The sequence below is a fragment of the Antedon mediterranea genome, chromosome 3, assembly GCF_964355755.1.
Source record: "Antedon mediterranea chromosome 3, ecAntMedi1.1, whole genome shotgun sequence".
Lineage (NCBI taxonomy): Eukaryota > Metazoa > Echinodermata > Crinoidea > Comatulida > Antedonidae > Antedon > Antedon mediterranea.
In genome coordinates, this window is record NC_092672.1 from 8,943,185 (window position 1) to 9,064,501 (window position 121,317).

Genomic DNA, 121,317 nt, shown 5'->3' on the forward strand with positions numbered 1-121,317 from the left:
TTTTCAATGCAAAATCATGATCACTCAAGCCAAACAAGAAGTAAACATCTAGGTCAGCATAGTGAATATTTCAATGTAGGCTTAGGACATAATAATTCATTTCCCAAAATTTACATTGCATAGGATCAGCCTGGAAATCAGCAGCAAGGTCCCGTAGATACAATACACCGTTCTGTGGTTCTTTGTACGACACTTTAAAAATGCGGCAGATCATTGTTATCAGGATGTCTTGCGAAACGGCAGAAGGATCTTTCGACATCTTTTCTTTTTTCTCAAGTTCTTCCATCTCTGGATTCTCTATACCCGAATCTACATCCATTTGGGAGAAGTTTCTAAAGGTATCAACAAAAATTAATACTTTTTTTCAAACAATTTTGATTTGTCAATGATTTAAATTAAATTTAAAAATAAATTCAAATGGGGCCTTGTTGGCCTGTAGGGAGTGGAGTTAAAAGAGTTACAACCATGGAAATAGGTCAGGAATTCAACCCTGGCACAGGTCAGGATTTGACTTGGTTTTTGTAGAGTTTTTGGTTTTCAGGGATTCCGGTTAAGATTTGAATGTACTGCATATCAAATTGTCATTTTAAACAGACCATTCTAAAATGGACATATCACAAATTAAAAATCAAATTTTAGTAACTGATTGTATGCTATTAGCAAAGTATGTTGGGTAAATTTGCTGCATAATTAAAACATCTTGGCATGTTAACGTAAAAAGAATAAATATATACTACTAAACTATAAATATTGAATCAAATACAAACCCTTCATCTGGAGGCTGTGAATCTACTTCCATACTTTGTTGAAGACTACTTTCGCCCTGAGAGTCTAAACCACTATCCAGGCTTGGTTGCAGATTTTCTCCCTGAGAGCCTAAACCACTATCCAGGCTGGGTTGCAAATTTTCTCCCTGAGAGCTTAAACCACTATCCAGGCTTGGTTGCACATTTTCACCCTGAGAGCCTAAACCACTATCCAGACTTGGTTGCAGATTTTCGCCCTGAGAGCCTAAACCACTATCCAGACTTTGCATCACACTATCCGACTCATCTGTGTTTGAAAAATCGAAAGTATACAAGAAAAAAAATGTTTTTATTCAACAGACGTCTCAGGGTACAGCAAAATTTAAAAAACAGATACGTGTATGTAATTTTGAAAAAAAAAATTATATGCTGTATTTGAACCTAACATTTTCAGTAGTTTTTTTTATCAGCCCAGTTTTAATTTTATTTTTACTGCTCATCTCTAATTTAAACTCATATGGATTTTTTATTTTAATTATACTAGTTAAAAAGGGCCAGTTACAGAGTCGTTTTAAAAGCTATTGCCCAGGCCAGAGGTCCTGTACTAAATCGAAAATGCTGCTTTTTCTGGAACCTGAATGATGGCGTTTGCTTATATGGAAGGTTGAACTGTGAAGTGCTTTTCTGTTTAGAAATAAAAAACATCTTCATAAAGTTGGTATTGGAAGGACTTATGCCTTATAATTACCATACTGTATTATTAATTATTATTAATAAGGCTAACCCACCTTGAATATTAGAAGCCATGGATGAGCTTTCTCCCTTCCTACTTGACACTGGTGTGCCAGTATCAATAGCCTGTTTTGACTCTTTCGGTGGTGAAGCACTGTTAATACTCCCCTCTAGTCTTGCCAGTCGTCTACGTCTAACCTAACAAACAAGAAAAATAACAAATTGAAATAGATTTTACACACATTGAATGCATGAAACCTTAAATTTAAAATTCATGTTATAATAAAGTCAGAAAATGTTACACAATGTCAAATAAAATGTAAATAAAATAAGGATTTAATGAGAAGAATAATAATAATATCTAATCATCATGTGATGCAACTCCGAATATATATATATATATATTATATACTAGGCATAGGGCCTATAGGCCTAGCTAGGGGCCTATATGCAGAGAATAACTCGGCTCGGAGTGAATTAATTAATAAATGTACCTAGCAAAATGTGCGTTTTTATTATTGAAACTTTACTTTGTATAGGCCTAGCCTAGCTAGGCCTATACACTCTGGCAGAGAAAGTATAAAATCCCCTGACTATCACCATGGAGTAAACTCCATGCTATCACAGACCAATTCGTCGCTGTACAGCAGAGGTGGCCTTGTACACAACGTACACAAAAATGTAGCCTTCGACAGCTGATTTCGATTAGGATACGGGCCAAGCCTAAGCTTAGGCGGTGGCCAATTTTTGATGGCCGAGGCTAGCTAGGCCTAGGAATGAATGAGAACAAAGCCGTAGATTCATACATGAAAATATCACAATTATATCGTCTTACCTCGTCTGGTGTTAACTCACTCATTACGTGCCCTTCCTATTCTCAACTTTAATAACAATATTTATTTTCAATACTTTATAAATAAAAAGTGTATGACAGAATTACAACAACCGAATTTAGCTAAGTGAAAGCAGCCATAATTGATGATGTCATTGCGTATACAACACAACAAAAATCGACGAATCAGCTGGTTCGTTGTGCACAAGTAAACAAAGGGCACTTCCTAATAAGTCTTTGTGTGTAACAGACCTGTTTAAGACTGAAGAAGGTAACAATTTTAATTAAAGATGTATTGTCCCTTGAAACACAAAAAATGAAAAAAAAAATATTCTAAATTAAAATTGGCCATATCAAAGTAATATTAAAGTTATTCACTTTAAGTCGAAAATTCGAGCCAAAAACAACAATTTTACATAATTAACAGGTAAATTAATTAGATTACATTTCGTCTGGGAAATCGTCGCAAGCGAAAGTAAACAAAGATTTCAAACCATGAGTATGCATTATGCATGATGCTAATTAGGATTGTTTACAACTTGTCACGGTTGAGAAGGTGTTTCCACACAGATCGCGAGAAAGTTTTATGATTATGCATACAGAGTAGCCAAATAAGTGCGTTGCATTATGAGATATGTTTTGATTGAAAACTTTGACAGGAAGTCAAAGTTATTTTTTGAACAAAAAAACATCTGTATTTCGGTTAAATTATTTTTTTTTTCGACTAATTTTTTTGGTGAAAGTTAATAACTATTATGATACTTCAAAATGACCCACTTTTTTTCAGAATTAAAAAAAAAATTTTGTTTGGAATTAGTCAAAGGGACAATACATCTTTAACCTAAAAGAAAGAGGTACTGTACCCAGGGAGTTGTTATAATGTCAATTTTGTTAAACAAAAAAATAAAAACAATCGGGACATCATCCAAAAACAGCATGGGTAAAATAATTTTATATTTGAACGGGGAACTTTATGGGGGTTTAATAACAATAATAATAATGTATCCTTCGGATGGGGGAAATGAATTATTATACTAGAAAATGCAATAGATGAGAGGCAGGGGACCGACGAGTGAAGAGTTTCAAAACTAATATGAAAAATGATCACACAAATATTTTTTTTAATTTATTCAACAACACTGATTTATTACAGTATAAAAATACAAAAGCACCATCATAACTTGAATTGATAAATCTATAGGTATAAAAATATTAATTGAATAATTGACAATGTATAACATAAATAAAGTAATCAAATAACAATTAAACTAACTTTATATAATCTAACCCTACCCCCACATCCTCCATTATAGTATTAAATTAAATTCAAAATTGTTAAACAAGATTTAAAAAAATATTGCAATAATCACATTTAATACTACTGTAATAATATATGGTTACAATACAATAGGCCTAAATAGTATTATCTATATACACAGTATGTGTAGTGCCAATCAACGCATTAACTACTGTAATAATATATGGTTACCATACAATAGGCCTAAATAGTATTATCTATATACACAGTATGTGTAGTGCCAATCAACACATTACAAACACACTACAGTACAATGTTACCAATGCATAGCCTATCTCTAATACATTTTTAATTTCTTTTATTTTAAATGGCTTATTTATAGCCCTGTCAATATATACAATTACAGTATCAGATAATTGAATTAATACATCATTTATTACTTTTAGGACAATTTTCACAGTTACAATTATTATAAAAAACAAGAAGACTAATATGTTCCCATTATTATAGAAAACTCAATATGTTGATAGACACAGAGACAATATTGCTATTATTTAGTCACGAGAAGTAGTACAGTAATGCAGAAGAGAACAATCTCTATGCTATTGTCAAAAGCCCCAGTCGTACTGGTGGCTACGGCCATTAATTATTCCCTCATTTGCGACTGAGGGGTTGTTCAGAATGTCGGTAACAAAAAGATTTTCCAACTGGACAAGTAAGCTTACACGGTTGTCCAGTCTTGGTGACTCCAGTGCAAGGCTGCCGATTTGGACTCATCGTGTTCCTAATGGAAAAAGAAAATTCAGAAAAATGTTCAGATTAGTATTACCCAATAAAAGCATTGCAAAAAATAATTTTGTGGTAATCCATTCACCAAGTACAGGACCTACAAAATGACAACAAAATCATAGAGCAGGCAAGATTTTAACTTGAGGACTTTCAATTAGTCTATGCCTCTCACACAATTCTTGAATCATCCAGCCTTTATACTTTGTTACCCCCTTTTTAAATGTTCCTTTCTTATCACACCCACTTTGGCTTTCTGTAAGCACTCACTGCTATGATAAGTCACTGATTAAACCCAGAGCTTAAGGGGTTCTAGAGCATGAGTAACCCATGGCAATACAACTGCCCAGCGATGTTAGATGGCCCCTTGAAAGTACAAAACCAGGGGCCCTTCTCCCTAATTTACACCACTTTATCAAATCCTTAACACTTCAATCTAATACATTCATCTCTTTCTTGGTCATTAAAAAACCTTTACTTGTAATAGTAGTGTATAGTAATATATAATAACCTTCTTTTGGTAGCTTCAATTAGCTTCTGGTTATGAGTACCAGGTGTAACTGTATCCATTGCTGATCCTAGATGCCTTCTGGCAGGATTGATGACTCCAAAACTATTCGCAAGCTCCTCTCCAGTTGGCATTGGAGTTGTATCAGGAAGTCTTGAGATGTTATCCATATGCGTACTCTCCAGTATTGGCATGATGGGCGTGTTTGGTGACAGGGTGGTGTCTGCATTTGAGTGATCAGTGGAAGATGCCAGGATTCTTGTTGAGTTTGAAACATAGGTTGAATCACAGAGGCTGGAGTTGTCCGAGTTGGGATAAAAATCTGTCGTACTGTCAACGCTGCCGAACTTCAATCTGAAATAAAACAAATACAGTCAACAACTCTCTCATTGATATATGTAGTTCTTTACTGGACACCTTTGAGCTGGCCTATCGTGAGGCTTAATACATCAATATAACCTTTTCTACAATTTCAAATATTTTGGGCATCATTTTGCACCAATGGTGGCCGCCATATTGGATTTAAGGACGTACGTATACTAACTATGCTTGGTGATGGTTTATAAAATGATATGTGACCATACTTATTAGTTTCATTTCTGTTTTAAGCAATACGTAACATAAGACAAATAAAACTATATTGAAATAATATTAGTACACAATCCTTATTTGGTAGTACTGTAAATAATTTTATTTCTAAAGATGAACAAATAAAGTTTGAAATATTGAATCATGATGGACTGTATTACTTTTTTGAGTTGGCTCTATTATGGATACAGTATTGAAGTACCCTATATTACTTATGAGAAAATGTTCTGCTATGGCTATGATATTAATAGGGAGCTTTCAATTTGCGACTACCGAAGACGTCTTGACCTAGAAACCATCAAATATATATTTTGAGTTGTGGAGTAAGGCCACACATCCCAATATTTCCGCATGTGCACAATGAACTAACATGCAGTAGTCTGGTTGTCGGTCGTCGCAAATTGAAATCTTCCTATTGCAGTAGCAACCCTGGATAGATAACACTCAATAATGATACCTTTCTATTGATGCAGCTCCTAGATGCTCTGGTGACTGTTTAACTGGATAAAACATATGCAGTGCTTTTGGTTCTTGTTGTCTATTTTGATCATTAAACCAATACAACCAAATCACAAACCAATTCACTAGATAACATTTAAAATGAGAAAAAAAACATCATTGACATTTCTATCTAACATGTGTAAATAATATGTAATAACACATTACAGTAATTATACCAGACAATATTGTACAAATGTACAGTAATTATACCAGACAATACTGTACAAATGTACAGTAATTATACCAGACAATACTGTACAAATGTAACATACAGTAATACAAAACCTATACAGAATTTGATGTGTAACGAAAATATTTGGAAACAGACACTTTTTCACAAAAAGTAACAGCTTGTAATAAGGTTTGCATAGTGTGAAGACAATTTGTAAAAACACACAGATGACAGACCTGTTTTTTGTTCTAAGATGTCTCGAGATGTTACTGCGCGCAATTGTATTGCCCTGGTATTAAAGTGACCAATCATAGTAATCAAATAGCGTGCAACTTTTTCCCATGATTTCTCACGGTTTGCACATGCGTGTATGAAAACGCGTAATAAATCAGGAGATCAAACCATTTATATGTAGTGAATAAGGAAATAGTCGCTATAGCTTAAACAATTTTCAGTATTATTTAGATACGCTGTGTTTGTGATATCCAGAAAGCCAATGGATAAAAGAGATTTTCAGAGAGAGTTTGACTATAGAACAAAGACTACCATAACCGCACCATGCTCATATCTGTATCTCCAGCAAATTCTATTCTTACTAATATACTTCTGTTGATTGCGATGTAACACAAAAAAAATTAAAAACTTACAGATAATGGTTATGCAAAGAAGGACGGTGATAGAAATAAAGTCCAGACATGGCATATGTCCAATTTCTGCCATAGCGTTCAAAGGAACAATTGCCAGTAGAACGATGCGGGGGAACACTGGTGTGTACACAAAATTGACGGCAATGGCTGCTAATAAGAAGTAACAGGTGTGTTTAACACAGCTTGATACAACATCAAGGCTTGCACCTGACGAGAGAAGACGGAAAGAAACACTTATCAGTTGGGGGAAAAATGACAAAAGGCTTCCTACTTTCTAGGAGTTTTATCAGATAAACTATATTGTTTTGACAACACTTCTAACAAGACCCCAGTGCTAATTTTGCCATTTTAGGCATGTGGCACAGCGTGATGGACGTTGGACTACTGGTCGTGAGATTTTAAGGTCGAATCCAAAGCTTGTCACATTGCTTGTGTCCTGAGGCAAGACACTGCCTCCCTCACCCAGGTGTACAAATGGGTACCTGGTATAGGCTGGTTAAAACACAAATCCGCTGATTACTGGCTGTAACATTATGGGAGCATGTTCTCAGACATGTTTGATCCAAAACATGACCGGAGTAATAATGTGAAGCGCTTAGATGCTTTGTGCATTATGTGCTATATAAGATCAACGTATTATTATTATATATTTCTATACTCGGACAGTATGCCCATGACAACCACAATGACATACAGTGCTCAATTTTGACATGTCAGGGTTCATTTTTAAGGTTATTTTTAACTATCCCACCGGGCCTGTAAATCCATATTTTTTCTGTCCTGATCATTGGTAAATATTCAAATAAATGAGTTGAATGGAGAATATATGATGAGTTGAAAGACGGATTGGTATATTCACCAAGGCATCTATGCGGTATAACATAGATTAAAAAAGTTTATGTAGTGCGTTTCATACCAGTACTTTTCAGCAGGTCGAATAGCCATGTGAGTTGTTTATCAATACCGTTCTGCATATCGTTGACTCGATTGACAAGATGGATAACCGTATCATTCATCTTCTTCATATTGTCCATTGCATCCTGGTAGTACTGAGACGTCTCATCTTGATACATGGTAACATGCTGCATATTCTCATCTGACCGAAGAAGAAAAAAAATGTGGAAAAAAGTATTATTATATAATTTTTTTTGCAAAACAAGTTTAAAAAAAAATAATACATCTTTAGATGATATTGTCCCATTGTTTGGTGAATGACATTTTAATGTCACATAATAGTTATTTACTTAGACCAAAAACAAAATTATTTACCTGAAAAATCTAAAGCCAAAAATACTTAAATGGTCTGGTAGACAATTGTTTTTGGTTAAAATTAACTGTCTTTTTATGAAAGTGAAACAATACATCTTCGTGAGGTGGTTTCCCACTAGAACGTAACGCAAGGACGTAAAAACACGCAAACGTTTTAACCAATGACAAGCGAAGTTATAGACAGTTAGCCATCGCTTGTGATTGGTCAATTCACTTGCGTTGCGTTACGTCCTTGTGCTGCGTCGCTAGTGGGAACCACGCTTTAGGTTTAATTTACAGTTCAGCACCGAAAACACCAGACTTGGTCACTCTTCCTTGAACTTTCTACTTGCCTAATCTATTCCAAACAAGCTTGGCTTTATTCTGAATATTTAGAAGATCTTTGAGCAGTTGTTGGTGATTTTGTCGGTGATCATCCCCTTGTGAAAATAACTGTTTGGTAGCAATGTCTGAAGAATACAAAATGACGAAACATTATCTACACAAATACCATTTACAAAAAGTAGCTGTATACTAAATCTGATTCACTTGGTACAACACAAATGTAAGAAAATATTAACAAACTGATATGGATCAACATAGTTAATATGCTTTCACACACTAGTTTTTCGCAGTGCAATGTTAAAAAACTCATTAAGCTCTGTATATCCTATCAAACTTTATGTGACAAAAAATGGTGATGTGCCCATATATATATATATATATATGTAGACATGATGTCATATCACTACCATATTTGGGCACATCACACTTTTTCAAACTAGTTTGATAGTGTAGACAGAGCTTCAGAAAGAGAAAGGCCTGCAGAGATTATAAACTTTTCTGAGGAGTAGAAAGGCTATAAAAAAGGCAAGAATTTTAATTAATAGGGGTGGGGATATTTCTAAAAAATTCTTTCTTTTAAGTGGACCAATTTCAGACAAAAATGCAGCACGGCCAAATAATCCATTCCTTCAACGATTGTTATTGACAAGTCAATAGCACAAAGAATTGATGATGAGCACTTGGCCTGCCGCACTAGTTTAAGGCTTTGATATAGTGTTGGTCTAATTCAATTTAATGACAAAAATCATCAAATTTCAATATAATTGTGTTTTCTATGATAATACCTAATTGTTGGCGAATTGCCTGCGTCATCTCAGCAAGTTCCTTGTGGCCGGATGCAATCAATGCCTTCTCTTTGGTCAGTTCCTTCATGTTATGTTCAATGTTTTGGTGCAATTCGGTCTGCGAGGTCTTCAGTTCATCATGTTGGGACATCAATTCTCCTTGACTCTCAGAGATTGTTTCAAAGGTTTCCTTTGCCATACCATTCAGCGACTCTTGGCCTTCCTAAAAATAAAGGTAATGAACTATTTCACACAAGGGGGGCTGTAAGGAATGTAATAACATTAAACCATGATGATGATGATGATGTAGATATGAGCAAGCATCTGCAGCTTTCTCCAGGCCAGATGAACCGGAATATTATTTGGTTGATATTATAACACAAATCAGTTGAGAAATGCTTGTATCTATTTTTTTTTCCCCCATTGGCATTTTTTAGACACAAACAGGGATAAAGATGTATTTTGCTATGAAACATTTAGAGTAAATTTCATAATCCTATTCATTATTTGGGGTTTATTTCCATCGCATACCTTCTGAGCTGTTCAATTTGTGCTCATGTATGTGTGACAACTTATTTCCTGAGCCCCGATTGGTTAAATTTGTGCTCATGAATGTGTGAGTGATTAGTTGTGCAATTTTACACTTCAAAATAAGTAGAAACAATTCCAACTACTCATTTTGCTCAAAGATGGAGATATAAATGCATGAATTCGATTCACCTAGTGAATAAAGTCTTTAGACAGAAAATATGGCTAGTGGGTGAATTGATTAGTAAATTAATTATTGTTTTATGTCATTTAAAGCCTTAAAATATACACAGTACAATCTAAATTCAAGGCCCTGTACTGCTTGATTTCTTATAATCTAGTCTGGCTGATCATTCATTTAGATCTCTATTTTAATTTAATAACAAAACCAAATATAATGTTAATTGAGGTTTGAAAAGTAGAGTATGTTCATACCTGTAAAAACTTCATAATGTACAACTGGTTCTCGGCACTTGATGCTAATGTGTTTACGGTCTGTTCGGTTTTACTCTGAAACTGTTGCTGCCTTACGGAGTAGCAAACAGAGCGCGCTCGGTTGCTGACGATGTGGTAAGCATTCCAGGTATTTGGGTCCATTGGTCCTGTGCACTCTGAAACAGTCTAGCAAAAGAGAAAAAGCATGCTCATACTGCATTGTAATTTGTATGTAGGTTTTTGTTTCTGAATTTATTGAATTTTTTTTTTAGGTGAAAAACTGTTTTCAAATATAACTTGTTCTTTCTATTTAATAAGTGCATTATGTGGTAGTAAGCAATCACCTCCAGTAAACAACCAAGGGAAATATCTAGAATTAAGAATTGCACGACATATCGGACAAAATTGTTTGGCAATGGACTTGTCAATTGTATGATCCACTATACGACCCCCCGGAAAGTTGCATCATATACAAATAATTATTGACACAGGAGTGCGTAAAAAAACCTAGGTGATCCGTACAATGGTGTGCCACCCACTATATAATAAACAACATGCTCACAATGAGTGCGTCATAAGTCACCTAAAGGTAAGACTGGTGTGTCAAGGTATTCATAAGGTATGATGCACATCGGACAAATGATGCACCTCTCCATGAGGTCTTATAGTGGTCATACAATTTTCAAGTGCATAACTTCTTGGTTGTCCACATACAGGTGACCGTAATATCATTGTAAAACTGGGAAGACAACATCACAAAAAGTGAGATGGTAGAACAAGGACACAATATGGAAGAAAAAGAACACAAATAGGAACTGACTATTCAACTACCTCTAGTCTTAAATAGCTTCTTGTACAATATTGAAAATAAATGAAAATTACCATTTCCTCTGTACAAACATATGTGGGCCGTCCCTCTGCTTTTGATTGGCAGTTAAGTAGAGAAACACCCAACTTAGCAAGTTGTTCCTCTGTAATATGTTCACAAAGAGTATTCAAATCTGCAATTACCTGTAATAAATAAAAATATACTAATAGTAGAACACCTCATGGGACAACATTTAAAGGACCCCCTTAGGCATAAGGGGGCCCTTTTCCTGTGAACAAACAACAGGAAATATATTCTTTAACACTGGCGTGGTTCTCTATTGAAATGTAAATTTATTATTTAATGTGATTTTTATGTAAATTTTATGATGTAAATAAATGTATTATTGTCTTTAGCATGTTGATGGAAATAAAGTTGAAAGTTTAAATACTCGACCGCGGTACAGTTGTTAGTACAGTACATTGTTGACTTGCATGCATTCATATGTGCTCCTGCCTATATATAGTATTATTTAATGATGTAACTTCTAAGTAGGTGAGGCCTAGCTAGCCTAGGAGAATTACTCAGTCTAATTATTGGTTTGGCCTAAAAAACTAATATAATAGAGTATACTAGGCCTACCTACTAGATTAGAGAGTGGAATCCGAGTAGAAAGGGCAGGGCCTAACTAACTAGGCCTAGCCTAGTATAGGGCCCTATTTTAGGCCTAGGCCCTAGTCTATGAGGCCATTATTTATTCTTATTACTAATTAGGATAGTACGGCCTAGGCCTATATGGCCCCTAGCTAGGCCCTATTATAATATTTATTTATTTAATTAATTCCAAGCAAGTATCTTACTTAAAAACCAATAAAATAAAGATATAGAAAGTTATTTCCAAACCTTATGCTGACAACTATCTAGTTCAGATAATTGGATCAATGCTGTTCCGCTTGCTAAAAACTTCTCTTCGACCGTTTTAAGTTCAAACGGTACACGTTTATTCATCAAGTTCAGTGAAACCTCACCTCCCAGCTGGTGGTGGCCATGTTGTGGAGATTCATCAGGCCTAGGATTAGATTTACTCCAAATCCAACTAAGAATACCAGCATAACCCTGTGAAAGTATACATGTAAGTATAAATATACTTAAGCTCTTATTCTTCATAATTAAGCTTTTTATAATTATGTTTATGACACTTTATAAGCAGAATACGATAGCTAGCCTAGCCTAGCATGCAAAAACTAGCTGGCTGAGAAGATTTTAAATTTCGCAGACAATTTTACGGTTTACCATGCAGCCAGAGCGCCACCAAGATTTTAAGAGGACCAAAAGAATTATCTTGTAGGAGGATTATCTATAATAGGATCGTACTTTTTAAAAAAGACTGTATTATCACACAAAATGAAAACTAATAATCAGACTTTTTAACAGGTTATTTTGACGTTTGATTAAAGTTAAATTTTTCCGTAAATTTAAAAAAAAGTAGGGAGGGGGGGGGGGGAGGGTTTGGTTTACGTGTTAATGACATAATAAATGGTTTTATAAATAATTATAATAATTGTTTTCAATCCAATATTGTGTAATAATTGAAAACTGCTGTGTGACATTAAAATGGCACATTCAACAACAAACATATTACCTTTTTTCAGGCGGCCAACATCGTCTAGTCTCCTTGAAAAAATATGAAAGGAAGTGATCAAGATTCCGTCGGACGAGACCACTCATCATATTCAAACGACGAGTGACTCATGAGCCCGATCAGGATTTTTAAAACCAAGATTTTATTTTATAGACATTTATCAACGTGTTAAATACGTGTGTTACGTTTATAATATAAAATTAGGTATAAATTAAATTCCCAGTCAAAGTCAATCAATCGGATACTTAATTTTGAAATACGTAGACCTTTTTCATCGGCGAGCATTAATTATTTCTGATATTTTAGTATACAGTACTATTGTTAATGGTTCATTTATTAATTTTAAATTATCTCTAAAGCTATATTTTAAATGTCGGAGAGAAACTTTTTAACTTTTTAAAATGAAATGAATGTCTTGTTGTTATTTTAGTATATATTCTTGTTATTTGTAATTTTTGTGTTGGAGAGACACACCTTACCGGTGACAGCGTTTTGTTTAATGCTTTTGTCTCTCCTCGGCTTCGTGTCTTGTATTTCATATATATATATATTATATTTCTATGTTTTTTGTAATTATTATTTTATGTTTAAAATAAAAAATAAAAAAGTAGGCCTACATATAATTTTATATACAATTTAAGGAGTACTGTAATTGAATTGCACTAGCTATTTGGCTTCGTGCCCACAAATGGTCCTCGAATACATAGTAATTTCAACGTAAAAAACGGAAAAAAAAAACTGGCGATTTTACAATGTACGTACCACAGGACTATAATACATTGTCGTCGTTTACAGAAACGAATAAATAGACACGATGAGTTATGTAGTCAACCAATTGGCACCCTGGGAATTACTTCCGACACTTGTCACAAAATGAGTTCACATTTTTATACATTATGGACAGGTCCACTTATTTTCAAGGGATATTCTGTGGTTATTAATTCAAGATTATGTTTTTTAATAAAGTATGAAAAGAATCATATTTTGTAGGTTTTTAGTTTTAATTGATTAATTTAAAAACTGTTATACTGCTATAAAAATCTATGTTTGCATTTTCTTCAGTTAACATTTATTTTTTTTAATGAATACAGATTATTTTAGAAGTGAATTTATTTTAATTTTAAATTATTATTTATCAACAGGTATTTAATCTCTACAGTCATGGAAGAAAATATAAAAGAAAATTATCAGAATCAAATTCTTCAATGAACACATGATGTAATTTCGACAGTTTGAAAAAGAAAATTTATCGTGCAAATAATGTTTACGATTCAACATATTTTTATTTTTTACATATTTCTATGGTTACAAAAACATATTTTTAATAAATATTTTGATTGAAAATTGTGTATTTATATTATACAATTAACTGGTAAAAAAATGGGCATGATGTGATTTATAATTTAATAACTATGTTAGATTTTGTCTATGTTTGCGATTAACCAACACACTTTTTTAACAAAACATATTTTCCATAAAAATTATTAAAAATCGTGTATTTCCCTTAGGAACTGAATGTACGAACCAACTTTATACCTCCATGTCATATACCATCGAGTACAAATTCTAGAAGCAAGGCGCGACTTACCGAATTTTGCCAAGTTGTAAATTTATATATAGGGCTAGATGAGAAGGTTCAAAAGTCGTCGTCAAAACCTAATCACTTCAGGAAGCTGTGTAGGGCCTGCATTTACTGTGGATTGGAGAAGATAATTAAATGTTAAACGTTACGTAGACATAAAATCAATCCAATTTATGTTTTGTTTTACACACATGATTAAACACAGAACATGGAAGTTTATTGGAAGAGTTTCATATTCCATTATCATAAATTCAGAAAACAGACATAATGGATTAGTCTTCACGAGTATGTCGTCGTCAGCGTGAACTCGACTCGAGTTTCGTGAGCTGCATTTAATTTCCATATAATTCTGCTGCCAGAGTATTATCACCGTCATATTTATAATATTCATCAGCTTTAAACGGTCATCAGTTGGTGTAATATAATTTACGGTAAGTGGAATTTTATAATATACATGATTATTCTGCGAGAAGTACGCCTTTTTGACGGAAGAAATCATTTTGAATAAAATAAGAATTTTAAACAATGACTTCGATATTGAACTCCACGCTGATTAGGCTCGATATAGTTTTACACGGGGTATCTTTATTTAAAATTTGCCAACTAACGGAGGCTCGTATAACATTTTTTAGTATAACATGTTTTCATAAAAAATCAACAGGATATCACTTTTGATTAAAACAAAATGTCTGACCTCCGTATATGCAATTGGGGAAAACTATTAATTAATTGGAAATCCGCAGCCATTTTTAGTATGCGTTGACGAATCCGACGAAACTACATACGTAAAAATCTGATCATGGATTCCTCCATGGTATGATACTGTTTGTTTATTTCGATATTTGCTATATTCTGTTATATTCATAGTCTAGACTACTCTTTTAAGAAAATGGGATCGATCCAGAAAATGTCCCAAAGACTTGAACAGACAGTATAATCATGGAGTAAAGAATAACTCCATGGTATAATCATGGAGCTATAATTTTATAGCTCCATGGTATAATACAGTTCGGTTATGGAGCGAGTGTTCAGAACAGCGATAACACTGCCTTACGGCGGATGTAAAAGATAAAAAGCCAGTACATGTCATGTGTCAAAATAAAAAGATACGTATAGGGCCTAGACATGGAGTAAAGAACATTTTTATTATATATCAAATTAAATTATTCTTTACTCCATGGTGTATAGATATATACCCGTCGATTTCCATTAATTGTTGTATTATAGCCATATAACATTTTAAAATAAATCAGTGAAAATAATATATTTTTAATGTATTCAAAACACACTTGCATATTTTATTTAACTTTAGTGAACTGTATGTTCAACCTTCAGTGCACAGAATTGTATTTCAGTGTGATTGCATTTAATTAAGCTCATAACGCGATTAAAACACAGTAATGTACCTAACACAGGATGAATCAGACAACTAACGAAACTGGAAAAGCAGGGAGAAATACACACAGTACTACGTACTAAACGGTGCAACCGGGCTGAAATACGATCTACTACGTACTAAACGGTGCAACAGGGCTGAAATACGATCTACTACGTACTAAACGGTGCAACCGGGCTGAAATACGATCTACTACGTACTAAACGGTGCAACCGGGCTGAAATACGATCTACTACGTACTAAACGGTGCAACCGGGCTGAAATACGATCTACTACGTACTAAACGGTGCAACAGGGCTGAAATACGATCTACTACGTACTAAACGGTGCAACCGGGCTGAAATACGATCTACTACGTACTAAACGGTGCAACCGGGCTGAAATACACACAGTACTAAGTACTAAACGGTGCAACCGGGCTGAAATACGATCTACTACGTACTAAACGGTGCAACCGGGCTGAAATACGATCTACTACGTACTAAACGGTGCAACCGGGCTGAAATACGATCTACTACGTACTAAACGGTGCAACCGGGCTGAAATACACACAGTACTACGTACTAAACGGTGCAACCGGGCTGAAATACGATCTACTACGTACTAAACGGTGCAACCGGGCTGAAATACGATCTACTACGTACTAAACGGTGCAACCGGGCTGAAATACGATCTACTACGTACTAAACGGTGCAACAGGGCTGAAATACGATCTGATCTACTACGTACTAAACGGTGCAACCGGGCTGAAATACGATCTGAAACACAATACTGTACAATAAAAAGGTACTGACAATTTAAAATATTAAGTTTAAAAACTAAATAAATAATTAATATCACATAATTTGATTATTCTGACATCGACTCTTGTCTGGATGATATTACTTGTTTCCTTATTATTTTAATAACTCCAAACCGTAATTTCAATGTATTATTCAAATATACAAAAGTAACCATTCATTCTGCATAGTTACTGCAGGGGAAAACTAATGTATTTATTATAGAGATAAAAGAAACAATGTAGTCGTATAAATAAGAATGAACAATCAATCCGTAATTCAAAAACGGTTTTCAATCAATTAGTATAATTCATAAACCTACTCGACGGTGCATGAATCCCATCAAATCGATATAGCAGACACAAAATGATAATGAAATATTCGGGTTTAAAGCAAAATCATGTGTAATTCCCCTACTAAGCTCTAAATAGACATAATAATAATAATTTATTTGAAAACTACACTTTTGAAACAGTGGCACAATTATTGAATGAAGGTGCGTCCAGGGTAAGTAAAATAAAAGTTATAGAGAACAAAATCATTTCACAATAGGCATATTTATTTTTTAACAAAATTTATGATTTCAACAGTAGACTTTCAACTCAATTTCAATTCTTCCCGGGGGTCAAAGTAATTTCCGGGTTTAAGATAAGTTCACCTTGCAACAACCTGGTTTCAAATATTTTCTCTCTTTTATACACAAGGGAGCAGTTAAAATAATAGATTTGACCCTAAAGGTGACTGGAAACAGGCACTTTCCATCAATCAATACAGTGTCCCTTTGGAAGACGAAAATAAAATCAGATAGTAGCTGGAGGTTAAGTTGGCCGGCCATTAGTCATAGCCATTTCAGTTTTTTTGTTTATTTTAAAGCATACCACGCGTGTGTCGTGTGAAGGTACAGTAGTTAAATAATAGAAATTATACTGCAAATTAATAAAGATCAAATTAAATATACGCCATAAAGAATCAGAATATATTGTGGGGAATAGTATTATAAAATTACATAGATTTGATGATAAGACATTTATCGAGTGAAATCCCGATAGCTGAGTTGTATTGAGTAAGCTTGCAGGCTATCTTCCTGTGTCCCGTTAGGACCGAGATGTCTGCCCAAGTTGCAAGCCGTAATGTCTTCTTTCTTGGGCCCACTCTGTCACGGCAGTTAGTTTCAAAAGATGATTAAATTAAATAATGTATTAATTAATAATTATTAGGATGGTATTCATTTGAATAAACGCCTCTCCAATAAAACATCACTTTGAATAATAAACTATCTAATAAACGTCCATCCACATATTTATAATAACACAATTATACTATTTGTAGTAGAATTCACCGCACTGTTACCTACAATTTACCAAGCATTTGTTATTCTTTTTTACCACTTTTCATATCTATTAGAGGATTTCATTTTGATTATAAATGTTACCATATTATTAAAACTAAAAAATTTAACATATATCCCTCGAATAAGCACCTCCCTCAAATGACCTCCGCCTCCCCAAAGGGCCCTACCAAACAATAAAAACTATACTTTAAAATGTTATTAATCATCTAAAACACTGTGAAACAAAGTAGTTTAGTTTTACGAATGTCAAGCATTTTCAATAATGGTAACCGACAGAAAAACGTATAAGGAGAACATTATCATTCCAAGAACCATCGTCTACACTTCCTAGAGGGGGAGCGAGCGAAGCGAGCTCACCCTCTAGTATTTACAAGGAGTTTGTTTCAATGAGTTTCGAACCCTAGCATCCCAGCCGGACAACAAGTAGCGCCTTTGTTGTATCAGTTGCTTCCCGCTGCTTCATTTCAAAATATACGTATTCTAATTAGTATAGGATGTGTATCCCGTAGGAAAATACTTGATAGAATTCTATAGAAATTCTATAGAGTGTTTATAAGCGGAGGTCCAAGTGCCAAAATGATGCTTCGTTAACATGTCCCATTGCCATGTTTCTACACACTCAGCACACCAACTTTTTTTGTTAGCTAATACCCTTAGGCACAATCACGAGGTTTAATCATCTATAAAATAAATCTATTTTCATCATAATCGGTTATGTATTACGAGGTGTGTCGTTGCAAATTTACTGCGGCCATCTTGAAATCCAAGATGGCGGAAAAAATGGCCGCCATTTTATAGTGATGCACTTTATTGTTCATAACTTAATAAATATTTGATGTATTTTGTTGACATTAAATGTTGATTAATAGCTAATTACATTATCTATTCAATAAAATATTTTTATTTAAATTTTATTGAAATTAAAGTACTTTTTTAAGCAAAAATGCAGAATTTTAGCAAAAAAATCAGCAAAATCTGTGATATACGATATTTATTATGTTAATTAAGGCAAGAAGCCATAATTATTATTTTTTTCAGATATACAAAAAAACTGACCCAATATATACTTTTAAAAAATGTGTAAACTAAATGTGCTTGTGAAAAGGCAAACATAAGTTATTAATTACGTTTGTGTACTTGTAGCAGGGATTTAATAATGTTGAGTAAAATTGTGAAGTTGAGGGCGCTATTTAAGTAAGATACAGGTACTCTATTTTCGGTTGTAACTCATTAAATACATAACCGATTATGATGAAAATAGATTTATTTTATAGATAATTAAACATTCTTCCTTAATAATTATTTAAAAGTTATGTTAGATAATAAATACCTATAAAAAATGTGCAAAAATCCCCAAAAAAATTGACCCTTCTAAAGAACAATATCATACTCAAACTCAGAACATAGTGTAGTTGGGGAGCCAGAAAGGGGTTACCTGCACCCTCTAGCAAACTATGCCAACAATGTTTTTTTGCTTCCTTATATCAAAACAATTTTTTGCTGTTGGCCGAAAAAAAATTGGGATGCTTGGTCAGTACAGGGGCCAAAATATCAATAATATGATTAGTTAACTTGGTAACTACTGGGTGTATTGGAATATTTGTTGTGCAAAACTACTCAGAAGACCCATATTTTTATTCACTCTAATGGGAAACTTTTGCCAAAAGTGGACAGAAACCCCTTTTCTGACCACTGGTCAAGAACTTGGCCATATGAATATCTCAGCAACAACTGGTCAGAAAGTGATAATTGTGGTCTTAAATTACTCGCAATGTATATATTTATATTTGTTCTAATATAATAGAAATCATAAAACTGTCAATAAACCCCTAATTTTGACCTTTGATATATAGCCGGCACAAACATTTTGGGTTAGGACACCCTTTTCATATCTCAGAAATTGTTGGGTGGATATGGTCATAGTTGGTGTCACAATACTCAGAAGATACATATTTCTACTTACTTTAATGGACAACTTTTGCCAAAAATTACCGTGAAACTTTACTTTTGACCATTGGTCAAGAAAATGGCCATATCAATATCTCAGCAACCACTAGTCAGAAAGTTATAATTTTCGTCTCAAATTATTCGCAATATATATATTTATATTTGCTCTAATACAACAGAAATACACAAAATGTTAAGAAACACCTTATTTTGACATTTAACCTATAGCTGGTACAAACATTTTTGCGTGGAGCACACTTATATTTTTAATAACTAGCGAATATTGTCTTAATATCAACATATCAGTGATTGTTGAGTATGGTACCGTAAATCTTCTAATTGTAACCCTGGGTTATTATTCTTCTGTTTTTTAGGGTGGGTTACTATTAGAAGTGGGGTAACTATTAGAGTAGTGGGTTGCTATTACTAATCTTAAATTAGGCACCTGAAAATAGTAACCCACCCCCCAACTTTTCCGGTCAGCAACTAATAGCAAAATAATAAAACAGTACGAATTAACAAATTAGGTTGAACTCCAACTTATTTTATAAACTCAAAAACACTCAATCCTCGCCCCCACTCCCGAGATCAACATGCATTATCTCCTTATTTTCTAAATACGACTGCATCATAAGTTTTTGTGATTCTAATAGTAACCCCCATTATGGTTACTATTACTAGAGTAGTGGGTTACTAATCTTAAATTATTAGAGTGTGGGTTACTATTACAGGATTTACAGTATATATACTATGGACACTTTGTATCGGAAGTCATAAGTAGATACATACTTCATTCTAATGAATAACGTCACAGTTAAATCACCAAGATAATTATTAATATTTAGTATTATAATTACGATCTAAACTAATCACTGTTTAACAATGGTTAACTCCGGTAAATGCTATACAGTATACTGTTACATATTTTAAAACCATAGTTGAACAATAACAACAAATCAAAGTAACTGTAGTATGACTATATATTATGTTATAAAGAAAATTGTTTATTTACTCGTCCTCCTTTTTGTTGAAATCACTAACTTATAATAATTTACATTGTACAGTTAACCTTAAACGTCATACTACTCGGTATATGTGATTTGAATTAAAACTAAACATTAATAATTTAACAATTCTAAAGAACTTAGGTTTGTTTTGTTCAGATATTCCAAAAATTGATTTGTATTGATATAGGCCTAAGGAAGCAAAAAACATTAACAACATAGTTTACTAGAGGGTGCAGATGAACCCTTTCTGGCTCCCCAACTAGTGGGGCATTTCGTATTTAAAAGAACACTGAAAATGTTACCATTACCATACATATGGTTATGCTGACTGAACCAACCACTGTTCAAGTTGAATAAGCCATTATTTTCCAATGCTCCTCGATATGAGAAAGGGCACATCATTCAATGTTTTGAAATGTACGTAAAAGAAATTAAAGTAATAAAAGTAAATCGGTTAATTACGTTAAAACAGCTCATCAAAACGTTGTTGTCAATTCCCATATAACAACAATTTAATATTCATGAATCTACCAAAAATCAAGTAAAATGGCAATAATGAAAAGAGGATATTAAGGTGTGTCATGTTATGAGTAACAAAACTGTTAATGTTACTACTCATCTAATCGCGTCCAGATGACGATTTTAAATAAAAAAAAACTTTGAGAACCGCAAAGTTTGGTGGACCAAGGTCTGGATAAAAAATATATTCTTCAGTTGTGGTTCGCGATATGGCAAGTATGGTAGTCTCGTTATTATATTGTGCACCCTCCGAAAATGTCCATACTTTCAATTAGTAGGTTGATATACCCCAGTTTAAAGGCCCTTTAAAGAAAGACGATACTCAGCAATATACCGTAGGACAAATACCCTGAATGTAACAATCAAATAAACACAAGTACTCCATTAATACTCTAGTAGCTCAACTTTCGTATGCACTATGAGGTCCAGAGAATTTAACTTCAGAAATTGGTTTAGGATGGTCAAACAATTATTATTGGCTTGGTTACACATTTTGAAAATGTGGCGAAAGGTCAAAAGGTCAGGGTGAAAGGTTATCAAACTAAACACCAATAAGTCCTTAAATCTCGACAACCACTGGTCACAGCGAGGTAATTTTGGTCTCAAATTGATCAGAAGGTATACATTTATATTCAGTCTAATGGGACATTTTAGTCGAAAATGACCGGAAATGCCATTTCTGACCTTTGACTCACACCCCAGGGCATGTATGTATCTCCGTAACTACTGATTGTAGACACTTGAATTTGGTCTTAAATTGTTTGAAATAAACATTTTGTTATTTGTTGCACATTTTTAAAAATGTTACAAAAGGTCAAAGGGTCAGGGTCAAGGGTTATATGAACAAATATAAATAGATACTTGTATCTCGGCACCCACTCGTCGCAAAGTCAATTTTAGTCTCAAAATGTTCAGAAGGCATGCTTTCATATTCAATCTAATGGGACATTTTAGTCAAATCTAGTCAGAAATGCCATTTCTGACCTTTGACCCACATATCATGGCATCTTCATATCTCTGTAAGTACTGGTCGTAGAAACTTAAATTTGGTATCAAATTGTTCGAAATATACATATTTACATTCATTGTAATAGAACATGTGGTTAAAAGTTGAACAGAAATACTATTACTAATGTTTCAAACAAAAAACAAATCTCTACATAACTTATCCAGTAATGTTATGCAATAACTGATACTTTAAATTGTTTCAATTTCAAGTACTAGTTATTGCTGTCCCCAAGAACATTTTGATAGAAACGTCAAGCTCAACGGTTCTTTTCGGAATGCTAGAAGTAACTTGCCATGTGTATCCGATTAAACGCCCCGGGCATTTATTGTTCAAAAGGGTTTTTAGGGGGAGGGGAGGCATCTTTATTTGGAGTATATGGTAACATGTATAATCAAATAAATACCACCTAGATGTAAAAAAAAATACAGCACATTTAATATCAAAAAGTGAAAAAAATGCTTGGTAAATTATAGATTATGGTAGTTAATGTAATGTGTTGTGATACAATTATTGTGTAAATGCATGTGGCGGGCGTATTCCACATGATCTATTGGAGGGAATGGTGGCGTTTATTTGAAATTCAAAGCGGGTGTTAATTCGAATAAATACTCGAGCTCTACAGTTAAGAATGCTAGAAGTAACTTACCATAGTTACCCGAATAAACGGTCCGGGCATTTATTTATTCAGGGAAGGCGTTTATTTTGTTTGGGTGTAATAATGGTAACATGTATAATCAAATAAATACACCCCAGATCTAAAAAAAAATAAATTAATATAATAAGAATAATAACTGGATTAAACCTCATTCTATCCTGGTGCAAGTACAATCATGTAATAAAAGGTATCAGAGACAACTATAATAGACCAATTCATTGTCATTATTCCGTAACACTGTTGCATAATATTTTTAAATGTTACCGACAAAACTTATACCGGTACATTATATGTATAAGTTTTTTCGGTGTATATTATACACGTCTGTTCCCAGTGTAAATAATAAAACAATATATGTTTCTGGAGATTTATTATCAATACCACTAGAAACTTTGACATGTTTTAGGTACTGAATGCATAGACAATAAAATCATACTACAACACTGTTCGACAGTACACAAGGGTGTTTTCAGGAAAGCTGGACATATTGTACAATAGTAATGAAACTATGTATTGGCATTTAAAAATATGCATTTTATCATTTTTTGATATTAATTGTGCTGTATTTGTTTTACATCTAGGTAGTATTTATTTGATTATGCTACCATATTATACTCCAAATAAAGATGCCTCCACTCCCCCTAAAAACCCTTTTGAACAATAAATGCCTGGGGTGTTTAATCGGATACACATGGCAAGTTACTTCTAGCATTCTGAAAGAACTGTTGAGCTTGACGTTTATATCAAAATTGTTCTCGTGGACAGCAATAACTAGTACTTGAAATTGAAACAATTTAAAGTATCAGTTATTGCATAACATTACTGTCTAAGGATAAGTTGTGTAGAGATATGTTTTTTGTTTTAAACATTAGTAATAGTATTTTCTGTTCATCTTTTAACCACATTTTCTATTACAATACAATGAATGTAAATATGTATATTTCGAACAATTTGATACCAAATTTAAGTTTCTTCGACCAGTACTAATTACAGAGATATGAAGATGCCCTGGTATGTGGGTCAAAGGTCAGAAATGGCATTTCTGATAATTTTTTACTAAAATGCCCCATTAGACGGAATATAAATGCATGCCTTCTGAACATTTACTTGCTGCGACCAGTGTTTGCCGAGATACAAGTACCTTTATTTATTTGTTCATATAACCCTTGACCCTGAATCTTTGACCTTTGTAACATTTTTCAAAATGTGTAACAAATAACAAAATATATATTTCGAACAATTTAAAACCAAATTCAAGTGTCTACAACCAGTAGTTACGGAGATAAATACATACCCTGGGTTGTGGGTCAAAGGTCAGAAATGTCATTTCCGGTCATTTTTAACTAAAATGTCCCATTAGACTGAATATAAATGTATACCTTCTGATCAATTTGAGACCAAAATTACTTCGCTGTGACCAGTGGTTGTTGAGATTTAAGGACATATTGGTGTTTGGTCTTATGATCTTTCACCCTGACCTTTGACCTTTCGCCACATTTTCAAAATGTGTAACCAAGCCAAAAATGACTGTTTGACCACCCTCAACCAATTTCTGAAGTCAAATTCTCTGGACCTCAAAGTGCATACGAAAGTTGATCTAGCTACTAGAGTATAAATGAAATTGGGTATTTTTTGTCTATACACATTTCTCTCATTTGCGTTACTCTAATACGCCTAGTAGTACTCACTACAAATAGGACAATCTATTCAACTTCATTCAGTATACTTCGTTCAATTGCACATGAAAGTAGCCATCTTCGACAAGTGCTCAAAAGTGGGTTGCAAAATAAAACAAATTTAGAGTTTTATATATGTCACAGGTCAATAACTGTACTTCCTCACATTTTTTAAACAAATCTTCTATTAAGCAGAATAGTAACATATATATTGTGAACAATCTGACACCAAAATGAACTATCCTGGTCCAAGTCAACCCAATAATGAGATATGGTAATTTGCCTGAAAAACAGGTCAAAGGTCAAATATAATATTTCTGGTCATTATTTGAGAAAAAAATTCATTATAGTAAATAGAAATGTTTATGTTCTGAACATTTTGACACCTAATAATTCAACTCTCTATGACAAGTAGTTTTATGGATATCAAAAGATATTAACCTGAATGCAGTTTGAAATTGCACCATAAAGGTCAAAGGTTAAACATGGTACTTCCTGTAATTTTTTTCAGAAATACTTAGAGTAAATATAATTGTTTATGTTTTGAACAATTTGACACCAAAATAAACTGTCTGTAACAACCATTTACTGAGATATGGCAATGCCTTAAAATATGGGTCAAAGGTTAATGCTGGAACTTCCGGTCATTTTTCAAAATTTCAAAATTACTTTATTAGAGTAGTTAGAAATGTTTATGTTCTGAACATTTTGAGCTAAAAATCAATTCTCTATGCCCAGTAGTTTCAGAGATTGAGTGTTTAAGCGAAAATGTTCACCATTTTAAATTATGCAAATTAAGTGACCCAAGGGGTCATTTTGCTTGATGCCCATCAAAATGAATTCGTATATGATGGGCAACATCAATTTGTTCAATCAATTTTCTATCAAACTCATCACGATCCTCATTCGTTTCACGGTATACACTGATACTGTATATATAATGTTATACCGTTATATAAGGGGTCTCTTTCTCGAAAACAGAGACCCCCACCAAAACGTATCAATATTACGTTATATAGGGGGTCTCTGTTTTCGAGAAAAACTCGAAAACAGAGACCCCCACTAAAACGTCTCATTAAATTGGGGGTTTCTTTTTTCGAGATTTCCCGAGACCCCCTAATATAATCCCTGTTTATTAAGAGTGTTGCAAATACCCACCAACGAGCTTGGTCATAAATTATTAAAACCCAACTTTTATCGCAAAAAACCGTGAATTTATGTTTATTTATTTATCAATTTATTTTTTTTTTTAATTCATTTCTTTTTTAAGGCTCGCCCAACACAATATATTTGTCTTTATCCTCCAGTCTGCCTCAAAGTCTGACCTCATATCATTTTTTTTATTGCATTGTACGTTATTATCTTTTATGCTTGTAAATAAATGTTACGAAACTAGTGTCAGCTTTTGAAATAATCTCCCGCTTTTTAGCTTCTAAAAGGCACCGCATGCATTTATACATCTTACTTCTAGGACGTCGACTTTGTATTCCAAAATGACAGTCTTTTTACACGCGTTCAAGAATTCATCAATCTCTTCTTATCGTTGCGGCATGTTCTTTGATCGGCATATCAGTTACCGTTTATTACTGATACGTCATTCTGTGATTTTGAGACGTTTTAGTGGGGACCCCCTATATAACGTTATATTGACTTAATATTGAGACGTTTTAGTGGGGGTCTCTGTTTTCGAGAAAAAGTCGAAAACAGAGACCCCCTATATAACGTAATATTGAGACGTTTTAGTGGGGTCTCTGTTCTCGAGAACTCGAAAACAGAGACCCCCTATATTACGTAATATTGAGACGTTTTAGTGGGGGCCCGATCTCTGTTTTCAAGTTTTTCTCGAAAACAGAGACCCCTTATATAACGTAATATTGACTTAATATTGAGACATTTTAGTGGGGTCTCTGTTTTCGAGAAAAACTCGAAAACAGAGACCCCCTATATTACGTAATATTGAGACGTTTTAGTGGGGGTCTCTGTTTTCGAGAACTCAAAAACAGAGACCCCCTATATTACGTAATATTGAGACGTTTTAGTGGGGGTCTCTGTTTTTTAGTTTTTCTCGAAAACAGAGACCCTGGGTCTCGGGTCTCTGGTCTCTGTTTTCGAGGTCTCTGTTTTCGAGACACCCTATTAAAAAGTGGCCAGTTTTGTAAAATGCATGGCCACGGGGGAAAATGATTACACGGTTAAAGTTGTAATCTTTAAAAAAATCAAAAACACAACTTAAAACACAATTATATTCTATAGAAAATAAAACGAGTTAATGAATATGTATGATATGGGTTTGCAGACAACTTTTTTAGCCAATCAATGGGCTGCGCGCTTTTTGTAACACACACGCGCACCCTTCTCGTGCGCGCGAGTATTGACACGCCATTTTTATTGCAAAGAGTCGAGTGTGTAGCTATTAGGAGGCCTAGCCTACAGGTAGTTATACCGCCCGAGGTGGTCAGGCTCTAGGCCTAGCTAGCCTCCTAGCTAGGCCTAGCCTAGCTAGGTAGGGCTAGGCCTAGCTTAGCCTAGGCCTATTTATATAGGCTAGCTAGTCTAGGGATAGGCTACTAGTACTACTAGGCAGTACTAGGGTAGTCTACACAACAGTAATATTTTAACTCAATATGAATATGATTATGAACTGTTACTTTAGGCCTACATCAAACCAGCCTTTAGTTAGGCCTAGGCCTAGGGCCTACTACTGTACTATGTGTGTTTTTTTTTCTTTTCAGAACCTTTGTATAGAAAGTTTCCGAATAACATGCAACATTATGCAGTGCTGAAATACGTCGTTCGTTGGATAATACACTTGCAATACCAAACCTGCCCGTGGTTCGGTAGGAAAATAAATATTAGCGAAAATAATAATTAGAAAGGACATGGTTAACTGAAGATTCTATCGGAGCGATTTTTAGGCCTACAATGTGTTATATTATAAGTATACTTGTTAAATAAAAGTTGTATAAAAGAGTCTATTTTGTAAAATTACGTAATATTTCGAAATTCTATGTGATTGTATAGAGATATCTTATAAAAATATCGATAAGGGTTGTATAGATTTTTATAGAATTTCTAAAGAGTTTTTATAGACTTTTAGAAACTCATATAAGAAATTATATAAAAATTCTATAAACTCTTTAGAAATTCTAGAGATATTTCTAAAGATATATCTATAAAATTTATATAAACCTCTATACACAATCTATAACAACAGCTCTATTGAAAAGTCTATCGGAATTTTATAGAATATATAGAAGATATAGTAGGCCTAACTATTTAGAAAAAGCTTTAGAAACTCCTCTATAAGAAACTTCTAAAGAAACTCTAAAGAAATTCTAAAGATATATCTATAAAATTTATATAAACCTCTATACACAATCTATAACAGCTCTATTGAAAAGTCTATCGGAATCGTTTAGAATATGTAATAGAAGATAACTGTACTGTATAGATAAATCTTTAGAAATTCTATACGAAACTTTGTAAAGAAATTCTAAAGAAACTCTAAAGATATTCTAAAGAATTTCTAAAGCTATTTCTTAAGCTATTTCTAAAATTATTTCTAAAGTTGTTTCTATACAAAATCTAATAGTAAAATATATAGAATTTGTATATAATTTCTATAGAATTTTTTTATAGAAATTCTATAGATTTTTTTCTTACGGAAGTTACTGCAGGGGAAAACTTATTTATTATAGAGATAAAAGAAACAATGTAGTCGTATAAATAAGAATGAACAATCAATCCGTAATTAAAAAACGGTTTTCAATCAATTAGGCTAGTATTCATAAACCTACTCGACGGTGCATGAATCCCATCAAATCTGTATAGCCCAGCCGACACAAAATGATGATGGAATATTCGGATTTAAAGCAAAATCATGTGTAATTCCCCTACTAAGCTCTAAATAGACATAATAATAATAATTTATTTGAAAGCTACACATTTGAAACGGTGGCAAACTTGAATGCGTCCAGAATAAGTAAACTAAAAGTTATAACAATGATTTAACAATAGGCATATTTACAAGGAGTTTGTTTCAATGAGTTTCAAACCGTCCTAGTTTCAGCCGGACAAGTAGCGCCTAATTCGTTGTATCAGATTACCCGGAAATGAGGATGGGTTGCTTCCGCTGCTTCCTTTCAAAATATACGTATTCTAATTAGTATAGGATGTGTATTAATTAACGTTTATTTTCTTATTACAGATGGTACAACTTGAGTTGTTTGTTGCATCAAAATGCTTTCAAAATTAAAGATATTCATTGTGGCATGTATTATCTGTTCACTCGTTGTAATTGTAAGTATGATAGATAATAATATTGATTTATATTTGTTATCCCTAATAATACGATTATATTATTACGGACTTCCAAAGTCACGTGCGTTTACTTTACTTTACTCGTAAACATAAATGCACTTACATTGAATAGAATTGCAAGTAAGTTGAATGAAATTGCAATTAAGTTGAATGGAATTGCCCTTAAGTTGAATGGAATTACACTTAAGTTGACACTTGACCGACGTTTCAGAAGTGGCAAATCCAGAAAATTATCAATTATTTTATTTTATTCATTTTTGTGTATAGGCCTGAGCCTAGTCTAAGAAACTTCAGTTGACCTGATAAGAAATCATTATTATAACGAATTTATTTATAAATCTAACAATATTATGTGGCGTAAAACGAAACATAGGTCGGGGAAAGCACAGTTAAGAAATTTCAAACACTAATAATATGTAAATTAGAATAAAAAGTCATGTATTTTGTCAAAATTATGTTTATCAAGCTGTTTATGCTTTTTTTTTTTGGAAATAGCAATTGTTGAGGGCAGCACAACAGAAAGAAAATCAGTAGACCATTTACCACACAGTGGTCCGTTCCTACCTCCCCTACGTAACTGTTCTATCGAGGATGGTTTAATATGATATACTTTCTTCCTATCACTGGAGTGTAACCTGCAAAGTAGTAGCCTATGGTGTATTCATATTTGCCATTAACATTCGGTTAAAGACCAGAATTAAAGTAATCTTGACATGATAGAGTTTAAATTACTTTACATACATTAAGAACATCAATGCTAATAATAATTATCCAAGAAATAAAAAATGTTCAATAAGTCATTAAACTGAAGAATTAGATTTAGTTGACATTAACATTCACTACAGTGGTAATATTTCACCCTAGGCAAGTTACCTAATAACTGACCAATCAGATAAGGCCAATATTATGACAAGACAGAATAGGCACACCTGATTTGATGCTTAGTTTTCTTTATATATTCAGGCAAAAATAAAGCTGTCTCCTTATGACCAACCGCATGGAATCAGGCAAAACATTAAAACACAGGTAAGTCATTCATCTATAGATTGCTTTATGATAACAACGTACTGACTGTATACACGAATAACTCCTATTTATTTGAACTTACACCTTTTTATCGACAGCACTCAATGATAATTGATGCATTTGTGTAAACAATACCAAAATAATCAATACAGTAGGCCTAATGACACACTTATTTATAAAATATACACACGCATAGTGTAATTGTGGAAACATTCCAGTATAGGCCGTTGTCAATCAGATATTCTAGTAGATCTTCAGAACACATTTGAAACGAAATTCATTTTTTTTTTTTTTTTTGTCTTGTGTGGGAGAAATTTATTTATATAATATAACATAATAACAGGATTTTTATAGCGCACATACCACTCAAGAGTGCTGAAGGCGCATTTAAAAAAAAATAAATAAAAAACAAATCATACAAATGCCTGACAAATAAAATGCAATTTCTACATTGCAATCAAAAGGTTTAGTTGTGTTAAGAAGTAGTTTAGGCCAGCGATATAATTTCATTTTTAATAAACGGCAAAAATATTTACTTTGTGAAATATCATGTAAAATTTGTATTGGTATCCAAACAAGTTAACCATTACGTGGCGTGTTCATGATGTATCTAGCCATCGGTAATTGTAGTTTTTCCTATCATCTATATCAGATTTATTTATGGTCGTACACCATACACCAGATCCATAATTGACTGAAGGAAGCCAAAGTAAACTCTATTGAAGTTATCAACATTTTCTATAAAAGACCTATAGGCAATTCAACCAAACATATTACCTTTCTTACAACACTTTCAAATTGAATATAAGCTTTAGGGCCCAAATACACACAATAGTGTCTTGAGAAAATTAACAAAAAAACATCATATTTATTGTTTGCATTCTTGACAACTTATGTATTCATATCTAACTCCCTAGTTTGATGTATTATGTATTCATATTTAACTCCCTAGTTTGATGTATTATGTATTCATATCTAACTCCCTAGTTTGATGTATTATGTATTCATATCTAACTCCCTAGTTTGATGTATTATGTATTCATATCTAACTCCCTAGTTTGATGTATTATGTATTCATATCTAACTCCCTAGTTTGATGTATTTACTGAATTCTTTCAGCGCCCTGTCCTCTCTTGGTTGGCTATACTTAAATTCTCCCAAATCCTTAAAAGAGAGAAAATTAGCTAAGATACGTCAGTAATTAACTAATGTCGAATTTTGTCAGTTTATTTCAGATTCCTTTAACAGTTGCTCTATATCAGAAAATAATTCGATGATCGATATAAATAGATCATTTATATATTTGAAGAATCCAGACAGACCTGTTAAAGTTGGTGATTTCTTCAGTGTAATAATCCAGGCACGTGATCTGTATAGTCAATGTACAAGTGGATATGATTTTTTCTTTGCAACAATGAATTCTAAGGAAAACCACAACACAGGAAAGATAACCGATTTAAAAAACGGTACATATGAGGTGTTGTTCTTCGCCGGTTGGCCTGGTGTCATCAACATTTCTATTGTTCTTGTCCATCCATCAGAGGCGGTATATTTCATTGAACAGGAAATATGGCCTTTGGAAAAAAGGTTGGCGTGGAAAGGATATTTTGAACAAAATAAATCAGAAACACAATTTTGCAGTATTAGTAAAAAAGCATTACTTGGCGTTGATAAATGCCAATACAGCCATCCATTAGCTATGGGAGAAACTGTATTCTTTTGTGATAAACCTATGAAATCGTCATGCGATAGGTTGAGTTGGCTGCAGACGAACTCTCCTTATATTGGTAGCGTGTTTTCCAAGTTGTATTCATCTCATCAACAACTATTTTCTAAGTATGACCATATTTGTTTTAATTGAAAACATTTCAAAATATTATTCAATTTAACTCAATTATTGCTTGCAATTCCGTCTTCCAAACGGTGTATCTTTATTAGTACATGTAATTGTTTTTGTTCAGTATAGTATTTGTTGGTATATTTTGGAAAAACAAATATTGATAATTACGGTACATATACGGTATAGCAATTTATAATAACCATACAATTTGTGGTAAGGTTTTTTTAGTATTAAAATAAAATATTTATACAGGATAAAAACATATCAGGTGTAGATTTAGCACCTTTTACATATGATCCTGTTTACACAGTAAACAGTAAAATAACAATAAAAAGTCAAAAATATGTATGTATATTGACGATAAAAAGAGTGAAAATACAAAAAGGAATAACACAAATTTTTAATTGACCAAAGAACGGACAGTGACTTAAAAACAGAGGCAATAAAATACAGTAGTTTTAAAAGACAATTTCTAAAATAAATCCCCAAATACAATCATTATTAATAAAACTGTTCGCAAAATGTTAAAATGGTGAGGATTTGTTATCATAATGTTGGAAATAGAAATGAAACACCATTTTAACATTGCAATACATCTGGCTAACAATGTTAAATTAAACTCTTTCATATTTTTTTTAAGGTCTGTCACTTATGCCCGTCTGGTTCAAGGGACGACTTCAATCAAAATCAGTAAAGAAGGTAAGTTTGACAATCTATCGCACGCCCTCCTCTAAATGCGATCTTTATCACAACGTAAGTTAAGCAGAAACTATAAATTCAGTAAACGAAAATTTTCTTGTTGAATCAAAACCTTTTCAAAAATGAAATGGAACGAGGTTTTCTAAGAATACGAAGTTCGAAATATAAAAGACAAATGAATGAAAGAGTAATCGAATTCCAAATCAACTTTACACACATTGACGTATTACTATAGTTTGTATATAGGCATACAGTAGATGTTAATGAAAAGTAAAACAAACATATTGAATGAGTAAACGGTAATAATGAAAATATTTGTTTACGGTAGGAAATTTGCCGCTCGTGATTAGCAGATTACCAGAATGCAGGGCAGATCTACAAATGCCTCTTAGTGATGGGTTCTGGACAAACGATGTATGGACATCATTGCATTGCAAGACAAAACAATGGACAAAACAAGAAATTACCAAATGCATAAGAGGAAAACATATGATTTTAATGGGTGATTCTACAACAAGACAGTGGACTGAACAGTTGCTGAATATTATGGGAGTGACAAAAAGTAAATATACTACTAAACCGAACACTAAGCACATTCGACATCACAGCACTTCTATGATGCTTGACTTCTACTTCCATCCGTACACTCTTGGTTCTCCAACGTTTTATTACCGAGTCGGAAAATGGGAGTATGAAATATTAAATAATCTAAAAAAAAAAGACTGCAACTACGTAATTATAGTAAGTCCCTGGGCTCATTATATCCAATGGACAAAAGACAGTTACACAGAAAGGTTGCATCTTTTGCGAGAAGCACTAGTACGATTCATGAAACGTTGTCCGAACGCAAAGATTGTGGTGAAGACCTCGCACCCTCGAAATCATCCTTCGACTAATTCATTATTATACGCTAGCGATAAAATAGTATATAACATTTACAAGTTATTCGTTAGCATTTTCTCGGGGTTAGGTATTCATATTATAGATATCTGGGATATGAACTTGTCTTATCCGTCTATGAATACAATACACATGCCGTCACCAGTTATTCACCAAGAACTGTTTTTGATGTTTTCACATATATGTCCTCTATAGTAAATTAAAAACTGTATTTTGTTTATTCATACTTGAATAAGCGATTAATAAGTAAATAAACGTCCTGTTTGTTTAATAAATGACAAATAATTCCTCTATTATCCTAAAATATGATTTCTCTTGAATTTAAAAGTTAAATATTCGTATTGCTTTATAATTCTATTCACGATATCATCCGGCAATCCCACTTTCTCTATTCTATTTATGTATACTTCATAAATAAAATTCAACAGAAATACAAAGTTTACTCTGAACGCATTCCAAGAGGATAACAATATTAAACCAGCGTTTCTTTTTTGTATATAAATTGTATCCTTTTCAATATACTTGCCCAAAGTCTGTAGTTATTGATTTTTGTTTATGTTAGTCCACCAGTTGACGTTTCGATTTTTGTGTGAATGTGAGCTCAAGTATTATACGTATGAAACGCCATTGTTCCAAAATATTTATATTTTTACTAATTATTTTTACTAAAACCTTGAATTGCAACTTTTAATTTGTTGGGGAAAAAAAAAGTATTCGCATACTCATTTATCACCTGTCTAAAACCCACATGACTGCAATAGAGCAATATCTTTTAAAATAGTGTAGTGTGTAGTATACAAATATTAATAATGAATGTTTATGAGTGTAATGGTACAAATAATGGCACGAGGTGAATGATGAAAGGTTATATTTCAACGAGGCGATGAGCCGAATTGAAATATAACCTTTCCTCATTCACCAAGTGCCATTATACGAATACAAAACATAACATCTAAATAAATTCTTGTCATTTGAATCAAATAAAAGGTAGCCCTACTAGCCAAAGCCTACTACATTTCATTCACATTGATTAAAAACAGTAACATTTGGTTTTTAATAATTTTATATTAAATGTTATATTTATATGGATTTCGTAAACACACCTACCTTTGTGTTAATTATGTCAACAAACGACCAAACAATCCTAGGCCTAGCAAGGCTAAAACGCCTAGGCTAGGCCTAGCCTAATACTAGCATGGCCTAGGGTAGACCTAGTAGTAGCCTAGTACTAGCTTGGCTGAAAGGCAAAACTTCGACAGACAATTGGAACTTATCTAAGCTAATTATGGTTTTTCCAACAATTCCACGTCTTGTAGGGATGTCCCCATTAATTAATCAAAATCCTAAAAACGATCTAAAGCTAATTTAAATGCCTTTTTGAATGAAATTAGTACATAATGTCCAAATCGTACACAAATATCTGCTGCTGTTGCATATCTCGCGGTGGTGTTTACAAATGAAACTGAGACCAGACGACAGGTGGCGCTGTTGTATTTCACAGTACAGAGCCATATCAAAGGATAATTTGTGTACTAGATTTTTCATCCGCGAGACGTTTTTTTTTTCGTACACAAAAATGTTTCAAAAAGTACTATTAAACGATCGTTTAATAGTGCGTACTATTGCACGCCATGTGACCCACAATCGTCCAATCAAATGACAGGAATTTATTTAGGTGTTATATAATAGTGTATATCACATCATACTGTAAATGGTTGTGCTGCCCTCTATTGTTCATTAAAGCAATTTCTCTACAAAATGGATACCGTACTGTATTATGAGTCATGTATGATAGTCTACTGTTAACAAGTAATATTGCAATTGGCGACGAGGATGGGCATTTATTTAGGTGGTATAATAATTATACTAAAGTAATTTTTATCTTTACAGTCCGCCAGACTAGTGATGACCAATCTTTTATACTGTATTCATAATGTAAGATAATTATTTTGTATTTCATGTCTTTTGGAAATAAACAAGAAATAATTCTTACAAAGCGCCGCTCGCTTGTTGACGTAACAGTTTTAACGATATTTTCTCACTAATTTTAGTCCGGCTCACTATGTCGGTAGGTTGGTTGGTCGGTTGGTCAGTAAACACGACTGCAGCAGCCATGTATATGGCCTTGTTTTTTTTTTAATTTGCTTTTGAATGTGTCAATTTAAGTGAACAATTTTTTTTGGTTTTTAGTTTTTTTTTCAGAAGTAAAAACTTTTATTAAAACTGCAAAATTACATCCTTAAAGTCTGATTTTATTTATCTTGATTGTTCATGTTTTTGGGGCACAATACACCTTACATTATTGTTCTTTCTACAGAAATAATGATTTATTATCAATTATTTTTGTTAAACAATCAGTAGTAAACATTTTGTGTAACGTAAATATATAGTCTGGCCTAGACTACTGCACAGAACACAAATATAATAATAAACTATAACTGTAGTAGTGTACTGTGAGTAGATAACCATACAAAAATTAGAAAAAAAAGTATCTCCTACTTGAAATGTATTTAATTCAAATCACTCAAAGCAAATACCACCAATGTCGGTTAATATCCAATATTAGTTTATCGTTATTGCTAAGGTCAAGTCTGTGGGTCACTTCATCAAGCCTAGATGACATCAACAAGTGGCCAGTGAGAAAAAATTGTATCCTATTACAAACAAAAACTTTACTATTGGACTGTTGTGATCATTCGATGATGATTCAATTCAATATTTTCATAGACTCTCTTCTCCCAGACGTGCCTTTTGAGTTTACAACATTCCAAAACTTTCAGCCTATAGAACTGTTGTCTTCCGCTTGATATAGCTTCTGAATGAGTAGTCCTCTTAGAATGTAGTTGGCTAAAGCCGCGGCGCAAACAAATAATGAATATTCATTGTATGGAACATTTCGACAATATTGAAGGCATTGTAATGTAGAGCGCGGCCTCGCATGTGGCGCTCAATTCGCACAAAACATTTTTAAATGTTCTGTTAGACATGCAATCAATTTCAAACTTTCAAATATCGCCTATGTTAATTAGCTATTATGATACGAAACAGCGGTGGCGCCAGGATCTTCCTGGCGCCACCGTTGGGGCTACATTCCCCAACGAGGGGGCTATGCGAGCATCACTAGGCTGGGGGGACATGGGGCCGGTGGGGTCCAGGGGGCGAAGCCCCCGGAAGCAACGCGTTCTAGCGTCATTTGAGATCATTTTAATCAGATTTAGGGTAGCCATTTTTTCCATTTTTTATAATGCATAAATAAAATACTGCGTGCTAAAAAACGATGCGCGATGACTCTTTCAATCCATATTTTTCAATTTAAAAAATAAAAGTTCAAAGAAAATTTAGAAAAATAGAGTTGGAGGTCCCGGAAATTGGACTTATTATACTTCAATAGGGCTAGGCTCCCGGACGAGGGGGATAGAGCCCCCGTACCCCCCCCCCCCCCCCCCGCTGGCGCCACCACTGATACGAAATTAACCAATTAATTGACACGGAAACATTTGGGTGTGAAAAATGCAATGATTAAAATGTGTTACCAAGACAAATATACGTACGACCTAGACTACCTAGCCTACTATAGGCATACTCGTTTGCTTCAAGTAGGCACGACTCACAAGCCAAAATGGTGAGTTTTGACATTTAAAGGGCTATAATAGGCCCGGCCTATATATACCATGGGATCTGGTAATTTGTTAAACTTGTTTCCTGTCCATATGTTTGTGTTAAAATAAGAATAAGGAAAGACCGTGGTCATATAGAGGCTAGGCTATAGCTAGCTAGGCCAGGCTAGGCTAGTCAATTCTTCGAATAAACCCCCTTAAATTATAATAACGTTGGATCATAGAGATATTATAATATCTCTATGGTTGGATTGATTTCATAGTCTATAAACGCGTCGCCCAGCCAAAATGCAAATACACACAATGTTGTATTATAAAACATTTCTATGAGTAGAATTCATTGAACTATATTAGGCGTATCTACAAATTACCAAGCATTTTTATACAATTATTACTATTATTACCATATTTTATCACTTGTTGTCGTTGATATCAATTGTGTTATTATTATAGTTTTTCATATCTAGGCCTAGGAGATTTATTTGATTCAATATCATGATAAAACAAAAATCTTACGCCCAAAAAAATAAACGCCTCCCCCGAATAAATACCTCCCTCGAAAACGCCTCCAATTTTTCGAATAAATACGGTATAGGTCTAGTATATACCATGGTTATACTAAAACTCCAATACTAGTGTGTAGATTTCATTCCTATTCGATCAATCAATGCAAATGAATGCGATACACCATGCATGAGCGGCGCCATTTTTACTTTCAAGAGCGCCTCGTAAAAAAGTAGACAATAGATGAATGTAAAATTATGAAATGTAATATAATATTATGCAAATTATTCATAATTGTTATGCTTTGGAATAACAATTTGTGTTTCAATTTGGATTGTTTAGGTACCGGACTAGAGGCCTACATTTATTTTAATGTTTTATTTTATTGCAAATCAACTGATCAAAATATTAATTAATTGTTTATCATTGGACAGAGATAGAGAAATTAAGATCTTGTTTAGAAACATTTCTTCTTCACCAGAGTGAATACATAGGCCTATGTTTAGTGATAATAGTACAATATGCGTATGCGTATACATTTTTTTTTCAATTAATGATTTTAATTTAATAATCAATTATGTATGTGGTTTATTTCTAAAAATAATGGGGTAATAAAAGAGAAAAGTAGGCATGTGTAATCAATCAATATTTATTATAATCAATAATATAAAAAATAGTCGATCGTCAATGAATATACATATATACATTCACCATAATTATGTAATGTTGTGATAATATTAATATTATTGATAATATTATAAAGCCTATGAAAAAATACCCTTTAAATACTATCAGTTATAAAGTAATGTCACGCCGAAACTCACCTCGAATACATGTATCGACAATTAAAAATTAGATCCAAAAACAGTATGAAAACATCACAACAATTCTTATCTTAACGAAACTTTAGTTTGTTGTTTGTGGGTTATTTTTACAATGTATTGTTGTTAATAATATGCTAATTGTCATTGCGATCTCCATGTTTCGTTATCGTCTCTCCCTAATGATCTCGAGCGCGTCTCTAGTTTTTAGTCCCCGTGCAACGCGACTCTACAGCCCACTGTGTCGGTCGGTCGGTCGGTTGGTCAGTCAATCGGTAAACACTAACTTGAGCACGCGACTGCAGTCATGTATACATCACCATCTTTGGTGTTATCTGAAAAGTATCTACACGCCGCCGAATAGTGGCGCCCATCCTCATTAGCCATGGGCAGTAAAATAAACGCTCAGTAATAAAAACTGTATCATTATTATGCATCTCACCGTAAAGAATCGGGTAGGCCTAATATAACGGATTTATAACGATTTATATTTTAGTATTTAGTATAGGCCTAGGCCTATCTAGTCATATTTTTTTTCAATGGAACCCGCGTGTATGGCGGTTTAACTTATTGTAGTCCATATTATGAGGGTAGGTATTTATCCTTCTATTTTATGGCATGTTAAAAACGCAGGTATTAATTACTCAATGGATATATTACCGGTGTTTGACATCGTGAGAAACGGCTGTACTTTAAAAATCAATGATGAATATAGGCCTACACATCTGGGTAAACAAATCGGCTTCTGTTTTTCATAACACTGCTCTAAATTTAATTCCGAATCTGGACTAGTAATATAGGCCGACTATATATAGATCAGATGCATTAAACTGCTACAAATACAGTAGGTAAAATTTTAATACTTATTACATACGGTAGCTATTTAAATACGCTACGATTGGTTGGAAAGACATCACATGACTATACTGTTCCGGGGATAAAAAATGTTATAACGAAATGATCGGTCGGTTATGATATGATATGATGACCAATCGGTAGTGTTTAATAATTCAAAATATAATTTATTGTAACTCGATTTAATACAACATTTTGTCAAAAAGTCGTTACAACTCGACTATTATGGCACTTTGCACTTCTATCATCTAGATGGAACATTGCTGTTCAGAGTATTTTTGTTTATCATTTGAATGTGACTGGAAACATTCTCAGTGACTGTTCTATCTCAATAAGTTAACGATTACCTTAGAGACATATTGCTCAGAACATATATTTCGTTATAGTGACTACAAGTGACTTTATTGACCAATATACAGTGTAAAACAGGATTAAGTGTATTTTGGGGATTTTTTCCCTCGAGAAAAATATGATTCCCACGGGAAATCTCAAACTTATACTTTTAATACAAACCTAAGCAGTCAATATCTGTATTATATTGTAAAATATCATAGTCCAAGAGGGGTCGATAGATATATAACAAATGAAATGAAATAATGCAAAATATAAACTAAATTAGTAAAAGAAAAATATAATAATTATTTTGTGTCTATAGTGTTGCGACTTTAAAATGGATATTTTGTTATTAAGGAAATAGGGTAAAATCTCGCAAGTTTTTAACATAAATTATAAATAGGCCGAATAGCCGCAACAACAGCTGACAGTGAGTGTTTTGGTCACAAGTGTTCATTTGGCCTAATTTATTGATTTTTTCTTTGATGGGATAGGCGTAAGGTCATATTTTATCTGCAACACAAGTAATTGTGTTTAAACAATACGGCACGTCATGCACGTTAGCACGGTCTTACACTTATGTTATTGCTTGTCCAAGAAAGCTAAATTTACCAATGAATTGCTCCGATTGGAATGTTTAACTGCCTTTCAGGTGGACGGATAGGGACTTTCTTGATCTCTAAAGAAGCCTACTGAAGTTGCAATATCCGCTCATATAGTGATTTGACAGTCAAAATGTTTTCAAAACCACTTTCCATCGCCGCATGCATGTCATGTTTAGTTTTTATATTCGTAAGTATGTGCAAGGTTTGTATATAAGCGTTTATAACTCGAACATTCGTCGCCGCGTCCCTACCGGTTTAAATTTATTTATAAGATGACGTTTTAATTCCCATATCTTTAGATTGCATACGTGGAGTTAACAGGATCGACGCCGTTGACGTACCTCTACGAACTTAAAGCACAGGTGAGCCTAAATGCTGCTACAGGACGATAAATAAACATGCATTGTTTACCTCCGCCATATATGTAATCGATCGCGTGTGTCTGTTTGTTTATTACTCAAAAGATCCTTACCAAAATGACAATACAGATGTGGTCAATGACTAGGCGGCTATAAGGCCTACTCCATTACATTTTGGAGGCATTCCGGACCCAATCCCAACTTTTAATATTATTTTCAAACCTGCTAGTGTTAAAAGATAGGACAGAATTTTCTGCAAACTGAAATTGCATTTTCTCGAGAACTTACTTGTCCAAACATTTTTGTACAACAGGGAAGAGTTATTATAATTTATGATTGAAAATTTTAAAACATAATTTGATTTAATGTACAGTTTTTTTATACTACAGTAGTAGTTTTAAAAAGCTATTTCTTTTCAAATTCACTCGTTTGTTTTGTCGTTCCTGTTCTATTGTTATTCACTGAAACTCATTGTTAGTTGAAAGGCTGTTTGCATAACCTTTACACCATGGAGTATACTCCATGTTTACACCAAACTTGCATACACATGCTTGTATAGGGAGTTGTTAATTAGCAACTCCCTGCTTGTAGTGAATAATAATAATAATCACTAAACAATACAATCGATATTATTTCTCTTCCCAATCATGCTATTTGATTTCGAGACGTGTGCGCAAACCTAGCATAACATGGTTATCCTAAAGGTTCTAGAATGAAAACTTTGTTATGTCTTTTGTCTGATGTAATAACAATGCATATTTATTTATTTATCTGTCATCGATCGTTATCTTCATAGTGTAAATGGTACTATATAATCTATGGGTGAACATTACATATAAACTATTGGAAATTAAATAAAAACTTCTTATAAACCGAATCAATCGTTTTATAAAATATAATAAAAAGATAAGTATAATTAAACAATTTCGAGAAGATATTGATTGATAGACCAATGCGGCTACCTATTTTTCAGTCGACTCAAGATAACTTTACTATTAATTACAAACACATATCAAAAGAAATTATTCAAAACGCAAGTCAAACAGTACAGAATACTGATAATACGAGTATACAAGTACAAACGAACTCAGGAGGTATGATTGATGTAATGAGATCATCTATTGGTTTGAAGAATCCAGACAGACCTGTTAAAGTTGGTGATTTCTTTAGTGTAATAATCCAGGCACGTGATCAGTATGGTCAGAACTGCAAAGGAGGTGATTTTTTCTTTGCAACCATTGGATCTGAAAGCAACCACGCCTCAGGAAAAATAACCGACTTCAAAAACGGTACATATGAGGTGTTGTTCTTCGCCGGTTGGCCTGGTGTCATCGACATTTACATTACGCTTGTCCATCCATCAGAAGCAGTGGATTTTATTGAACAGGAAATATGGCCTTTGGAGAAAAGAGTTGTATGGAAAGGAAATTTTGGAGAAAATAAACCCGAAACAACAAAATGTAGTCTTGGTAATAGCAGAGATGAACACATAAATGAATGCAAGTATGTTCAGCCACTGGCCACGGGAGAGACTGCGTTGTATTGTGATAAACCAAAGCACACGTCATGTGATAGTTTGAATTGGATTAAGTCGGACGATAACTATGTGAATAGAATGTTTGCAAAGCTCTATAAACCACACCAATTGATATTATCTAAGTAAGTACCGTATATATTTATTACAGTAATAACAAAATATATAAATAAAACACAACAGGCACAGTATATGAATTCTAAACCGTCCGGTGATATACTGGAATTTAATTAATTAATTTGAAACAATAACGATGAGGAAATCTGTGAGAATAAGAAAAAGACCCAAACCGAGATTCGAACCCAGAACCTTCTGCTTGATATGCAGATATTCTAACCATTTTAGACCACTCTGGGGCTTGCATGGTATTGTTCAAACTCGATTAGATAGCGACAACAATTGAGGGACTATAGTGCTGTTCCGGCGTACCACGCCGAGAGTCTTAAAGAGTAATATAACGTTTAATTCATATTGATTTTACAATGTTTCATTTAGGTCTGTGACGTATATACGTTTGCCTGAAGGTACAACTTCACTAACAATAAGCAACACAAGTAAGAATAAAGCATTCTACGTTATTTCTTTGATGATATTGGGTCATTGTACTAACTGCAGCAGTGTTGGATCCAGAGGGGGCCCACCCTCCGCACGTCCCACTATAAATCTGGAGAAAAAAAATTATCCTACCGTAAGGAAAAACAAATTGGGGAAAAAAGCGTAAATAAAGAGTATAATATTATTATAGCAACCGATTTTTTTTCTAGGCCACCCACCCAACTGTATCAATACCTATTTATATATTTAATTTCTTCAACAAATTGATGTAAATAAATATTGAGCTATAATAAGCATTGAATTTTGCGCTGGTTTCGGGGCCTTTCCCTAGATGTACGTTCGCATTGAACTGAACGCAACGCAATCAAAACTAAATACTGAGTGAATGAAATCGGCAACAAAATGTTATATCGTCCTGTAATTAGTCACGTGTGTTTATTGGAGGGAAAAAGTATGATCGTTTTGCTCATTGGTAGCATGCTACATATGAGAGTGTCTTTTCCTGCAAATTAGAGGTGCCATTTATCATGAACTTATGTGCGAGACTACCATTTCCGGCCATCTGGGGCGTCATCATTAATTTAACAAAGTTCGCTTCGCCACGGGTCCTGTCGACGACTCAGGGCAAGCACCTTTTTCCGCCATATGCAAAAGCTGACGTCTTGCGCCAAGCGCCCTGTTGTGACGTTTTTACTCAAACACGCACCTCCCGTAATTATGAAGCTATAGTAGGCTAATCAGCGCTATTTTGTTTTACCAGGTACGAAATTTTCACCTGAGTTGAGAAAGAAAAATATTAAGCAAAGTGTCTTGCGATGAGCTTTGGCCTCGCTCCCGCACCCAATCGCGCGATCAGAAATCCAACACACACACCCATGTGTGCTACATAAAAAAAGAAGAAAATCTGATATTTAAATATTTAATTTGTTTTATTTAAGCTACGATGAGTAACATGCTACTACCAGAATGCAAGGCAGATTTACCAAAGCCTCGTAGTGAGGGGTTCTGGACAAACAATGTGTGGACATCCTTTCAATGCAAGACAAAACAATGGACAAAACAAGAAATTATCAAATGCATAAACGGAAAACACATCGTTTTAATGGGTGATTCTACAACAAGACAATGGACTGAACAGTTGCTGAAGTTTATGGGAGTTACAAGGAGTAAAAACACTACTAAACCGAGCACTAAGCATATCCAGCATCATAGTAATATTATGATGCTAGATTTCTATTTCCATCCGTATAGCATCGGTTCTATCACGCATATATATCGCGTCGGAAAATGGGAGTATGAAATATTAGATAATCTTAATGTAGATACTTGCAATAACTACGTCATAATGGTGAGTCCCTGGGCCCATTATGCGCAATGGACCAAAGAAAGTTTAATTGAAAGGTTGCATCTTTTGCGAGAGACACTTGTGCGATTCATAAAACGTTGCCCGGGTGCAAAGATACTGATGAAGACTCCACACCCTCGAAACCACAGTTCACAGATTTCGCTACTATATGGCAGCGATAAACTATTGTACAACATATACGAGCTATATTTTAGCATTTTCTCGGGGTTAGGTATTCATATTTTAGATATCTGGGATATGAACTTGTCGTATCCGAGTAGGAATACTATTCACATGCCGACACCGGTTATATTGCAAGAACTCTTTTTGATGTTTTCGCATATATGTACTGTGTAGGATAAATTATATTTTGATTGTTTGTAGGCCCTAATGTATAACAACACCCTGTATTAAACAATTGCAATTCATATACAGTAATAGTATGATTCATACGTACATAAATTCATTTCTGTGATATGTTCAAGATTTAAATTAGTGCAATATTTTAAAATTAATATAGGCATGTATTGAATGTTTATCTAATTAATAGTAACTATTAACATACAGTATTTATTTAATATTTAGGCCAATTCTATTTAAAATTTTATTAGTATTAGGCCTAAGATATTTATGTTCTACTTGCCTTGTGAACAATGGTTCAAACAGGGAGTTGTTATTAGGGTTAATAACAACTCCCTGGTTCAAATAAGTTTATTTATAATTCATAATTATATACTTTTCTGTTATGAATTTCAAACCTCTACCCCCATAAACCCCAACCCCCATAAACCCCTACCCCCATAAACATCTACCCCCATAAACCCTACCCCATAAACCCCTACCCCCATAAACCCTACCCCCATAAACCCCTACCCCCATAAACCCCTACCCCCATAAACCCCTACCCCCATAAACCTCACCTATATATATATAAACAAACCTATTTGTGACTGAGAGATCATGTAGATAGTAGAAAATGAGAAAAACGCAACGTTTACAATTGACAATATAATCTTTCACATGCATGTACGGATTGAAGAATACTATGATCCAATAGCCTATAAGTTATGTTGAATAAATTAACAATTGGACATCACTGTCTTTGGTAGGCCTATTGTTCGAAACAGAACTGGTGATAGTAAACCTTTGTCCCCTGGAACGTGGAGCCTTTTTTTGTCATCGCCTAACAACTTACTCTTGGACATGAAATAGCTTGTCACAATCACGTTACATGATTGTGTATCATGGTTTTGTCGTAAGGGTATTCTTAATGCGTACCATGTATTCTAGTTTTATAATTTACAATTTAGGGAGCACAATGTACACACAGTGTATTGATCAGGATTGATTGTATTATTAACGGCAGGTTAACTACACAGATTTGAACAATTGATACTACACTACGCATACCGAACTGGGAGTAATATTACTCCGTAGTAAAAAGTATGTGATAAAACAATTAGGACATAACTTGTCATCATTATAGCAAAACAATTAATACAACGATGATATAGAGCGCTTTTAAACACAATATATTCCTGTTATGTGATTAGACGGTTATGGGTAACATGGCGTAAAATAGAGTACAGATCATTGTATTCATAATATGAGGCACTCCAAAGTGGAGGTTAGGCTTTGTAGTTATTAATAATAACAAAGAAAACATTTTTATTTTACAAAACATCGGTTATGGCAGGGTAGGTATTTTGTTGTAGGCTTTGTAACAACTTACGAATAATAAATCCAGAGTTGAGTTTTAGTAAATCAGCTCTGTGTCATTTTGACGGTGGAACTAGAAAATTAACCAACTTAACACAAGTAAGTACTCAGTTATAAGCATAATGATGTAATATATACCCCAAGAGCACTAACATTTGGAAACTTACCAATGGAATACTGTACTTTGGTGGTCAAACATTGACATAAAGTAGGCTAGTACGAGAATCGAGACGTGATACTATTTTACTTCTTTTCAGATTGACGAATAAGGAATTCCTGTTTCTAAAGGTTCTAGCCTACTCATCAGCAGAAGCTGCAAATCAAAGTGCAATTTGACTTTCAACATGTTTTCAAAATTAACACTTTTCATCTCGGCATGCATTTCAGTTATTGTAATTGTAAGAATACGAATTCACCGTAGGCCTATCTAATAACATCAAACCGATTATGTTACGGTATCATGTCTTGTAACAATAATAATTCTTCAGTATCGTGTCTGCTGACAGCAACAGTAACATACCATAAGATTATAATTTAAATACTCAATCAGTAAATATTTTCATGAGGACGTAAACGCAACGCAAGCGTTTTAACCAATGACAAGCGAAGTTATAGACAGTTAGCAATCACAAGCGAATAAGCCATCGCTTGTGATTGGTCAATTCACTTGCGTTGCGTTACGTCCTTGCGTTGCGTCGCTAGTGGGAACCACGCTTAACTGTCTATAACTTTGCTTGTCATTGGTTAAAACGCTTGCCTTGCGTTTACGTCCTTGCGTTACGTTCTAGTGGGAATCAAGCTTTAAAAAAGATAAACATAGCCAACAGTAGGTATTTATATTTTAGTTTTTATACGACCTCTTACACGAACTTTCTGCGCCCGCACCTTTTATCATTTTAAAATCGCATAGCCCTGGTAAAAAGCACACACTGGGATAATGTAGGCTAAATAGTGTAGACGATAACAATTCAATTAAAGAACGTATAATCTAATACTCATGTTTTTTAGACTACATACACGTGGTCAACCCTAACCGTATATACTAAACGACCGTTGATGTTTTCATACCGGGACCATCTTAAAGCACAGGTAATTATCATGCGGCACCGTATGTTCATGTTTTATGGGAAGTTTAGATTCAAAATCGATTCCTAAATAAGAAAACAACTATATACACTATTTGAGGTATTGGTTGAAAAATATTATAAATTATCACTAAGGCCTATTAGTCGATTCTTAATTTCAATCTCATATCATTGATGAACATTAAATATAGATAAACTGTTGGAATATTAGTAAATCAACTTTCTTTCTTTCTTTACCCATAAATATAAATTATAAACATTGTAACATACAAATAATAATAATAATTATTATATTAAGGGAAGGGCTAAAAAAAATAGTTAAAACTAATCAAGTTCAGCCCCTAAACATTGAATATAAGCCAAATAAAATCAATCGAACATAACAAGGTAAGTATCGAATGAACCAATTTTAATGACAAGATTAGGACTAATCGTAAGGTGATTGAAAATGTTTCCATTTTTTTCAGTCGATTCAAGATAACTTTATTATTAATTCAAACATATCAAAAGACTTTATCCGAAAGGCAAGTCAAACAGTACAGAATACTGATAATACGAGTATACAAGCACAAACAAACTCAGGAGGTATGATTGATGTAATGAGATCATCTATTGGTTTGAAGAATCCAGACAGAACTGTTAAAGTTGGTGATTTCTTTAGTGTAATAATCCAGGCACGTGATCAGTATGGTCAGAACTGCAAAGGAGGTGATTTTTTCTTTGCAACTATTGGATCTGAAAGCAAAAACGCCTCGGGAAAAATAACCGACTTCAAAAACGGTACATATGAGGTGTTGTTCTTCGCCGGTTGGCCTGGTGTCATCGACATTTACATTACGCTTGTTCACCCATCAGAAGCAGTGAATTTTATTGAACAGGAAATATGGCCTTTGGAGAAAAGGATTGTATGGAAAGGAATTTTTGGAAAAAATAAATCCGAAACAACAAAATGTAGTCTTGGTAATAGCAGAGATGAACACATAAATGAATGCAAGTATGTTCAGCCACTGGCCACGGGAGAGACTGCGTTGTATTGTGATAAACCAAAGCACGCGTCATGTGATAGTTTGAATTGGATTAAGTCAGACACAAACTATGTGAATAGAAAATTTGCCAAGTTCTATAAACCACACCAATTGATATTCTCTAAGTAAGTATATATTTTTTACATTAATAAACAAATATTAAACAAACATTATGCCAACCGCAAAAATAATAGTCCTACACCCAAAAAAAAAAACGGGGAGACCATCAAGCCCTGCCGTTTTTTAGAGTTTGGTTTCTATTCAATAATTTTAATTCGTACTTTGCGAACATACACACAAAAGTGCATCTCAGTAATGTGAATTATATAATAGTAATTACTAACTAACTAACTTTGATTGGATAATACTTTGGCACAAACAAACTACGTCAGAGTAGGGCAAACATCTTACCTCTGACTTTACTACAGTATAAGCTTCCTGATGCAAAGCTGCTTTACGGTATTTATAAACAATAACTTTTAATTCATATTTTACAATGTTTACTTTAGGTATGTGACGTATATACGTCTGCTTGAAGGTACGACTTCACTAACAATAAGCAACACAAGTAAGAACAGGGCATTCCACTTTATTTCTTTGATGGCCTTGGGTCATTGTAAAACTGCAGTATAGCATAATCACAATAGTTTAGTAATAATGTCAATCTTAATGCACACAACTTTGCGCTCCACATAATTACCCGACCGATTAAACACGCAGCTCCCGTAATTATGAAGCTATAGTAATCAGCGCAATTGTGTTTTACCAGGTACGACATTTTCACCTGAGTTGAGAAAGGAAAATTAAGCAAAGTGTCTTCCGATGAGCTTTGGCCTCACTCCCGCGATCGCGCGATCAGAAATTCCATCACACACACACACACCCATATATTCTGCATACAAAAAGAAGAAAATCTGATGATATTTAAATATTTTATTTGTTTTATTTAAGCTATGATGAGTAACATGCTACTACCAGAATGCAAGGCAGATTTACCAAAGCCTCGTAGTGACGGGTTCTGGACAAACAATGTATGGACATCATTGCAATGCAAGACAAAACAATGGACAAAACAAGAAGTTTCCAAATGCATAAACGGAAAACACATCGTTTTAATGGGTGATTCTACAACAAGACAGTGGACTGAACAGTTGCTGAAGTTTATGGGAGTTACAAGGAGTAAAAACACTACTAAACCGAACACTAAGCACATCCAGCATCATAGTAATATTATGATGCTAGATTTCTATTTCCATCCGTATAGCATCGGTTCTATCATGCATATATATCGCGTCGGAAAATGGGAGTATGAAATATTAGATAATCTTAATTAGATACTTGCAATAACTACGTCATAATGGTGAGTCCCTGGGCTCATTATGTGCAATGGACCAAAGAAAGTTTAATTGAAAGGTTGCATCTTTTGCGAGAGACACTTGTACGATTCATGAAACGTTGCCCGGGTGCAAAGATACTGATGAAGACTCCACACCCTCGAAACCACAGTTCACAGATTTCGCTACTATATGGCAGCGATAAACTATTGTATCACATATACGAGCTATATTTTAGCATTTTCTCGGGGTTAGGTATTCATATTTTAGATATCTGGGATATGAACTTATCGTATCCGAGTAGGAATACTATACACATGCCGACACCGGTTATATTGCAAGAACTCTTTTTGATGTTTTCGCATATATGTACTGTATAGGATAAAATATATTTTGATTGTTTGCAATGTATAACAACACCCTGTAATAAACAATTGCAATTCATATACAGTAGTAGTATGATTCCAAAATAAATTCATTTCTGTGATATGTTCAAGATTTAAATTAGTGCAATATTTTAAAATTAATATAGGCATGTATTGAATGTTTATTTATTAATAGCAACTATTAACATACAGTATTTATTTAATATTTAGGCCAATTCTATTTAAAATGTTATTAGTATTAGGCCTAAGATATTTATGTTCTACTTGCCTTGTGAACAATGGTTCAAATAAGTTTATTTATAATTCATAATTATATACTTTTCTGTTATGAATTTCCCGCCTCCCGTACACCCCTACCCCCATAAACCTCTACCCCTATAAACCCTAGCCCCATAAACCTCTACCACCATAAACCTCTACCCCCATAAACCCCTACCCCCATAAACCCAACCCCCATAATCCCCTACCCCCATAAACCTCAATGACAGTTTAAACCAATTCATATTTGTGACTGAGATCATGTAGATAGTAAAAAATGAGAAAAACCTAACGTTTACAGTTGACAATAATCTTTCACATGCATGTACGGATTGAAGAATATTATGATCCAATAATAGCCTATAATTTATGTTGAATAAATTAACAATTAGACATCACTGTCTTTGGACTTTGGTATTGTTCGAAACAGAACTGGTGATAGTAAACCTTTGTCCCCTGGAACGTGGAGCCCTTTTTTGTCATCGCCTAACAACTTACTCTTGGACATGAAATAGCTTGTCACAATCACGTTACATGTGTATCATGGTTTTGTCGTAAGGGTATTCTTAATGCGTACGATGTATATTGTCTAGTTTTATAATTTACAATTTAGAGAGCACAATGTACACACAGTGTATCGATCAGGATTGATTGTATTATTAACGGCAGGTTAACTACACAGATTTGAACAATTGATACTACACTACGCATACCGAACTGGGAGTAATATTACTCCGTAGTAAAAAGTATGTGATAAAACAATTAGGACATAACTTGTCATCATTATAGCAAAACAATTAATACAACGATGATATAGAGCGCTTTTAAACACTTAAAATATATTCCTGTCATGTGATTAGACGGTTATGGGTCACATGGCGTAAAATAGAGTACAGATCATTGTATTCATAATACGAGGCACTCCAAAGTGGAGGTTAGGCTTTGTAGTTACTAATAATAACAAAGAAAACATTTTTATTTTAAAAAACATCGGTTATGGCAGGGTAGGTATTTTGTTGTAGGCTTTGTAACAACTTACGAATAATAAATCCAGAGTTGAGTTTTAGTAAATCAGCTCTGTGTCATTTTGACGGTGGAACTAGAAAATTAACCAACTTAACACAGGTAAGTACTCAGTTATAAGCATAATGATGTAATATATACCCCAAGAGCACTAATTGGAGACTTACCAATGGAATACTGACTTTAGTGGTCAAACGTTGACATAAAGTAGGCTAGTACGAGAATCGAGACGTGATACTATTTTACTTCTTTTCAGATTGACGAATAAGGAATTCCTGTTTCTAAAGGTTCTAGCCTACTCATCAGCAGAAGCTGCAAATCAAAGTGCAATTTGACTTTCAACATGTTTTCAAAATTAACACTTTTCATCTCGGCATGCATTTCAGTTATTGTAATTGTAAGAATACGAATTCACCGTAGGCCTATCTAATAACATGAAACCGATTATGTTACGGTATCATGTCTTGTAACAATAATAATTCTTCAGTATCGTGTCTTCTGACAGCAACAGTAACATACCATAAGATTATAATTTAAATACTCAATCAGTAAATATTTTCATGAGGACGTAAACGCAACGCAAGCGTTTTAACCAATGACAAGCGAAGTTATAGACAGTTAGCAATCACAAACGAATAAGCCATCGCTTGTGATTGGTCAATTCACTTGCGTTGCGTTACGTCCTTGCGTTGCGTCGCTAGTGGGAACCACGCTTAACTGTCTATAACTTTGCTTGTCATTGGTTAAAACGGTTGCCTTGCGTTTACGTCCTTGCGTTACGTTCTAGTGGGAATCAAGCTTTAAAAAAGATAAACATAGCCTAACAGTAGGTATTTATATTTTAGTTTTTATACGACCTCTTACACGAACTTTCTGCACCCGCACCTTTTATCATTTTAAAATCTCATAGCCCTGGTAAAAAGCACACACTGGGATAATGTAGGCTAAATAGTGTAGACGATAACAATTCAATTAAAGAACGTATAATCTAATACTCATGTTTTTTAGACTACATACACGTGGTCAACCCTAACCGTATATACTAAACGACCGTTGACGTTTTCATACCGGGACCATCTTAAAGCACAGGTAATTATCATGCGGCACCGTATGTTCATGTTTTATGGGAAGTTTAGATTCAAAATCGATTCCTAAATAAGACAACAATTATAGACACTATTTGAGGTATTGGTTGAAAAAATTATAAATTATCACTAAGGCCTATTAGTCGATTCTTAATTTCAATCTCATATCATTGATGAACATTAAATATAGATAAACTGTTGGAATATTAGTAAATCAACTTTCTTTCTTTCTTTACCCATAAATATAAATTATAAACATTGTAACATACAAATAATAATAATAATTATTATATTAAGGGAAGGGCTAAAAAAATAGTTAAAACTAATCAAGTTCAGCCCCTAAACATTGAATATAAGCCAAATAAAATCAATCGAACATAACAAGGTAAGTATCGAATGAACCAATTTTAATGACAAGATTAGGACTAATCGTAAGGTGATTGAAAATGTTTCCATTTTTTTCAGTCGATTCAAGATAACTTTATTATTAATTCAAACATATCAAAAGACTTTATCCGAAAGGCAAGTCAAACAGTACAGAATACTGATAATACGAGTATACAAGTACAAACAAACTCAGGAGGTATGATTGATGTAATGAGATCATCTATTGGTTTGAAGAATCCAGACAGAACTGTTAAAGTTGGTGATTTCTTTAGTGTAATAATCCAGGCACGTGATCAGTATGGTCAGAACTGCAAAGGAGGTGATTTTTTCTTTGCAACTATTGGATCTGAAAGCAACAACGCCTCAGGAAAAATAACCGACTTCAAAAACGGTACATATGAGGTGTTGTTCTTCGCCGGTTGGCCTGGTGTCATCGACATTTACATTATGCTTGTTCATCCATCAGAAGCAGTGGATTTTATTGAACAGGAAATATGGCCTTTGGAGAAAAGGATTGTATGGAAAGGAATTTTTGGAAAAAATAAATCCGAAACAACAAAATGTAGTCTTGGTAATAGCAGAGATGAACACATAAATGAATGCAAGTATGTTCAGCCACTGGCCACGGGAGAGACTGCGTTGTATTGTGATAAACCAAAGCACGCGTCATGTGATAGTTTGAATTGGATTAAGTCAGACACAAACTATGTGAATAGAAAATTTGCCAAGTTCTATAAACCACACCAATTGATATTCTCTAAGTAAGTATATATTTTTTACATTAATAAACAAATATTAAACAAACATTATGCCAACCAAAAAATAATAGTCCTACACCCAAAAAAAAAAACCGGGGAGACCATCAAGCCCTGCCGTTTTTTAGAGTTTGGTTTCTATTCAATAATTTTAATTCGTACTTTGCGAACATACACACAAAAGTGCATCTCAGTAATGTGAATTATATAATAGTAATTACTAACTAACTAACTAACTAACTAACTAACTAACTAACTTTGATTGGATAATACTTTGGCACAAACAAACTACGTCAGAGTAGGGCAAACATCTTACCTCTGATCTTACTACAGTATAAGCTTCCTGATGCAAAGCTACTTTACGGTATTTATAAACAATAACTTTTAATTTATATTTTACAATGTTTGATTTAGGTCTGTGACGTATATACGTCTGCTTGAAGGTACGACTTCACTAACAATAAGCAACACAAGTAAGAATAGGGCATTCCACTTTATTTCTTTGATGACTTTGGGTCATTGTAAAACTGCAGTATAGCATAATCATAATAGTTTAGTAATAATGTCAATCTTAATGCACACAGCTTTGCGCTCCACATAATTACCCAACCGATTAAACACGCAGCTCCCGTAATTATGAAGCTATAGTAATCAGCGCAATTGTGTTTTACCAGGTACGATATTTTCACCTGAGTTGAGAAAGGAAAATTAAGCAAAGTGTCTTGCGATGAGCTTTGCCTCACTCCCGCGATCGCGCGATCAGAAATTCCATCACACACACGCACACACCCATATATTCTGCATACAAAAAGAAGAAAATCTGATGATATTTAAATATTTTACTTGTTTTATTTAAGCTATGATGAGTAACATGCTACTACCAGAATGCAAGGCAGATTTACCAAAGCCTCGTAGTGACGGGTTCTGGACAAACAATGTATGGACATCATTGCAATGCAAGACAAAACAATGGACAAAACAAGAAGTTTCCAAATGCATAAACGGAAAACACATTGTTTTAATGGGTGATTCTACAACAAGACAGTGGACTGAACATTTGCTGGCCTTTATGGGAGTTACAAGGAGTATCAACACTACTAAACCGAGCACTAAGCATATCCAGCATCATAGTAATATTATGATGCTAGATTTCTATTTCCATCCGTATAGCATCGGTTCTATCATGCATATATATCGCGTCGGAAAATGGGAGTATGAAATATTAGATAATCTTAATGTAGATACTTGCAATAATTACGTCATAATGGTGAGTCCGTGGGCCCATTATGCGCAATGGACCAAAGAAAGTTTCATTGAAAGGTTGCATCTTTTGCGAGAGACACTTGTACGATTCATGAAACGTTGCCCGGGTGCAAAGATACTGATGAAGACTCCACACCCTCGAAACCACAGTTCACAGATTTCGCTACTATATGGCAGCGATAAACTTTTGTATGACATATACGAGCTATATTTTAGCATTTTCTCGGGGTTAGGTATTCATATTTTAGATATCTGGGATATGAACTTATCGTATCCGAGTAGGAATACTATTCACATGCCGACACCGGTTATATTGCAAGAACTCTTTTTGATGTTTTCACATATATGTACTGTATAGGATAAAACTATTTGATTGTTTGCAATGTATAACAACACCCTGTAATAAACAATTGCAATTCATATACAGTAGTAGTATGATTCCAACATAAATTCATTTCTGTGATATGTTCAAGATTTAAATTAGTGCAATATTTTAAAATTAATATAGGCATGTATTGAATGTTTATCTTATTAATAGCAACTATTAACATACAGTATTTATTTAATATTTAGGCCAATTCTATTTAAAATGTTATTAGTATTAGGCCTAAGATATTTATGTTCTACTTGCCTTGTGAACAATAGTTCAAATAAGTTTATTTATAATTCATAATTATATACTTTTCTGTTATGAATTTCCCGCCTCCCGTACACCCCTACCCCCATAATCCCCTACCCCCATAAACCTCTACCCCCATAATCCCCTACCCCCATAATCCCCTACCCCCATAATCCCCAACCCCCATAAACCTCAATGACAGTTTAAACCAATTCATATTTGTGACTGAGATCATGTAGATAGTAGAAAATGAGAAAAACGTAACGTTTACAATTGACAATATAATCTTTCACATGTATGTACGGATTGAAGAATATTATGATCCAATAATAGCCTATAATTTATGTTGAATAAATTAACAATTAGACATCACTGTCTTTGGTATTGTTCGAAGCAGAACTGGTGATAGTAAACCTTTGTCCCCTGGAACGTGGAGCCTTGTTTTGTCATCGCCTAACAACTTACTCTTGGACATGAAATAGCTTGTCACAATCAAGTTACATGTGTATCATGGTTTTGTCGTAAGGGTATCCTGCGTACCATGTGTATTTTCTAGTTTTATAATTTACAATTTAGGGAGCACAATGTACACACAGTGTATTGATCAGGATTGATTGTATTATTAACGGCAGGTTAACTACACAGATTTGAACAATTGATACTACGCATACCGAACTGGGAGTAATATTACTCCGTAGTAAAAAGTATGTGATAAAACAATTAGGACATAACTTGTCATCATTATAGCAAAACAATTAATACAACGATGATATAGAGCGCTTTTAAACACTTAAAATATATTCCTGTCATGTGATTAGACGGTTATGGGTCACATGGCGTAAAATAGAGTACAGATCATTGTATTCATAATACGAGGCACTCCAAAGTGGAGGTTAGGCTTTGTAGTTACTAATAATAACAAAGAAAACATTTTTATTTTAAAAAACATCGGTTATGGCAGGGTAGGTATTTTGTTGTAGGCTTTGTAACAACTTACGAATAATAAATCCAGAGTTGAGTTTTAGTAAATCAGCTCTGTGTCATTTTGACGGTGGAACTAGAAAATTAACCAACTTAACACAGGTAAGTACTCAGTTATAAGCATAATGATGTAATATATACCCCAAGAGCACTAATTGGAGACTTACCAATGGAATACTGACTTTAGTGGTCAAACGTTGACATAAAGTAGGCTAGTACGAGAATCGAGACGTGATACTATTTTACTTCTTTTCAGATTGACGAATAAGGAATTCCTGTTTCTAAAGGTTCTAGCCTACTCATCAGCAGAAGCTGCAAATCAAAGTGCAATTTGACTTTCAACATGTTTTCAAAATTAACACTTTTCATCTCGGCATGCATTTCAGTTATTGTAATTGTAAGAATACGAATTCACCGTAGGCCTATCTAATAACATGAAACCGATTATGTTACGGTATCATGTCTTGTAACAATAATAATTCTTCAGTATCGTGTCTTCTGACAGCAACAGTAACATACCATAAGATTATAATTTAAATACTCAATCAGTAAATATTTTCATGAGGACGTAAACGCAACGCAAGCGTTTTAACCAATGACAAGCGAAGTTATAGACAGTTAGCAATCACAAACGAATAAGCCATCGCTTGTGATTGGTCAATTCACTTGCGTTGCGTTACGTCCTTGCGTTGCGTCGCTAGTGGGAACCACGCTTAACTGTCTATAACTTTGCTTGTCATTGGTTAAAACGGTTGCCTTGCGTTTACGTCCTTGCGTTACGTTCTAGTGGGAATCAAGCTTTAAAAAAGATAAACATAGCCTAACAGTAGGTATTTATATTTTAGTTTTTATACGACCTCTTACACGAACTTTCTGCACCCGCACCTTTTATCATTTTAAAATCTCATAGCCCTGGTAAAAAGCACACACTGGGATAATGTAGGCTAAATAGTGTAGACGATAACAATTCAATTAAAGAACGTATAATCTAATACTCATGTTTTTTAGACTACATACACGTGGTCAACCCTAACCGTATATACTAAACGACCGTTGACGTTTTCATACCGGGACCATCTTAAAGCACAGGTAATTATCATGCGGCACCGTATGTTCATGTTTTATGGGAAGTTTAGATTCAAAATCGATTCCTAAATAAGACAACAATTATAGACACTATTTGAGGTATTGGTTGAAAAAATTATAAATTATCACTAAGGCCTATTAGTCGATTCTTAATTTCAATCTCATATCATTGATGAACATTAAATATAGATAAACTGTTGGAATATTAGTAAATCAACTTTCTTTCTTTCTTTACCCATAAATATAAATTATAAACATTGTAACATACAAATAATAATAATAATTATTATATTAAGGGAAGGGCTAAAAAAATAGTTAAAACTAATCAAGTTCAGCCCCTAAACATTGAATATAAGCCAAATAAAATCAATCGAACATAACAAGGTAAGTATCGAATGAACCAATTTTAATGACAAGATTAGGACTAATCGTAAGGTGATTGAAAATGTTTCCATTTTTTTCAGTCGATTCAAGATAACTTTATTATTAATTCAAACATATCAAAAGACTTTATCCGAAAGGCAAGTCAAACAGTACAGAATACTGATAATACGAGTATACAAGTACAAACAAACTCAGGAGGTATGATTGATGTAATGAGATCATCTATTGGTTTGAAGAATCCAGACAGAACTGTTAAAGTTGGTGATTTCTTTAGTGTAATAATCCAGGCACGTGATCAGTATGGTCAGAACTGCAAAGGAGGTGATTTTTTCTTTGCAACTATTGGATCTGAAAGCAACAACGCCTCAGGAAAAATAACCGACTTCAAAAACGGTACATATGAGGTGTTGTTCTTCGCCGGTTGGCCTGGTGTCATCGACATTTACATTATGCTTGTTCATCCATCAGAAGCAGTGGATTTTATTGAACAGGAAATATGGCCTTTGGAGAAAAGGATTGTATGGAAAGGAATTTTTGGAAAAAATAAATCCGAAACAACAAAATGTAGTCTTGGTAATAGCAGAGATGAACACATAAATGAATGCAAGTATGTTCAGCCACTGGCCACGGGAGAGACTGCGTTGTATTGTGATAAACCAAAGCACGCGTCATGTGATAGTTTGAATTGGATTAAGTCAGACACAAACTATGTGAATAGAAAATTTGCCAAGTTCTATAAACCACACCAATTGATATTCTCTAAGTAAGTATATATTTTTTACATTAATAAACAAATATTAAACAAACATTATGCCAACCAAAAAATAATAGTCCTACACCCAAAAAAAAAACCGGGGAGACCATCAAGCCCTGCCGTTTTTTAGAGTTTGGTTTCTATTCAATAATTTTAATTCGTACTTTGCGAACATACACACAAAAGTGCATCTCAGTAATGTGAATTATATAATAGTAATTACTAACTAACTAACTAACTAACTAACTAACTAACTTTGATTGGATAATACTTTGGCACAAACAAACTACGTCAGAGTAGGGCAAACATCTTACCTCTGATCTTACTACAGTATAAGCTTCCTGATGCAAAGCTACTTTACGGTATTTATAAACAATAACTTTTAATTTATATTTTACAATGTTTGATTTAGGTCTGTGACGTATATACGTCTGCTTGAAGGTACGACTTCACTAACAATAAGCAACACAAGTAAGAATAGGGCATTCCACTTTATTTCTTTGATGACTTTGGGTCATTGTAAAACTGCAGTATAGCATAATCATAATAGTTTAGTAATAATGTCAATCTTAATGCACACAGCTTTGCGCTCCACATAATTACCCAACCGATTAAACACGCAGCTCCCGTAATTATGAAGCTATAGTAATCAGCGCAATTGTGTTTTACCAGGTACGATATTTTCACCTGAGTTGAGAAAGGAAAATTAAGCAAAGTGTCTTGCGATGAGCTTTGCCTCACTCCCGCGATCGCGCGATCAGAAATTCCATCACACACACGCACACACCCATATATTCTGCATACAAAAAGAAGAAAATCTGATGATATTTAAATATTTTACTTGTTTTATTTAAGCTATGATGAGTAACATGCTACTACCAGAATGCAAGGCAGATTTACCAAAGCCTCGTAGTGACGGGTTCTGGACAAACAATGTATGGACATCATTGCAATGCAAGACAAAACAATGGACAAAACAAGAAGTTTCCAAATGCATAAACGGAAAACACATTGTTTTAATGGGTGATTCTACAACAAGACAGTGGACTGAACATTTGCTGGCCTTTATGGGAGTTACAAGGAGTATCAACACTACTAAACCGAGCACTAAGCATATCCAGCATCATAGTAATATTATGATGCTAGATTTCTATTTCCATCCGTATAGCATCGGTTCTATCATGCATATATATCGCGTCGGAAAATGGGAGTATGAAATATTAGATAATCTTAATGTAGATACTTGCAATAATTACGTCATAATGGTGAGTCCGTGGGCCCATTATGCGCAATGGACCAAAGAAAGTTTCATTGAAAGGTTGCATCTTTTGCGAGAGACACTTGTACGATTCATGAAACGTTGCCCGGGTGCAAAGATACTGATGAAGACTCCACACCCTCGAAACCACAGTTCACAGATTTCGCTACTATATGGCAGCGATAAACTTTTGTATGACATATACGAGCTATATTTTAGCATTTTCTCGGGGTTAGGTATTCATATTTTAGATATCTGGGATATGAACTTATCGTATCCGAGTAGGAATACTATTCACATGCCGACACCGGTTATATTGCAAGAACTCTTTTTGATGTTTTCACATATATGTACTGTATAGGATAAAACTATTTGATTGTTTGCAATGTATAACAACACCCTGTAATAAACAATTGCAATTCATATACAGTAGTAGTATGATTCCAACATAAATTCATTTCTGTGATATGTTCAAGATTTAAATTAGTGCAATATTTTAAAATTAATATAGGCATGTATTGAATGTTTATCTTATTAATAGCAACTATTAACATACAGTATTTATTTAATATTTAGGCCAATTCTATTTAAAATGTTATTAGTATTAGGCCTAAGATATTTATGTTCTACTTGCCTTGTGAACAATAGTTCAAATAAGTTTATTTATAATTCATAATTATATACTTTTCTGTTATGAATTTCCCGCCTCCCGTACACCCCTACCCCCATAATCCCCTACCCCCATAAACCTCTACCCCCATAATCCCCTACCCCCATAATCCCCTACCCCCATAATCCCCAACCCCCATAAACCTCAATGACAGTTTAAACCAATTCATATTTGTGACTGAGATCATGTAGATAGTAGAAAATGAGAAAAACGTAACGTTTACAATTGACAATATAATCTTTCACATGTATGTACGGATTGAAGAATATTATGATCCAATAATAGCCTATAATTTATGTTGAATAAATTAACAATTAGACATCACTGTCTTTGGTATTGTTCGAAGCAGAACTGGTGATAGTAAACCTTTGTCCCCTGGAACGTGGAGCCTTGTTTTGTCATCGCCTAACAACTTACTCTTGGACATGAAATAGCTTGTCACAATCAAGTTACATGTGTATCATGGTTTTGTCGTAAGGGTATCCTGCGTACCATGTGTATTTTCTAGTTTTATAATTTACAATTTAGGGAGCACAATGTACACACAGTGTATTGATCAGGATTGATTGTATTATTAACGGCAGGTTAACTACACAGATTTGAACAATTGATACTACGCATACCGAACTGGGAGTAATATTACTCCGTAGTAAAAAGTATGTGATAAAACAATTAGGACATAACTTGTCATCATTATAGCAAAACAATTAATACAACGATGATATAGAGCGCTTTTAAACACTTAAAATATATTCCTGTCATGTGATTAGACGGTTATGGGTCACATGGCGTAAAATAGAGTACAGATCATTGTATTCATAATACGAGGCACTCCAAAGTGGAGGTTAGGCTTTGTAGTTACTAATAATAACAAAGAAAACATTTTTATTTTAAAAAACATCGGTTATGGCAGGGTAGGTATTTTGTTGTAGGCTTTGTAACAACTTACGAATAATAAATCCAGAGTTGAGTTTTAGTAAATCAGCTCTGTGTCATTTTGACGGTGGAACTAGAAAATTAACCAACTTAACACAGGTAAGTACTCAGTTATAAGCATAATGATGTAATATATACCCCAAGAGCACTAATTGGAGACTTACCAATGGAATACTGACTTTAGTGGTCAAACGTTGACATAAAGTAGGCTAGTACGAGAATCGAGACGTGATACTATTTTACTTCTTTTCAGATTGACGAATAAGGAATTCCTGTTTCTAAAGGTTCTAGCCTACTCATCAGCAGAAGCTGCAAATCAAAGTGCAATTTGACTTTCAACATGTTTTCAAAATTAACACTTTTCATCTCGGCATGCATTTCAGTTATTGTAATTGTAAGAATACGAATTCACCGTAGGCCTATCTAATAACATGAAACCGATTATGTTACGGTATCATGTCTTGTAACAATAATAATTCTTCAGTATCGTGTCTTCTGACAGCAACAGTAACATACCATAAGATTATAATTTAAATACTCAATCAGTAAATATTTTCATGAGGACGTAAACGCAACGCAAGCGTTTTAACCAATGACAAGCGAAGTTATAGACAGTTAGCAATCACAAACGAATAAGCCATCGCTTGTGATTGGTCAATTCACTTGCGTTGCGTTACGTCCTTGCGTTGCGTCGCTAGTGGGAACCACGCTTAACTGTCTATAACTTTGCTTGTCATTGGTTAAAACGGTTGCCTTGCGTTTACGTCCTTGCGTTACGTTCTAGTGGGAATCAAGCTTTAAAAAAGATAAACATAGCCTAACAGTAGGTATTTATATTTTAGTTTTTATACGACCTCTTACACGAACTTTCTGCACCCGCACCTTTTATCATTTTAAAATCTCATAGCCCTGGTAAAAAGCACACACTGGGATAATGTAGGCTAAATAGTGTAGACGATAACAATTCAATTAAAGAACGTATAATCTAATACTCATGTTTTTTAGACTACATACACGTGGTCAACCCTAACCGTATATACTAAACGACCGTTGACGTTTTCATACCGGGACCATCTTAAAGCACAGGTAATTATCATGCGGCACCGTATGTTCATGTTTTATGGGAAGTTTAGATTCAAAATCGATTCCTAAATAAGACAACAATTATAGACACTATTTGAGGTATTGGTTGAAAAAATTATAAATTATCACTAAGGCCTATTAGTCGATTCTTAATTTCAATCTCATATCATTGATGAACATTAAATATAGATAAACTGTTGGAATATTAGTAAATCAACTTTCTTTCTTTCTTTACCCATAAATATAAATTATAAACATTGTAACATACAAATAATAATAATAATTATTATATTAAGGGAAGGGCTAAAAAAATAGTTAAAACTAATCAAGTTCAGCCCCTAAACATTGAATATAAGCCAAATAAAATCAATCGAACATAACAAGGTAAGTATCGAATGAACCAATTTTAATGACAAGATTAGGACTAATCGTAAGGTGATTGAAAATGTTTCCATTTTTTTCAGTCGATTCAAGATAACTTTATTATTAATTCAAACATATCAAAAGACTTTATCCGAAAGGCAAGTCAAACAGTACAGAATACTGATAATACGAGTATACAAGTACAAACAAACTCAGGAGGTATGATTGATGTAATGAGATCATCTATTGGTTTGAAGAATCCAGACAGAACTGTTAAAGTTGGTGATTTCTTTAGTGTAATAATCCAGGCACGTGATCAGTATGGTCAGAACTGCAAAGGAGGTGATTTTTTCTTTGCAACTATTGGATCTGAAAGCAACAACGCCTCAGGAAAAATAACCGACTTCAAAAACGGTACATATGAGGTGTTGTTCTTCGCCGGTTGGCCTGGTGTCATCGACATTTACATTATGCTTGTTCATCCATCAGAAGCAGTGGATTTTATTGAACAGGAAATATGGCCTTTGGAGAAAAGGATTGTATGGAAAGGAATTTTTGGAAAAAATAAATCCGAAACAACAAAATGTAGTCTTGGTAATAGCAGAGATGAACACATAAATGAATGTATGTTCAGCCACTGGCCACGGGAGAGACTGCGTTGTATTGTGATAAACCAAAGCACGCGTCATGTGATAGTTTGAATTGGATTAAGTCAGACACAAACTATGTGAATAGAAAATTTGCCAAGTTCTATAAACCACACCAATTGATATTCTCTAAGTAAGTATATATTTTTTACATTAATAAACAAATATTAAACAAACATTATGCCAACCAAAAAATAATAGTCCTACACCCAAAAAAAAAACCGGGGAGACCATCAAGCCCTGCCGTTTTTTAGAGTTTGGTTTCTATTCAATAATTTTAATTCGTACTTTGCGAACATACACACAAAAGTGCATCTCAGTAATGTGAATTATATAATAGTAATTACTAACTAACTAACTAACTAACTAACTAACTAACTTTGATTGGATAATACTTTGGCACAAACAAACTACGTCAGAGTAGGGCAAACATCTTACCTCTGATCTTACTACAGTATAAGCTTCCTGATGCAAAGCTACTTTACGGTATTTATAAACAATAACTTTTAATTTATATTTTACAATGTTTGATTTAGGTCTGTGACGTATATACGTCTGCTTGAAGGTACGACTTCACTAACAATAAGCAACACAAGTAAGAATAGGGCATTCCACTTTATTTCTTTGATGACTTTGGGTCATTGTAAAACTGCAGTATAGCATAATCATAATAGTTTAGTAATAATGTCAATCTTAATGCACACAGCTTTGCGCTCCACATAATTACCCAACCGATTAAACACGCAGCTCCCGTAATTATGAAGCTATAGTAATCAGCGCAATTGTGTTTTACCAGGTACGATATTTTCACCTGAGTTGAGAAAGGAAAATTAAGCAAAGTGTCTTGCGATGAGCTTTGCCTCACTCCCGCGATCGCGCGATCAGAAATTCCATCACACACACGCACACACCCATATATTCTGCATACAAAAAGAAGAAAATCTGATGATATTTAAATATTTTACTTGTTTTATTTAAGCTATGATGAGTAACATGCTACTACCAGAATGCAAGGCAGATTTACCAAAGCCTCGTAGTGACGGGTTCTGGACAAACAATGTATGGACATCATTGCAATGCAAGACAAAACAATGGACAAAACAAGAAGTTTCCAAATGCATAAACGGAAAACACATTGTTTTAATGGGTGATTCTACAACAAGACAGTGGACTGAACATTTGCTGGCCTTTATGGGAGTTACAAGGAGTATCAACACTACTAAACCGAGCACTAAGCATATCCAGCATCATAGTAATATTATGATGCTAGATTTCTATTTCCATCCGTATAGCATCGGTTCTATCATGCATATATATCGCGTCGGAAAATGGGAGTATGAAATATTAGATAATCTTAATGTAGATACTTGCAATAATTACGTCATAATGGTGAGTCCGTGGGCCCATTATGCGCAATGGACCAAAGAAAGTTTCATTGAAAGGTTGCATCTTTTGCGAGAGACACTTGTACGATTCATGAAACGTTGCCCGGGTGCAAAGATACTGATGAAGACTCCACACCCTCGAAACCACAGTTCACAGATTTCGCTACTATATGGCAGCGATAAACTTTTGTATGACATATACGAGCTATATTTTAGCATTTTCTCGGGGTTAGGTATTCATATTTTAGATATCTGGGATATGAACTTATCGTATCCGAGTAGGAATACTATTCACATGCCGACACCGGTTATATTGCAAGAACTCTTTTTGATGTTTTCACATATATGTACTGTATAGGATAAAACTATTTGATTGTTTGCAATGTATAACAACACCCTGTAATAAACAATTGCAATTCATATACAGTAGTAGTATGATTCCAACATAAATTCATTTCTGTGATATGTTCAAGATTTAAATTAGTGCAATATTTTAAAATTAATATAGGCATGTATTGAATGTTTATCTTATTAATAGCAACTATTAACATACAGTATTTATTTAATATTTAGGCCAATTCTATTTAAAATGTTATTAGTATTAGGCCTAAGATATTTATGTTCTACTTGCCTTGTGAACAATAGTTCAAATAAGTTTATTTATAATTCATAATTATATACTTTTCTGTTATGAATTTCCCGCCTCCCGTACACCCCTACCCCCATAATCCCCTACCCCCATAAACCTCTACCCCCATAATCCCCTACCCCCATAATCCCCTACCCCCATAATCCCCAACCCCCATAAACCTCAATGACAGTTTAAACCAATTCATATTTGTGACTGAGATCATGTAGATAGTAGAAAATGAGAAAAACGTAACGTTTACAATTGACAATATAATCTTTCACATGTATGTACGGATTGAAGAATATTATGATCCAATAATAGCCTATAATTTATGTTGAATAAATTAACAATTAGACATCACTGTCTTTGGTATTGTTCGAAGCAGAACTGGTGATAGTAAACCTTTGTCCCCTGGAACGTGGAGCCTTGTTTTGTCATCGCCTAACAACTTACTCTTGGACATGAAATAGCTTGTCACAATCAAGTTACATGTGTATCATGGTTTTGTCGTAAGGGTATCCTGCGTACCATGTGTATTTTCTAGTTTTATAATTTACAATTTAGGGAGCACAATGTACACACAGTGTATTGATCAGGATTGATTGTATTATTAACGGCAGGTTAACTACACAGATTTGAACAATTGATACTACGCATACCGAACTGGGAGTAATATTACTCCGTAGTAAAAAGTATGTGATAAAACAATTAGGACATAACTTGTCATCATTATAGCAAAACAATTAATACAACGATGATATAGAGCGCTTTTAAACACTTAAAATATATTCCTGTCATGTGATTAGACGGTTATGGGTCACATGGCGTAAAATAGAGTACAGATCATTGTATTCATAATACGAGGCACTCCAAAGTGGAGGTTAGGCTTTGTAGTTACTAATAATAACAAAGAAAACATTTTTATTTTAAAAAACATCGGTTATGGCAGGGTAGGTATTTTGTTGTAGGCTTTGTAACAACTTACGAATAATAAATCCAGAGTTGAGTTTTAGTAAATCAGCTCTGTGTCATTTTGACGGTGGAACTAGAAAATTAACCAACTTAACACAGGTAAGTACTCAGTTATAAGCATAATGATGTAATATATACCCCAAGAGCACTAATTGGAGACTTACCAATGGAATACTGACTTTAGTGGTCAAACGTTGACATAAAGTAGGCTAGTACGAGAATCGAGACGTGATACTATTTTACTTCTTTTCAGATTGACGAATAAGGAATTCCTGTTTCTAAAGGTTCTAGCCTACTCATCAGCAGAAGCTGCAAATCAAAGTGCAATTTGACTTTCAACATGTTTTCAAAATTAACACTTTTCATCTCGGCATGCATTTCAGTTATTGTAATTGTAAGAATACGAATTCACCGTAGGCCTATCTAATAACATGAAACCGATTATGTTACGGTATCATGTCTTGTAACAATAATAATTCTTCAGTATCGTGTCTTCTGACAGCAACAGTAACATACCATAAGATTATAATTTAAATACTCAATCAGTAAATATTTTCATGAGGACGTAAACGCAACGCAAGCGTTTTAACCAATGACAAGCGAAGTTATAGACAGTTAGCAATCACAAACGAATAAGCCATCGCTTGTGATTGGTCAATTCACTTGCGTTGCGTTACGTCCTTGCGTTGCGTCGCTAGTGGGAACCACGCTTAACTGTCTATAACTTTGCTTGTCATTGGTTAAAACGGTTGCCTTGCGTTTACGTCCTTGCGTTACGTTCTAGTGGGAATCAAGCTTTAAAAAAGATAAACATAGCCTAACAGTAGGTATTTATATTTTAGTTTTTATACGACCTCTTACACGAACTTTCTGCACCCGCACCTTTTATCATTTTAAAATCTCATAGCCCTGGTAAAAAGCACACACTGGGATAATGTAGGCTAAATAGTGTAGACGATAACAATTCAATTAAAGAACGTATAATCTAATACTCATGTTTTTTAGACTACATACACGTGGTCAACCCTAACCGTATATACTAAACGACCGTTGACGTTTTCATACCGGGACCATCTTAAAGCACAGGTAATTATCATGCGGCACCGTATGTTCATGTTTTATGGGAAGTTTAGATTCAAAATCGATTCCTAAATAAGACAACAATTATAGACACTATTTGAGGTATTGGTTGAAAAAATTATAAATTATCACTAAGGCCTATTAGTCGATTCTTAATTTCAATCTCATATCATTGATGAACATTAAATATAGATAAACTGTTGGAATATTAGTAAATCAACTTTCTTTCTTTCTTTACCCATAAATATAAATTATAAACATTGTAACATACAAATAATAATAATAATTATTATATTAAGGGAAGGGCTAAAAAAATAGTTAAAACTAATCAAGTTCAGCCCCTAAACATTGAATATAAGCCAAATAAAATCAATCGAACATAACAAGGTAAGTATCGAATGAACCAATTTTAATGACAAGATTAGGACTAATCGTAAGGTGATTGAAAATGTTTCCATTTTTTTCAGTCGATTCAAGATAACTTTATTATTAATTCAAACATATCAAAAGACTTTATCCGAAAGGCAAGTCAAACAGTACAGAATACTGATAATACGAGTATACAAGTACAAACAAACTCAGGAGGTATGATTGATGTAATGAGATCATCTATTGGTTTGAAGAATCCAGACAGAACTGTTAAAGTTGGTGATTTCTTTAGTGTAATAATCCAGGCACGTGATCAGTATGGTCAGAACTGCAAAGGAGGTGATTTTTTCTTTGCAACTATTGGATCTGAAAGCAACAACGCCTCAGGAAAAATAACCGACTTCAAAAACGGTACATATGAGGTGTTGTTCTTCGCCGGTTGGCCTGGTGTCATCGACATTTACATTATGCTTGTTCATCCATCAGAAGCAGTGGATTTTATTGAACAGGAAATATGGCCTTTGGAGAAAAGGATTGTATGGAAAGGAATTTTTGGAAAAAATAAATCCGAAACAACAAAATGTAGTCTTGGTAATAGCAGAGATGAACACATAAATGAATGCAAGTATGTTCAGCCACTGGCCACGGGAGAGACTGCGTTGTATTGTGATAAACCAAAGCACGCGTCATGTGATAGTTTGAATTGGATTAAGTCAGACACAAACTATGTGAATAGAAAATTTGCCAAGTTCTATAAACCACACCAATTGATATTCTCTAAGTAAGTATATATTTTTTACATTAATAAACAAATATTAAACAAACATTATGCCAACCAAAAAATAATAGTCCTACACCCAAAAAAAAAACCGGGGAGACCATCAAGCCCTGCCGTTTTTTAGAGTTTGGTTTCTATTCAATAATTTTAATTCGTACTTTGCGAACATACACACAAAAGTGCATCTCAGTAATGTGAATTATATAATAGTAATTACTAACTAACTAACTAACTAACTAACTAACTAACTTTGATTGGATAATACTTTGGCACAAACAAACTACGTCAGAGTAGGGCAAACATCTTACCTCTGATCTTACTACAGTATAAGCTTCCTGATGCAAAGCTACTTTACGGTATTTATAAACAATAACTTTTAATTTATATTTTACAATGTTTGATTTAGGTCTGTGACGTATATACGTCTGCTTGAAGGTACGACTTCACTAACAATAAGCAACACAAGTAAGAATAGGGCATTCCACTTTATTTCTTTGATGACTTTGGGTCATTGTAAAACTGCAGTATAGCATAATCATAATAGTTTAGTAATAATGTCAATCTTAATGCACACAGCTTTGCGCTCCACATAATTACCCAACCGATTAAACACGCAGCTCCCGTAATTATGAAGCTATAGTAATCAGCGCAATTGTGTTTTACCAGGTACGATATTTTCACCTGAGTTGAGAAAGGAAAATTAAGCAAAGTGTCTTGCGATGAGCTTTGCCTCACTCCCGCGATCGCGCGATCAGAAATTCCATCACACACACGCACACACCCATATATTCTGCATACAAAAAGAAGAAAATCTGATGATATTTAAATATTTTACTTGTTTTATTTAAGCTATGATGAGTAACATGCTACTACCAGAATGCAAGGCAGATTTACCAAAGCCTCGTAGTGACGGGTTCTGGACAAACAATGTATGGACATCATTGCAATGCAAGACAAAACAATGGACAAAACAAGAAGTTTCCAAATGCATAAACGGAAAACACATTGTTTTAATGGGTGATTCTACAACAAGACAGTGGACTGAACATTTGCTGGCCTTTATGGGAGTTACAAGGAGTATCAACACTACTAAACCGAGCACTAAGCATATCCAGCATCATAGTAATATTATGATGCTAGATTTCTATTTCCATCCGTATAGCATCGGTTCTATCATGCATATATATCGCGTCGGAAAATGGGAGTATGAAATATTAGATAATCTTAATGTAGATACTTGCAATAATTACGTCATAATGGCGAGTCCGTGGGCCCATTATGCGCAATGGACCAAAGAAAGTTTCATTGAAAGGTTGCATCTTTTGCGAGAGACACTTGTACGATTCATGAAACGTTGCCCGGGTGCAAAGATACTGATGAAGACTCCACACCCTCGAAACCACAGTTCACAGATTTCGCTACTATATGGCAGCGATAAACTATTATATAGAACCTATAGTCTAAACATAGTTAGGCCATGGCTATTTACTACCTTTCTAAAACAAATCTAGATTTCGTAATTTTGTTCATTTATCAGGACTATTCTAAGCTTCCGACAACAAGTATTTTTTGGCAAACATCATCAGTGAAAGCTATAACTATAACTTGGCCTAAATCTAGCCTACAGGCCTACTGTATTGATATCAACCGTCCCCGCCTAAACATATAAAGATAAAATATTTTGCCATGCCGTTGTTCTTCTTATTAAAGCGGCCTATATTTACAATATTTTTGTACAAAGCATGGGTTTTAATGGGTATAGGCCTAATGTAAACTAGGCCCACATTCGTGACATAGTCTGCTGACTGAAAAGAACATAATGAAACATCATGAAAATAATGGCAAGATATCTAATGACATATTATGCGGGTTTTCTTTTTTTTTTTAGCATTTTAAATCTAGTAACGACGTACTCTATGACTTTTTTTGTGCTTTCGCATTATTATTAGTATTATAAATTTAAATTATTGATTATTTATTTAATTTACTATTTCTTCGACAAAAACATCCGACTCTGTGATGCCAATAATGAAACTCTGGGGGAGCGCCTCGCAAGCTAGAAGTCTCCAGCTTAAAATTACATTATGTATACAGCTCTCTCATTGGCTAATAAGATATCTGGCAAAATGCTGAGCTGACGTAATGCATTATTTTTGTCCAATAGCTGCTGCTCGGTGGTGTGTAGGCACGCCTAGTTTGAGCGTAGTAGGCGTATACAGTGTTTGTTAGTGTTATGGTTGTTCTCGACCTAAAAAAAAAAGTAGGCCTCCTAAACAAACTTATTTTATCAGCATCAGTAGACTATTCTGGGTCTGGTTTTAAAATATAGGCTCTCTGGTAAGTAGACTAGATTACATTACAGCAATTATTATTTTATTGTAAACAACTCCCTGTTTTTTTAGGGCATATAGGCCTAGGCCTAGCTAGGCAGGCCTATCCCTGGGCCTAGCTATCCTGGCCTCCTAGCCTACTACACTAGTACTACGGCCCTAGCTAAGCTATGCCTAGGCCTAGTCTAAGCTAGTAGACCCTAAAGACTAGAGAGAGTACTTTACCAGACCTAGGCTAGTTTATTTCTTGTACTAGCCTAGCTAGGCTTAGCTTAACGTACTCAGCTAGCTAGGCCTAGACCACCCGTTTGCTTGTCCAGCTAGATAAATCTTATTTGCCATAAGGTAAGTCATCTGCGGACTAGCCCTAGCCTAGGGCCTACCTATCCTTATTGTATTAATTATATTATTAATATTGGGCCTAAAAAGTGTATAGGGACCTAGCCTAGGCTAGGCCTACAAACAATACATTATAATTAGGCCTAGTATTAATAAAATACATAAAAAAAAAATGTCTGTTTGGCCCGTCGGTAATAAATGTTTCTAATAAACAATATTGAATAATTTTTTCCAGAACTTTTTATTCCATTTCTCTTTATTTAAGACAAGTCACAGTAGGCCTAATGCACTTGTCAATTGTATGACCAACTATACGACCCCCGGGAGAGGTGCGTCATTTGTCTGATGTGCGTCATACCATTGAATACCATGACGCACCCGTGCGTCAAAAATGTGACTTACCATTAGGTGACCATGACGCACCCATTTTGACGCACTGTTACCATGTTGTAATGTTTATGATATGGTGGGTGGTAAAGTGACGGACATTGACACACCTTGTTCATTGATGTGACGTACCATCTAGGTTTTTTGACGCACCCCTGCGTCAGTAATTATTAGTAAATGACGCACCCATGACGCACCTCTCCCAGGGGTCGTATAGTGCATAATTAATTTACTATTTTATGTAATTTCACTTTCCTACTAACACTGAACAGTAGATAAACGCAAGTTACATAATCATTAATGTAAATTCTTTTCAGTGAATTTCTACACATGAACATGTGAATTTAATTATACATATTTATGTCATCAAAATTGCTCTGCTTTGCTGTGTATAGACGGATCATTGAGGTATAAATTCCATGGACGGATCATGATGCACTATTGAATCTGAAATTACAGTATTTATAGTATAGAAAATCATGACAAATAGTATGATGGATCTGTACACAGTTAAATAACAGCAATAAAACTATAAACTACTGATATTATTCAGTACTGTTGAAAGGTACAACAAATGTTCTGGGTTTTCCATTGCACTTACACAGGTATATTATTACTTTATACGGACCTTTTTTTTAACCAGGAAGGTCCTTGGTCATAATCTAGTCTAGAGTACTATTAAAGCTGAATTTCTACCATTGAATCCAAGTCTGAACTTGTTCATGCTATGCAGTATTCAATATTCATTCAATTATTATTTATTCAGAATTATTCACTGGTGAAATTCTTTTATTTCAGAAGAATTGTTGAACATGAGTGAGAACACAACTGGTACTGGTACTGCCCCAGATGCTGGTCCCGCCCCAGGTACCGATCCTGTCCCAGGTAGTGTACCGCCACAAGGACAACCTCAACCCGGCTACGGACCTCCACAGCAAGGCTATCCAGGAGTACCGCCAGGTTATCCTCAACCAGGCCATCCTCAACCTGGCCATCCTCAACCTGGCTATGGTTATGGACCTGCTCAACCAGGCTATGCTGCTCCACCACCTGGTTATCAAGGACAGCCAGGAGTGGTATTATAAGAAAACTAATTAAATACTATTCCGTTTCATAAAAGTTACAATTAGTTGATTAGCAACACTCTTCAATCTCTTTAAAAAAAATCTATATTTATAGAAAACAATTAACTAGAATAAATATATAAGTTTAAATATAAAAAGAAATATATATAAGGCACTAAAAAAATACAGTCCCGAGTATAGCATGGTAGTTATACAGTGGCAGTATGCATGTTTCTTTTTAAAACAAAATGTTTTTCCCGATAACATACTGCAAGAATTAACTAAAAACATCCAAGTTGGAGCAAACAAACTTCAAAAACCTTTAAACAAAATTTATTATTTTTTATTCTACAAGTCCTTTTTTAACGAAATTTACTATGTTTTATAGGTTGGAGTTCAACCAGGGGCAGTGAGTGCACCATGGATGGCCAAGCCAGAAACCGTGCCTGGCTGCCCACCTGGACTAGAATACCTGACCCAGGTGGACCAGGTGCTGGTTCATCAAGTCGTTGAACTTCTTGAAGGTATTTCATTCTCTTAATATACACAAAATATCAAGATACGTTTAGTTATGAAATATTCCTTAATGCATTTGCAATAACCGTGGCACAAAAGTAATTAAAATAATAATTTAATTTTAATAGAACTACTTGATTTTAATGTAAATTTTTTACACTAGCCTTTACCAATTGGGAGACACCAAACAGATACCAAATCAAAAACAGCTTAGGTCAACAAGTCTACTACGCATTTGAAGGTAATATATATAAAAAATAGCTTACCAAATTTACCAGATACTGTTAAATGGAACTTGAAACTATTTAGACATGTGCAATGTGGTTTAAGGGTCAGTCAGTGTCAAATCACGTAGAGGTCCTTAACTGATCCTTCAAATGTTCCTTTATGTAATGACCACACAGAACATTTTTAAGTCGTTTTTAAGTTACAACTCTCCGAATAATGCCACGCCCCCTATATTTTGTACATTTTTTGCCATCTACAGTACAGTGAGGTCAAATGTTCGAATATGCGTCAATACTATTATTAATCTTCATTTATTTATACAAATAAATTTATAACATACTGGTCTGCCTCTGTTTATGTTCAAAAGACGACATGGCATGTCGTCTTGGATTGCTAAAAACCCGGGTGGCAATGTGCTTTTGAATTTAAATGATAATCAATCAACTCCTGAATTCACAGTTAATTAGTCTCCATCAAGACATCGAGACACAAGCCAACATTACCGAAAATCATGTATTGATCCTAGTGGCCTATCCTAGTCACATGACCATGAATCTGTTTTTCAGAATCTGACGTATGTCAACGACAGTGCTGCGGCCCTTCTCGGGGTTTCATCATGCACATTGTGGATAATACAAACCAGGTAGGGTAGGAACCATATTCAAAACCATGGAGAGAGTTACATGTCTTAAGACAGTAATTTTATAAACTTGTTATACAACAAACAGTTATATAGTAGTTACTATTATTAAGGGGACATCTTCGGGGACCAGTAAAGTGGGCCATGAATAGGGGCTAGTCATAGTGCTGAAACATATTTGCCTTTTGTTCTTGGAAAATCATCTTTCATGACTTTACTGTAGTTCCAATGCACAGGTAAGTGAAGACAAGGAACTATCAAATTTGAACAAGACCAACACAAAACAGATCATTGTGTCTACTGCACAAGGAAGTTGACTTAATATTTAAATTCAATGGAAAATAAAACAGCCTTGAAGTTCATAAAACTGAACTAGTTTTTATTTTTAATAACATTTAATAATGCTGATCATAACCTTTAACCTGCAGGAAGTGATGCGTGTGTCACGCGAATTCAAGTGTTGTGCAGGTTGTTGCTGGTGCGCGGATAGTGATTGCTGCGGTCTCGAGGTCGTAGTCGAAGCTCCAGTTGGCCAAGTTATTGGTTATGTTCGTCAAAGGTATTAGATTATATATACAGTACATATGTAATTTACATTTTCAATGGCATGGCTGACATATCCATAATTCCAAAAAGGAAATAACTGGAAAACTTTGATATTAAATTAAGAGAAAAAAAAATTAAATCTCATTTTTTAGAGGGAGCTTTTGGAAAGCGTCTTATGATATAATGAATGCAGAGAAAGAGACCGTCTTGACCATTCTGGGCCCTTGTTGCATTTGCCAAGGAATATGCTGCACATGGGATCAGGAATTTAAGGTAATACAGTAATATCAGACATTTTTATCAATTCAAGGCATCACATGTCATGTCACTGTAATTCAAGGCATCACATGTCATGCCACCACCATAGTTCAACTCATCACATTTTCATCATGCCACCACCATAATTCAACTCATCACATTGTCATCATGCCACCACCATAATTCAACTTATCACATTGTCATCATGCCACCACCATAATTCAACTCATCACATTTTCATCATGCCACCACCATAATTCAACTCATCACATTTTCATCATGCCATGGCTGTAATTCAAGGCATCACATTGTCATCATGACACCACCATAATTCAACTCATCACATTTTCATCATGCCGCCACTGTAAATTCAAGGAATCAGATTTTCATCATGCACCACCATAATTTAACTCATCACATTTTCATCATACCACCACCATACTATTACTATCTACTGTTCCTTTGAAGGTTTTCAGTACAAATGGTATTGATGAAATAGGAAAGGTTTCTAAGCAGTGGAGTGGCTTAGTGAAAGAGATGTACACCAACGCTGATAATTTTGGTGTAGAATTTGCTATGGACTTGGATGTGAAAGTTAAAGCTACATTAGTAGGAGCTGTATTCCTTATTGTAAGTTTACAACAAGTACATTTTCTAACCACTATCAACATTCTATGGTCTTTTCAAGGTCTAAAAAAAACGTTTATTTTGGTCAAGCTGTCGAGATTCTTAATTTGGTAGATTTCAGTACAATACTGCATTACAGGAGAAAAAAAACAGTGAAACATACATTACTTACCATCAGTGTCCCGGGACAGTAGAACTTGCCAATTCCATGGTCACAGTACCATAATTTTTCTTAACTGCCTAAATTGTATGTCAATTAGAAAATCTCATTCTGTAATTGCCACGCCATGCGTTTGCTGCAAAATAAATCAAACAATCCTGTATGTAATAGTCAGTAGAATTAGTATGTTAAAAATAATTTTACTTTTTTATTTCAGGACTTTATGTTTTTTGAACAGAAACAAAACAATAACAACCATCATTAGATGGTTTCAAGATGTTCTTTCACTTGTTGATGTCATGGATATTCATTCCCCAATGCATTACCTTATTATAGTTACACAGTAACATTGTCAAATTATATACTTACTTACAATATGTTTATACCTACTTATAATACAACAAACAGTAGTAGCTTATATTTCAGTATATAAGATTAGAGGTGAAAAAATATGTATAAGTTATGTATTTTTACAGTAGCTAGCACAATAAATTACTACAGTCTGTTTATTATTACAATAAAAGTGTCTCTTAATTAGGGATGTCGTGTGAATAGGTGTTAATATTGTTTAATATGGTTCTACTGTATAATATACAAATATATATTCATAAAGTTTATTAACAATGCACAGATTAAGTCAATTTTATTCTTAATAAAAAAAAACTGCAAATTAGAAGAAAAAAATTGAGATGTATCATTTTTTGTATAGTATTTTTATTGTAGTATAATCATTTGTATATACTTTGTTATATTTTATTTATTTAATCTTTCTTTATTCTGAAATACACTTTCAATACAATGTACTGATTTCCAAAGTGGTTCAGTTCTTAACTACATAAATGTAAACAAAATACAGTATATAAATGGACAAAAGAAAATATAAAATTAAACCTAAAATTATCAAAATCAAATTAACACAATTAAAGTAAGCACATTTGTTATATATAAATAATACTGTACTGTATTATAAATAATATCTATATAGCACACTTCTCAGGTTTTGTTTCTATATTAAAATTTGATAAGAGGTTGAGGTTTACACTATTCTAATTTCTTTTTGTATTATAATGAATGTTTTTAAATAAAGATATCAGATCTCAGATTCTCTTTCGGTGTGCAAAACTATCCAAACATGTGCAACATATGATAATACAGAAGGAATCATGCATATTCTGGGATGTGTATGCATAATACTCGTTAGACGTATGCAACGTTAAGCCCTACTACAGCCTACTAAGACGCAACTCCATGGCGGGTTTGTGTGTTACAAACAGTCTACACTCTATAGCACTCAACTATCAGTTGGCAAACACAGAGTCAATTTGGTATTAAAAGCGGTGGTTTACCGGGTGTCACGAAACCTAAGACCACGAAAGCTAAGACCCCCTAAGACCTAAGATCACGAAAGCTAAGACCCAAGACCTAAGATTACAAATTCTAAGATATATTACAGCTTAAAAACAATACTTGTTGGCTATACAGTACGGTAGGCTTGTCTAGGGCAAATAAACTCAAATTTCCAGTGCCCTGGCCTACATGTGTAGAACATGTAGTGTACTGGACTTTATTTGCTCTCTTGATAATTTACAAGCAGATAAGAATTTTAATTGTTTACTTTTGGCAATGACAATATTCAATATTTATCAAATACTTCAATTCATATTTGAACAGATGGATTGTAAACTTCAGTATTGTCAGAGGCTAAATCAATCAAAATTTGAATTACAGTATGATGGATTATATACAATTGCAACAGTGCATATGCTTTTATAATCAATCATAATGCATAACATAATATTACAAAACATTGTTAGTACAGAAAAGAGTGAGTCATGTGAGATATAATGGAAAGTATTAATAAAAATAGGCCAAGTATGAGTGAATCATGAGAGATTATAATGGAACAACAAAACCATATATTGATTTTTTTATATTGGCTATTGTTATAAACATTATGCAGTATACGACATTGTACTGTAGATGACATTGTACTGTAGATACAAGTTGTGCTGAATTCATTAAATTTCTACTGCTTTATACTGAGACTAAACTATTTGTCTACAGCTGACTGTATTATTATAATAGAATGGGTGAAAATCTTCATTGGACATATTGAGTGTTGACAAAGTGCGAGGCAGCGAGGCACGCGAGGCATGCGTGGCATGACAAATATTTGTGCGAGGCATCATTTTATCATTTCCAAAAGTGCGAGGCATACAGTTTACAATTTCAAAAAGGTGCGAGGCATATCTTAACGTGCTATTATGCTATATTATAGGCCTAATAATCAATCGATACAAGCGTATCTAAATAGATTCGTGTATACACTCATCATGTTGTTTATTTTTATGTAACGATTGTTTTTTCATTCAATTCATATCGTGTCAAATTTTACTTTTACAAAAGTGCCCAAACTACGGTTCAAAAATCTGAACGACAGTCTTCAACTTTCGATAAACAATAATTGTTATAGCGACACACTCATCAAATGACTGCAATGTTTGTTGGCATTTCGAGCGTGTTCACTCACATGTCTCTCGAACATAGCAGAGTGAAAATAATATTTTGTCACACCCCTGCGCCTAGATCCGGTAGACCCGAGAAATGGAAAATCCCTCTTTACTATGTAGCAGGTAGCGGAATGATTCAGCCCTCAGCTCAGAGGATTGTGGTGCATTCCCCTCCTATAGCACGTGGTTTCAGCAGCAACGCTCAGACTTCTCTCTGAGCGGCGTGCCAAAGACATTTTTGACATTCCATTCTCTAGGAACAACACGTGTACCTCTCTCGCAAATAAGGTGAACAGCGATTGCCAGGACAAGTTCAATAACTGGCGGTGAATAAAAGGTAACTGATATGCCGATCCAATAACATGCCGCAAAGAAAAAAATTGCGACAGAATTCTGGAGCGCGTGTGAAAAAAGACTTACGTCCGACAATTGTAATACTAGGCCTAAAATTAAACTTTAGCTAATATGCTTAGCCCTAACCTAGATAAAGGCCTATGTAGAAAATAATTTAATCAATTTTGATAAAATAATAATTGGTGTAATATTTAATAATGATACACTATTCCTGTTTTAGTAAGCTAGGTATATTACGAACGATTTTTATTTATTGTTGTCCATGTACATACTAATAAACCTGGCGCTAGTTTCCTTCGCTTGTATTTTTACTCCAAATTTGATAACTAACTTTATCGTGTGAATACCACACCTTAGAAGTATACCTCATGAGTACTTTAATGAAAGAATCACATAAAAAGTAACAAATAAATCCTTAAATTAATGATTTTACAGGCGTGTTTCTCGCACACTGTTCGCGAATTTCACTTATTCAATGTTCAATATTTTTGTTTCTATGGAGCGCCAAAAGAGCAACGATAATAGAGGACTAAAACTCAGTGGAATGCGTCAATTTCTCATGCATTTATTGGTGAAAAACACGTTTTATTTCAATATATTTGTTAATTTGTCAATAAAAATGTTGTAATATGTTACTGCTGATACTGTTCTGTTTTCAAAGAATAATAATCGATCCTAAATCAACATCACTACCTAGTCTAGACCTAGGACATCCTACTAAGGATATTATGATGAATTTTTCTATTTTATTCTTTAAAAGGTTAACGAAACCGTGTACATTATCAACAGTAACATTTTTCCTTACTGACAGTGACAAAATCTATTGAAATTGTACTTGATTTTCACCAAATAATGCGTTAAATATAAATGGATTCCACAGAGTTTTTAGCCCTCTAATTAATTTTGCTCTTTTGGCGTTCCATAGAAACCAAAATATTGAACATTGAGTGTGCGAAATGCGAGAAAAACAACGTCTGTAAAATCACCAATTTAATGGATTTATTGTTACTTTTATGTGATTTTTCTTCATTAAAGTAGGCCTAATTCTAAGCTGTGGTATTCAGGATAAAGCCTTGGTTAAATTACAAGGCAGGTGCAAAAGGAAACTAGCCTAGCGGGCCTAGGCGCGCCTAGGCTACTTCAATTTCGGTGATTTCCTGCCTTGCAATTTTGAGAAATGATAAAATGATGCCTCGCATTTTTTGATGATGGTAAAACGATGCCTCGCATAAATTTCTGACTTGCCTCGCATGCCTTCCCTGCCACGCGTGCCTCGCGCTGCCTCGCACTTTGTTACTACCCGGACATATTGTGTGAACATTTTATGCTGTGGATATTTTTTATTTGGCTTCACTTGGCAGCCTTCGTTCTGCTTCATCGCACGTTTATAATAAGTTAAAATTTTACCATTCAAGAGACAAACAATTGGATTTTATATGCTTGACTATTCATTTTAAACCCAGAACCCACCTTTAGTTTGTATTGGTTTCCTAAGAATTTAGTTTACTAATGATGGAGAAAATAACTGGTATCGGTGGTGCCCAATATACCGGTCCTGTGTCAGGTACCGGTTCTGTCCCAGGTACTGCTCCTGTCCCAGGTAGTGTACCGCCACAAGGACAACCTCAACCAGGCTACGGACCTCCACAACAAGGCTATCCAGGAGTACCGCCAGGTTATCCTCAACCCGGCCATTCTCAACCCGGCCATTCTCAACCCGGCCATCCTCAACCCGGTCATCCTCAACCCGGTCATCCTCAACCTGGCTATCTTCAAGGGTATGGACCTGCTCCACCTGGTTACCAATTAGGACAGCCAGGATTGGTAAATATATAAAACATTTTTTGTTCAAGTTAGTGTAGGCGTACACTACTTTTAAAAATAAAGTAAAACAATTTAGGCTAGAGTATATTAACAAACAACTTAAGTAAAACTCTTCGAACAGCTGAAAAAGGGGACTAGTAATAGTTATCTGGGTATTAGACGCTCAATACCCAGATAACATATTTTTAGCAAATCTACATGATTGTGTTCCATAGAAATTTACTTTATTTTAAAATACAGGTTGGAGTTCAACCCGGGGCAGTCAGTGCACCATGGATGGCCAAGCCAGAAACAGTACCTGGTTGCCCACCTGGACTAGAATACCTGACCCAGGTGGACCAGCTACTGGTGCAACAATTTGTTGAACTCATTGAAGGTATTTCATTCTCTTGATGCAGACTTGCTAGCCGATATAGGCCTATGCCCATGTAAATTGTCTCCTAACAAAACATACAAAGTCTAATATATAAAGTTAATTTTTGTTAACAAGGCCCGATGGCTGTAGTCACGTGCTCACATTTGAGTTAGTTTTACCGACCGACCTAGTGAGCTGTAGAGTCATGTTGCATGCGACTAAAAATTAATTACTTTTACCTGTAGTCTGGCCTGTTAGTTCCTAATGTTTATATTTTATGTTTATATAGTTGTTACCCACTGCAAGACACCAAATAGATACTACATAAAAAATACCTTAGGTCAACAAGTCTACTATGTATTTGAAGGTAAGTCGACATCCATATAGCTCACAAAATTTTCAGACACTACACTATTAACTTGCAATGCAACCAGGGAGATAATCTCCCTGATGCAACCTAATTTTTTTTAAGCCCTAGCCAAAAAACAAAAAAAATTTCGAAACACTTTCCATGTATCTATAATACATACTTTTTTTTGGTTAACCAAATACTCCCATATTCCATATATTTTATTATTAAAAATAGTATCTTTGTTAAAGCAGAAATGTCACTAAAACATTAATAAAATCCATATAAAGTAATACACTAATAAAAACGGCTCATCCATAGCGTTACTTTTAAGATTTCGCCGTTATCACGAAAAAGCAAATTTAAAATAGCCACTTGAGCAATTCAATTACTTCTGGTTCGTATGCAGAAATATTTCCGTGACGTCATCTCGGGTGCTTCGCTTGGTTAGTTACACACACGAGTTGTTGGACACTGTATTTCTCTATTGTATTTCGCATTCTTTTGTTCAGGTAATCAATCTCTTGAGGCACTTTTGTTAAAGTTAACTTTTGTTGGTGTTAAATCAAAACACAATGCCGTATTGTGCAGCATTTAATTGTACCAATACAACAAGTGGAGGATAAAATCGCGACCGGAATATAGGATTTTTTTTCCTTCCCAAAGTCTTCGGGTCTGAGAAAGGCATGGTCCGGATCCACCAGGGCTCGATTTAGTGCTAGCCCGGCGTACAATGGCTAGTAAAAACAGCTCCGGGCTACCTAAAGTATCTTCCTTTAAGCCCGGATGGCTAGTAGGTTGTGGGAACTCGAAATTGGGACGAAATGACCTCATAAAAATAACTCCAGCATAAAAGACACATGTCTTGGCAACATCAGCAAAAATACCACTCGCGCGCTGCTGTGGCCATAACAAGTGATGATGTAGGCGGAGCCTCTCATAATCAAGCAAATTTTCCGAATTATGATTGGCCATTTATGTTTTTGTCACCCAGGTTATTGTGAAGTAGGCGGAGCTTCATTATCAGGTCAAACGTGTCACAAAAATATGACCATAAATAACGAACTGTGATTGGCCAAATGTAGTAGAATTTTGTCAATGTTAAAAATAACTTGTCTAGTCTTGTCAGGCCTGGTTGTCACAGATCAAAGCTAGGGATATTTTGTAGGCCCGGGTGGCTGGCTCTATCCCTGTAGGCATGGAGGTATACCTCCATGCTGTAGGTAGGCCATGGAGGCCATATTTTATAATATGCGTAGGCCTAGATAGAATCAAAAGCCATCGTTTGGCATCGTGATGGCTGCTCAGCAGCTAGGCCTAGCTAGATACTACCATTTTGGTAACAGTTGAGTAGAGTAGGCCAGGTGCTCCAATGCGATCTAGCTAGGCTAGGTAGGCCTACAGTACGTCTATCCTAGCTACCCTACTATAAATAATAGGCTCTCTAGGCCTAGCCTAAGGTAGACAGAATCTAATTAGTTTTCTTGGCTAGGTTGAAGCCCAACAACAAAAAGACCTCAATAAATTGATTCTGTGAATATGGTGAGCATAAAATAGACTATGCGTCGCGACGCAAAGTTAATTTTTATAATGTGAACAATAAAGAAATACAATTTTGTGTAATTTTTCATGCAAGTATTTATGTAAATGTTTAGCAATTCTCGAGCGTTTAGATTAGTGCGCCCTCTATTGTACAAAATGCCTGAATTCATTTATATGGCGGCCCGCGATTTTTTTTTCGTACATAAGTTGGGGACCCCCTCATGAAACGTCACAAAATAAACATGAATAATTCATCAGTTAAATTTGTTGTTCCGTGTGCACCCAAGCGTATAGCAACAAGAAGTGATTACACGCACAACTAAACTGCGATACGATTCTTTCTACAGTAGGCCTAGGATTCTAGGTCAATTCACGTGATTGCCTTCGCGCACTCTTCTTAATCTTCACACACACAGTACACCACTATGCAAAATGTGTCGAGGCTAATCGACAGCTAGGCAAGATATTAAACTAAGTACTGTAGTTAATTGGACATAGCCCAAAGAAAGCTTAGACCCACAAGAATAAAAAATGTATATAATTTGTGTACTGTAATTTTTTAATTCTGCTATTTTATTATCAAACAATATGCATGTACTCAAAGGAACTTTAAAAATGCGCGTATAATATGAACACATGAGATGGGAAGATTAGACTCACGAGAATAAAAAATGTATTTTTGTGTAATGTTTATTGTTTAATTTTGCTGACTTATACTGGGACTGTGTCATACCTAACACACACACACGTCACACACACCACTACTACTAGAATAGAAATGGGTTTAGAGACTAATAATTAGGCCTAATAGTATTAATAGAAACTATAATTTTAACACGTAATTTTTTATTAATAAATTATATTAGAAACACCATAAACCAAGGCTGATTATTTCGACAATCCACACAAAACGACGCTATTCTTCTATGAAATCGCACGCCGCAACCACAGCGGAGATAGGCCTAGAATCGTGTCGCAGTTGTAATGTTTTGTGTAATCACTTCTTGTTGCTATACGCTTGGGTGCACACGGAACAAGAAAATTTAACTGATGAATTATTCATGTTTATTTTGTGACGTTTCATGAAGGGGTCCCCAACTTATGTACGAAAAAAAAAATTGCTGGCGGCCCTGCTATCACGGTGCGATAACAAGAGTGGGCTAGTAAAATAATGTATGGGCTAGTGAAATCTACAGTGGGCTAGCAACATGAAAAAGATAAATCGAGCCCTGTCCACGCCGTCAGACGAAAAAATTTCCAGCCTAGCAAATTCGCAACGATATGTTCGGAGCACTTCTTGGAAGAAGACTTTGCGAAATACCCACCTAAACTTCGTGAAATGGGATTCAAAGAAAAAGTAAATTTGAAATTGAAAGACGGGGCAATACCTTCGAAGGTTACATTGCCTTCAGAAAGCACCGCCACCGAGAAGATCCCAGCCCAGGCCCAGCTGCTAGTCGTAGTAGAGGCGCCTTTCAAAAACGTAGGCGAAGAGAAGTAAGTGTTATTTTTACTTTTTCATTATTGCACTAACTAGGCTTACCACCACCGCCGAATTTACCTGCCTGGATCGACAGGACAGGCCCCCTATGCTCAAAAGCCTAGTAAAATCAACAAATTTGATCCAAAACAAAATGTCTTTCCCACCACCTTCCTCGCTGGCCGCATATGTATGGCCGTGATTTGTTTTTTTTTTTTGGTGTTGACCGATGCAGTCGGCGGGGGGGTAGAATCACAATTGTGAAAAGGCTACACATAACAGTTACTTAGCTAACTAACGAATAATAAAGTATTAAAATGATTTTATTATAAAAACAGAAATAAGGAAGATTTAAAGACTGTTTTACGATCGGTATTTAAACACTAACAAATATAACGTAGGCCTAGGCCGCGCCTATGACGGAGCCGATGCTAGCTAATTGATAGGCTACAGTAGCCTCCCGAGCCCGCTCCTCCCGAGTAGCCTATTTAAACATACCATGTTCAATTTCCTTCTCTTTCCTCCCTTCCTTCTGCCTCAACATCGTCTTCTTCTTCCTCATCGTCATTTTCAAATTCCCCAGCCTTTCTCAAAGGCTCATATTGGTATGGCTGAATTTCTAACGGAAAAGTTTCTTCTTCGGAATCGGAATACATTTTGCGAGGATTGGCTTTTTCATGTACTCATCCAGCGTGATCGTTTTCAGGGAAGATAGCGAAACCCGATATGACGTCACAACTGTAAAGTTAATGAGTTGGCTCTAAACGCTGACTGGTCAGAAAAATCGTATTTTCAAACGTCGATTTTAGCGGTAAAAATTGCATAAAAAATTTCAAAAAACCTAATATATATTTTATTATACCTAAACAATCATCACAAATACTCAAATAGTTGTTGACATTTCTGCTTTAATATTAAACTTAGATCATCATTTAGAGTGTTTTAGCTGCTTTGGGAACTGCAGAAAATCTTAATTTTAGATCTATGATCGTTCATCCTAATAGCATACCCTCATCACATTGACCATAAACTTGCTTTTAGAATCTGATGTACCTCAAGAGTGCTGTGACGGAGCTCGGGGTTTCACCATGCATGTCATAGATAATACAAACCAGGTAAGCTGCGCACTCACTTAATCAGAAACATCACAGAGGCCCCAATTTAGGTCCCTACAGCACTGGGGACAGAAAGTGGCGAGAGTTGGGGAAAAGTCACCGGTCACTCTCGCATATTTAGCCTTTTCAATATTATTTTAATACCCATTTTTAAGTACCATAAACTTAGAATTCTGACTTTTGTGTTTTCTCGGTGAGCACCACTTCGTTTAGCCAGTGAATGCTCATAGCCGCTATGCCACTGCACTTAATCATGGAAGGAGTGGTTCTCCGACGAGAGGTAAACATTACGAAAAGAAGAACATTAATAACATTAATTTTCCACCACCCCCGTCGGATAATGGATCAGTCCGCCACCAGTACGCCCTCAAGTGAGACACACCCATTTATCATCGTCATCATTTCTCAAGACCACCTGCCTGAGGGGACGGTAGGGAGGGCGTTTATCCAGGTAAGCGGCACTCATAGACTACCAACACCACTATTGGTTTGTGTAGTCTATATCGTGCCTAGCTTACCTGGATAAACCAACATAAGCCAGTGTAGTACCGGACTAGAGTCTAGTCGGAGGCGGGAGGCAAGGTAAACATTCTTATACGTACCTAGTGTCTGGGCTTCAAGATTGAAGCAGCCACCGTAGACTGGTTTGCGGAGGTATCCGACAGGTAGTGGGATGTGAAGGTGGACTGTGATCGCCACCATGCCGCTTGCAGGATGTCTGGGAGGGGCACCCCAGCAAACAGCGCCCATGAAGCGGCAATGCCACGCACTTGGTGCATATGTGCCGGAGGAGGCGTATCTGTGGAGTCGTAACCAGCCCGGATGGCTGCCACGACCCAGTTTGCAAGTGTCGACCGAGCAGCCGGTCGGAAGGGTGAAACTGTCGATATGAACAGATGTGACGCTGAGACCCGAATGGACTCTGTGCGTTTGATGTAAAACTTTAGTGCCCGCACTGGGCACCAAAGTCTGTCTTCCTCAACCCCTGAATATGCAGCAATGGTGGGAATAAACACAGTCGGCGGCGAGAAGTTCAATGTCTGAGATTTTGCAAGGAAATCTTTTCTAAAAACTAACCGCGCGCCACCCCGTTCAAACCTGATGTGCCCTGGCTCCAGAGAAAGAGCGTGCAGTTCACCTCTGCGCTTGCACGAGGCTAGTGCAATCAAAAAGGCAGTTTTGAGAGACAGGTTGTAAAGTGATGCTCTACTCAGGGGCTCGAAGGGTGGACGCATAAGAGCGGCTAGGACGACATTGACGTCCCAACGTGGAATCAGGGCCTTAGTAGGAGGCCGTTCTCGAAACATCCCGCGAAGCAAACTGGAAATTGCAGGGGATGAAGAGATGGTCGAGCCGTCTTCAAAGTTCGGAATTACTGCACCCAAGGCAGACCGATAGCCGGATACGGTGCGAATCTGCAGACCTGACTCAAACAGGTAATGTAGGAAAGCGCAGACCTGGCCCAAAGTGACTTTCATTGGGTCGGTCTTCTGGCGCTTGCACCATTTGAAAAAGTGTTTTAATCGGCTATTGTAGACAGCAAGAGTGGATTCCCGTCGGGATTTCGCCGCGAGGGCGGCCGGGCCATCTGGAATGCCTGAGTCTCTGAAGCGATCCCTGACAATGGCCATACAGTCAGGTCGAGGGATATGAGGTTCGGTAGAGCAAACCGAGCTCGGCCCTGCGTCAGCAAGTCGTTCCGAATCGGAAGACGTAACGGCTGATCGTACAGAAGGCCTAGTAGCAGTGGAAACCACGGCTGCCTGGGCCAATACGGCGCTATTAGTAGGACTCGGCATTGATGGCGCTGAATGTGTGTCAGGACCAGTGGCAGTATTGAAATCGGTGGAAAGGCATATGCCCAAAGGTTGTCCCATGGTATGGACAGGGCATCCACCGCCCACGCATGTGCATCCCGATATCGACTGCAGAAAGTCGGGAGCTGCGTGTTGCCTGACGTCGCAAACAGATCTACATGGGGCCGCCCCAATGTGGTTGAAGATTTGGGTGGCGATTATTGGAAGGAGACGCCATTCCGTAGGACGTAGAAGTGGACGGGACAGTGCGTCCGCCACTATGTTCAGACGACCCGCAATGTGGGCCGCTGACAGTTGGATGTTGTGTCTTATACACCACATTAGCAACGTCCACGTGTGGCAACATAGCGTGGGGGAGCCTGTTTATGTATGCCATGACGGTTGTGTTGTCGGAATTGACGAGAACATGGCGATTTGCCAGATGGGGAAGAAGAGCCTCCAACGAGCGCTCGACTGCCCAAAGTTCGAGCAGGTTGATGTGGGCGGGCGCGCGTCTCCTCGGGCGACCAGAGCCCGGAGACGCGAATGTCCGGAGACGGTATGTGACCGCCCCAGCCTACTTCGGATGCGTCCGTTTCCACACGGACATCCGGAATTGACCTTTGTATAGGTGTGCCCACAAGTAACCTGTCTTCCACGAGCCACCATTCGAGATGCGAGATAATGAACGCATTCGTTGGAACCACTTTGTATAGAGAGTCTGATTTTGGGCGGTATGCTGCCAGAACTCCTTCCATGATTAAGTGCAGTGGCATAGCGGCTATTACATCCATTATTTCTAATGCACGATTTAGTAAAGTTGAAAAATTTTGATAAAATATCTTTGACCTACAGGAAGTGATGCGTGTATCGCGCGAGTACAAGTGCTGTGTAGGTTGTTGCTGGTGCGCGAACAACAATCACTGTGGTCTTGAGGTCGTAGTCGAAGCCCCTGTCGGCCAGGTCATTGGTTATGTTCGTCAAAGGTAGTAAATGTACCATACAAAGTCCAGTTACACCATGCATTTACATACTATGCCAATGTATATTATATTATTAAGTCACATCGCATCTCGAAAAAACCATCAATATACAAATTGAAATGCTACTGTACTAAAATGAAAATTAACAAAAACACAAAATACTACTAGTTACATTAAAATAAATAATTTTAAATGTTTGTATACTGTACATCAAGTATTCAAAGATGAAAACGAACATTTAAGCCATCTGGCGTGTTAAAACTTGTTTAAGCTTGGTTCCCACTAGAACGTAACGCAAGGACGTAAATGCAACGCAAGCGAATTGACCAATCACAAGCGATGGCTTATTCGCTTGTGATTGCTAACCGTCTATAACTTCGCTTGTCATTGGTTAAAACGCTTGCGTTGCGTTTACGTCCTTGCGTTACGTTCTAGTGGGAACCAAGCTTATGAGTTGTCTGTCCACAGCTCTACCTATTAATTAAGAATGAAGACATTTTCTCAATATATGGAGAAAGTCATACAAAAAAAAAGTTCAATTTTGTCTGAAACTTTGATTTTTAGAAGGAGCTTTTGGAAGCCATCTTGTGACGTACTGAACGCCGAGAGACAGACAGTCTTGACAATTCGTGGCCCTTGTTGCATCACTGAAGGAAATTGCTGCACAGAGGATCAGGAATTTAAGGTAAATATTATGAATATAGTAGCTTACACATTTAGCCCACGCCGCCCTCATAATTCAACAGTACTCATCACCTAGGATCATGCCACCACCAACAACTCATCAGTTTCATCATGCCACCACCGTATTTAATTCATCACGTTTGATTATGCCGCTATCAAAATTCAACTTATCACATTTTCATCATGCCACCACCGTAATTGATCAACACATCACATTTTCATCATGCCACCCCCATAACTCATCCTGACCACTATTATTACAATCTACTGTTCCTTTAAAGGTTTTCAGCACAAATGGTATTGATGAAATAGGAAAGGTTTCTAAGCAGTGGAGTGCGAGAGAAAGGTATGCTAGTGATTTTGGTTTGGAATTCACTATGGACTTGGATGCAAAAGTTAAAGCTACATTGGTAGGAGCTTTATTCCTTATAGTAAGTTGGAAACAAATATTATTGTTGAACACTAAAATATTATGAGAATTATTGTATATCTTGATCGCTTTCAGTATAATAATTCTTGTACTGCCCAGAGGTGTAACTTATTTTGTCTATTTACATGATCGGACCGTAACTTTGTAGTTACCATACTTGCCAATTACAGGGTCCCAGGTTAAATTCCAGCTTTGTTGCAGCAAGGCAATCTAACAACAGGACACTCGAGCTCGCTTTGCCAGGATAGGAACTCATAACAGTCCTTTGATCTTATGTCTGGCTGCGACAAATACCAACAGTACTACTATGTACATATTCTCTTTTATTATCTGATTGTGTCTCAAGTCACAGATAAACCCTTTGATCTCCAGAGCTAATCATCCGCAGTCTTGCTTGCAGTATACCTGGATTTTTCTACTGCTAAAAGTTTTACCCAGTCTTTTAATTGGCTAGTGGTGGCTGAAATTGAATGAAATTACAGTTAATACCTTAAATTACGTCGTGAGGCGGTTTCCCGAATGATCGTAAAATCAAAACGGTACTTCTATCAACTAAAAGTCGTAGTTAGTCATGTCTCGGGTCACATCCTATGGTCACCGTACAGATAGGCTACTACATCAGTACTTCTATGAATGGATGACTAGCGACAATAACGCTAGTTGGGTCATACCCAGTACCGTTTTGATTTTACGATCATTCGGGAAACCGCCTCACGAGATTTTATGGACTGTATTAGAATTCAATCATTAAAAATAAATTTACCTTTTTATTCCAGGAGTTTATGTTCTTTGAACAAAGAAAAAATCGTCGTCGTTAGATATCAAGATGTTCTTTCGATTTTCTGCCAATAACGCATTACATTATACACAGTAACATTGTAAAATTATATATTTAACGAGATCCAGTACCAATTCCCAAAAAAGTATCTACAATAGATGTTGTCCATATGGATAAAACATAATATTGTAGTATTACTAATATAAATATTGGGTTAGATACTAAAATTGTAAGTTTCTATGTAAAGTAATAAATGTTGTGTTTAGTTAAAGATACCAGATCTCATTACTGTACATTTTAAATCTCATCAATGATATATGTTTCATCTGTTATATTTTCACTAAACATGGTTCCACTTATAAAGTATCTTGATTAATAATCCCAAAATAATTTTAATTTATTTGAAAATAATTCAGTTCTGTTTTTGTTTTATTTTGTATATTCAAAACAATTTACAAAAGACAATACATGACAGTAAAGGCTTTTGCAATATGGCCTTCCTTGACAATCATTATATAATGAGGAATAGTTTGGGAGTAGTTTTCCCTGAATAGATAGTTGTCTTCGGTCGTTGTTGTGCGGATGCGAAAATAAAAATATTCTGTATACTTTCGTTTCGTTTCATATTTTTGTTTGCGTACATTTTTTGTTTGTTTGATTCATTCCTTTACACATTAAAAAATAAACATATTCTGTGATTCCATAGCGACCAGTAATCAACTATGGTATAACCATGATATTATTATTCAAGACCATTAAAAAACGGCATAAAAATACAGCAAGTTGTTGTTGATCCATTCCTTCACACATTAAAAAATAAAAATATTCTGTGTTAACCATAGCGACCAGTAATCAACTATGGTATAACCATGATATTATCATTCAAGACCATTAAAAAACGGCATAAAAATACAGCAAGTTGTTGTTGATCCATTCCTTCACACATTAAAAAATAAACATATTCTGTGATTTCATAGCGACCAGTAATCAACTATGGTATAACCATGATATTATTATTCAAGACCATTAAAAAACGGCATAAAAATACAGCAAGTTGTTGTTGATCCATTCCTTCACACATTAAAAAATAAACATATTCTGAGTTAACCATAGCGACCAGTAATCAACTATGGTATAGCCATATTGATATTCAAGACGACCATTAAAAAATGGCATAAAAATACAGTAAGTTGTTGATCCATTCCTTCACACATTAAATAATTAACATATTATGTGTTAACAAAGCGACCAGTAATTGACCATGGTACAGCCATGATATTAATATTGAAGAAGAGACATTTAAAAAACAGGGTTAAAGCATTAACAATTCCAGTGACTCAAATACAGTGTGGAATATTAGATGCATGAATTACTTGAAGAAGAAACCAGTTACAATGGTGAGAGATAGGAACAGAACATTAAAAACCCCGATTTAAAAACAAAAGGTCTCAAAACTCCAAAATCCATAGTGCTAGACAGTATGTGAAAAGACACTTTGTTTCATCACCATGGAAATATTTGGCTTGAATATCCACATTTTTCATTTCGCACAATAATGATATTATTTTGGTTTCTTCTTCATCTTTCCTAAAAGTTTATAGATTTCTCGTTTTGCTTTCTTCTGTCTTTCATCTTTCTTCTCTTCTAAAACAGACATCTTAAAAAAAAAGTTTTAAAAAGACCTTTATTATTTGTTTTCTTAAATTGTTTAAATAATAACCCAAAAAATCAGGTCAAATTGGGATAGATAGATACATAAAACTATTTTCTTTATGCTACGAGTCTTTCCTAATGTGCAAATACAATATCTTCATATAGAGTAGAGGAAAAATGTTTTTGTGTCTAGCGCATGATACTAATATCTAATCACTGTATATTTTTTAACGGTTAGTAACTAGTAACTAATATAAGCCTAGTACCCTAGCCTAGTACCCTAGCCTATCTAGGTAGCATAAATGATTCGCTTACCTACACCTATATCATGAGTGAGCCACCAAATAAAATGCCAAAGGACAAGGAACATTATAGGTGCATTTGCATGGATTTGTAGAGAAGCTATCTCACATAGAACAGATGTAATGCTTGTCTTCATGTCATTCATAAAGTTTTGCTTTGGCCAAGCGAAATTATTTTATTATAAAGTTATTGCTGCTAGGCATAATAGCAGTTGTAGCCCAGCCTTTATTTGTGATGGGCATAAGACAGAGGGCATACAAATCTTAGTTGTTGAATATCTCAACTGGATAATTCTTTGCTACAGTCAACTCTCCCAATACCGGACACCCTTGGGCGGGCATATATTTTCCGGTTTTTCGAAAGTCCGGTTTCCTGAAAACATATTTTTAAAGTCATCACGTTGTCACCGAATGCTGCCCGGTACGGTCTCCTAGCGTAGGGAAGGCCTAGGCTAGGCTATGATTGTGTCAATCTAGTTTTAATTAAATAAATACTGATAGGCCCTAGGCCTACTTTATTAATATTAAGCTACAGTAATTCAATTTACCTTTTTTAAAAGTTACATTATTTACTGTACCAATAAAACATGTTACAATAGTAAATTATTGTTTCTCAATGTGTTTTTAACGGCAAAAAGGCCTACGTACGTACGTACGGTGAACATAATTTCGGTCTGTTTATTGTTTTTCGTGAGCTAGCTAGCAGCAGCAGCATGGGTGAGGGCTTTGATTGATGCGCATGTGCAGAGGTGTCATAATCAAATAAAAACGCCCACACCTAGACCACATGTTTTTTAAGCTCCTTTATTTTGACGTAATTTGATAGCAATGATGAAAATTGATTAGGTAAACGAGCCAAGCAATAATGACACAATAATTAATTGGTAACATTTCAAAGTTTATTAACACTAGTTAAGTCAAGTTCATTCCGTTTACGTTTTGCCATAATGATTTCCAAATTTATAATGATGCACATTTTTAGTCCCGTTTTTAGTGAAACATTCCTTTTTAAAGTCCTATTGCAATTGTGAATTTAACAATAATTTAACAAAACAAAGACACAGGAATGTAAATTTAACTTTATTAAAAAACAATTCATATGCTAAAAAACAGGGAGTTGTTAACAACTCCCTGCTAAAAACAATAGACATTAAGACATAGCGCTTCGATGTGAAAAAGCCCACCGCAGTTCGATACGCAACAAAGCAATTGCCGCCTCGTGGGTTAACAATGAACTGACCTGTCAATCACAGTGTAGTGCTCCATGGCAACATTATTTGATCGTACCGCGAAACGTCGCGCACTTCATGCATGGTGAGGGTATGGTTAAAAGCTTTTGTACATTGTGAATGTAGTGAATCCGAGTCAGCGACGACGATGTTACGTTGTTTTCGTAAATATTTGGAGTTTTTTAACCGTCAGTCCGGTTTTCAGACGCTAATTTTCGTGTTTTGTACTTCATAATTTGTCCGGATTCCGGAATTGGGTATTCCGGTTTTCATAATAAATTACAGTACATTTAGAATAGGGACAAATTGGGCCCTCCAAAAAAGTCCGGTTTTTCGTGAATTCCGGTTTTGGGAGAGTCCGGTATTGGGAGAGTTGACTGTATTAAAATTGATGTGACAAACCATATGGCATTGTCTTTTTGGCAAAGACAGTGATAGATATGGCATGCTATGTTCGTCAAAATATTTACTTAACTTACCTTCTTTTTATGTTCTTCTACCCTGGCTGCCATTCGGCTTCTCTCTTGACGTTTCCTTTCATTGTAGAGTGTAGTCATTTGATGTACCAGTGCTGCAGCCTTTAGTATTAAAAATGGGGATTTTTTGTTAAGCATGGCTAGCAAGAGTTAACAATAATTTGTTGTTTTTTATTTTATCGCTCCTAGAAAATTGTGGATGTGAGATTAGGGCATGCAAAGTTTAAACTGGACAGTGCTTAGTTTGAATTTTCCCTCATCCAACGCTTACCGTCTTAAACTTCCTGAAAACCAATGAAAGCGAACAAACGCTAGCCATGTATGGCTCTCATTTTAGTATCTCACCTGTCTCTCCTCTGGCTCTCTAACTACAGCTCTCATTCTGCTAATTGCATTCTTTTTACGTTTGAATTTCTCTTGTGGTTTGTCCTTGAAAGGCAGCGCCCTCTGTAACTCTCTTGGAATACGCAACTCTCTAAACACCTTTGGTTTTCTTTCAATTGGCTGAAGTAAAGACATCAATATAATTATATTAAAAAATAATCAATTTTGTTTACAATTTTTTTATTTTTATTTTTAAAACCAGAAACAGCAGCAAAAACAAATTCGCCACTTACAGCTTGGTTTAACAGATACAAATAAGCAACATTTAATTTTATTTCAGACTGTTATTGTCTTTAAAAAATACTGGCAGAAATGTTGCATATCGTAAAACCTAGAAAAGAAGCCCATATACATTAGAGCGCGAATAAAATGATTTCTAAGTCACCACTTAGAAATTAATAAATCGATCACTGTAGCGCCGATTTTCAGGGATCCCACAAAATAAATACTTATTATGAACAATTTCATGTGCAGTTTTATTGGAAAATAAAGAGTATGGGGTTCGCCCCACCGCTACAGCAAACAACAGGATCATCAAGATAATTCTGCAACTACTTTGTTCCAACAATGCGCAATAGACTTTCACATTGTTCAGCAAAACCATGTCAGCCTTATTACATAATATTGTTTGCTGGAGCGAACCATACTCCTTACCTTCCAGCCTGGTGTTAGCAATAAAACCGCACCACAGTTTTTAATGAAATTTTACATAAAAGGTCTTCACAATTTGATAATTGAATTTTTGTACTCATTGCGTTGGATCTCTTGAAATCAGAACCTAATGGTAACCAATGCAAATAATTGTTTGATCAGTTAGCAATCTCAGCTGAATAATAATGTCCACATAAATATTCAGTCCTATCAACTTTATTTTTTAAACATCATTGATTGCATATGATCAAACAATTAAACAGTCTTGACTTTCACATTGTATCAAATAAGGGTGCAGAGAATGTGAAATGGAGATAGCTTACTTTGTATAATGAATCCTTATTGAATGGTACAGCCACGTTGTTGTCTTTCCTTAATTGTCCTACAGTTCTCATCCCCGTCCAATTGTCCTTCTCGCCCTTTGGTAGTAACAGTGTCTGTACCGGGTTGTAAAACTTTGGCATGAATACTGGTATCCAACCACGCAGGAACACAATGTCTACAAAAAAGTTCATAATACATAAAAACATCTTTTTGTTCAGAAATGTTACTTTATACCTCTCTCTCCAATTTCAGAAAATATTGTTTTTCATTCGTGCATACCTCACAATGAATGTGATAAAATTATAATCTGTATGCAGTCAACCCTTCGAATACTGAACTCTTTAAAAACCAGAAACCCTCCCAAAACCAGACTTTTCTTAAGGTCCAAAAGGTCCCAAATTATTTTTACCATTAAAAACACATTCCGAATACCAGACTTTCCTGAAAACCAGACATATTAGGCCAGCCCAAAGGTGTAGGTATTGGGAGAGTTGACTGTATTAAGGCTTTAACATGGTTTAAATAATAATAACTGAATTAAAGCACTATTAATGGAAAACTTCAATACTATTGCATACCACTTTTAAGAATTTTGTCTTCAAATGAAGCACGGAAAGCGCCCTCAGGTGTCTTTATAGCTTTCTTGATCTGCCCTCTAATGCCGCTAACCGTTTTGACTGAAGCACCCTCAAATCTTGCCACCTCTAATGTTGTGTTAAACATTCCCTAAAGAAAATAAAAATTTGAAAATTAGAAAAAACTAGAGATAATATGTTGAATAGATCATGAATCCAGTCCGAATTTTGTGACATTTGACCCTAAGATTTAAACACTATAAATTTTAGAGCCTGTTCGGACGGAACAAATTTACACTTGTAATGGTTGCATGTGGTGTAAATTTTGAGATAAACTTGCTGTTTAAAAAATCCACCTATAAGGGGGATTTTTCAATTACACCTTAAACCGCAAGCTGATTAACCGCAAGATAAGGAGCAATTTTACCATAATAGTGTAAAAAGATGCATGAAATATGACCCTGCTGGGTATTTTTCGTTAGTTTACACGTGTAAATTGTTCATCATCCGATCGAGCACTGATAACACATATAAAGTTTTAACGTCCAAACACAGCTTTATATAATTCTATGAATTTAATTAGAAAAGCTTACTGGCTAATTATTGTAATCTACCCAGTTACAGACACTATGAGATATATTGGGTGGGACCAACCCAATTTTAACTTACTTTCAAAAATCCTAGGACAACAATAAGACTAATTAATAACCAACCTTAATAAATGCAGTGTTCTTGTGAATCTTGATTGGTGTACCAATCAGTTTCAACTTCTTTACAATGTGTAGTGATTTGTCAATGTCGGTGACAGCTCCAGTCGCAGCTATACGAAAGCCAGGCTAGAACAAATACAGATTCATCAAAAGGTTGAAATAGTATATTAGTTAAAGGGGATATCAAAGATTACACATTTTGAGACACCTATTGATGGTATAGTAGACTGGGGTTTCCCTCTAATCATTTAAAAACACGAGTCGGAATTTTCAAAGTGCGCACAAGCTAATTTTGTACAAGAAAAGGTTTTTCTACCGGCAAAACCGTGTCAGCCTTATTACATAATGTTGTTTGCTGGGGCAAACCCCATACTCCTTATCTTCCAGCCTGGTGCTAGCAATAAAACCGCATGACCACAGTTTTTAATGAAATTTTACATAAAAGGGCTTCAAAATTTGGTAATTGAATGTTTGTACTCATTGCGTTGGATCCCTAAAAATCAGAATCTAATGGTAACCAATGCAAATAATTGATCTGTTAGCAATCTCAGCTGAATAATAATGTCCACATAAATATTCAGTCCTATCAACTTTTTTTTTTAAACATCATTGATTGCATATGATAAGACAATTGTACAGTCTTGATTGTCAGGTCTGTTTACATACCATTCTACCAGCAACTGTTTGTAATGCCAAGAAACCTGTTCCTTGCGGGGTGATTGGTCCTGTGAAGTGCAAATAATTGGAAAATAGAAATAGTAATTTATTTTATTATTTACATATTTTTATTTATCTTATCTTAAATAAATTATCTTAAAAGATTTTCTTTTTCAAACTTGTTGAATATTCCATTTTAATATCACATAATAGTTATCCACTGTGACCAAAAACTGGATGAAAAAAAAAAATATTTACCTGAAAAAAAAAGTAATTTAAAGATAATGGATTTTGGTTTTAACATTTTTTTTTCTTTTGTCTCTTTATAAATGAACTGATGATTTAATAGACATGTATATTTATTAAAACTGCAAAATTACCTATTTAAACTCTAATTTTATTAAACTTCATTTTTCATGTTTTTGGGGGACAATACATCTTTAAATAATTTATGTACTCTACATCATGTGTTTTATTTTTTGACTCATTAAAAAAATCATTAATATATAAAATCTGTTGTTGTTTTTGGAGTTCCTAATTATGAAATAGTATTTATTATTTGTTTGTTTTGAGGTGTGTATTCATTACAAGCTATGTTTTCATTTAGGCTCCTCCACTGTATTTAAGTTATAAGTAAAGTGAAATAAATGAAATAAAAATGATGTATTTTTTGATAGAAAAGTGAACATTGCTCGTAGTGGGGCTATGTTGTATTTTATAGAATTATACAGGGTGGCCCCATGGAGAATTGTGCTGAGTAGTGTTTAGAAAGGAATAAATACTTCATTTTCTACCAGTCTCAGGTTAACGAGATAAGCCTCAATGAATGCAATTTACATTCTAGGTTTTAATGTTTTTTCTCATTGACTGAAAGAATATCAAATTTAAGAAATTGCATTGTGCTAGTCGCCCACCCACTGAATGCAGATGGGGTTATTTTTTAGGACTGGCTGTATAGTAAATATATTACCCATCTCCAAATAGACATTGTCCTATACAATATGCTAGTCGCCCACCCACTGAATGCAGATGGGGTTATTTTTTAGGACTGGGTGTAGTAAATATATTACCCATCTCCAAATAGACATTGTCCAGCCTATACAATATATTACCCATCTCCAAATAGACATTGTCCTATACAATATGCTAGTCGCCCACCCACTGAATGCAGATAGGGTTATTTTTTAGGACTAGCTGTATAGTAAATATATTACCCATCTCCAAATAAAGACATTGTCCTATACAATATGCTAGTCGCCCACCCACTGAATGCAGATGAGGTTATTTTTTAGGACTAGCTGTATATTAAATATATTACCCATCTCCAAATAGACATTGTCCTATACAATATAAAAGTAGCTGTAGTAAATAGGCAAGAAACATACCCCAGATGGTTGCCATGCAGTGCATATGTTCAGGGGTGTACTTCAACAAACGCCGTCGACCGTTGTGATCCTCGATTGAAAATAATGGAATAGTCTGAAAACGACGCCATCCTAATGAGAAAATTAAAGGGTCACGAGTCTTGAGAATCTTTGGATACCAACGATGTTTCTTTATTCGCATCTGTAAGAGGAAGACATTTTAAAAATGTGTTTAAAACAACAAATATCTACATTACTTCATGGAATTTTCTTAAAGGGAGATTACAGGTTACATTTCATATTAAACAATAAGAAATTCTAAACCTTAACTTCCCCTTCAAATAAACATTCATATATTAAATAAATAAATATTTCTAGTCTATCTCAGCTGAGTAAGGATGTCTACACTGTAAAAAAATTGACATCTTCAGTCCTATCAACTTTTAATAAACATCATCGATAGACTAGTAATTATAATTTCAAAGTTCAAAGTTCATTTTAATTAATTTATTAAATTTTTTTTAATTGTTATTTTATTCAATTTTCAGGCACAAATAACAATGTCTAAACATGACAGCGGTGCAGTACCCTGAGGATTGCCATGAGTGCTAAACACTATCGAATTGGCTCTCCATACTGCACTTTAAACATAAAAAAGTGAAACAATAAAAATACCTGTACATAGCCAATATTCTCCTCACTACTTAGTAGTCCACCAATGACCATGGGATATGCAGGATCAAAATTGTTCACAAATTCACATGGCATGTTAGCCACCTAAAAGTGGTAATTACAAAATTAGATTATTCTGACTTTTACAAGGACAAGCCAAGGAAAGCGAACTTGATGCTGAAATTAGTCTCAGGTTAACGAGATAAGCTCCATTGATGGTTGTTAATACAAAGTCAGGTTTAACTTTTTTGTTCATCATTGACTAATTACAACATAAAGATATTCTTTTTTTTCCACAGCTATTTACATGTATACGCAAATTTACTTTTAGGTGCAGTTGTCAATATTGAAATTGTTGAAATAGTCAAGGAGGGAGACCGGCCAAGAAATGGTTAGACTGTGTGAAGGCAGACTGCACATCAAGAAACCAAGGATCCCTAACAAGTGCAACTAGAACATCACAAGATAGGAGGATCTGGCAAGAGGTTGTGAAACAGAAGCCATCACAAGTCTCTCAGACGGTGTGGACGGCTTAGGTCAAGGTAGGTCATTTACATGTTTGATATTTATTAAAATATTTTTGTTTAAATAATTAACATGAATATTGTAATTGTGGAAAAAAGTGTACAAAGTGAAAATGTGAATATAGGATGTAATACTCACCTCAACACGCACATACATTCCTGGCCGAAAGCCTTCGTACTGTGTTCTAATATCATCATCCATATCTTCAAACTCTTTGCGATTCAACTGCAAACAAAACAAATAAATCTTGAAAAATTGTTGGGATGTTTTTGATTTCTGATGCGAGCTAGACAGATTTTTTTCTTACTTATTCGATGTTAATTTGTGGGAATACTTTACTCTTTGTAAAACTTCACTTGAAGTACACTACAGTAGGAAATGCCATTTTCAATATAGTATCTTATAACTTAGGCATCACGCTTGCAATATGATTGTTTTCCGCTTACCTCATTCTTTATTATGCTAATTATTGCCTTATTTATATACAACTGTGTTTATTTATATACAACTGTGTAGTAGGTAAATAATTACTGATTGATTGATTACAGTTCTGATGATGAGTATAGAAATCTCGAAACACGTCACGTAAATTTTAAGATGCATTTTCATGAAATGCTTTATGATATTGATTCTCACTCGTAATTGGTGGTATTATACATGTTAGTATATTCAAGCCATTATGAGGTTAATCAATTCAAGAAATCATTTATGAGAGTACAGTTAAGGCCATTTTACAGCAGGGAACAAAAATATGCAAACCATGTTATTTCTGATGACCATTTACACAGAATGTGGAACGACCGGGCAGTTGAAATGAAACCTGCTCAGGATAGATACAGATCATACGTATGACAAGCTAGGTATTTTTCTGCTCATCTGTGTAAATTTGCCTTTTTACTGCCATATTTACAATACTACATTTAAAGTACTCCTCTCAATAGAAATAGCAATGTTGTATAATGTACACACCTCTGCTTGTTGGTTCATCTGTTGTTTCAGATCATCATAGTACGATGACCCGCCATCTGCATTATCGTATGCAGCATCAAAAGCTTCCTTAAGCTTTCTCTTCTTTTCCAAAAACTTCTCCCGCTTTGTCATTTCTTTCTTCTGGTCTTCTTCCCCATCCTCTTTCTTGTCATCACCATCATCATTTTCTTCTTCATCATCATCATCATCATCTTCCGTTGTTTTTGCTTTGTGAATAATACCAGTCTCTAAATCTTCAAAGTCTCCATAAACCTCATCTAAATAATTTAAAGTAAAAAATACATCAATTTCTCAATCAGTTTTTCACATAATTACAGCAGGTTCCTGTCTTTTGATTGGACGTTAGTAACATAAAACAAATGTAGCACATTCATTTGTGTCTTTTAATGTAAATCGAGTATTACAATTTTGTTTTGTTTGTTCATCTTTGTTCAAATGGTTTAGGCCTTGGCCTACTTCTCTAAAAAAAAACAAATAATGAATGTTTTATATTCGTTAAATGTTACAAATAATTTAATTTGGTAAAAGATGAAAATGTGTTATATTTCATCTTTCACTTCATGAAATTATTTGTACTATTTCACTTATTCAATATTTGTATATTCATGCACAGGGTGATTTATGCTGCATATTTTGCGAATGTATGTACAGTGGATCAACAACATTTGACTAGTCTACTTGCCATCTTGATCCAGCAAGGTCTTGGCATCTTCATCTGCAGACCATTTGCCAGTAACAAAACAATCAGCAATCATCTCCTTCAGCTATATTAAGAAAATGTGTAAATTATGTGTTTGGTAATACAAAAAAAAAACAGCAGCAGAAACAAATCCACCACTTGCAGCAACTTTACTTGTTTCATTATGCATACCAAATTCTATTATACAACACCTAAATAAATTCCTGCCATTTAAGTAGACGATTATGGGTCACATGCCATGCAATAGTATGCACTATTGAACGGTCATTCAATAGTACTTTTTTTTTGTGTATGAAAAAAAAAATCTTTTTGCATTTGGAATATATTTTTTTTATACTGTACTGCTTTTGAAGTACAACATCGCCAACATGTCATAGTTAAAAGATTAGTAGAATCTGCTTTATAAAATTAAATGAAGATTTAACAGACACTTTTTAACCAGTTTCAGACTAATAGGGAAAACAATCATAGAGTTGAAAGTTCAATCTCAATGTTCATGATGTCATCATTAACTGGTATTCTTTCTTTTTACTTGTCTGTTTTATTTGTCTATATTTCAAATTTGTATTACTCTTTATTTACTGTATATTGTCTTTATATAGTGTATGTCAATAATGTATTATTATAAAAAAAACATCATTTTGTGCATCTATTATATGTCTCTTATTTTTTCTATGTAACGACAAAACAGAAAATGAAATTAAACATTTAAAAACCTCTTCATTGGTCCAATCTCTAACTACGTCTACTGGGAAGACTGAACTATCAAAATCATTCATTCCTTTACGTTGTTTCTTTTCATCAGTAGATTTTCTTGAAACTGTAAACAATCCACCCAGCTCTTCCTCATCATCAGAATCATTTTCTGTATCGTCTACAAATAAAGTACAAACAAAGTATCACAACAGTTCTACCAAGGCAATCTAACAACAGGACACTGAGCTTCCCTTGCCAAGATAGGAACTTGTAACAGTCCTTTGATCTTATGACTGGCTGCGACATATATTAACAGTACTGTTACTACTATGTGCATATTCTCCACGGTGCGCAGTGTCTGTTAAGGGTGTGGAACTGATCGTGTCGCAGTCGCCACAGACAAACCCTTTGATCTCCGGAGCACAGCATCTTGTTAGATTTCCTTGGTTCTACATAGATGGTCCAGTAAACACCATATTGGGCAAGCCATTCCATTTGCTTGGTGAGCTACAAAGCTCTAACCATTGAGCAAGGTAGGCTAGAATGGACAATACCACTAGTACAAGATCTCTGGCTCTATATAAACATGTAGTGTAGTTTGTTCATGGTTAACAAAATGAGATGGATGTATGCTTGAAATTTACAGGTAATAAGCTCAGCAGAGGTCAGTATATCAAAGTACATATGAATGTCAATAGCACTAACAAAGTGGTCATGAGCATGTGTTCAGGTTAGTCTCAGTTTAACGAGATATAAGCTTCATTGATTGGTTGTTACACAATCTCATTATAAATATTATTCCTCATTGACTATGAACACAAAACCACTATTATTGTAGAGATGCACAATGTACTAATCAAGCATACTCACCAACACCATACACCAATTTCCTTAGGTTGGGGGTGTCCTTCTGACGTTGAAGGAAAGCGTCTGCTGCTCGTTGAACCATGTCATCTTTCCATCGTAGGTGACCTATGATAGTACAAAATATAGCAATGTTAGTCATAGGCATGTCTACCACAAGCATTCTGCTTTTTATTTAAATGGTTTCTTTAACTGTTATCGTTAATATTTTTTACCTACATCTTGTTAACTGTTTTTGAAGTAAATAAATGTCACTTTGATTTATTTAATTCAATTTCTATTTATTTCCATAACATTACATAGCCTATGTAAATACGTGAACAAGATTGGTTGAAACTGCATCACATGACTACTGCTGTAGATCGTATCCTCAGCGCTACACGCTTTGGAAATATATTCCCTCGAACAAAATATCATTCCTTCGAGAATGTCAAATCTTATATTTAACCTCTAAGCAGGCAATATCTGTATAATACACGATAATATAATGATACATTTACAATCCCTGATCTACAACCCTTTAAAGACAGACTCTTGTTGAGTTTTGAAAGACAAATTTAAAAAAATTATCTTCATAAATATATAAGGTAATTAACATAATTATTACCTGTACCAAATTCGTTCAAACTTCCTTCTTCAGAATCCATTCCTTCACCATCAATTTCTTCAGCTTCTATTCCTTCTTTTATCTCTCTATCTTCAATATCATCTTCACTATCTGTATCATCTTCATCCTCCTCTTCTGCTTTTGTTATATTTATCTTTTTATGTTCTTCCTTTGATCTATTATCTTTTACAGATTTTATTTTATCTTTCCCTTTTCTCATTTTTTTTTTACTAAACGTCCTTAGCTCATCCTGATTTACATTCAGTTTCCTTTTCCGTTTGTTTTTTTCTTTTTCCAACTGTTTCTCCATATCACTGTCTTCATCCGATTCTTCTTCATCATCACTCTTGACTTGCAAATTTTTAAGAGCTCCGGAGTTGTTAGCAAATTCATCATCATCTTCATCATCACTATCTACAAAAACCAATTCTTCTACATCCTAAAAAAAATTATTTAAAACATCAACATATTGTAAATAACTGTTACCATTGATTGATATACTAAACTATTATTGTACTGTTCAGGTAAATTTAGGTGAGAGTCGAGAGCTTGATAGGCCTAACCATGGTTATAGATGATGCAAACACATTCTATCAAATGGCACTCTCAGACAAACATAATGTTTCAACCAGCTTCAGACTAATAGGGAAAACATTCACAGAGTTGAAAGTTCAATCTCAATGTTCATGATGTCATCATAAAACTGGTATTTAGAATAAATGTTTATCTGCATGTTAGTATATAAACAATATATTATTATTAGGGTATCTTATCTTTTATATTTAGCAGAGTACAATATTGTGAAAGTATAGTAATTCAATGAAATAAATCACTGTAATGATTTTATATTTTCTGCAATCACATGGGCATTAGTGGTTTAAAACATTTAAAATCGCATCAAGAAAACTTACAACTTTTTGTCTTTTGTTTTTCGAAGTTGATGACTCAGATTGCCGGGATTTTTCTAGCTCTGGTTCATCTTCGTCTGCCATATCATTATCTGAATCTTGACCCTGAAAAAAGTGCCAGATATACTATAAACATAATACATTCTGATAAATAAAATTCTAGTAATTATAGACATTATTTTTTATTTGTACATATCCAATCTCAGACTAATAGGGAAATAAAATATCATAAAATGTGTTCACATTTCAAAGAATGCTATCATCATTGACTGGAAGTTCTTATTAATTCACTAAAGTTACCAATTTGTTTTTATTTCGCATTTCATATTTCTATCTAATAAATACCAACCTCATCTTCTGATTCGTTACCAGAATCTTCATCATTGTTAACGTCCTCATCTCCAAATACCGCCCTCCTTCGGACCCTTCCTCCCTCGCTCACAACTTCCTCTTCTGGCATTCTGATTGGAAAACCAGTTGAGACTTCCTCTGATGCAATAGGAGTGGATTCTGGGAAGTACGCTAATTTACTGACTGCCATCTTAGCATCTACAGTCTGCTGGGTACCTATTAGGTTTGTGACAAGTTCATTCGATGGCCGTTGCTCTTCCTATGTATTAAGTAGATAATGAAAAAATTGGAAAGAAAGAACCTATAATATAATTAAATTCTGATATCAAGCAAAAATGATTTGTCCTTTAATGTATAGTGCAATTATAATTTGGGTCTAGATCACACATAAATTCAAATTATCTTTCCATTTTCACTAGCAGTGTAATATAATATGGAAAACCTCTGTTTTGGGGACACCTCTATTTTTGGAGACACCTCTGTTTTGGGGACAACTCTATTTTGGGGACACCTCTATTTAGGGGTCAGCTCTAATTTGTTAGTGGGAAAATGTATGTTTTACCACTACAGACAACACTATCAAGGGAACACTTTGTTGGGCCCAAACACCGTCTCCTTAATAGGTGTTCTATTGTATTTGATACATTGTATATTAATTGAAAATTAAAAATTGATATCCAATCTCAGGCTAATAGGGAAACAAACTTCATAGAATGTTAAAACATTCTCAAAGTTAATTTTGTCATCATCGATTGGAAAATCTGTTAAATATTCTTTAGTATGAAGTTAATAATATTGAAAACAGATGTTAAAAATTAAAACTACAGTATACATATATTACTGTACCTGAACTTGGCTGTGAGGCGCCTTGTTTCCCAAGTCTATGTAGACAACATCTTTATCATAGACAATTCCACCCACTCCAGACAAAGGGGCATAGATAAGACGTTCTTTTTGATTTAACGATCGTTTCTTTTCCTTGTCCGGAAGAGGGCACGGATCAGGAAGGTAACTGACATCCTTCACGTTAAAATCTCCACAACCTGGCAAGCAAAAATGTAAATATTTTCAGACTGAAATAGTCAATGAATAATCAAGCTTTTAATGATTCAAATTATTCTCCCTATTCCACTCATAATCATTATTTGTATATTTATTTATTAGTTACATATTGAAACATTTTCAGACCTAACAAAGTTTCTCACAATTATTCAGCAATATATAAATATTTACATTGTTACAATATATATGTCTGTAGTCGTAAGATATTAATATCAGAAAGAAAAACATGAAATAAAGTTGTAAAAATACAAGTTGCATACTCTATAATTTTAATAACTTTTCCATAGATAGAATATACAGTAATAATCCTTCATATACCTGCTATGTGTATGTTGCTTCCATTTTTAAGGGGCGTGCCTCTGACGTAACCATAGAAACTGACAGTACGATCACAATTTGGTTTCTGTCGTACCTCCTCTGGGTCGGTTAAATCTTCCATCCTAAATAACAAAGGAATAAAAACAGATAATTATTTTTTAAAGCGTAATTTCGTACTTGGTGTCGGCACAATCCATATTGATATTATTGTGAAAGTTATGAAAATTGTTATGAGGATCTTTAGATAGATGGACATGCTCTTGGAAAAGATGAAGATGTACCAGTTAGTTGAAGGATGAGCAAAGGTGGTACAGAAAAAAAATCGAAAGGATCGGTTTAGAGAAATATGATGCACACGACATGTATTAAATAGAATCAACAGTGATGCCCACCACACAAAATGTTTGTATAAATTTGACTATCATTCATTTTATTATCATGTTATTTTGGATTTAGGTATTGTTATTTATGTTGAATAATAGAGAGTGGCAAATCAGTTAGAGGAACATGATGAGGCAAAAGACAGGAAGAAGTGGAGAAATGGTGTGGGAGCATGGAACAATTTTCAGAACCTCTTGGAATAGGGAGAAAATTAAATCTAATAAAAGACAATGATGATATTATGCTTTACATCCAATCTCAGACTAATAGGGAAAAATTAATTCACAGAATATTTAAATTCTCTGTGTAATTTTTATCCTCATTGATTGGAATAATTGTCTTTAAAATTAATCAAAATGTCATCATGAGATTATAATTTTTAACTATTTTGTAGATCCTAACCTATATAGTCTCGACTATAATCTAGACACTAACCTGGCTTAATATAAAATTATCAATGCTCACCTGTCTGCCAGGATGTATGGATGGGTTGTCCGCCAGACAAGTGGTCTAAACTTCATTACAGAGATGAATCGTCCCAGGTTGTGGATCTCGCGTTGCTGGTAGTCACTGTGAACCATCCCAGATAAATAGAATAACTTAGCACCCTGTACATAAATATATCCAAAACTAAATTAAAAACTTTTGGGAGTTTATTACTATTTAGATGCTCATCACATAACTGAGAACACCTGTGAGTTATGTACAAGCTGGTCTCTGTACCTTAAATTACTGGTAAACGAAATGCAGTTATGTGGGTTTATTTCTATAGTAGTTTTTTAGGTTTATGGATTAGTTTTCCGCAGATGCCTTCAGGATATGTGCGCAAATCTTATATTTATTATTACCTATTGTGAAGAATTAAAAAAAAACAAGACTAAATAAGTATAAAAATAGACAAAAATATTATATGAAATTATATAAAACATAATTTCTACCTCTTGATTTAAAAAAACATTCCCGACCCTGAGGTTAATTTTTGTTAAACTAAAGACAAAATAGAGTAATGGGGTATGTATCAAAATGACTGGAATTTTATTAGGATGTTTTAAAGTACATTTTTTTAGCTATATTAACATTTATTTTATACAATACACAATAAATAATAAACCAGCTTTAATAAGTACAACAATGAGAAAAACAATACAAATCAAACATAAAATTACCTGGTATATTTCTGTCCAAAATCTGTTCTTTAATCGTTTCTTTGTCTTTTTTAATGTTTTATTATTTTTCAGTTGGTCTAAATGAGTCAACACTCCCATGATCTTGGGAAATCCATGAATCTGAACAATGTTTAGAAACTCGAACACTTCCATCTCAAATCCAAAACTGGCATCAACCAATAATAAGACCTGTTTAAATTAAATGCAAACTTAGTTTGGTATGTAGCACACACATACAGCATCATGTCTAGTGATAATCAGTATAGTATCAGTCTGTTTACAGCAACCTGCATCACACATTACTCTAATTCATTTTTGCACTTACCAGGTCAGCAATTTTTGCGAGGTCAATCATACTATTAACATCATTATTGCACTCTATAAATGTTAAGCGACGTTTCTTTCCTGAAATCAGAGCAACATACTTTGTTAGCAAATACAAAAAGGGATAATTGAAATCAAAATATGGCAGAATTATAAAGGACTCCTGTTGCATTTGGGACTAAAGAAATCATTCCTTTTGGCATGATAACCAATAGCATAGGGTTCTCCAAACTGAAATGTGATGCAATTCAGTTTGCTGGAGGAATCTGTAAATATGCCAGTGATTTTCCAAAACTGTTTGTAGTTTTTATATTATATTTTGAGTAATATAAATTACCTGAAACTATTGTAACAGGTCCTTGTATCGTGACCAAATTTTGCCGTGTATAGTTTCGTATCAAGCACCGGATGAGTGTGGACTTGCCAACTTTTGGGGGACCAACAACAGCGATAACAACAGGTGGTGGCTCAAGGGGCATTCTGTCAACCAGTGGTATATGGTGCCGCTTTGACTGCAAGTCCATGTTTCTGTTATAATAATTCAATTCATACATATTTATTCAAATGCAAACAATAATACTGGATTCATACGCTACATTTTATTGATTCCTCTCCGCAACATTTACATTGCAGTATAAAAAGAGATATAAATTCTGCAGACCTAAAAATTTACAATTTCAAGAAATAAATATTTTGAAATGTTGTCCAATGTCCACTTTATACAGTAATTTTCCAGTTTAAAAAAATGCAGTTATAAATTGGTTGGGGTTAACTCTAATGTTTTACCTTGACATTTAGACTATAAACCTGTTAAGGTTTGTGAGTCCCTCTTTGAACATCTTGGTTATATGGCTCAAACTTTAGGTTGTGGGTTTTCCAGTGTGTTTCAAGATGGGTTTTAAAATTATTTATAGAGGATGCATTTACTATATGATATGGCAAACTATTCCAATCATTTACTGCAGATATTGAAAAGAATTTCTGTCTGTGTTTCGATTTACTATGATCTTTTTTAATTTTAAAATTGTGGCCTCTAGTTACAGTAGATGGTGCTAATTCAAAAAAGACACCCGGATTAACATTATCATACTTTTGTATCATTCTAAAAATCTGTAAGCAGCAAGATGTTAATCACTTGGAATTGTTAACAGTTTTAACTGGATTTTCTTCTGTGTTTGTCAGTTTATAATTCACTTTAATATCACCAAATTTAAAGCAGTATAGTATGCTTGTATTGTATTTAGTTAGTATTTGTTAGTAGTATTATTAATTATTTAAATGATGAATGCAAGTTTGATAAATAAAATGTACTCTACCGTCTAAAAGACTTTGCCATGTTAGCAGCTGAATGGAAGGCAAACGCCTTTGGGTTGCGTTGGCGATCTGTGAGATTTTCATCTTGTTTTTTGTTTTTGTTCTTTTTCTTTTCTGCTTTGCGCCCTGCTTGTCGCTCACGATGGTTCTTTGGTGCTGGGGTCGTCTCCATCATACAGTTTTATTTATAATTTCTAACCTGTGTATAAAAATAAGTCCATTTAAATTAAAATAAGAATTTGTTATACAAATACTGTTTTAATTAAATTATGTTTAAATGAAATATTTGAATTGTTTTGGCCTCTAGCTAGTATTGACCCTAATTTTAGCCTACTAAAGGCATAGAATAGTTTTTAGTTAGTATAGGCCTACCTAGGCCCTAGTAATATGGTTTATCGCAAATAGTGTGCGCATGACGGGAAGGATTTGGGAGCAAATGCATGACGCGTACATACATGATTGTTGTACTGTCTAGACGTTTGCTCCCAAACTCTTCCCAATCCCATCGGCATCATGGATTTTGCAATGACGTTCCTCTTGAATTCAAGCCAGTTGCGATAAATAAACCTTGTGTTCTTGATTTTTAAATAATTTTAACCCTTGGCCTACTAGGCCTAAAGCCTACAAGCATAGATGGAGCTATAAAATTATATAAAAAATATAAACTAATTTTATACTTTATATAGCTCCCCATCCATGGACCATGCTACAACAACTAACCCTGCCTGGCTTAGGCTCTAGTCTTAGCTTAAATCTATCCCGAACGACTAGAGAATCTCTCCGCCTAGCCTAGGCCTAGCATAGGTACCTAGCCTAGCTAGCCTAGGCTACCTGTCCTGCTGGGCCTATTCGGTCCTATTCCTAACTAGCCACAAGCTAGTCTGGCTGGGGCCTAGCCTATCCCGCCTAGCCTACTCCTAGCTAGCCTTCCTAGCTAGGCCTAGCCAGCACATAAACAACAATAGAAACGCGGGCGATGTAGCCTATAATATACTTTTACCTAAAAGCAGAGCCACAATAAATTAGTGTAGTTGTTATACATTTTGTAAACGTGTTTATAGGCAGGCTGTACACCACACACGACACACGAAAAAATAATGTGGAGTCCTGTGGAGACCACGTGTGTGCATTTGCTCATTTTGCTTGCGTCGCCTGTGAAAATCAAAAGACAGCCCTCAACTATTGAGGGCTCTCTTTATACAATTCAGAAGATTTCTCATAGTTTCAACACACTAATTTTAATTAAAATTTGTTAGCTACAGTAGGCCTACAGGCATATTCCCACAGAACTACTCATTCAGAAGCTCTATCTAGCGGAAGCTATAGTTCTAGAGGCTGACAGTTTTGGAATATTGTAAACTCGTCCGGGTCATGCTCAAATTACAAACCCCAAGGCACGTCTGGAAGAAGATAATTCGCCGTCAGATAATCATTGAATTATGATCAAAACAGTCCATAGTAAAGTTTTTGTTTGTAATAGAATACAATTTGTTCACATTTGAATGTTCTTTATAAATTATATAGCACCTCACTGGCCATTTATCACTTGTTGACATCTATACTTGATGAAGTTACCCCCAGACTTGACCTTAGCAATACAGATAAACTATTAACATATTAGATATAATCCACATTGGTGGTATTATTTGCTTTGAATGATTTGAATTAAATAAATTCAAAGTAGGATACTTTTTTCTATTTGTGTGTGGTTAAGTGAGCTATACACTACTATAATTTAGTTTATGATTGTATTTTTGTTGTACAGTAGGCCACACTATATTTACGTATACAAAATGTTTACTACTGATTGTTGCATGCTGGAAGTCGTCGTTAATTGATTGTCATACAGAACATTCGAGGACGGGCTTTTCCGTTTTGTGATTTCTATGGTTCCCGGTTCTCATGTTATTAACCTTTTAATCGTTTTTCCGGGATGCGAAATACAGTAAGAAACAAAAACAAAAAAAAATCACTTATAAAAAGACAAAAAAAAAAACCAGTAATTTCAACCAATTTCCCTTAATTTCTAAATCTCATTTCTTCCATTTTGTCTTTTTATTGTTTTTCTTTGTATTACCAGAAACAGAAGATACAACACTGCTTAAAACTAAATTCTTCTAAAATAATAGAGAACCTGCAGTCACATACATTTGGAAATGAATTGAACGTATCTCCAACGTCAACAGGTTAGTAGGCCTACCTTTACGAATCGCAGAAACCTTGCCTAAGTGTCATATTTGGCGCTGTAATTTTAATTATTTCCATAATAATTATAATACGAAAAGATGAAGATAAAATTTAAATGGAATCATAATCTTAGTTAAGTTTCACTTTAAACTAGAGGTGTTCCCATAACTTAACGTAAATTTTGTTTCACTGAAAAGTTGAGTGTCCCCTGAAAAGAGATGTTTCAGAAAAGGTAATTTCTAATTTCCATTTATTTTTATATTAAAAATCAAATATGTTAAGATGGTTTATTGACCTGACTACTGTGCACAATTTGTGTACATAATTTTTAATGGAAGGAGTGGTATGGTCTACCGCATTCCAGGACTTAGTTAGCACGTACTAAGGTGGAAATAAACGAAGAATATTCTAATTATGTTACTTCATGACAGAAATTACTAATCTTCTGTATTATAAGTTTTGTTATTACGAACTTCCTGAAATAAACACGTATTTTTTTATACAGAGCGAAAACACGCCCTCTTTCATCAACAACTGTTATATAATAGTGTTATTTCTAGTAAACTGTTCATTATTGTTCTATGATATGATAGGACGCAGTGCCAGTGTTGAAATAAAGATGTTTCGGTATTTTTATTCAGTTGTTTCATTGTCTCTTTGTTTCGTGTACGTTCAAAGTGAGTATAAATTGAAGTTATTTCTTTTTTAATAAGTTATAATTCTAAATATTAACTTAATCATTTGAAGTATAAAACTAATTTAAAATATATGTATTGCGACATACTTAATTAATACTTAATGAAAGTTATGAATACTTCTTTATACTTACATTTTCCCTCTTACATATTTATATAATATTTGTATTTTTTAATGTATTTTTCAAATATAATAAATTAGCCTATAGTCGCAAATATTGTACCAGTATGTATACATACCTAATAATATTTCAAGATCGCTTATTGTTGATAACTTTCCCATCTATATTATAACATTACAAAATAACAAATTCTCATTTAAAAGAGATCCATATTGAATAAATAATGATTATCAATATTTTACATCAATACTATTTCTAAAAACAATGTTGGTAATGTTTGTTTTTTTAGCGGCAAAAATGCATAATCTGAGGAGCCATGCACATCGAATGACTGCAGACGGTTGTAAGTAGACCTTTATCTCAATCTTCATAATAAGCTGAAAATAAAGTCTGATCTACACTAGCAAACTCTTTTTTTTTTTATAAACTCTGTGTTTGCTCACCCAATTCTGCAGCTGCCAAGAGGCTATGATTCGTATCTATGACTGTTGACAATCTACCTCACGAGATGCAGAATAATTGTGGAATTCCCTACCAATTTTAAACAGTGTACTACGGTACTCTAAACTTCTCCAAGACCCAGTTGAAGTTTATTTTACCGGTTTTAATCATAAGTATACATTTACATTGAAACTAGTCAAACTATTGTTACAACTTGATTTTCCACCGTTTGAAGATACTCCTTAAATATACTGGAGGCTGCCCAACTGAGGATCACAAAAGATTGGTGACACTGAGCCTCATGGCAGCCTTCGGTAACAAAACCGTCTCCAACAACAAACAGTGGGCAACTCTGAGTTTTAAAAAAATTGTCTGATTACACACATGTTATCTGGTGGTTTGTTTCTCTTCGTTTATTTACAGTTCCAATAAATAAAAATAATGTTTATATCATAGGATATTTACAATTTTATTTTTATTCTCAGCTGATGAATACTCAAAGTATTGGAATGATTTGGCGGAAGATGAGCTGGAGAAGGCGTTACGTGCGCAAATTCTTAATCAAAATGTTTCAAAAAATATGATATTGTTCGTTGGGAGTGGAATGGGCGTATCGACAGTGTCAGCAGGAAGAATTTTTGTAGGGCAACTTGCAGGCAAAACGGGTGAAGAATTCCAACTATCATGGGAGACGTTCCCTCATGTAGCATTCAGTAAGGTGAGTTTAATAGGTAGGCCTAATACGATTTGTTGTTCAAATCATACACCTTGACATACGTTGTTTGTATCCAGTACAAGATACTGTACTCTTACGTTTATGAGTTGCAACGGGTGTTGCAAGATTGAAAAAAACTAGCTGTATCCGACATATACTAGTTTGGAACCAGATGACATTTTTTTGAACAACTTAAATGATACAGTATTCAATAAATTAAATCTTTTGTATTGTATACATTCGCTTCATCCTCTCAGTGCTTCAAAAGTGTTCCTTTGGTGGATAAAATTATTTTTACCGAATGTCATCTGACATTATGATTGTTCTCTAATTGTTCTTCCTCATTCGGTAGTTTACTATAATGTCGTTTACACCAAAAACGTCGTTTACCAACGTTGTTTTAAATTAATTTAATTGTTTTACTGCACAGACTTATAACACGGATGCACAAGTAGCTGATTCAGCAGGAACCGCGAGTGCTTTTTTAACCGGCGTAAAAACGAAGGCAGGTGTGGTAGGCCTAGATGATCACGCAGAGCGTGGAAGTTGTGCATCAACCGAATCAGCAGCAGTGGATTCAATTCTGCATCTAAGTCAAAGAGCAGGTTTGTTTAAGTTTACATACTGAGTGCAAGTACAAGGTGGATTTTCTTTTTAAAAGTAAAAGATTTATAAATATTGCATTCTGGTTTGTAGGAATTCAAGGTGTTCAATCAATAATAAATACGTTTTTATCTGTGCATTTGTAGAAAAGTCGACTGGGATCGTTACAACTACGCGTGTGACTCACGGCACACCGGCTGCTGCATACGCAAAATCTCCAGATCGTAACTGGGAAAATAACAGCGACATACCGGATGCAGAGGCTGCATTAGGCTGCAAAGATATTGCTCTACAACTTGTGGAAGATGCTACAGGGATTCAGGTGAATATTTTTTTTATCTTTTGCCGCTATACGAGGGTTGACCATGGTAAATTAGCTGGGTTTGATTTTTTGTTTTAATACATCAGCTGCTGGTGTTTCTTATTAGCTGGACGTTTACTACATTAGCGCTCGAGTATTAGTCAACATTAATGGTTGTTAGTAAATTAGCTGGCGTTTTCTAAGCGATTCTAACACGCATGATGAATCTATATTCTTGAAGATACAAATATGACACTAACTTAATGTATTCCATTGTATCATTTAGGTTGTTTTGGGAGGTGGCCGTCGTGAATTAACGCCAAGATCAACACGCGATCCTCAAAGCAGTGGGCATCATGGATATAGAACAGACAATCGAAATCTCATCGACGAATGGGTAGCACTACGGCCAGAAGAAACTACTCGTTATGTTTATAATAAAGGCCAATTCGACGATATTGATACGGACAAGATAGATTATTTGCTTGGTAAGACACTAAATAAAACTAAAAAATAAGAATTGATGATTTTGTCAACATTAGTAACTATTTGCTTGGTAAGAGTATTTAATATGACTTGATAATTTATTTACGACTTACATTAATAATACAATCATATCATGATCAATTAAACATATTTTTTTTGCAATTATTAAGAATGTTCGAAAACTGCGCATAGGTCTACATACCCAAAATTATTGTTACCGGTATACAATTACACTAAAAACTGATATCATAAGAACTCAAAAGTATACGTCTTTAGGAAAAGAATCTGCTAGTTTGAAAGGTGGTGATTGAAATGTAGTTATTATGAAAATAGTATTTTGTAACAGGAATTTTGATGTTGAAATTTTGATTACAGTAATTTTATCTCCAAGTAGGTCTATCGATCGTTTGACAAAACGTACTATAAAATACAAACATACGTGTATTTTGGAAAATAACAAATTGTTTCATTTTACTTATTCGTCTTAAAAAACAAAAATACAAAGGTACAACAATAAGCTGGAAAACCAAAAGTGAACTAAATCATTGGCCTAAACCTTAGGCCTACATTGGCCTAAACCTTAGGCCTACATTGGCCTAAACCTTAGGCCTACATTGGCCTAAACCTTAGGCCTACATTGGCGTAAACCTTAGGCCTACGTTGGCCTAAACCTTAGGCCTACTTTGGCCTAAACCTTAGACCTACATAGTTCCTTTTGTAGTAGAAACAGTGGCGTATAATTCGTAAATAAATGAAATGGAACAAGATCGTGATCCTATAATTGTATAATTTTTAAGAGAAATGTGTCGTAAGGGAGATATGTGGCCTTACTTTTGAGTCATATTATTATTTGTGAGCTACAGTAGGCCTATATAAATATTTCCTTTGCTTTTTATAGGACTATTCGACCGTACACATATGAATTTTGAATCAGAGAGAGACACTTCATACGACGGTGACCCATCGTTAGAGGAGATGACAGAAAAAGCGATTCAGATATTACAAAAGAATGAAAAGGGATATTTCCTTATGGTTGAAGGTAAACATTATTTGCATAGAGTAATAATATATCTCAGTTGAAACGTATACAATATAAATTTCTCAAAGGTATACAGAGAAAATACAATTGTTACATCTGATCTTGTTTTATTAATACTTTACTGATATTAAAAAATTAAAAATATCAAAATTGCTCATGTCAGAGAGAGATTTTTAATTATACTTCTGTAATTTTTTTTTAATTGGCAGCATGGAGTGACAGTTATTAGGCCTATTATTCAAATCATTTATTGGTTATATAACTTTACAATTACAATAGTCAAATTAATAAGCCTCAATATTCTTTGAAATGTTAATAATTTATAACCTGTTAGTGGCGGTTTCATCGCTGTTGGTTGTCAACTGTAGAAAATAGAATAAAAAATAAATAAAATAATTTAAATATAACATTATTTGGATATTTCAGGTGGTCGAATTGATCATGCTCATCACAGAGGAGAGGCGTATAATGCATTGAATGAATTGAATCAATTCCATTTGGCTGTTGCTAAGGCGAAAGAGATGACAAGTGAAGAGGACACATTGATTATAGTGACGGCAGATCACAGCCACACGTTATCATTTGGCGGTGATTACCCCGACAGAGGACATCCAATTCTAGGTACGAATCAACCACTTTATTACATCTGCACCATCTAAATGTTTACCTGTTTTTGTCACTTTTCCTCGTTTTTCAGTGGGTCAGAGTTGAATGTCTTATGATTTTAAACTATCAATAATGTGTTTTTCCTCATTTAGGTAACAACATTGACGACAACGACGTATCTGATGACTTACCACATACCACATTGGCGTATGCAAATGGACCAGGTGGCGAGAAAGTATCTGAATCGTACAAAAAGTATGGTCACCGGCCAGATAACACAAGAGTTGATACAGGTAGAACAAATTTATTTATAGTTCTTATATTTCTTAAAAGAAATGTAGGCGTATTGAATTAATACTATAATTCTAATGTAAATTGTATGATGATGTAATTGTCTGACGAGTTTTATAAAGATACTTACATAGCCGGCCTAGGTCCACCACACGACCCTTATGCAAAATGTATGAATCCGCGTGGCCTGGATTTCACTCATTTTGCTGGTACAGTTAGGCCTATAACCAAACTTTTATTAAATGTGTTTACAGAGGACGAAGAGTATGTGCGAGACGCATTAGTTCCACTCGACGAAGCTACGCATGGTGGTGAAGATGTTGTAATCTACGCCAGCGGACCAATGGCTCACTTATTCCACGGTGTCCATGAACAAAACTACATCATGCACGTAATGCAATACGCCTCATGTGTTGGTTATAATAAAGAACATTGCGAGATCGTTGGCGGTGGAACCAAATGATTCGACTCTACATTATCAAACATTTCTGTCTTAGTACTATCATTTAGTGTTTATTAGCACCTGACTTAGTATTATATATAGAAAGAATTATACTAAAAAGTGGTCCAGAATTGAGACCGTGGTCCCAAAATTTAATGGAATGGTCCTTGACCACATATCTATCTATATTTTCATTTTGGTAAAGATCTTGTAATTACTTTTTGAGTAATGCTGCTAACAGGATTATTCCTCCTTGGCGGAGGTAAATGAAGGGTTATTGGTGCTTGGTGTTTAAAATTATAATGCTAACAATCATGTGTAGAGCTGAATCTGTAGTCAATAATTATCACACATTCGACGAATTGTTTTTATATTTCCTGTTTTTTGGCAGGATGGTTTGTTATTGTGTAAGGAAATTATAATTTAGTAAAAGGAAAATTACCAAACTCTCTAATAGTCAATGATCAGTTAATAAAACGTGAAAAAATTGGTAGGCCAACATAATTATTTTGGTAGGCCTACATAATACTGTTTGATGCCCAGCTTTAAAAAATACGGTTGCTGGTATTCCACCCGAATTATATATTACTGCTACCCTCGTCATCTACCCTACTCTGAACTTATTAAATGTAAGTTTCTAGCAAACTTTTCGTATTGGCTGTCTAGCTTTCAAGGCAGTTACCTCATCCGTATTTTCAAAATGCTTTTGGTTATATTTTGGCCATTTACCTAAAATTAGTATTTTAAAAATACAATTTAATTACAGAGTCACTATTTTTCTATTTTCTATTTTGATTATAATTTTCCTATCTCCGTAAACAATAACAAACACACTGTACTCAGGGATCACAATCCATCTATAAAAAAAAAGTAAATTTTTACATATTAATATACTCAACAGTTTTCTTTATATATGCATGACATTAGGCCTACTACAGATATTCTATAACTAAACTCCATTTCATTAACAATATGAACATGGTATTTTTTTTCCTACAGTAGCGATATTTTTGTTGTAACTTAAAATGGAATTCAAGTATTTAAAAGACTTTCTTAAGAGCCACTTTCTTTGCAAATTATCGTCTTTTAATTGCATATTGTATTCCAAAACCAAGTTAAAATTATCTCAATAAACAATCAAACATTTTAATCAATTAATGAATCAATAATAATTCATTTCTCAAATAAAAATAAAATACAATAAAATGAGAAAAGGGGTACCAGACTGGAAGCTTAAGCTTTTAAATGTGGGTCCAGGCAACAATATTTAAGTAAGGTAAAGGTTAATGAATGTTGTCATCTGTAAATGTTATTTCCTATTTTTTATTATACAGTATTAAGTCAATAATTTTACTTTTATGAAAATGTTATATATAGTAATATAGTATTTTGAATGTATTTTATTTGTTAATTTCTGAAAAGCGCCTCTTTAAGTTAAAACTAACCTCTTGTAATAAAGTAATGCTGCAATAAATAACAGCTATATAGCCTACACATTCTCAGAAAATGTAATTTTGTTCGTTGTGTACTCAGTGAACTGTTCTAGTCATCTCTGTCATTGTCTGCTTTGATAAAGTGAATGAACTATCAGTTATTATAGCCAGAATGACCAATAACCAATAGAATCAGACATTTCTCAGCGAGGGTTTATTTGAGGAAAAATAGGTTTTAAGTAAAACCATAAATTGAATTTGTGTGACAAATTTCATATGGTGTAAGAAACCAACCACAAGCGATGATTATGTCGCTTTCGCTTGCCATTGGTCAACTCTATTGTGTTACCGTACGTCTCTATCTAGTAGGAACCACATGATTTATGTCATGTCGAAAGAGTAGGCCTACTTGTCCAACTACATTAAGGTCAAATGCTCAAATGGAATTCCCGATATATAATTATATACAAATTATGTAAAATATATGCACTTTCTTCAAAACCATGGAAATAGTGCATGCATGGTATAAGTAGTCACACTATGGATATCTAGAGAAAATTCATGTTATACGGTAGTATCAGGGAACGGTGGAACTCTTCTCTGGTAGTTTCATACATTTCTAAAGTATAAAGTATAATAAACCAAACTACATAAAAATACACACAAATGGCCAGTGTGTACCTTTAAAAATCATGAACGGAAACTCTTACATAGCTCTGAGATATTCATTTCTGTAATTGTAATTTTATTAACATTCAATGATTTCATTTATAATTCACTTCAATCATCGGACGATAAATATAAGCCGACGATAGATAAACATGTATAATAGTTTCCTTGCGGAAAACCAAAGTAATCGAAGCTATAGCCTAACTATTTAACAATTTATGCTGTCTTTGATATACTATATTTTTAAATCCAATCAAATGACATGATCATGAACAAAGAACTAAATAAAAAACGCTGTATCGTCACGATATCATTGCTCTTACTACTGATCGTGAGGTCGAGGTTCGAAATCTTGCTGCATTGCTTGTATTCTTAGGCAAGATACTTTACTTACGTTTGCCTCTCCCCCCCCCCCCCCCCAGGTGTATAAATGGGTACCCGGTTAAGGAAGTATTTTTCCATACGTGTTTGATCCAAAAAAATGACTGGTAATAATGTTCAGGGGTAATAATGTTCAGCGCTATATAAATCCAGGATATTATTATTATACAGTATTTGGTGTGACGCTCGTTTAATTGAATATGTTACAAAGAGGCCTACTGCAGTCAAAGCAAAACAGTACTAGTAGGAGGATAGTAACTGGTTGTTGTTTGTTGTTTTTTATTTGATTTCCAAAAATTATACATAATAAATTTCTTTATAAATAATTAATTTGGTATAAATGTGGATGGTGGTCAAAATAAGTCTAAAACTAGATTTTAAAGCTCAGGTACAGGCATGAATTTTAAATATAATATCTGGTTAATTGTACATAAATCAAATATTTGTAACAGAAATCAAGACGAAAAACCATGAATTTCCCTTAATATTGTCAAATACAAAATTTGGCAAAAATCTGCCAAAAAAACCAGGAAGACTTTTTTTCAGTAGTTATAGGTAGTTAATGTAATAACATGTCTGGTGACTCCCTAGAAGGTGAAAAAAGATGGTGGATATACGGTGGATAATTTTTGCTATTGCATGAATATAACATTCTGAAGTTGAATAAAAATACCAGAAATGTAAAATTTATTTTTCATAGCTTTTTAAAATGCCTCTCTATTTTCAAAATTTGTGTACAAAAGAATAGAGATTTTACTGTGTAATTTGAACTATCCCCCCACTGATATGAAAGTGCTAATTTTCAACAAGCTCCTGTAACACAAATAAAATCCCAAAAATTATGAAACATAGGGGAAACTATAGATCGATAATTATTGGAATGTATGATCAATAGAAATGTTTTGCCCGCACCTGGCCTTTAATCAGTGGCCACCATTTAAAAAATAGAAAAACATTAGATCTACATTGAAGTTACAGTACAATATTTAATTAGATAAATAAATAAAAGGTAGAGTGGTTTATAATCTATCTTCTTCGGTGACTGTACATAATTCAGATGAATTAAAGTTGATTGTTGATTTGTATGGCCTGGAACGAGAGTGGGCCTGTCCGTTTAATATTACAGTTCAAATATTGTTTTCAGGATTCGATATTCATTCCAGTTATGCATGTGATCGATGTGTTTTACCAATACAAATGTGTATTTCAAAACACACCGAAATATTGCTGAAAATGGAACTACTGACTGGCTGAGCAGCAACCTGAAAAATGGAAACATATACACAGTTTATAATGCCGCAAAATGTAATCTCAATCCAATTTTTATCACCTATAAATGCCTAGTTGTAGTGAAGATCCTGTAGGCCTAATACATGTATAGCGAAGTTGAAAGGAGTCAAGTCAAGTCGCCCCATCGCAAAGTCGCCCCATACAAAGTAGGGTATGTAAGATTTTGCGATAGGGCGACTGTGCCGGGGCGACTTTGTTTTGGGGCGACTTTGCAATGATGCGACTTGACTGGATCCCAGTTGGGATATAGCCTAACAAATAAAATGTAGTATTTAGAAGATTTGACAAGAAATGAAATACTGTAATAAAAACATATACATTAGGCTTAATTTAAACACGTAAATAAAATTAGAAATTGAGAAAAGTATTCATTAATTAAATTTCGTGTTGTTGGATAGTAAAATATTAATTATTCTAAAATGTCTAATAGGCCTATACTCAAAATTAAGCTGGTGTCCAAGGCTTCGTGTAAATTTATTTATTTAACAAATATTTATCAAGGATTACACAATCAGGTGAAAGAAAAACAAGTTTTACATTGTGGTCCAGTCCTAAATATAAAATAAATCGGGGAGGTGGGGGGAATAGTTTTGTACATTTATTTGTATTAGACATTTTAAGATAGTTTATTGACCTACTGTCCACATTTTACATAATTTAATTTTAATGGAATAAATTATGGTTCGCCGCAATGCATTACATAACGTTTAATTAGCACGTACGTAGGGTGAAAATAACGCATAGTCATAATCCTTACTTTAAATAGATTAACTATTCCAAGAACAGGTACGTGTTGGCCCATTTATTTGTTTTTTATACTGGGTAGCCTCTTCAGTCAAAGACTGTTCTCCCAGAGGGCGCAGTTATAAGTTGCTTTGTATGACAGTGGCTTTATGTAATACTTGTACACCGGAGTGTATCTCGAAAGATGTATGGGTTTTTTCAAGTGCACATGAGCTAGATGTGTACACTGGACCTACAGTTTATAGTCCTTATCCGTGAAGACC

At 34.5% G+C, this 121,317-nt stretch overlaps 12 protein-coding genes and 1 long non-coding RNA gene across 19 annotated transcripts in view; 10 read left to right on the top strand and 3 right to left on the bottom strand.

The window, feature by feature from the left end:
- LOC140044781 (ubiquitin conjugation factor E4 B-like) overlaps positions 1-2,448 on the bottom strand; it is an 18,862-nt gene extending 16,414 nt beyond the window's left edge. The window contains exons 1-4 of the mRNA XM_072089436.1: positions 2,314-2,448; positions 1,535-1,676; positions 768-1,053; positions 115-332 (exon numbers count right to left, since the gene is read on the bottom strand). Coding sequence (XP_071945537.1) covers positions 115-332; positions 768-1,053; positions 1,535-1,676; positions 2,314-2,337 — 670 coding nt within the window. The 5' untranslated portion in view covers positions 2,338-2,448. The remainder of the gene's footprint in view (positions 1-114; positions 333-767; positions 1,054-1,534; positions 1,677-2,313) is intronic.
- Positions 2,449-3,483: 1,035 nt separating this feature from the next.
- LOC140043524 (protein brambleberry-like) lies at positions 3,484-12,147 on the bottom strand. Its single transcript, XM_072088049.1, has 10 exons — positions 11,823-12,147; positions 10,994-11,122; positions 10,112-10,297; positions 9,149-9,371; positions 8,372-8,488; positions 7,687-7,866; positions 6,771-6,977; positions 5,908-6,034; positions 4,866-5,216; positions 3,484-4,352 (listed from the first exon to the last, which is right to left on the bottom strand). Exons 1-10 carry the CDS (start codon positions 12,084-12,086, stop codon positions 4,223-4,225), a joined length of 1,914 nt encoding a protein of 637 aa, XP_071944150.1. The 5' UTR covers positions 12,087-12,147; the 3' UTR covers positions 3,484-4,222.
- Positions 12,148-14,447: 2,300 nt separating this feature from the next.
- LOC140044783 (NXPE family member 1-like) lies at positions 14,448-33,784 on the top strand. 3 transcript variants are annotated; one of them, XM_072089440.1, is made up of 7 exons: positions 26,882-26,915; positions 27,215-27,319; positions 28,690-28,781; positions 29,766-29,828; positions 31,054-31,664; positions 32,309-32,367; positions 32,696-33,784. In XM_072089440.1, exons 3-7 carry the CDS (start codon positions 28,722-28,724, stop codon positions 33,460-33,462), a joined length of 1,560 nt encoding a protein of 519 aa, XP_071945541.1. In that variant the 5' UTR covers positions 26,882-26,915; positions 27,215-27,319; positions 28,690-28,721; the 3' UTR covers positions 33,463-33,784. The 3 variants fall into 3 exon arrangements, with proteins under 3 accessions (XP_071945543.1, XP_071945541.1, XP_071945542.1); XM_072089442.1 differs by lacking the exons at positions 26,882-26,915; positions 27,215-27,319 and adding an exon at positions 14,448-14,574; XM_072089441.1 differs by lacking the exon at positions 26,882-26,915 and having other exon boundaries at positions 27,128-27,319.
- Positions 33,785-33,868: 84 nt separating this feature from the next.
- LOC140044786 (phospholipid scramblase 2-like) lies at positions 33,869-76,618 on the top strand. 2 transcript variants are annotated; one of them, XM_072089447.1, is made up of 9 exons: positions 33,869-35,202; positions 71,966-72,243; positions 72,620-72,755; positions 72,911-72,988; positions 73,542-73,618; positions 74,044-74,174; positions 74,314-74,434; positions 74,888-75,049; positions 75,424-76,618. In XM_072089447.1, exons 2-9 carry the CDS (start codon positions 71,980-71,982, stop codon positions 75,469-75,471), a joined length of 1,017 nt encoding a protein of 338 aa, XP_071945548.1. In that variant the 5' UTR covers positions 33,869-35,202; positions 71,966-71,979; the 3' UTR covers positions 75,472-76,618. The 2 variants fall into 2 exon arrangements, with proteins under 2 accessions (XP_071945548.1, XP_071945547.1); XM_072089446.1 differs by lacking the exon at positions 33,869-35,202 and adding an exon at positions 70,204-70,448 and having other exon boundaries at positions 75,424-76,617.
- Positions 36,741-45,036, top strand: LOC140044784 (NXPE family member 4-like). The gene is made up of 4 exons (XM_072089443.1): positions 36,741-36,889; positions 41,335-42,020; positions 42,391-42,449; positions 43,389-45,036. Exons 1-4 carry the CDS (start codon positions 36,887-36,889, stop codon positions 44,150-44,152), a joined length of 1,512 nt encoding a protein of 503 aa, XP_071945544.1. The 5' UTR covers positions 36,741-36,886; the 3' UTR covers positions 44,153-45,036.
- LOC140043989 (uncharacterized) lies at positions 40,138-54,596 on the top strand. Its single transcript, XM_072088473.1, has 12 exons — positions 40,138-40,189; positions 40,302-40,364; positions 45,772-45,912; positions 46,523-46,603; positions 47,067-47,749; positions 48,134-48,192; positions 48,576-48,955; positions 49,995-50,043; positions 50,895-51,022; positions 52,176-52,858; positions 53,267-53,325; positions 53,710-54,596. Exons 3-12 carry the CDS (start codon positions 45,859-45,861, stop codon positions 54,471-54,473), a joined length of 2,940 nt encoding a protein of 979 aa, XP_071944574.1. The 5' UTR covers positions 40,138-40,189; positions 40,302-40,364; positions 45,772-45,858; the 3' UTR covers positions 54,474-54,596.
- LOC140043525 (NXPE family member 4-like) lies at positions 55,742-59,681 on the top strand. The gene is made up of 5 exons (XM_072088050.1): positions 55,742-55,817; positions 55,972-56,112; positions 57,266-57,948; positions 58,352-58,410; positions 58,795-59,681. The coding sequence occupies exons 2-5, from the start codon at positions 56,059-56,061 to the stop codon at positions 59,556-59,558; spliced, it is 1,560 nt and encodes a 519-aa protein (XP_071944151.1). The 5' UTR covers positions 55,742-55,817; positions 55,972-56,058; the 3' UTR covers positions 59,559-59,681.
- Positions 60,827-61,858, top strand: LOC140043526 (uncharacterized). The gene is made up of 3 exons (XR_011844309.1): positions 60,827-60,902; positions 61,057-61,197; positions 61,809-61,858. It is a non-coding gene; the product is annotated as an uncharacterized lncRNA (long non-coding RNA).
- Positions 62,471-64,762, top strand: LOC140043990 (NXPE family member 4-like). The gene is made up of 4 exons (XM_072088474.1): positions 62,471-62,788; positions 62,884-63,029; positions 63,433-63,491; positions 63,876-64,762. The coding sequence occupies exons 1-4, from the start codon at positions 62,471-62,473 to the stop codon at positions 64,637-64,639; spliced, it is 1,287 nt and encodes a 428-aa protein (XP_071944575.1). The 3' UTR covers positions 64,640-64,762.
- On the top strand, positions 65,908-69,860 carry LOC140043527 (NXPE family member 4-like). Its single transcript, XM_072088051.1, has 5 exons — positions 65,908-65,983; positions 66,138-66,278; positions 67,432-68,114; positions 68,518-68,576; positions 68,961-69,860. Exons 2-5 carry the CDS (start codon positions 66,225-66,227, stop codon positions 69,620-69,622), a joined length of 1,458 nt encoding a protein of 485 aa, XP_071944152.1. The 5' UTR covers positions 65,908-65,983; positions 66,138-66,224; the 3' UTR covers positions 69,623-69,860.
- Positions 71,458-109,756, bottom strand: LOC140044782 (ribosome biogenesis protein BMS1 homolog). Of its 3 annotated transcripts, XR_011844494.1 has the most exons (26): positions 109,610-109,756; positions 108,612-108,808; positions 107,633-107,823; positions 107,297-107,376; positions 106,972-107,160; positions 106,271-106,413; positions 105,425-105,546; positions 104,891-105,087; positions 104,043-104,303; positions 103,697-103,798; positions 102,786-103,224; positions 102,185-102,286; positions 101,335-101,492; positions 100,601-100,682; positions 99,898-100,175; positions 99,067-99,153; positions 98,407-98,508; positions 97,753-97,933; positions 96,377-96,435; positions 95,714-95,836; positions 95,004-95,151; positions 94,425-94,600; positions 93,412-93,570; positions 93,070-93,168; positions 75,219-75,342; positions 71,458-71,614 (listed from the first exon to the last, which is right to left on the bottom strand). XR_011844494.1 is itself a non-coding variant. In XM_072089439.1 (25 exons), exons 2-25 carry the CDS (start codon positions 108,782-108,784, stop codon positions 75,313-75,315), a joined length of 3,681 nt encoding a protein of 1,226 aa, XP_071945540.1. In that variant the 5' UTR covers positions 108,785-108,808; positions 109,610-109,756; the 3' UTR covers positions 75,029-75,312. The 3 variants fall into 3 exon arrangements, 2 of the variants coding, with proteins under 2 accessions (XP_071945540.1, XP_071945538.1); XM_072089439.1 differs by lacking the exon at positions 71,458-71,614 and having other exon boundaries at positions 75,029-75,342; XM_072089437.1 differs by lacking the exons at positions 71,458-71,614; positions 75,219-75,342 and adding an exon at positions 90,332-91,063.
- LOC140044785 (phospholipid scramblase 1-like) lies at positions 79,379-90,030 on the top strand. Of its 2 annotated transcripts, XM_072089445.1 has the most exons (9): positions 79,379-79,766; positions 79,812-79,894; positions 80,135-80,270; positions 80,539-80,616; positions 84,662-84,735; positions 87,387-87,517; positions 88,079-88,199; positions 88,480-88,629; positions 89,405-90,030. In XM_072089445.1, the coding sequence occupies exons 1-9, from the start codon at positions 79,580-79,582 to the stop codon at positions 89,444-89,446; spliced, it is 1,002 nt and encodes a 333-aa protein (XP_071945546.1). In that variant the 5' UTR covers positions 79,379-79,579; the 3' UTR covers positions 89,447-90,030. The 2 variants fall into 2 exon arrangements, with proteins under 2 accessions (XP_071945546.1, XP_071945545.1); XM_072089444.1 differs by having other exon boundaries at positions 79,379-79,894.
- A 1,638-nt stretch (positions 109,757-111,394) lies between the features above and the next one.
- On the top strand, positions 111,395-116,583 carry LOC140043528 (alkaline phosphatase-like). The gene is made up of 10 exons (XM_072088052.1): positions 111,395-111,473; positions 111,903-111,956; positions 112,540-112,772; positions 113,200-113,374; positions 113,519-113,694; positions 113,960-114,161; positions 115,058-115,198; positions 115,625-115,819; positions 115,957-116,097; positions 116,350-116,583. The coding sequence occupies exons 1-10, from the start codon at positions 111,416-111,418 to the stop codon at positions 116,556-116,558; spliced, it is 1,584 nt and encodes a 527-aa protein (XP_071944153.1). The 5' UTR covers positions 111,395-111,415; the 3' UTR covers positions 116,559-116,583.
- Positions 116,584-121,317: the final 4,734 nt, after the last annotated feature.

What these genes read in the sequence shown, in the direction of transcription:
- LOC140044784 (XM_072089443.1), top strand. An exon ending in CACCAATTGATATTATCTAA is followed by an intron (nt 42,021 to 42,390) that starts GTAAGTACCGTA and finishes TGTTTCATTTAG; the next exon opens with GTCTGTGACGTATATACGTT. An exon ending in ACTAACAATAAGCAACACAA is followed by an intron (nt 42,450 to 43,388) that starts GTAAGAATAAAG and finishes GTTTTATTTAAG; the next exon opens with CTACGATGAGTAACATGCTA.
- LOC140043990 (XM_072088474.1), top strand. Translation starts at nt 62,471, where the DNA reads ATGATTGATGTAATGAGATCATCTATTGGTTTGAAGAATCCAGACAGA. An exon ending in CACCAATTGATATTCTCTAA is followed by an intron (nt 63,030 to 63,432) that starts GTAAGTATATAT and finishes TGTTTGATTTAG; the next exon opens with GTCTGTGACGTATATACGTC. An exon ending in ACTAACAATAAGCAACACAA is followed by an intron (nt 63,492 to 63,875) that starts GTAAGAATAGGG and finishes GTTTTATTTAAG; the next exon opens with CTATGATGAGTAACATGCTA.
- LOC140044782 (XM_072089437.1), bottom strand. Translation starts at nt 108,784, where the DNA reads ATGATGGAGACGACCCCAGCACCAAAGAACCATCGTGAGCGACAAGCA. An exon ending in GAGATTGGACCAATGAAGAG is followed by an intron (nt 100,683 to 101,334) that starts GTTTTTAAATGT and finishes TTCTTAATATAG; the next exon opens with CTGAAGGAGATGATTGCTGA. An exon ending in GAATGTATGTGCGTGTTGAG is followed by an intron (nt 98,509 to 99,066) that starts GTGAGTATTACA and finishes TACCACTTTTAG; the next exon opens with GTGGCTAACATGCCATGTGA.
- LOC140044783 (XM_072089442.1), top strand. Translation starts at nt 28,722, where the DNA reads ATGCTTTCAAAATTAAAGATATTCATTGTGGCATGTATTATCTGTTCA. An exon ending in TCTGTTCACTCGTTGTAATT is followed by an intron (nt 28,782 to 29,765) that starts GTAAGTATGATA and finishes TTATATATTCAG; the next exon opens with GCAAAAATAAAGCTGTCTCC. An exon ending in CATCAACAACTATTTTCTAA is followed by an intron (nt 31,665 to 32,308) that starts GTATGACCATAT and finishes ATTTTTTTTAAG; the next exon opens with GTCTGTCACTTATGCCCGTC.
- LOC140043524 (XM_072088049.1), bottom strand. Translation starts at nt 12,086, where the DNA reads ATGAAGAATAAGAGCTTAAGTATATTTATACTTACATGTATACTTTCA. An exon ending in GGCAATTCGCCAACAATTAG is followed by an intron (nt 8,489 to 9,148) that starts GTATTATCATAG and finishes TGTATTCTTCAG; the next exon opens with ACATTGCTACCAAACAGTTA. An exon ending in CGACCTGCTGAAAAGTACTG is followed by an intron (nt 6,978 to 7,686) that starts GTATGAAACGCA and finishes TTCTCTCGTCAG; the next exon opens with GTGCAAGCCTTGATGTTGTA.
- LOC140044786 (XM_072089447.1), top strand. Translation starts at nt 71,980, where the DNA reads ATGAGTGAGAACACAACTGGTACTGGTACTGCCCCAGATGCTGGTCCC. An exon ending in ATCAAGGACAGCCAGGAGTG is followed by an intron (nt 72,244 to 72,619) that starts GTATTATAAGAA and finishes TATGTTTTATAG; the next exon opens with GTTGGAGTTCAACCAGGGGC. An exon ending in TTGTGGATAATACAAACCAG is followed by an intron (nt 73,619 to 74,043) that starts GTAGGGTAGGAA and finishes TTTAACCTGCAG; the next exon opens with GAAGTGATGCGTGTGTCACG.
- LOC140043527 (XM_072088051.1), top strand. Translation starts at nt 66,225, where the DNA reads ATGTTTTCAAAATTAACACTTTTCATCTCGGCATGCATTTCAGTTATT. An exon ending in GCATTTCAGTTATTGTAATT is followed by an intron (nt 66,279 to 67,431) that starts GTAAGAATACGA and finishes CATTTTTTTCAG; the next exon opens with TCGATTCAAGATAACTTTAT. An exon ending in CACCAATTGATATTCTCTAA is followed by an intron (nt 68,115 to 68,517) that starts GTAAGTATATAT and finishes TGTTTGATTTAG; the next exon opens with GTCTGTGACGTATATACGTC.
- LOC140043989 (XM_072088473.1), top strand. Translation starts at nt 45,859, where the DNA reads ATGTTTTCAAAATTAACACTTTTCATCTCGGCATGCATTTCAGTTATT. An exon ending in TCGAAACAGAACTGGTGATA is followed by an intron (nt 50,044 to 50,894) that starts GTAAACCTTTGT and finishes TTGACGAATAAG; the next exon opens with GAATTCCTGTTTCTAAAGGT. An exon ending in ACTAACAATAAGCAACACAA is followed by an intron (nt 53,326 to 53,709) that starts GTAAGAATAGGG and finishes GTTTTATTTAAG; the next exon opens with CTATGATGAGTAACATGCTA.
- LOC140044785 (XM_072089444.1), top strand. Translation starts at nt 79,580, where the DNA reads ATGATGGAGAAAATAACTGGTATCGGTGGTGCCCAATATACCGGTCCT. An exon ending in AATTAGGACAGCCAGGATTG is followed by an intron (nt 79,895 to 80,134) that starts GTAAATATATAA and finishes TTTAAAATACAG; the next exon opens with GTTGGAGTTCAACCCGGGGC. An exon ending in TAGGAGCTTTATTCCTTATA is followed by an intron (nt 88,630 to 89,404) that starts GTAAGTTGGAAA and finishes TTTTTATTCCAG; the next exon opens with GAGTTTATGTTCTTTGAACA.
- LOC140043525 (XM_072088050.1), top strand. Translation starts at nt 56,059, where the DNA reads ATGTTTTCAAAATTAACACTTTTCATCTCGGCATGCATTTCAGTTATT. An exon ending in CACCAATTGATATTCTCTAA is followed by an intron (nt 57,949 to 58,351) that starts GTAAGTATATAT and finishes TGTTTGATTTAG; the next exon opens with GTCTGTGACGTATATACGTC. An exon ending in ACTAACAATAAGCAACACAA is followed by an intron (nt 58,411 to 58,794) that starts GTAAGAATAGGG and finishes GTTTTATTTAAG; the next exon opens with CTATGATGAGTAACATGCTA.
- LOC140043528 (XM_072088052.1), top strand. Translation starts at nt 111,416, where the DNA reads ATGTTTCGGTATTTTTATTCAGTTGTTTCATTGTCTCTTTGTTTCGTG. An exon ending in TTGTTTCGTGTACGTTCAAA is followed by an intron (nt 111,474 to 111,902) that starts GTGAGTATAAAT and finishes TTGTTTTTTTAG; the next exon opens with CGGCAAAAATGCATAATCTG. An exon ending in TCGAATGACTGCAGACGGTT is followed by an intron (nt 111,957 to 112,539) that starts GTAAGTAGACCT and finishes TTTTATTCTCAG; the next exon opens with CTGATGAATACTCAAAGTAT.